This window comes from Aotus nancymaae, unplaced genomic scaffold (assembly GCF_030222135.1).
Source record: "Aotus nancymaae isolate 86718 unplaced genomic scaffold, 86718_ANA_hifiasm-v0.15.2.pri h1tg000053l, whole genome shotgun sequence".
Lineage (NCBI taxonomy): Eukaryota > Metazoa > Chordata > Mammalia > Primates > Aotidae > Aotus > Aotus nancymaae.
Genome location: NW_026988467.1, coordinates 10986366 through 11130544, shown reverse-complemented (window position 1 = coordinate 11130544; position 144179 = coordinate 10986366). Strand labels below are relative to the sequence as shown.

The 144179-nt window shown below is 43.7% G+C and overlaps 1 protein-coding gene and 1 long non-coding RNA gene across 5 annotated transcripts; both read right to left on the bottom strand.

Annotated features, from left to right (window-relative positions):
• Positions 1-32603: 32603 nt before the first annotated feature.
• On the bottom strand, positions 32604-142406 carry PRDM2 (PR/SET domain 2). 4 transcript variants are annotated; one of them, XM_012439935.2, is made up of 9 exons: positions 142324-142406; positions 127365-127482; positions 125554-125657; positions 111510-111662; positions 104724-104850; positions 81976-82086; positions 72336-76743; positions 41030-41172; positions 32604-34506 (listed from the first exon to the last, which is right to left on the bottom strand). In XM_012439935.2, exons 1-8 carry the CDS (start codon positions 142330-142332, stop codon positions 41052-41054), a joined length of 5151 nt encoding a protein of 1716 aa, XP_012295358.2. In that variant the 5' UTR covers positions 142333-142406; the 3' UTR covers positions 32604-34506; positions 41030-41051. The 4 variants fall into 4 exon arrangements, with proteins under 4 accessions (XP_012295358.2, XP_021523957.2, XP_012295360.2 ...); XM_012439937.2 differs by lacking the exons at positions 32604-34506; positions 41030-41172 and adding an exon at positions 67240-70297; XM_012439936.3 differs by lacking the exons at positions 32604-34506; positions 41030-41172 and adding an exon at positions 67240-68792.
• On the bottom strand, positions 85690-88488 carry LOC135269428 (uncharacterized). The gene is made up of 2 exons (XR_010337723.1): positions 86571-88488; positions 85690-85750 (listed from the first exon to the last, which is right to left on the bottom strand). It is a non-coding gene; the product is annotated as an uncharacterized LOC135269428 (long non-coding RNA).
• Positions 142407-144179: the final 1773 nt, after the last annotated feature.

The window sequence follows — 144179 nt, the reverse complement described above, 5'->3', positions numbered from 1 at the left end:
TAGAAAAACTCACAGTCTTGGCCCAAAAGCTCCTTCAGCTGATAAACAGCTTCAACAAAGTTGCAGGATATAAAATCAATGTACAAAAATCACTAGCATCTCTACACAACAACAGTCAAACCAAGAGCCAAATCAGAAAGGCAAGCTCATTTACAATTGCTACAAAAAGTAAAATACCTAGGAATATAGCTAACCAGGGAAGTAAAAGATCTCTACAATGAGAATTACAGAACGCTGCTCAAAAAAATCAGAGGTGACACAAATAAATTTTTAAAATTCTAGGCTCATGGATAGAAAAAATCAATATCATTAAAATGACTATACTGCCCAAAGCAATTTACAGATTCAATGTTTTTTCTGTCAAACTACCAATGACATTCTTCACAGAACTAGAAAAAAACTATTTTTAAATGTATATGGAACCAAAAAAAGAGCATGAATAACCAAGGCAATCCTAAGCAAAAAGAACAAAGCTGTAGGCATCATGTTACCTGACTTCAAACTATACTACAAGGCTACGGTAACCAAAACAGCATGGTAATGGTACAAAAACAGGCACAGAGACCAATAGAACAAAATAGAAAGCCCAGAAATAGGTTGCACATCTATGGCTATCTGATCTTTGACAAAGCTGATAAAAACAAACAACGGGAAAAAGACTTCCTATTCAATAAATGGTTCTGGGATAACTGGTTAACCATATGCAGAAGATTGAAGTTAGACCCCTTCCTTACACCATATACAAAAATCAACTCACAATGGATTAAATGCTTAAATGTAAATCCAAAAACTATAAAAACCCTGGAAGTTATCCTAGGCAATACCATCTTGGGCATAGGATTTGGCAAAGATTTCATGACAAAGACACCAAAAGCAATTGTAACAAAAGCAAAAATTGACAAGCAGAATCTAAATAAACTTAAGAGCTTCTGCACAGCAAAGGAAACTATCAACAGAGTAAACAGACAACCTACAGAATGGAAGAAAATATTTGCAAACTATGCATCTGACAAAGGTCTAACATCCAACATCTATAAGGAATTTAAACAAATTTGCAAGAAAAAAACAGTCTCATCCGAGACAAGGCAAGTCCCCATTAAAATGTGGCAAAGGCATGAACAGACATTTCTCAAAAGAAGACATACATGCAGCCAACAAGCATATAAAAGAAAAAGCTCAATGTCTCTGATCATTAGAGAAATGCAAATCAAAACCACAATGAGATATCATCTCACACTAATCAGAATGGCTGTTATTAAAAAGTCAAAAAAAAAAAAAAAAAGGTGCTGGTGAAATTTTGGAGAAAAGAGAACACCTATACACGTTTGTGGGAATGTAAATTAGTTCAACCATTGGGGAAAGCAGTATGGTGAGTCCTCAAGGAGCTAAAAGCAGAACTACCATTTAACTTAGCAATTCCATTACTGGGTATTTACTCAGAGGAATATAAACATTCTTGTATAAAGATGCATGCACACTAATGTTCATTGCAGCACTATTTACAGTAGCAAAGACATGGAATAACCTAAATGCCCAACATCAATGACAGACTGGATAAAGAAAATGTGGTACATATGCACCATGGAATATTATGCAGCCATAAAAAAGAATGAGATTGTATCTTTTGTGGGAACATGGATGGAGCAGGAAGCTATCCTCTTTAGCAAAGTAACTGTATTAGTTTGTACACTGCTATAAAGATACTATTTGAGACTGGGTAATTTATAAACAAAAGTGGTTTAATTGGCCACAGTTCCACATAGCTGGGAAGACCTTAGGAAACTTACAATAATGGCAAAAGACAAAGGAGAAGCAAGCACCTTCTCACATGGTGACAGGAGAGAGAGTAGAGTAGAGGGAAACTGCCACTTTTAAACAATCAGATCATGAGAACTGCCTTGCTATCACAAGAACATCATGGGGAAAACCACCCCCATTACCTAATCACCTCCCATCAAGTCCCTCCCTCAACATGTGAGCATTACAATTTGAGATGAGATTTGGGTCAGGCCAAAAAACCAAACCATCTAATTCCGCCCCAGCCCCTCTCAAATCTCACGTCCTTATCACATTTCAAAACCAATCATGCCTTCTCAACATTTCCCCAAAATCTTAATTCATTCCAGCATTAATTCAAAAGTCCAAGTCCAAAGTCTCCTCTGAGACAAGGCATGTCCCTTCTGCCTATGAGCCTGAAAAAATCAAAAACAAGTTAGTCACTTCCAAGATACAGTAAGGGTACAAGCATTAGACAAATGTTCCTATTGCAAATGGGAAAAATTGTCCAAAACAAAGGGGCCACAGTCCCCATGCAAGTCCAAAACCCAGCAGGACATTCAGTAAATCTTAGAGCTCCAAAATGATCTCCTTTGAATCCATGTCTCGCATCCAGGACACACTGATGCAAGGGGTGGGCTCCCAAGGTCTAGGACAGCTCTACCCCTGTGGCTCTGCAAGTCATAACTCCTGAGGCTGTTTTCATGGACTGGCATTGAATGCCTATAGCTTTTTCAGGTGCAAAATGCAAACTGTCAGTGGATATATCAGTCTGGGGATTGGAGAACAAAGGCCCTCTTCTCACAGTTCCACTAGGCAGTGCCCCAGTGCAGATTCTGTGTGGGAGCACCAACCCCACATTTTCCCCTCTACATTGTCCTGGTAGAGGTCCTCCATGAGGGCTCTGCCCCTGCAGAAGACTTCTGCCTTGACATCCAGGCATTTCCTTACATCCTCTGAAATCTAGGCAGAGGTTCTCAAACCTCACCTTTTGTCTTCGGCACACTCACAGGCCCAACACCACATGGAAGCCACCAAGCTTGGGGCTTTTAGTGGCAGCTGGAGCCAGAGTGGCTGGGACACAGGGCACCAAGTTCCCAGGCTGCACAGAGCAGCACAGTCCTGGGACCAGCTCACAAAGATATTTTACCCTCCGAGGCCTTTGAGGGAGGGGCTGCCATGAAGATCTCTGAAACACCCTGGAGACATTTTCCCCAATGTCTTGGGGGTTAACATTCTGCTCCTTGTACTTATGTAAATTTCTGCAGCTGGCTTGAATTTCTCCCCAGAAAATGGATTTTTCTTTTCTGTGTCATGTTCAGGCTTCAAATTTTCCAAACTTTTAGGCTCTGCTTCTCTTTTAAATAAAAATTCTAGTTTCATATAATCTCTTTGTGAACACATAATATAACAACTTTTCCAGAATCAGCCAGGTTACCTCCTAAAGGCCTTGCCACTTAGAAATTTCTTCTGCCAGATACCCTAAATCATCTCTCTTAAGTTCAAAGTTCCACAGATCTCTAAGGCAGGGGCAAAATGCCACCAGTCTTTTTGCTAAAGCATAGCAAGAGTGATCTTTGCTCCAGTTCCTAAGAAGTTCCTTATCCCCAACTGAGACCACCTAAGCCTGGACTTCACTGTCCATATTACTATCAGCATTTTAGTCAAAACCATTCAACAAGTTTCTAGGAAGTTTCAAACTTTCCCACATCTGTCTTCTTCTGAGCCCTCCAAACTGTTCCAACCTCTGCCCATTACTCAGTTCCAAAGTCACTTCCACATTTTCAGGTTATCTTTATAGCAGTACCCCTAGCCCCTCTCCTGGTACCCATTTTCTATATTAGTCTGTTGTCATACTACTATAAAGATACTACTTGAGACTGTGTAATTTATAAAGAAAAGTGGCTTAATTAGGCCGGGCGCTGTGGCTCACGCCTATAATCCCAGCACTTTGGGAGGCCGAGGCAGGTGGATCATGAGGTCAAGAGATCGGGACCATCCTGGTCAACAAGGTGAAACTCTGTCTCTACTAAAAATACAAAAATTAGCTGGGCATGGTGGCGCTTGCCTGTAGTCCCAGCTACTAGGGAAGCTGAGGCAGGAGAATTGCCTGAACCCAGGAGGCGGAGGTTGCAGTGAGCCGAGATCACGCCATTGCACTCCAGCCTGGGTAACAAGAGCGAAACTCCATCTCAAAAAAAAAGAAAAAGAAAAAAGAAAAGTGGCTTAATTGACTCACTTAATTGACTTCAGTTTCACATGGCTGTGGAGGCCTCAGGAAATTCACAATCATTGCGGAAGTCTGAGAAGCAAGCACCTTCTTACATGGCAGCAGGAGAGAAACAGCACACAGGAGAAATTGCCACTTTTAAACTCTCAGATCTCACAAGAACTCCCTTACTATTGTTAGACTTTTCGCCGAGTTCAATGAGGAAACAGAGACCGGAGTGAGGAAATTAAAAGCCAATTTATTCGGCTCCCGGGCAAGGTTCTATGGTCCGGGAAGGGGCCAGAGAAGTCGCGCTTCTCTTCTTGGGGCATGGGGTTTTATAGGGAGTAGAAGTGGCTGATTGACTACGGGGGAAGCAAAGACAAGGTAGTTCTATTGGGTATTAAAAGACTGGGGACGGGCGAGGTGAACAAAGCGGGGGCATTTCCATTGGGTATGAAGGGAGTGAGCACGGACGAGGGGCTGGCCGAGGATGTACGGGGGAGCTACCATAGGGCAGGCTCTTGGCAGGCATTTTCAAAATTTATGGCGGGTGCAGGGCTGAGATTGGAATGCAGAAATGGGCAAGGGGAGCCTGCGTGGAAAGGGCAAATGCTGAGCAATGCGCTCAGTATCATGACGTAGTTTTTAGGCACGGAGAGAGAAGGGCATGTCCATTCGGCTCCCAAGGAGGCACCGGCCTTACAACTATCACAAGAACAGCATGGGAGAAACCTCCCCCATGATCCAATCACCTCCTACCAAGTCCCTCCCTCAATACAGGGGATTACAATTAAAGACGAGATTTAAGTGGCGAAACAGCCAAACCATATCAGTAATGCTGAGACAGAAAACCAAATACTGAATGTTCTCACTTATAATTAAGAGCTAAATGATAAGAACCTGTGAGCACAAAGAAGCAAACAAGAGACATTGGGGTTTACTTGAAGGGGGAGGGTGGGAGGAAAAAAAGGGGCAGAAAAGACAACTATTGGGTACTGGGCTTAATACCTGGGTGATGAAATAATATGTACCACCAACCCCTGTGACATGTGTTTACTATGTAATAAAATTTCACGTGTACCCCAAAACCTAAAATAAATTCTTTTTTAAAACATGAACAGAAAAAGAGAAAACATTGATTGTATTCCAGGCCCAGTGGCAAGGAGCATTCTGTAGCATCCAATTGTCATTGTGAAGCAACATTTCTCATTATAAGAAACCAGGGCTGGGCGCGGTGGCTCACGCCTGTAATCCCAGCACTTTGGGAGGCCAAGGTGGGTGGATCACAAGGTCAAGAGATCGAGACCATCCTGGTCAACATGGTGAAACCCCGTTTCTACTAAAAACACTAAAAATTTGCTGGGCATGGTGGCGCATGCCTGTAATCCCAGCTACTCAGGAGGCTGAGGCAGGAGAATTGCCTGAACCCGGGAGGCCGAGGTTGCGGTGAGCCGAGATCACGCCATTGCACTCCAGCCTGGGTAACAAGAGCAAAACTCCATCTCAAAAAAAAGAAACCAGGGTTTCTTGGAGAAACGGCTGATTCCAGGTCTGTCTGGGGCAGAAAATGTACAAAAAGCACCTGGACACATGACGTAGTCAGGAAACTATACCCTATGGGGGAAAAAGCACCTGGACACATAACATAGTAAGGAAACTATACCCTATGGGGGAAAAAGCAATTTCTAAAACAGGGAGTTTTTCATCAGAAATCATGGATGCCAGAAAGGAGTGACAAAGTTTTCAAGCACTTGAAAGAAAAGGATTGTCAACTTAGAATCCTACAGTCAATGAAAATATGCTTGAGGAATAAAGGACAAACAAGGACATTCTCAAATGAAGAAAAACTGGAAGAATTTGTCACCAGTCGTCTACCATTTCTCTGCTAAAAGAAGTTCTTTAAACAGAAAGGACATGAAAAAAAGATTACACTTGGAATATTTGTGTGGTAAAAAGAATAATAGCCTCCCAAAAATGTCCACGTCCTAATCCTAGGAACCTGTGAATATGCTACTTTACATAATAAAAAGAACTTTTCAGATGTAATTAAATTAAGGATATGAGACGAGATTATCCCAGATTGCCCAGACGGGCTTAATATAATTATAGGGGTCCCTTTAGGAGGGAGGCAGAGAGAGAATAGAAAAAAAAATGTGACATTGGAAGCAGAAAGAAAGAAGATGATTTAAAGATGCTGCACTGATGGCTTTCAGATGGGAGAAGGGATCATCAGCCATTGAATACAGGTGGCCTCTTAAGAGCTAGAAAAGGCAAGAGAACAGATTCATTCCCTTACAACAGTCAGCAAAGGAGCAGATACTCTCTTAAAGTCTTCAAAGAAATGTAGCCCTGCCAACCCATTTTACACTTCTGATCTCCAGAACTATAAAATTATAAAAAATTGCTTTGTCTTAAGCCATCAAGTTTGGGGTAATCTGTTACAGCAGCAACTAATACAATCGGAAATAAAGAAAAAAAGGGGTAAACAAAATTATAGGTAAATACAATAGGCTTTCCTTTTCTTGAGTTCTGTAAACTATAGCTGATAGATAAAACAAACATAACACTGTCTGATCTGGTTCTAAATGTATATAAGGGAAATATTTAATGTAATTATAAATAGGGGAAGGTAAAAGCATAAAGAAGGTAAAATTTTGACACTTCACTTGAAATCATAAAATGATGATACCAGCAGACTCTGATAGTTACGTATGTATAATATAATGCCTAAAGCAACCACTAAAAAAAAAAACCTGTAAAAAGATACAAGGAGATACACTCAAAAACACTACCAATAGATCAAAATGGAATTTTTTAATGGTCAATTAACTCACAGAAAGGTAAATAAAACAGAAATGAAAGATGGAAAGAAAAAATAAATTTTGGACTTAAGCCCCAACATACCAACAATTGCACTAGATGTAAATAACATAATTATATGAATTAAAAGGCATAAATTGGCAAAATATTTTTTACATGGCCCATAGAAATCCTAAGTGTGTATATACCAAACAAGAGAACTTCAGATATGTAAACTACAACTGATACAATTAGATAGAATAATAGACAAATCCATAAAAATAGTCGGAAACTTTAACACTCTTCTTTCAACAATTGATAAAATAACTAGAAAGAAAATAATTAAGAAATGAAAAATATAAACACTCCTGTATTAGTCTGTTCTCACATTGCTATAAAGAACTGCCCAAGACTGGGTAATTTATAATGAATAGAGGTTTAATTGACTCACAGTTTCATATTGCTGGGGAGGCTTCAGGAAACTTACAATTATGGTGGAAGGCAAAGGAGAAGCAGGCACCTTCTTCACATGGTGGAAGGACAGAGTGAGCGCAAGCAGGGGAAATGCCAGACGCTTATAAAACCATCAGATGTCTTGAGGCTCACTCATTATCATGAAACAGTATGAGGAAAATTGCCCCCCCCCATGATTCAATTACCTCCACCTGGTCCTGTCCTTAACAAGTGGAAATCAGGAGGATGTATTAGTCCCTTTTCTGGCTGCTGGTAAAGACATACCAGAGACTGGGCAATTTACAAAAGAAAGAGATTTCATTGGATTCACAGTTCCACATGGCTCGGGAGGCCTCACAATCATGGCAAAAGGCAAGGAGGAGAAAGTCACATCTTATGTGGATGGTGGCAGGCAAAGAGAGAGCTTGTGCAGAGAAAGTTCCATTTTTAAAACCATCAGATCTCATGAGACTCATTCACTATCATGTGAACAGTGCAGGAAAGACCCGCCCTCATAATTCAATCACCTCCAACCAGGTTTCTCCCACAATATGTGGGAATTGTGGGAGTTACAATCAAGATGAGATTTGGGTGGACACAGCCAAACAATATCATTTCAACCCTGGCCCCTCCCAAATTTCATATCCTCACATTTCAAAATCAATCATGCCTTTCCAACACTCCCCTAAAGTCTCAACTCATTTTAGCATTAACTCAAAAGTCCACAGTCCAAAGTCTCATCCAATACAAGGCAAGTCCCTTCCACCTATGAGCCTGTAAAATTGAAAGCAAGTTAGCTACCTCTTAGTTACAATGGGGGTACAGGTATTAGATAAATGCTTCTGTTCCAAATGGGAGAAATTGGCCAAAACAGAGGGGCTACAGGCCCCAGGCAAGTCCAAAATCCAAAGGGGCAATCAAATCTTAGAACACCAAAATGATCTCCTTTGACTCCATGTCTCACATCCAGGTCATATTGATGTGAGAGGTGGGTTCTCATGGTCTTGGGCAGCTCTGCCCCTGTGACATCAAAGTGTGACATGGTAAAAGCCCCATAAAACTGCATACCTCAACCATACCTCGGCTTTCTGTTGAAACTGCTCTCTATAACCCAAATGTGAATAAGTAATTAAGGACTAAAATTTCCACCCTACCCAGACAATGTGTAAGCAAATGCTAATCTTGACTTTTGTGAACCACTTAAGTCACAATCAGAATGCCAAAAAGTCGCCTGGCCCTCGGAGAGTCTGGAGCCCCTCACCCTTGTCTTTGCCCAGGAATCCACTGGAATGTCCAGAGCCCCTCACCCTCATCTCTGCCCAGGAGGTGATTTACAGAATCCACTAGCCCTCAGAACGTCTGAAACCTCTCACCCCATCCCTGCCCCTCACCTCTCACTCCTGAGGTGGTTTTACAGGTATAAAAGGTCTTGACACCTCCTTTTGGGGTCATGGGTTGGAGAGATGTGAGTCCTCCATGGCTGCCAGCAATAAAGACCCTGCAATTTGGCATACTTTTGTCTTGGTGTTGACTTTCTATGCTTGGGCCAGTACATTTTGGAGGTCCCACCGAGATTTATCTTCATCCATCACCAGACAAAAGCCATCTCAGAGCCTCGCCCAGGCAGCCGCTCCCACCTCAGGGACCTCTAGGGGAGGTGCCCCCTGAGATGTTCCAGGGCCCCAGAGTTCCAGCCCCGTGAAGGATGAGCGACGACCCGGCTGACATTCACCTGAAATTCCTCAGGGTCCTGGGAACCTCCGGAGGTAAGTCAGGTCTGGGGACTGGTCCATCAGGGGGGCCTGAGTCGGGGGACCGGACGCAGTCATTGCAACTCTGACCAGGCAAGCCTACCGTGAGATGTCACTGGAGGCTCAGGTTGCCTCACTGGAAGCTCAGGTTACCACACTGGAGGCTCAGGTTGCCTCACTGGAGGCTCAGGTTACCTCACTGGAGGCTCGGGTTACCACACTGGAGGCTCGGGTTGCCTCACTGGAGGCTCAGGTTACCTCACTGGAGGCTCAGGTTACCTCACTGGAGGCTCGGGTTACCACACTGGAGGCTCAGGTTACCACACTGGAGGCTCGGGTTGCCTCACTGGAGGCTCAGGTTACCTCACTGGAGGCTCGGGTTACTGCACTGGAGGCTTGGGTTATTTAGTTTTTGGTTGTTTTCCATAACCTCGGTGTGAGTGAGAGTGAGTGTGTATATATGTAGTCCCATGGCTGGAAGGCTATGGGGCTTGTGTGGGCCTCGCCTGCAGTTCCAAGGGGACGTCATAAGGCATAATGGTGATTCATCTCAGAACTGAAAATTCTGAGGTGACCAGGCCCAGGGTTTATACAGGTACACCTTAACCAAGATGCTCTAAAACATCCCTCTGGGGATGTGGCCGGGCAGGCATCAGACTGGTCTCCCACCTGGGGGGCACCCATCCTTTGTCTGTCAATCCTGTATGTGGTTCTGTCTTTACTGTAGATTCACCAGTTTTGTTAGACTCCTGTTGGCTGATATACAGTGGTTTAGACCTGTCACTCTTGAGGTGGATGATATTCTCCATTGGCTAAGTGACAACTGACTTTAAGGAACTCTAATTGAGTTTGCACCCCTGGAAATCATTCTATCCTCTTTCCTTTTCTTCTTCTTGTTCTATCATTGAGGCCTCATTCTTCCTTTTTTTCATGTCCAAGAGAAAATTCTGCCCCCGACAACTTGGGTGTAGTTTCTTTTTCTCTGTTTTAGGGAATCAAACTTTAAATAAGAAACTACCACCCCTCTTTGCCCATTTAGGGTAAAAAAGGAGTAATTGTTTCTTCTGTCAAGAGAAACAGAAACAGGGAGGGAAAGAGGAAAGAGAACAAGAAAGTAGGGGAGGAAAAGAAAGAGAGAGACGAGTCAAAAGAGAGAGAGAGGAGACAGAGAACAGAGAGAAGGAGAAAAAGACAGAAGAGAGAGGAGAGAAGACAAGAAAGTAGGGGAGGAAAAGAAAGAGAGAGAGGAGACAGAAGAGAGAAAAGAGAGGAGACAAAAGAGAGAGAGAGAAAGACAAAAGAGAGGAGAGTGGACAAGAAAGTAAGAGAGGGGAAGAAGAGAGGAGACAGAAAAGAGAGAGAGAGGAGACAGAGACAAAGAGAAAAGAGAGCGAGAAGAGAAAGAGATAGGGAGAGAGGAATTCAATGCTTTTTAGGGTCCCTGTGTCAAGGTGACCAAAAGCTGCAGGGGCGGGGAACTTGCAGCCAGCCCAGCGGCTGCGAGCTCAGTTTTTAAACTGACACAAAAAGCATTTTTTTTTCTTTCTTTGCCGGCCGCCAGCCCCACCTGGCTTTCAGGCAGGCCACAGTGCATCAGGGTGCAGTATTTGCATCCAAAATCTGGCTTTAAGAAAAGCTTTCTAACTCTTTGTAATGCATGTGACTTGTTAGTGCAGTAGTTAAACTGTAGGGCGTGCAACTGTAAGGTTGTTGGTTCAAATCCTCAGGGAAACCGGTCTTAAATTAGTGAAATCTCTTGAAGGGAATTCAAAAACTGAAGGAAAAACCAAACGGGTCGTCTAGCTCCTGGCCTTGTACCCTGCTCCAATGCATGATGGCCAACTTCAAGGTTGGGTTTTCAGGCCAATATGGGGTAAAATTAACCCCTGGAGAACTCTGTTCTTTATCTAAACTAGAATGGCCATCTTTTGGAATTGGGTGGCCTGACACTGGGACCTATGACTCAAAAAATAAATAAAATAAAATAAAAATTACCCAGGCTGTATGGAAAATGGTCGCAGGAACTCCTGGACACCCTGGCCAGTTTCCACACATTAGCCGATGGTTGGATTTAGTCCAACAACCCCCACCCCCACCCCACCGTAGCTGAAACATTGCATAAAACAGGCTAGACTTCAGGTCATGTTAGCTGGCCCAAAGAAAGCCCCTTCTGGCCCAGCCATTCTCCCCACCCCAGCAGAGGATCAGGAATTACTTCCACCCTACTCAAGGCCCTCTGAATCAGGGCCTCAGCACCCCCCTCGACAGTACTAGTAACCAAACCTTGTACCCCCTGCACACCCGCAGCAGGGCCCCACACCCACCGGTGGTCCTTCCTCTCCAAGAGGTGCCCCCAACAGGAGAAGACAATCGGGGTCGCCCATTCTTTGTTCACATCCCCTTCTTGTCAAGTGACTTATATAACTGGAAGGTGATAGAAATTAAAGAGACGGCCAGAACACCAAGTGCTGGCACAAGCTTTATTAAGAGCAAGGGAAAAGCTGCCGGGCTGCACCCAAAATTGGCATGCAGCATCCGTGGCATTGCAAAGGGGATTTTTATGGCCTGCAAGCTGGCAGATGCCTCCAGTGTGAGGGGCTGCGCAGGAGGGGAGGTGCTGGGGAACTGCTGAGTTTAATAGTTCCTGGGAGGGGTTCGTGCTGGGGAACTGCTAAGATGACCAGAGGGGGAGGGTTAGAAACCTGCTGAGATGGAAAGTTCCCCGGGAAGGGGTCATGCTGGGAGGCTGGGGAACTTAAGGCGGTGACAGGGTTTTACAATGGAGTAAGTTCTGTCAGAAGGCTTAACATCCCCCATTCTCTGAGAAGCCCCAGACTTTGACAGGGCTCTTAGAATCTGTACTCCAGACTCATCGCCCCACTTGGGACGACTGCCAACACTTATTATAGATTCTGTTCACCACAGAGGAAAGAGGCAAAATTAGACAGGAAGCCCTGAAAGCCATCATAGGTCCAGGGAGAGGAACAGTAGGAAAAAAAAAATGGGGGACCAAATTAAAAAGGTTTTTCCCTCTACCCAACCCCAATGGGACCCCAACACCTTGGGGTGTCACCAGGCTCTGAACACTTTTCACCGGTATCTTTTAGAAGGAGTTAGGGGAGCGGCCCACAAGCCCACTAACCGCTCCACAGCAGGGACTGTAACTCAGGGTCCGCAGGAGTTGCCTTCCTCGACCGTCTACAAGACGCTTATCGCACCTACACTTCTGTTGACCCTGAGGCTCCAGAAAATCAGTGGACTATCAATCTGGCTTTTGTTTCCCAGTCAGCCCCAGATATTAAAAGGAAGTTACAGAAGTTAGAGGGATTCCAGGGAATAAATTTAACCCAATTGCCGGAAATTGCCCAGAAAGTTTTTAATAACAGGGATACTCCTGGAGCCATACAAAACAAAAAATTTACTAAGGCAGTAATAGCAGCCCTTCAGAAGACAACAATCATTCCACGTCCCTGGCCCCATTAGGAAGAAACCAATGTGCATACTGTAACGAAGAGAAAATTAGAAAGAATGAGTGCCCCAAGAGAAAAAGAGGAGTAATAGCTCAGGAAAATCCACTGAGGGCTATCCTCAATTTAGAAGGTCAGGATTGACGGGACTGGGGCTCTTATTTACTAAGCCCCCAAGACCTCAGGGTCACTTTAAAAGTTGGGGACAAACCTGTCAGCTTCGTAGTCAACACTGGCTGGCCCACTCAGTCCTTAGCCTCCGGGACCACTATCCAGTAAAAAAACAATTATCCAAGGGGCCACAGAAAGAAAAACCACAACAAGCCCTTGGACCACCAACCGACTCGTTGATCTGGGGAACGGCACCATCACCCACTCCTTCTTAGCCATTCCAGAGTGTCTGTACCCACTCCTAGGATGGGACTTACTTCACAAACTTCAAGCAAATATTTCTTTCTGTGAGAGTCAGGCTTGCCTCCCAATTCCTCCTCCCTTGCCATCAGGGCCACCTCAGCAAATCCTTATCACCTGTACTCTGTCAGACGAGTATCTCTTGCAGGAAACTTTATCCTCAGAGACAGATCAACCACCAATATCAGACCTCCTCTACCAATTCCAACAGAATGTACCTGGAGTGTGGGCCCAGACAAATTCCCCAGGCTTGGCAAGTCACGGTACCCGAGTCGTGGTCCAGCTATTGGCAACAGCAACTCCAGTCCAGGTACGGCAATATCCCATGAGCCAGGAAGCCAGACGGGGAATTGCTCCACATATAACCAGACTCCTAAAAGGAGAGGTCCTTACTACCTATAAGTCCCCCTGCAATACCCTCTTGCTCCCCATCTTAAAACCAGGCACAAAGGACTATCGGCCTGTACAGGACTTAAGGGAGGTAAACAAATGATTGGAAACTGTCCACCCTACGATTCCAAATCCGTACACCCTCCTAAGTCTCTCGGATGCAGAACACTGCCATTACACTGTCTTGGATCTCAAGGATGCAGTATTTTGCATCCCACTGGCCCCTGTTAGCCAGCTCATATTTGCTTTTAAATGGACTGACCCCAATACTGGGGTCTCGGGGCAACTCACTTGGACAAGACTGCTTCAGGGGGTTAAAAACTCCCCCACTCTGCTTGATGAGGCACTTAGCCAAGATCTTGCCACCTTCCGAGCTGAGTTCCTTGAGTGCACCCTACTCCCATATGTGGATGACTTATTCTTGGCTACAAAAACCCAGGAGGCCTGTAAAGAGACCACCCAGTCATTATTAAAGACCCTGCAGACTTTGGATTACAGGGTCTCAGCTAAAAAGGCAGAACTCTGCCAACCAAAAGTTACTTACCTGGGCTATGTCATAGAGAAGGGCAACCGGGCACTGGCACCTAGCTGAGTCCAAGAGGTGCTGCAAATACCCACCCCCACCACAAAATGCCAAGTTTGAGAATTCCTTGGGGTGGTAGGGTACTGCAAGCTATGGCTTTTGGGATTCGCTGAGATAGCCAAGCTCCTGGATGGCTGCACTGGAGGAAATCAGCCCTTGACATGGACAGAGATAGAGCAACGGGCTTTTGACAAGCTCAAGACCACCCTGACTATGGCCCCAGCCTTGGCCTTGCCAGACATCTCTAAACCCTTCCGGTTGTTTGTGCATGAAAAACAGGGAGTCGCTAAGGGGGTGCTCACCCAGACGTTGGGACCATGGTCCCTGCCAGTCACCTTCCTTTCAAAAAGACTTGATCCTGTAACCTCTGGGTGGCCAGCTTGTCTGAGGTCGGTGGCAGCTACATCCCTGTTAGTCAAGGAGGCAGACAAACTAACCTTGGGGCAGGAGTTAAATTTAGTAACACCCCACGTGGTGGAGTCACTACTCCATGGAGCTCCGGGAAAATGGATGTCAAATGCCCGCATAGTTCAATATCAGGTTTTACATTTGGACCAGCCCTGCATAAAGTTTTTAAAGGCTACAGTTTTAAACGTCGCCACGCTGCTACCAGACATCGAGCTGAAGGAGCCCATACACGACTGCCAACAGACAACGGACGTCCTCCACGCTGCTCGACCAGACCTCACCGACGTCCCCCTGCACAACCCAGAGGAGGTACTGTATACGGATGGTAGCAGTTTCATGGTCGATGGAGTCAGGTATGCCGGGGCAGCCGTAGTCACCCTAGAGCGGGTTGTCTGGGCCCAGGCTCTTCCACATGGAACCTTGGCCCAAAAGGCAGAGCTCATGCCTCTGACAAAGGCCTTAGACTAGGCGGAGGGAAAAACTGTTAACATCTACACGGATAGCCGGTATGCCTTTGCTATGGCTCATGTACATCTTGGAGCCATTTATAAAGAAAGAGGACTACTTCCCTCAAAAAAAAAAAAAAAAAAAAAAAAACCATCAAAAATGAAGAAGAAATCCTAGCCCTACTAGAGGCCATATAGAAGCCCAAGGCATTGGCATTAATACACTGCAAAGGACACCAGAAGGGAAATTCACCAGAGGTGAGCGGAAATAGGGCAGCTGACCTACAAGCCAGACAGGCAGCCTCGGGACCAGTAAAACCTCTGACTCTTTTTGTAACTCTGCCGGCCCCAACCCTGCCCCCTACCCCTATGTACTAATGAAGAAAACTTTGCTAAAGAACAAGGGTGCACGCAAGATTCCACAGGATGGTGGATTCTACCGGACACAAGGACTGCGGCCCCCAAGGCTCTAGGACAGGCCCTAGTTAAGGAGACACATCAGGCCACTCACTTAGGACAGACAAAACTAACTGAGCTGCTAAAAGCCAAATACTACATTCCCCACTTACATGAACTTATAAAGAAATTTACTACTCGGTGTGATGTATGTGCCCGAGTAAATCCGGGAGGGAACAGGTCTAGCCAGGTAGGAGTGAGACTCAGAGGGACTAGCACTGGGAAGTAGATTTCATTGAAATAAAACCCCCAGCAAATGGCTATAAATATCTCCTGGTGTTTATAGATAAGTTCTCTGGATGGGTCGAAGCCTTCCCCACTAGGTCCGAGACGGCTTTGGTGGTCACAATAAAACTATTACGGACCTTGTTCCTCAGTTTGGCCTCCCTCTAATGCTGGGGTCAGACAATGGGCCTGCCTTTACTGCACAAATTTCTCAGGGCCTAGCCAAGGCCCTGGGTGTATCCTGGAAATTAAACTGTGCCTATCGTTCCCAGAGTTCAGGGCAAGTCAAACGAATGAACTGGACCTTAAAAGAAATCCTGACAAAGTTTTTCCTAAAGACCAGTGAAAACTGGGTCAGCCTGCTTCCTTTTGTCCTCCTCCGCATCCGATGCACACCCTATCAGAAAGGCTTCTCCCCTTTTGAAATCATGTTCGGCAGGCCCCCTCCCTTACTCCCCAGACCCACAGATACCGTGCATGCTGAAGTCCATAATTATACACTCCTTAAGTCCTTACAGGTGCTCTAGTCTGTTCAATCCCAGATACATCAGCTCATTAAGGACACCCGTCCCACCCCATTGGACCTCGCAGAGCAGCCAACACACCTCTTCCAGCCTGGAGACACCAGGAAGATTCGCCACCTCTGTCCTCAATCCCCATTGGAAGGGACCCTACATGGCTATCCTGACCACACCCACCACACTCAAGGTGGATGGACTAACGGCCTGGATTCATCACATCCATCTTAAGACTGCCCCACCGGACGGACAATGGAGCAGCAAACACTCATCCCTGATTCACTAAAGCTAAGACTTGTGCACTCTTCACGGTCACCACCCTCGCCACCCTAATCCGTGCTGTAAATTCCTATAGCAACGCCCCCCAGAACCCACCTACTATCAATGGGTCCTCACTGAGGGCTCCACTGGAGGATATGTTAGTTCCTTAACTGGGAAGGGATCCACCCTAGTCAACTTAACCCTGGAGTACATTCCGAGGAACCCCATTACCTTCTCCCTAGACCTCTGTGCCCTCCTGGGCCCCAACCTGAATTTCAGAACAAGTGGAGGTGTAGCCGGGTGCGGCAGTTCAGGGGCAGAGCAACAACTATCTGTGCCCAGGATCCACCCCACAAAAAAAAAAAAAATGAATTCTTTTGCCCCCATTGGGGTTGTGAAACTATCTCCACTATATCAGGGTACACCAAAAACATAGACTGGGCCCTGAGAACCAACAAACAATACTAACCTGTTGGAGGAATCAATGATTTAATTCCTGTAAATAAAACGAGGGGGGAATGTGACATGGTAAAAGCCCCATCAAACTGCATACCTCAACCATACCTCGGCTTTCTGTTGAGACTGCTCTCTATAACCCAAATGTCAATAAGTAATTAAGGACTGTAATTTCCACCCTACCCAGACAATGTGTAAGCTAATGCTAATCTTGACTTTTGTGAACCACTTAAGTAACAATCAGAATGTCAAAAAGTCCCCTGGCCCTCGGAGAGTCTGGAGCCCCTCACCCTCATCTCCGCCCAGGAGGTGATTTACAGAATCCACTAGCCCTCAGAACATCTGAAGCCCCTCACCTCCCCCACCCCTGCCCCTCACCCTCACTCCCGAGGTGGTTTTAAGGGTATAAAAGGTCTTGACACCCTCCTTTCAGGGCCACGGGTTGGAGACACGTGAGTCCTCCGTGGCCGCCAGCAATAAAGACCCTGCAATTTGGCATACTTTTGTCTTGGTGTTGACTTTCTGTGCTCGGGCCAGTACAACAGAAGGATACAGCCTCCCTCCCGGCTACCTTCATGGACTGGCATTGAATGTCTGTGGCTTTTCCAGGTGCATGGTGCAAACTGTCAGTGGATCTACCATTCTGGGGTCTGGAGAACAGTGGCCCTCTTCTGACAGCTCCACTAAGCAGGGTCCTAGTAGGGACTGTGTGGGGGCTCCTGCACCACATTCCCTTCTGCACTGCCCTAGCAGAGGGTCTCCCTGAGAACCCCACCCCTACAGCAAACTTCTGCCTGGGAATCTGGGCATTTCCATACATCTTCTGAAATCTACACAGAGGTTCCCAAACCTCGATTCTTGACTTCTGTCCACTTGCAGGCTCAACACCACATGGAAGCTGCCAAGACTTGAGGCTTGCACCCTCTGAAGCCACAGCCCAAGCTCTGCATTGGCCCCCGTTCAGCCATGGCTGGAGTGGCTAGAACGCAGGTCACCAAATCTCTAGGCTGCACATAGCATAGGGATCCTGGGCCTGGCAATGAAACCATTTCTTTGTCCTAGACCTCCAAGCCTGTGATGGGCGGGGCTGCTACAAAGGTCTCCGACTGCCCTGGAGACATTTCCCCATTGTCTTGGGGATAAACATTTGACTCCTTGTTACTTATGCAAATGTCTGCAGTCGGCTTGAATTTCTCCTCAGAGAACAGAATTTTCTTTTCTATTTCGTTGTCAGGCTTCACATTTTCCAAACTTTTATGCTTTGTTCTCCTTTTGAAGCTGAATGCCTTTAACAGCACCCAAGTCACATCTTGAATGCTTTGCTGCTTAGAAATTTCTTCTGCTAGATACCCTAAATCAACTCCCTCAGGTTCAAAGTTTCACAAATCTCTAGTGCAGGGGCAAAATGTTGCCAGTCTCTTTACTAAAATGTAACAAGAGTCACCTTTGCTCCAGTTCCCAACAAGTTCCTCATTTCCATCTGAGACCACCTCAGTCTGGACTTTATTGTCCATATCGCTATCAGCATTTTGGGCAAAGCCATTCAACAAGCCTCTAGGAAGTTCCAAACTTCCCACATTTTCCTGTCTTCTTCTGAGCCCTCCAAACGTTTCAACCTCTGCCCGTTGCCCAGCTCCAAAGTCACTTTCACATTTTTGGGTATCTTTTCAGCAATGCCTCACTCTACTGGTACCAATTTACTATATTAGTCCATTTTCATGCTGCTGATAAAGACATACCCAAGACTGGGCAATTTGCTAAAGAAAGAGGATTATTGGACTTACAGTTCTACGTGGCTGGGGAGGCCTCACCATCATGGCTGAAGGTGGCAGACAAGAGAAGAGAGAGCTTGTGTAGAGAAACTCCTGTTTTTAAAACCATCAGATCTCATGAGACTCATTCACTATTACAAGAACAGCACAGGAAAGACCTGCCCCCATAATTCCATCACCTCCCACCAGGTTCCTCCCATGACATGTGGAAATTGTGGGAGCTGCAATTCAAGATGAGATTTGGGTAGGGACACAGCCAAACCATATCAGGGGATTACAATTCAGGGTGAGATTTGGGTGAGGACACAGTCAAACCATATCATTCCACTCCTGGCCCCTCCCAAATCTCATATCTTTTCACATTTCAAAACCAATCATGCCTTCCCAACAGTTCCCCAAACTTTTTTTTTTTTTGAGACAGAGTTTTGCTCTTGTTACCCAGGCTGGAGTGCAATGGCACGATCTCGGCTCACCGCAACCTCCGCCTCCCGGGTTCAAGCAATTCTCCTGCCTCAGCCTCCCGAGTAGCTGGGACTACAGGCACACGCCACCATGCTGAGCTAATTTTTTTTGTATTTTTAGTAGAGACGGGGTTTCACCATGTTGACCAGGATGTTGTCAATCTCTTGACCTCGTTATCCACCCGTCTTGGCCTCCCAAAGTGCTGGGATTATAGGCGTGAGCCACTGCGCCCGGCCCAGTTCCCCAAAGTCTTAACTCATTTCAGCTTTAACTCAAAAGTCCGCAGTCCAAAGTCTCATCTGAGACAAGGCACGTCCCTTCTACCTATGAGCTTGTACAATTAAAAGCAAGTTAATTACTTCCTAGATACAATGGAGGTACAGGCACTGGACAAATGCTCCTGTTCCAAATGGGAGAAATTGGCCAAAACAGAGGGGCTACAGGCCCCAGGCAAGTCCGAAATTCAAAAGGGCAGTCATTAAAGCTTAAAGTTCCAAAATGATCTCCTTTGACTCCATGTCTCATGTTCACATCAAGCTGATGCAGGAGGTGGGCTTCCATGGTCTTGGGCCAGCTCTGCCCCTGTACCTCTCAGCCTCCCTCCCAGCTGCTTTCATGGGCTTGTGTTGAGTGTCTGTGACTTTTTAAGGTGCACAGTGCAAACTGTTAGTAGATCTACCATTCTGGGGTCTGAAGGACAGTGGCTACCTCCTTACAGCTCCACTAGGCAGTGCCCTAGTGGGGACTCTGTCATGGGGTAAACAATGACATCATCACAGAATGGGAGAAAATATTTGCAAACTATGCATCTGACAAATATCTAATATCCAGAATCTACAAGGAACTTAAACAAATTTACAACAACCCCATTAAAAAGTGGGCAAAGAAGGCCGGGCGCGGTGGCTCACGCCTATAATCCCAGCACTTTGGGAGGCCGAGGTGGGTGGATCACGAGGTCAAGAGATCGAGACCATCCTGGTCAACATGGTGAAACCTCGTCTCTACTAAAAATACAAAAATTATCTGGCCATGGTGTCATACGCCTGTAGTCCCAGCTACTCGGGAGGCTGAGGCAGGAGAATTGCTTGAACCTGGGAGGTGGAGGTTGTGGTAAGCCGAGATCGTGCCATTGCACTCCAGCCTGGGTAACGAGAGCAAAACTCCATCTCAAAAAAAAAAAAAAGTGGGCAAAGAGCATAAACAGACACTTTTCAAAAGAAGATAAACATGTGGCCAATAAGCACATAAAAAAATGCTTCACATCACTAATCATTAGGGAAATGCAAACCAAAACCATGATGCGACACCATCTCACACAAGCCAGAATGGCTTTTATTAAAACATAACAAAAAAAATGTTGGTGAAATTGTGAAGAAAGGAAGCACTTACACACTGCTGGTGAGCATGTAAATTAGATCGGCCATTGTGAAAAGCAGTGTGGCAATTCCTCAAAGAACTTAAAACAGAATTACCATTTAACCCAGCAATCCCATTACTGGGTATATACCCAAAGAACTATAAATCATTCTACCATAAAGATACATGCACCCGTATGTTCATTTCAGTACTATTCACGATATCAAAGGCATGAAATTAACCTAGATGCTCATCAACAGTAGAATGGATAAAGAAAATGTGGTATATATACACCATGGAATACTACGCAGCCATAAAAAAAGAACAACATCACGTTCTTTGCAGCAACATGGATAGAGCTAGAGGCCACTATCCTAAGCGAACTCACACAGGAACAGAAAATCAAATACCACATTTTCTCACTTATAAGTGGGAGCTAAACAACGAGAACACATGGATACTGGGAGGGGAAAAACACACACTGGGGCTTAATTGAGCATAGAAGGTGGTAGGAGGGAGAGGATCAGAAAAAAATACCTGTCCAGGCCGGGCATGGTGGCTCACGCCTGTAATCCCAGCACTTTGGGAGGCCGAGGTGGGTGGATCACGAGGTCAAGAGATCGAGACCATCCTGGTCAACATGGTGAAACCTCGTCTCTACTAAAAATACAAAAAATTAGCTGGGCGTGGTGGCGCGTACCTGTAATCCCAGCTACTCGGGAGGCTGAGGCAGGAGACTTGCCTGAACCCAGGAGGCGGAGGTTGCGGTGAGCCGAGATCGTGCCATTGCACTCCAGCCTGGGTAACAAGAGCGAAACTCCATCTCAAAAAAAAACCTGTCCAGTGCTATGCTTATTACCTAGATGATGAAATCATCTGTACACCAGACCCTTGTGATAAACAATTTACTTGTATAACAAACTTGCACATGTATCTCCTCTGAACCTAAAATAAAAGTTTTTTTTTTAAGAAAGACTTATTGTAAGACTAGCCACAGTGGCTCATGCCTGTAATCCTAGTACTTTGGGAAGCCAAGGTGGGTGAATCGCCTGAGGTCAGGAGTTTGAAACCAGCCTGGCCAACATGGTGAAACCTCGTCTCTACTAAAAATACAAAGTTAGCCGGGCATGTTGGCAGGCACCTGTCATCCCAGCTACTCAGGAGGCTGAGGCAGGAGAATCACTTGAACCTGGGGGGCAGATGTTGAAGTGAGTTGAGATTGTACCACTTCACTCCAGCCTAGACAATAGAGTGAGACTCTGTCTCAAAAAAGAAAGGAAGAAAGAAAGGAAAGAGAGAGAAAGAGAAAGAGAAAGATAGGGACGGAGGGAGGAAGGAAACACTTATTGTATAGCTACGGTAATTAAGACTTTATGATATTGGCATGTAGTCAATTTCCAAGTGCCATAAGAGGGCAGAACAAAAGACAATCTACAGAACGGAATAGGGAATACAGAAATAGACCCACCCACGCATATATGCGCAACTGATTTTTGGCAAGATGCAAAAGCATTTCAATGGAGGAAACATGGCCTTTTTGACAAATGATGCTGGGTAAGTGTATATTTATAGGTTAAAAAAAAAAAAACCTTGACCTAAGACTCACACATTACACAAAATTAATTCAAAATGAATCATGGGCTTAAATGTAAAACTATAAATCATGTAGGAAAAAGACATAGGAAAACCCTAGGGCTAGAGGGAATTGATAGACAACACCGAAAGCATGAGCCATGAAAGCACAAACTGATAAACTGGACTTCATCAAAATTCAAAATGTTTGTTTTATGAAAAACCCTGCTAAAAAGATAAAATGACAGGCTGTATACAAGAAACATGTATATATATATATACACGCAAACCACATACCCAACGAAGAACTGGTATGCAGACTGTATAAAGAATTCTCAAGGCCAGGCACAGTGGCTCAAGCCTGTAATCCCAGCACTTTGGGAGGCCGAGGCGGGTGGATCACGAGGTCAAGAGATCGAGACCATCCTGGTCAACACGGTGAAACCCCGTCTCTACTAAAAATACAAAAAATTAGCTGGGCATGATGGTGCGTGCCTGTAATCCCAGCTACTCAGGAGGCTGAGGCAGGAGAATTGCCTGAACCCAGGAGGCGGAGGTTGCGGTGAGCCGAGATCGTGCCATTGCACTCCAGCCTGGGTAACAAGAGCGAAACTCCATCTCAAAAAAAAAAAAAGAATTCTCAGAAGTTAATAGTAAAAAAAAAAAAAATTCAATCAGAGCATGGGTTAAAACATGAGCAGACCTTTTAGTGAGAAGGAGATACAGATGACAATCACATAAAAAGATGTGCATCCTTAGCCATGAGGGAACTGCAAATTAAAACCACAATGGCAAAAAAAAAAAATAGTGACAACACCAAGTACTGTCAAGAATGCAGAGAAACTGAATCACGTGTACATTGCTGATGAGAGCATTAAATAGTACTACCACTCTGGAACAGTTTGGCAACTTCTATAAAGAAAGAAAGAGAAGGAAGGAAGAAAGGAAGGAAGGAAAGATGGGAGAAAGGGGGAAAGGGAGGGAGGGAGGGAAGGAAGGAGAGGAAGGGGTTATCCAATCTACCATTGACGGGTGTCTAGGTTAATTTCATGTCTTTGCTGTTGTGAATAGTGCTGCAATACTGGTCACAGCCAAAACCTGGAAATAAATGCCCTTCAACAGGTAAATGGCTAAACAAAATGTGGAATGTCTGTAACGTGGAACACTACTCAGCAATAAAAAGGAACAAACTACGGATACACACCACAGCCTGGAGGAATCCACAGAGAATTATGCTGAGTTTAAAAAGCCAACCCCAGCTGGTGCAGTGGCTCATGCCTATAATCTCAACACTTTGGGAGGCTGAGCTGCAAGGATCATTTGCATCCAGGAGTTCAAGACCAACCTGAGCAACATAGAGAGACCCCCATCTCTAAAAAAAAAAAAACAAAACAAAAAATTAATTAACCAGGTGTGGTGGCAGGTACCTGTAGTCCCCAGCTACTCAGGAGGCTGAGGCAAGAGGATTAATTGATCCCAGGAGGGTGAGGCTGCAGTGAGCCATTATCCTGCTACTGCACTCCAGCCTGGATGACAGAGTGAGACCCTCTCTGAAAAAAAAAGGGAACCCCAAAAGGATACATGCTGTATGGTTCCACTTATATGACATTCTTGAAATGAAAAAATTATAGAAATGGGGAATTGATTAGTGGTTGTCAGGGGTTCAGGGGAAGGTGGGGTGAGAGGGAAGTTGGTGTGGCCATAAAGGGGCAACATGAGGGATCCTTGTGGTGATGGAAATGTCATGTATCTTGACTTCATCACTATCAATATCCTCGTTGTGATGCTGGATTATGGCTACCATTGGGGGAAGCTGGACAAAGGTACACAGAATCTCTGTATTATTTCTTAAATGACATATGAACAATCTAATTAGAATATGGGCAAAGAAATGTAAGACACTTCTTACAACTGCATGCAAATCTGTGATTATCCTAAAATAAAAAGTTTAATTAAAAAAAATAGAAGGGGCTGGGTGCAGTGGCTCACACCTGTAATCCCAGCACCTTCAGAGGACAAGTTAGGCAGATCATGAGGTCAAGAGATTAAAACCATCCTGGCCAACATGGTGAAACCCCGTTTCTACTAAAAATACAAAAATTACCTGGGTGTGGCAGCACGCACCTGCAGTCCCAGCTAATCAGGAGGCTGAGGCAGGAGAATCGCTTGAACCTGGGAGGCAGAGGTTACAGTAAGCCAAGATTGTACCACTGTACTCCAGCCTGGTGACAGAGGGAGACTCCATTGAAAGAAAGAGAGAGAGAGAGAGAGAGAGAGAGAGGAAGGAAAGAAAGGAAAAGAAAGAAGAAAGAAAAAGAAAGAAAGAAAGAAGGAAGGAAGGAAGGAAGGAAGGAAAGAAGGAAGGAAGGAAGGAAGGGAAAAGAAGGCAATCCCTGTGAAAGTGAGGACAGCAATTACTTCTGCAGGGAAAGTGGGAGCTGTGATTGGGACTGAGAAGCTGGCAACATTCCCTTTCTGGCCTGGAGGTAATTATGAGGGAGTTTATGTAATTCACCAAACTATACATCTGTTTTGTGTGGTTTTCTGTACCTGTGTTTTGTTTTACAATAAGTTTAAAAAAAAAAAAGCAGCTACTTTGTCTGTCTAGATCCTGGAGTTAGCAAATATGGGAAAGTATTCCTAGTCAGTCCACAATTGGCATGCATTATGAGCAAGAACTAAGCATTTCTCATCAGCAACTAAGATTCTGTTGTTACAGTAGCATAATCAACACATCCTGACTGACACATATGCAGTAGGACAGTTTACAGATAAGTTGTCAGAATTCCAGAGCCTATTAGTTCACTTAGAACCAGTCAACCTAGCAAGAATGGCAATGTGCCCTTGGCAGTGGGGGCCAGGGAGGACTGTTTGATGATGTTAATTAAGCAAGAACTAAGACAAATTCCCTGCAGAGGCTTCAGACTAGATTGTGCTTCCCTCCTCCAAATGTATCTGTTGAAATCCCAACTCCCAGTACACCTCAGAATATGGCTGTATTTGGAGAGAGGGTCTTTAAAGAAGTAATTAAGGCTAAATGATATTATATAGATGAGTCTTAATCCAATAGGACTGGTCCCCATATAAGAAGAGGGAGAGACACCAGGAATATGCTCACACAGAAGAAAGACCACGTGAGGACACGGTGAGAAGGCAGCCATCTGCAAGTCAAGGAGAGAGGCCTCAGGAGAGACCTCGCCTGCTGACACCTTGATTTTAGGCTTCCAAGACTCCAAGGTATTTCTTTATGGTGACCAGAGCAGACTAGTACACCCCGGGACACAAGTTGTCCACTAAAACATCAGATGATTATAAAAAATGAAAGTAAATAGAAGTTTCTCTTCAAAGCTTTCTTCTGAGCTTATTTAGGATGAATAATAGCTTCTTCAAAGGTTGATTTACTCCAAAGTCTTTTGTTAATAATCCTAAGTAGCTGTTATACTAAAGAATTAGGTTATAATAAAGAAATCAGTGTATTCTGTGTTCCTAGTTCTTATATGATCACCCAGATGTTTGCCCTGACATATCTGGACAAGCCCAGGCAGGCTTTAGCCCGTAGTCAATTCTCCTTCCTTATTTGGAAATGTGATTGCTGCTTTAAGTCTTTCATAAATGACTTCCTCGTCTCCTTTGTTCTCCCTTGCCTTTACCCTTTTAGGAGTAATTAGCCAATCGGTATAGTTTAGATTGTGAGGCCCAGCTTCCAGCCAAAGGAAGCAGGGCACAGTAGTAGGGGCCAGTCCGTAAGGGATAAATATGTCTGCTTTTCCTTTGGTCTTTGTACTCTCCTGGCAAACTGTGGGTGAGTGTACCCTTTCTGCAGAAAGCAAAGTCGCCTTGCTGAGAGAAAATTTATATTCGAGTGCTACTTTTTTTGCTGCACCAGCAATTTACATATAACAATGATCTTGGGCCGGGCGCGGTGGCTCATGCCTGTAATCCCAGCACTTTGGGAAGCCGAGGCAGGTGGATCACGAGGTCAAGAGATCGAGACCATCCTGGTCAATATGGTGAAATCCCATCTCTACTAAAAATACAAAAAATTAGATGGGCACAGTGGCTCATGCCTGTAATCTCAGCTACTCAGGAGGCTGAGGCAGGAGAATTGCCTGAACCCAGGAGGTGGAGGTTGCGGTGAGCCAAGATCGCGCCATTGCACTCCAGCCTGGGTAACAAGAGCGAAACTCCGTCTCAAAAACAAAACAAAACAAAAAAACAATGATCTTGCACCAATAAGAACAGATCATTTCATTCAGCCACGCCTCCCATCCATTGCAGGTCACTGCCTACATATGCCCAGCACATTATAGAGTGGAGGTAGAGACAAATGAGAAGCCTGGAGCAAGCGCTAACCATAAGCACTGTTTCAGTAGGGGCGGGACTGGGGATTTCAGTGTGGTGGCAGCTGCATCAGCCGAGAACAAACCTCTGCCATCTCTCTCTAATCTCCCTGAACCTCTCCCCTCACGTGAAAGGGACGTCGCTGCTTCCAACAGGGGTGACTAGCAGGTGCATGCACAAATCAGCCACTTTGGTCCACATGGGCAGTGTCAGAGGATGGCCCATAGTGGAGGCCTCCCTGCCCTGGGGTTCAAGGTTGGCGTTGGTGTGTGCCAGGCCCTTGCCTTCCTTCCACCCTCAGCCTCAGCCTTCTGCTGGTAGCACCTAAGCAGAAGGCACTTGGGTAAGACAGACAGACATGGACCATACCAATGCCCAAATTTCCACAACAGCTAGTTTGGAAGTGCTCACCCAGCATGGCCCTGGGAAGGGGCAGGGACCTACAGCTGCAGATGCCCAAGAATGACGTTATTTTGCAAGCTCCTATCAGTTGATGCCAACATCAGTTCACTTGTTTGCCTTTGTGTCATGCAACCTTTCACATCTGATGGCAAGAGAGGGAGGCTGCTTATTTACATTTTTTTTTATTTTATTCATCAAGCAAAGGTCAGAGCCATAATCCCAAGATGCAGGCAGGCGTGGAGAACCACTTGAACACTCTTTAGAGTCCCCAGGGCCCCACTTGACATTTGGCGACCTTCGCATACAAGGCATGAGCTGCTGTGAAGAGCAGCGGAAGCCACTGCCCAGCTGCCGGGCCGAGGGCCAGGGCTGGCTGAGAGCTCAGAGTGACCAGCTGCTATGCCTCAAGATGACCAGGAAGAGAAGGGCATCGTTGAGAGGCCTGGCCTGAACAGCATTGCCAGCTTTAGCAAATAATGAAACAGAATTCTCAGTTCCATTTGAATTTCAAATAAATAATCTTTTTTTTTTTAGTATACATATATCCCATACAATAATGGGGGACATATTTGTACTTTGAAAACTATTCATAATCTGAAATTCAAATGTAACTGAGCATCCCATACCCTACCTCTGAAGCAGTGATGTTTAAAAGAAAATTTTCCTCATTTTCCCCCCGGCCCTAAAGGTGGTCACGGAGAGACCCACACGGAGAAGCAGGCCATGGTTGAGAATTGGGCAAAATGCTCTGCCCAGCTTGAAGCTGCTAACCAGCTATTCTCACACAACTGCACCAGATCCCTGAGTCAGCAAAGGCTCCTCCAAGGTCGATTTCTCTGAGGGAGGACTCTCAATGTGCCCCATAATGAATCCCAAGGACCAACTGACAGGTAGGTCCCCAATGACAGGTGCCAAGTGCTGTCATTGGTACCAGGATACAGCCTTGAACGAGGCAGATGTGGTCCCTCTGCTCTCATGGGGCAGACATTCAGGAGAAGCTGGGAGACTAGAAATTCTCAGGTCATAAGAGGTAAGAATAAACCAACAGGCCCAAATGAGAGGTGATGGGCTACTATGGACTGTGTTCAGGGAAGAGTGCTGAGAAGAGGACATTCAAGCTGAGAGCCACGTGACTAAGGGGGAAAAGTCATTGCAGGCAGAGGAATTCGTTCGTGCAAAGGCCCTGTGGCAGAGAGAGCTTATACAAGAGCAGAAAGACAGCTACTATGGCTGCAATGAAGAGGGCAAGGGGGGTGGGGTGGAGGGTGTGGGGTGAGGCTGGGGGGCATCTAAACCAGAAAGGGGGGTTGAATTTCATTCTAAGTGCTTGGGAAGACTTTGGAGCATTTTTAGAATGACTTGATTGGATTCAGAGATGTGCACACAGCCCAGAGAAACACACAGCATCCTAAGCTGCCAGGACCAGAACTAGGGGCAGACGAGTAAGGCGGTCAGGATGCAAAATGCAAGGAGACCCTCAATCTCAGATCTGTCTATGTGCTGACTCTTACTGGTCCAGTCCCCTCTCCCAAACACTGCAGAGAAGCCGGCTGATGACTAAGTTACATGACCAGCCTCACCCTCTCAGCAAACCCGCCCTCCCTGCCTGACCTGCTCTGGAGTAGGAGGAAGGATTGGGAGAGCATGGGAGAGCTTTACTCTGCACGCAGCCCATTGGGGACCAGCTGAAGGTTTCATTTGCTCTGGGTTAGCCCCCTGCCTCCACCTCCGCCAGCCTATTGTAACGAGGGGCTGACTCCAGGCCAGGCTCCCGTCTTGGGCACGGGCTTCCTAGAGCTGGGGGTCGGCGGTTCTGTCTTCTCAGCTGAGCCACGACCAGCAAAGCTGTCAGGAGTTTGAGCTTCTAGTCCTCCAGACCAGCGGACTCTCACCCTCAGCTGGGCACCCCACCCCAGATCATCGCATCTCTCCTTTTACCTCACACCCGAGGGGGATCCCAAGCCCGTCTCTTTGGAGTTGGGAGCTCAGGAACCGCTTTCCACCCCCTCAGCTGAGCAACTTTGTGGTCCCTCAAGGCTCCTTATGACTTCGGCCTTAACCAGGAGCACTTGGCTCACCTGTTTGACCTACCCCTGCCTGGACAAAAGTCAGATGTCCTGGAGCCGGGACTTGAGGGAGGATCTCCATCTGCTGGCGAGAGGCAGCATCACAGCCTCAGGTGAGCTGCCGGGTCCTTCCTCTGCCCGGCTCCCACCTGCGGTACCCAGGAAGACTCAGTCCCAGCCACAGCTGATGTGTTTGGTGAGCTGTGTGCGTGGCTTCCTCGGGTTCCCTTGGTGGACACACGTGCAGTCCTGGTCACTCAGCAGGTCACTAAATCCTGGACCTCTCAGAAGTGCCAGACTCTCCATTGCACTCCCCACTGGGCTCCCTCTAACCTGTACCAGCGAAGTCGACGTTGCCCACATTCTGCGTGTTGCTGCCACAGAGGTCTATGGGGGCTCCCTGTTTCCTGACCCATCCCAGTACCTCTGTCTTGTTTCTCCACTGAAGACAGGTGATCCGGTTCAGCAGGTTCTGTGAGGCCCCTGGAAGGTGGGCGTTGCTGGAGGCTGTCTCCCCTCTCCTAGGAGCGGCTCAGTGCAATGTTCTAGAGTCACCAGAGGCCGGGCAAGGTGGCTCAAGCCTGTAATCCCAGCACTTTGGGAGGCTGAGGTGGGTGGATCACAAGCTCAGGAGTTCAAGACCAGTCTGACCAACATAGAGAAACCCCGTCTCTACTAAAAATACAAAATTTGCCGGGCGTGGTGGTACATGCCTGTAATCCCAGCTACTTGGGAGGCTGAGGCAGGATAATCGCTTGAACCTGGGAGGTGGAGGTTGCAGTGAGCCGAGATTGTGCCATTGCACTCCAGCCAGGGCAACAAGAGTGAAACTCCATTTGAAAAAAAAAAGAAAAAGAGTCACCAGAGATGCCTTGTTGAACGAAAACTCAGAGGCTGTGGCAACCTCGATTTGTTCTGGTGGAGGCAGGATGCTATTTTCAATCACTGCTATGCCCATAATTCTCAAACTTAGCAGGTGTTAAACTCGGCGGGATATGCCGAGCTTGTTAACAATACAACCCGAACCCCATTCTGATTCAGCACCTGCTGGGGTGGAAGCCGAGAATCTCTCTTTTAACAAGGGGACCAGGTGATCCCAGAAACAGGTAAATTTACTTACCCTAAAGAGACTCAGTAGTGGGTAATTTTTATCCTCACTGAAACGTAGGAAGGTGGAGGTGATTACCATCCCCTTGTACAAACAAGGAACCAAGCTGAGGCCAGTGACCAGCCCAAGGTTACAGCCAATATGGAGCAGAGCTGAGATTAACCTGGGCCTGGTGCTCCAACACCTGTCTTTTAAACTGCTGTGTCTTGTATGGGTACAAATCTGGGGCGAAGCAAAAGCCCAGGAGCGGATTGCTGTACCCTGGGAGTTAGGGACTGACCTCTGTTGTAATGTTTCCACTTGCAAGGTGGCTTGAGATCATAAGGAATTGCTAAAGCAGTGGTAAAGGGAGCAGCAAGGGACAAGGATGGGTGAGTAGGACATCTTGGCCTTGGGGCCCTGAGAGGCCTGTGTCCAATGCCAGGCCCACATCTACCACTTATGTGACCCTGGTCCAATCGTCTAACGTCTCTGAGCCTCACATTTTTCATCTGTGAAGCGGCTATTGAGATACTCACACTGCTGTGTTGTGAGATGAGAGGGATGTCGGGGGAAGGCCTGGCGCTGTCTGTATGAGAATAGCAGCCCTGGGCTTGGAAGCGAGGGCTGCCTTGGGCCAAGGTTGATGCGGAGCAGGTGTGATCTGGAAGAGTCACCCAGTCACTGAGTTATATCAGTTCAGAACAGACATTAGACCCACCCTGCCCACCTCGAAGCCTGTTGGAAAAATGGGATGGAATTATGCATGACATTATCTGATGAAGTTGAAAAGTAGCCCACTGATGGATCTCGTCAGTTTCATTTTAATTCCAGGCTACTAAGAAAACTTCTCTTCCTTTCATGAATCTTTCTAAAGCCTAATGTGGAGGTTAGGTGTGGCGACCTCATCGGGATCTGCAGGAGTCCTCCTCCAGGAAGCCTTCCCAGACGCCCCAGGCTGGATTTGAGGTCCCACCACTATGCTCCAATGCACCCAGGATTGGCCTCCACACTTTTAATTTTCCGAAATTGTTTATTTTCTCCTCCATCTACTGTCCCCCTGCCATCTCTACCCCTGTGAGTCCCCGCATAGCAAGGCCTGTGTCTGCCCCGACTAGGGGACCGGCCAATGCTGATGAGTTGAACATGTGGATTTCACCTCACTAGGAGTCTACTTTGTTTACTTTCTAGATAAATGTCCTCCAAAGAGTGGATGGTTAATTTTATGTGTCAACTTGAGTTGACCCCAGGGTACCCAATGGGCGTCCAGATCAAACGTTCTTTCTGGGTGTATCTGTGAGGGTGTTTCCAGAGGAGATTCACATTTGAGTCTGAGGACTCAGTAGATCACCCTCCCCAGGATGGGTGGCATCCTCCCATCCATTAAAGACCTGGATAGAGCAAAAGGTGGAAGGAGCAATTCACCCCTTTTCCCCTGCCCCGCTGTTGAACTGGGACACCTCACCTCACCTTCTCCTGCCCTCAGACTGAGTTGATTTATATCAACTCCCCTGGTTCTCAGACCTTTGGACTTGGACTCAATTACACCGCTGGCTTTCCTGGGTCCCCAGCTTGCAGGAAGCAGATCTTGGGACTTCTCAGCCTTCACAATCATGTGAGCCAATTCATCATAATGAATCGTGTGTGTGTGTGTGTGTGTGTGTGTGTGTGTGTGTGTGTGTGTGTGTGTATCTCCTTCTGGTTCTGTTTCCCTGGAGAACTCTAACACATCACCTCTGCTCCTTTTCAGAGGAAGTGTTTAAGTGAAAAGATAGAGCTTTGGGTTCTTCCTTCTACTTTTCTGCAATATTTGGATGTGGACAAAGACCATTTTGGGGTCTCCTTCCACCCAAACCCAAGAATACACTTCCCTCGCACTTCCCTTAAGACTCCCCCTCTACCCATCCCATCCTCTTGGGACTCTGATATCTAACTCTGCCAGGGTTTGTGGTCAGAGAGATGGTTATTCCTTCAAAGAATTCATTTACATTCACATGCAGTAGGGTGGCTAAAATTAAAAAAGACAGTGCCAAGTGCTGCCAAGATTTGGGGAAACAGGAATCCTTACGTGTGGCTGGTGAGAATGGGAAACAGTGCAGCTACTTTGGAAAATAGTTTGGCAGTTCCTCAAAATGTGGAATATAGAGTTGCCATATGACCCAGTCCCCTCCTGGCTATATATCCAAGAAGATCTATGTCCATACAAAAACTGTCACATGAATATTCATAGCAACATTTTTAATAGCCAAGAAGCAGAACCAACCCCAAAATAAATCACCTGAAGAATGAGTGAATGAAATGTGCTCTATTCCTACAATGGAACATTTAGCCATAAAAAGGAATGAAATCCTAATGCGTGCTGCAACCTAGGCGAGCCTTGAAAACATGCTGAGTAAAAGAAGCCAGTCACAAAAGATCACGTTTTCCAGTTCCACTTCTATGAAATGTCCAAAATAGATGAACCTACAGGAACAGAGAGTAGATCTGTGGTTGCCTAAGGGTAGGGGCTTTGGGGAAACGGGGAGTAACTGCTAACAAGCATGGGGTTTCTTTTTAGGGGTGATGAAAATGTTCTACAATTGGTTGTGGAGATGGCTACATAACACTGAAAGTACTAAAAGCCACTAATGTGTACGCTTAAGTGGGTAAGTGGTATGATCTGTGGATTAGCCCTCAATAAAGCTGTTTGAGAATACATTTGCAATCACAAGAGGTCTTTCAGGTCTTAGTGACGTGGTTTAACTCACTGGCTGGCAGGTGGCAGAGCAGAGTTGCTTACCAGGTGGGACATTTCCAGAGTGAGGTTCCATGAGCCCTAGGTTCCTCCTGTTGCTGGGAGGGAGCATTCAGAGACCCCCACCCCACTCCCACTGAAACCACCAACACAGAAGACAAAGCACAGAAACGAAAATGATCACTCCCACCCTTGTTCCTCACAATCGCTCTTCACACTTTTATTGTTAATTCTCGTCACATGGCAGATACAGAGCTGTCGTCTTGAAGACCAACAGTGACCAGGATATGCCGCCTTTACAAAATCACCTCTTCTCGTTACTGGAACAGTTTTGCTGACCGTCTGGGAGTGTTGAAGGGTGACCAGCACATTTGCACATGCAAACAAGGAGTGACCCCAAGGCCTCAACCAAATTTCCCAGAGTTCACCGTGGGCTGCGGGTGACTTCCCAGGTTTTGGGTTTGTGAGCTTTCCTCGCTGCTGCAAGGGGAGGCCCTCAAGAACCGAGAGGCTGGGATATGGTTCATGAGTGTTAACATTTACGGACAGAAGCGCATCATCAGGATAAGGAACAGCCTCAGCACGTCATGCTCGTGAGGGTTAACTGTAGGAGCGGGTGAAAGGATTCCAGTTTATGAAAATTTAAAGCAAACAACGGTTTTCAGCTGGGTGGGAAACAGGAAAACTGTGATGTCGGCCAATGACCAGCATTTTTCTGCCCATGTGAGGGTCGCATGAGACCCTTCTCCTAGACCCTTAGCAGACCCCATACTGCAGCTCATTGACTGACTCATTAAATAACACAAGTTATAAAACTTTAAAAACGGGGCATTTACAGTCAGGGACATAAATACGTGCTTTTAAAAGTGTCTACACACATATTTACAGAGTTGCAAGATCAACCATAGTAGCCCTGAAAAAAAAATCCCTTTATTGTGTGACAGATCGTGCTCATCAGAGCTCCTTCCTCTCGCTCTGGGTTTGATAGCTCACTATTGAAATCGGAGCTGAGAAAACAGCACCCAAGTGGTCTCAGACATCCTCGTCTGGGGTCTGCCCCAAAGGCACAAAACCCAAGAACCTCACTGAACTGGGTCCAAACGCCAAGCTCAGTTCACCCGTTTCTCCAAGACATGGACTGTGTTCCAGAGAGCAAGAGTCAGCCCTGTCCACCCCGGCAGGATGGCCTCCAAAATCTCTTCTTCTTCCCCCTGTGCTTTTAAATATTTCCTTTTTTTTTTTTTTTAATTTCCCAATTTGTTTGTTTCCTATTGCAGCTAATTTGAGAAGCTCAGACACTAAAGGTGTTCATGGTCCCACGAAGTGTGGCAATGAAGGGCACAGGAGATCCCTCCCTTCCATACACCGGCCCCATTCCCTGCCCTTCCCAAGGGAGGAAACAGATCTGTAAGTGAGGACAAAGTCTCCCAGGTGCACCTGATTTGAGGTTCTCTGCAAAGGACTCAAGAGCAATGGACTGATGAGAATTTCGAGTCTGGAAATGACTCAAGAGCCAGAAACGCAGACACCTTAGGCAAGGAAGGGGGATTTCCATGTGCTGGGGCCAAGGGGAGTGTTCAGGCTTGGCTCCAACGTGTCAATATGCTATCGATTCCCAGAGATGTTGCGGGAGAGGGAAGGTGGGGAGAGGGGGTCGTACTGAAGGGGAACTTGGCCTCCTCCTGAAGGCCTTCCTAAAGCTGACCCCTGGGTCAGACCAAAGTCCCCATAATGGCAAAAGCCAACTCAGGAAGTAAAAAGCAGGGTCAAGGAGCTCTTGAAAAATTGCATAGTAGGAGAGGCCCCACCCCAACAGGAAGACTGAGCTACAGAACACGGTCCCGAGAGCTGCATCCAGGCATCATGACGAAGGACAGCCTGGAGTCGCCGCCTTCCTGCCACCCTGGGGTTCGGGACCCTTGTTTGAAGAGCACTCACACACCCGCACGAGAACACACGCACACACACATGCACGCACACAGGCACGCACGCACATGCACTCCCTTTCTCGTGCAGGCTCACACAACTGGGATAGGTCGGTACTCCCTGCAGGGCAGTCTGCCAGTCCCTTTGGCTTCACTGATTCCAGGTCACTTCAGGTGCTGAGGAGAAAAAGGAAATGAACATAATGACGGTGAGCGCATATTCAGTCCCGATCGCAGGCGGTCCATGTGTTATCCCACTTCATTTTGTAATTAAACTGTGTACTGAAACATCAAGCTGAAAAGCACAGCTTGATGAATTTTCACAGTGAATACACCTGCAAAGCTGGCACCCAAATCAAAAACCAGAACGTGACAGTCACCCATCAACCCCAAACCCATGACCCCTTTAAGGATACATGAACCCTCCTGCCCTCCAGAAGAACCACGGTCCTCACCTCTAACACGGTAGACTGATTTCACCCATTTTTTAAGTTAAATAAATAGGATCAATCAGTACATCTCCTCCTGTGTCTGGCTTTTTCCACTCAGTGTTTGTGAGAGCCATGCATTCTGCATGTGTGGTTGATGCTTGCAACCTTGTTGTTGTGTAGTGTGTTACTATAGAAATACACCACATCTAGGCTGGACGCAGTGGCTCGTGCCTGTAATCCAAGCACTTTGGGAGACCAAGGTGGGCGGATCACCTGAGGTCAGGAGTTCAAGACCAGCCTGGCCAATATGGTGAAACCCCATCTCTACTAAAAATACAAAAATTAGCTGGGTATCATGGCATAAGCCTATAATCCCAGCTACTTGGGAGGCTGAGGCAGGAGAATCACTTGAATCCGGGAGGCAGAGGTTGTAGTGAGCTGAGATCCTGCCATTGCATTCCAGCCTAGGCAATTAAGAACGAAACACCATCTCAAAGAAAAAAAAATGCACCACATCTATCCAGCTATTCCTCTGCTGATCCACAACTGGGAACTTCCAGTTTGGTGCCATGTGAGTCATGCTGCTAGAACATTCTTATATGTGTCTAGAAGACACACGTGGTGCACATATCTATGCACTGCTGCTGAGCAGAAGTGCTGGGTTGTAGGATGCGCAGAGATGACGTATCAGCATTCTCACAGGTGTTTTCTGGCGCGTGTGGGTGCGTATCTGCTGCGTGTGTCCCCTGCAGTGGGACTGCCCGGTCCTGAGGTACCCACATGTTCAGCATCAGTCACCACTGCCCGTTTTCCGAAGTGACTGTACTCTCCCTTAATTTCCTTTGGATGTTCACAACAACCCTCAAGGCAGGCAACACGGATCCCCATTTTATAGGAAAGAAATGGGAGACTCAGAGAAGAGAAATAACTTTTACAACTGTGCTGATGATGAGCAGCAGAGGTGAGACTCGAACCCAGGCTAGGCTCACTCCAGCACCTGTCTGCTCTTCCAGTCGGGAGAGGATGGCTGTGCCCTCGTGCTTCCTCCGCAGAAACCACATTCACAGAGCTTAGAACAGAGCTGAGCACATGAGTGAGTCCTTAATAATGTTCATTGCAGGCAGGGCACAGTGGCTCACAGTTGTAATCCCAGCGCTTTCAAGAGGCTGAGGTGGGCAGATCACCTGAGGTCAGGAGTTTGAGACCAGCCTGGCCAACATGGTGAAACTCCACCTCTACTAAAAATACAAAAATTAGCCAGGCGTGGTGGTGGGTGCCTGTAATCCCAGCTACTCAGGAGGCTGACACAGGAGAATCACTTGAAGCCAGGAGGCAGAGGTTGGAGTGAGACAAGATCGCACCACCGCACTCCAGCCTGGGTGACAGAGTGAGACCCTGTCTCAAAATAAATCAATCAATAATGTTCACTGCATTGGATTGAATTGAGCTGGGCCAAGTTCAGGCTACAGTTCTCTTGCCCAGTGGACCTGGTCACCATTACGATTACTAAAAATAACTACCGCTATTATTATTACTACTGCTAATAATGTAATATTTCTATCATAATACTACCAGTTGTTTATGGAAGGCTTACTGCATGCCAGGCACTTTGCTAAGGGCTTTTCATTCACTAACCTATGCAATCCTCTCAATAAACCCATGAGGGAGGTATTACCATTATTAACCCATTTCACAGATGCGTGAATTCAAACACAGAGGAGTGAAGTAGCCACCGAAGGTATAGCTCCAGAAACTGTGCACTTCACCACTATATTAATTTCAATTCCCTGAAATGTCTCGATGGGGCTGGAAAGGGCTGCTTGCGGGGGAGTGGGATGTCTTCAAGAGAGGCAGTGTCCCTTCCGAGAGGACACCTGCTTATGCAGCAGACCAGCCTGTCTGCCTGTGCCCATGAGTCAGAGCATGGGGAGGAAAAGGAAGCAGAGACAGGGCCAGCTATGGAGTGGCTGTGTTCCCTTGGCCTGGCGTGGCCAGCAAGTGTGAGTTTCCCCTGGGTCACATGGGATCCATAAAAGGAGCCATCTTGCCAGTTCCCAACCAAGAGAGCAGCCCTCTGGGAGGCCACAGCAGCCGGGGCTGGGGGCTGGACCTGAGAAGGAGGGAAGCTCTCATACAAGGGAGATGAGCCGGGATCGGGGACCTCTACACACCCCACTCCCAGGACCCCAGGAGGGAGCCCATGTCAGAAAGCCTGCCACAGAGGGCCCTCAGGTCGCTGGTCTTAGCCAAAGGAGCAGCAACAGCTGAGAGAAGGATCACAACCGTGGACAGACAGGTCAGAGGCTGTCCCTTCCCTGGGCTTCCCGCTGAACCCCTGGGGTGGGGTGAAGACAGGATGTGCAAAGGAAGCCTCCCTATAGCCTAAGCAGTGTGGCACTTTTCTGCACTTAAAAGCGAACAGAAACCTCTGGGCTTTGTCTGAGCCACAGTAAAGGAGATGCCACAGAGGCTGACAAAAGGCAGGGCCTCCCAGAAACCAGGCTCCTCTGCAGTGTTCATTCTCACTGCATTCAGACCATCCGGGAGATGGGTGACGGAGCCTTGAATCTGGAATGGGCAACAGCGGGCAAAGCAGCCGAGGCCATGGGTCCTTCAAGCAGGCCATCCTTTTCTCTGTACAAAACCCACATGCACACACAGTTTTGCATGAAGGAGGCACGGCCCACTTAAAATCCAGCATTGGTCCCGGAAATCAGAAGACCAGAGTGCTGATGCCAGTTCTGCCACGTGCCCCTCCATGTCAGTTTCCTTCCCTGTAAAACGAGGGCTTTGACCTGCACACACCCTCCTGAACTAAAATACTTTGCTGTGGCATTTTCATAAGTCTGGAACCGCGTTCGATAGTGCTATGGACTGAACTGTGTACCCCTAAAACCCTCATGCTGAAGACCTAACCCCTCCATGTGATGGTATTTAGAGGCGGGGCCTTTGAGAGGTGATTAGGTTTAGATGAGATCATAAAGAAAGGCTCACGATGAGATGAGTGGACTTCTAAGAAGAGACCCCAGAAAGCTTGCTCTTCCCCAGGCCCCCACCATGTGAGTGCACAGCAAGAAGGTGGCTGTCTGCAAGCCAGGAAGCGAGCCCTCACCAGAACCTGGCTATGGTGGCTCCCTGAGCTGGTATTTCCATCAGCCGAGAACCATCAGGAAATAAATTTCGTTCAATATTTAAGCCACATAATCGATGGTATTTTGTGATGGCTGCCTGAGCTAACTAAGGCAAAAGTACCAGAAGATTTTTTTTTTAATTCTTTTAAAATAATATAAGTAGCACATGCTTGGTAGAAGTACCAATTTTAAAAACGGAAAGAGAAAGCTACATAGGATTTTATGGAGCAAGTTTTAGTCAATTAGACAGTAAACTGTGAGTTTGGAACCTTCGTTGTTGGTGAGCAAACAGAGATTATAAGATGCAGAGGCAAATTACATTAGGCCTCTCTTCATTTGATTGCTTAGCTTGGGAAACTGTGTATGTGGTGGGGGGAGTTAAACAAAGTCTCACTCTGTGGCCAGGCTGGAGTGCAGTGGCACAATCTCGGCTCACTGCAACCTCCAACTCCCAGGTTCAAGCAATTCTCCTGCCTCAGCCTCCCGAGTAGCTGGGACTACAGGAACCCGCCACCATGCCAAACTAGTTTTTCTTGTATTTTTAGTAGAGATGGGGTTTCACCAAGTTGGCCAGGATGGTCTCAATCTCTTGACCTCATGATACACCTGCCTCAGCCTCCCACAGTGCTGGTATTACAGGTGTGAGCCACCACGCCCGGCCTGTATGTGTTTTTAAAGAAGGAAAAAAAAGGCCACCACCTAGGACAGTGCCCAGACCTGGGGCACAGCCTAAATTCATAATGCTTGGCAAATGCTACATACATTTCATCATCGTCTTTGCCAAGCCTGCAGCGGCCAACAGAAATGTCCCAGTCTGTTTAGGAAGCCAGCCCATTGCACCTGGCTCTCCCTCCAGCTCAGAGAACACCTGCTCTGGGGTGGAAGCGATTCCTGGGTGCCCATCAACACAGAAGGTTCACACAGCAGCCTTGGCTACAAGGAGGATGCCAGACACAAACGGTTCCCAGAGTCGAACTGCCATTCTGGTATGGCCTCCCATTTTCCAGAAGGCCTCATTTTTTCCATCTGTAAAATGGGAGGCTCATCTCCCAGGGCCTCCCAATTCTGCATTATCTTAGAGTCCATCTCAGTGTCGTTCCATGAGGCTCCAGCTCAGGGTCAAGTCTCCAGATTCCCCTGTCAGGAGACAGCTGGCCCCGGAGAGACAGGTTCAGTTCCAGGGGCAGACAACAGACTCTCTGGGGAAGAGTGGATTTTATTTTCACTCCCCTCCCCAAACCCCAGAGGAATAAAGCCAAGCTGGAAACTTCAACTGCTTAAGGAAGAGAGAAGTGAGTGAGGTGTTGGGGTGGGCGGGCAGGCAGAAAGGGTCTCCTCTTGCTGGTATAACACAAAAGCCCTCTGAGTTTCAGAATTCAGCCCATTCCTGCCTTGAACTGCACTCTCATTCCAAACAGCCCTGGCTTGTGTTTTAACCCCTGCCTTCTGTTAAGCAGGCATCCCCAAACTAAGTGTGTCCCAGAACCACCTGGCCATCTGCTAATGCAGGTTCCCTGGCCCATGCCATCAATACCCACCCACCAAGACAAGCAGGGCTGTGGGGTGGTGGCAGGTCCCCTCCCTGCCATTAACCCCGCATTCCACATCTGTCCTGTGCCAAGCACTTCCATGCTGGGTATGTCTCAGGGGTGACGTGACTTCCCACAGGGATGTGAACTCAGGATTTTATAATGGGGTTTGGCCCTCTTTGTACAGAGCCCAGTAAGTGGGATTTGGGTCTTTTTGGCCATGTTGTACATTTGGAACCGGACTCTGGGGTCTGTATTTATAACAGCATCCTGGATCTTCAGATGCCTGAGGTCTTCTGGTCACGCTTTGCAATGCTGACCCTGGGGACACAATGAACGTAGTCATGTGGTGTCACCAACAGGGAGGGTCAAGCCTGCTCGTGGGTCCCCAGCAAAACCCAGGTACGCCAAAAATGAAAGGCCTGACTTCCATGTTTTTATCTGACAGAAATCTTAGAGTGATTCCAGGTTTTTACCACCAGAAAACCTAGGAAGAGACTGTTTTGGTCCAAAATAAATCTGAGTTTTATATTTTATGGATTAGGACAGATTATATATCCCTCATCTGAAATGCTTGAGACTCGAAACTTTTTAGATTTTGGATTTTCTTGGATTTTGGAATATTTGCATTACATACTTACCGGTTCAGCATCCCTAATCCAAAAATCTGAAATCTGGAAGGCTCCAATGAGCATTTCCTTTGAGTGTCATGTCTGTACTCAAGTTTCAGATCTGGGGACGTTTTAAGATTTTGGATTTTTGGATTAGGGTCACTCAACTTGTATTATTTTGACTTTCAAATACAGTGTGAGAATAGGAACGCTGCAATCTTTTCTGGGCTTAGTGCCTCTGAGGCAATTGAGAACTGAGTATAATGACTATTTTTTTTTTTTTTTTTTTTTTGAGACAGAGTCTTGCTCTGTTGCCAGGCACCAGGCTGGAGTGCAGTGGCACGATCTCGGCTCACTGCAACCTCCGCCTCCCGGGTTCAAGCAATTCTCCTTCCTCAGCCTCCCGAGTAGCTGGGACTACAGGCACATGCCACCACACTTAGCTAATTTTTGTATGTTTTAGTAGCGACAGGGTTTCACCATGTTGGCCAGGATGGTCTCAATCTCCTGACCTCGCTATCTGCCTGCCTCGGCCTCCCAAAGTGCTGGGATTACAGGTGTGAGCCGCCGTGCCCGGACTAATGACTTTTATTATTATTATTCCAATAACGACTTACCGAGTGCTGATTATGTGGCAGACCCTGTTCTAGGTGCTTTGCACATTTGACACTTGTAATTCTCACAATCACCCCATAAAGTAGGTACTGTTGTGGTGCCCACTGTACAAATGTGGAAACTGAGGCTCAGAAAGACTAAGTCATGTGCTTGAAGTTCGCAGCCAGGAAGTGGCAGAGCTGGGATGTGAAACAGGCAGTCCAGAGTCTGCCCTCAGCCAAGTGCCCTCCCGGAGGGAGGCCATGCCCCGTGCCTGGTACACACAAGCAATCACACCCACTCCCTTTCTCTCCTTCCCTCCCCACCCAAGACCCAAGCCCACGCCCCCTTGACCCCCAGACCCACCCAAACAGTGCCGGAAGCTGCTCCGTCCTGCCTCGTACCTGTCAGGGAGCAGGCAGGTGTCTACTCTTTGAAGAATGGTCCCTGGAACTGGGCTGCAGCCGGGGCCTTGACCTTCCTGCACTGCCTGGTGATGTACGGGGCGGCTGGTGGAGGGCATCGAGACGCCAAGCGGAGGCTGTAGCTGTGCAGGAAGAGGAATAACACACATTGTCACCAGGAGCCCAGCCCGGTGCCCCAGACATTGCTCGGGGGGGCTTCCTTAGTGCTGGTCACCACTTTCCAGGCCCGGGCAGGACTGCACTTCCTGGACACTTTGAGGCCAGGTGCCTGGCGTCAGCTAATAGAACATGAGCTTTAACCACCAATGTGCACTTCTCCATGTTCAATCCACCACACTGTCTCCCCTCAGAGGCGATCGCAGGAGCATTGGTGAGAGCAGTGTCCATTGGCACGGTTCTGAGACACCGTGATGGGCAGCGCCGTCTGGTGACCCCCAGTGGACATGCAGGTGAGCCGGAATGACTCCGGTTGCATCAGAACAACGGCTTTGCCCTTCTCTGATTCCATTCCCCACCTGCGTCCCTGTTCTCCCCTCCTGCCAGGCCCCAGCACCCATGAGGCAGAAAGCATCTGGGGAGGTTACTGTTGCCAAAGCAGAAACACACCTGCTGGGTTGTGGGGGATGGAGGCAGGTCTCCTCCCTGCCCTAACCCCGCACTCCGCATCTATCCTGTGCGAAGCACTTCCAAGCTGGGTATCTCAGAGGGGTGATGTGACTTCCCACAGAGAAGTGAACCAGAATTTTTTTTTTTTGGCATCATTTTGCCCTATTTGTACTATATAGCCCAGTAAATGGCATTTGAGTTTTTCAGAAGGGCCTTTTAAAATTTATTTAAAAGACAGATAACTCACGCCATTATTCATCTCCTTTCCTCACTCAGCTAACTCGTACTTCTCTTTCATATCCCAGCTGGGATGCTACCTCCTCCAGGAAGCCTTCCTTCTTTAACTCCTGGGTGAGGTGTTCCTCCATCAAGCCCCTGATGTGTCCCCATCCCAGCACTTGTTACACTGAATTAAAAACCCAGAATAAGGTATCTGCCTTTCTCATGAGCTCTGAGATCCCAAGGTCAGGGTCTTTCTTCATTGTTGCATCCCCAGCTTGGCACAATAAAAATAAACATCCGGCAGGGCACAGTGGTTCCCCAGCACTCTGGGAAGCTGAGGCAGGTGGATCACATGAGGTCAGGAGTTCAAGACCAGCCTGGTCAACATGGTGAAACCCCATCTCTACTAAAAATACAAAAAATTAGCTGGGCGTGGTGGTGGGCTCCTGTAAACCCAATTACTCGGGAGGCTGAGGCAGGAGAATTGCTTGAACCCAGGAGGGAGAGGCTGCAGTGAGCTGAGATTGTGCTCCATTGTACTCCATGCTGGATGACAGAGCAAGACTCCATCGCAAATAAATAAACAAATAAACATCCACTGAGTAAGGGTGATACACACAGGCTTCCTGCGTGTCCAGAACTGTGCTAGGCATTTTACATATACAAACCATCTAACTCTTCACACAGCCTATCCAGGTGGATACTGTTATTATCCCTAATTTACAGATGAGGAAACTGAGGCACAGAGAGCCTGTCACCTGTCTGCCTCTCTAGATGGAAGAATGGAAAGTGAGGTGGGTGGGCCTCCGGACAAGGCAGCCCAGGTCAGGGACAGGCCCCGCGACAAAGATTTCAGCAGCCCCAAATGCTGACAGTGCCAAAGCTGACAAGGGAAGCTCAACCAATATTAAAATAAGCGAACGCATCAACAGACAAACAGAAGGTGCCGGAGAGAAGCCTTAGACAACAGAAAGAGATCTGCTGTTGTCACAAGGGAGCCTCCCCGAGGGCCTGGCTCTCCGTCAAGGTCAGGGCTGCCTGTTTGATTCCTCCCCCGCACTGTGCAGCCAGGGCCTACGGTCAGCTGGGTCTACTCGCCTGTGCAAGAGTTAAGGAGGAAACGGAGGGCCCACACTTCATGCAAGCTGTGCTCCAGATGGGCCACCAAGGCCCAGGAGGGAGCCTCAGGGGGGCTGTCTCTGGCAGTTAGTGGCCAACCACATGCTAGCTGGCTGGTGTCCCAGGAGACCCAACCTGGGAGGAGACAGCCAGCTGGGAGGCTGCTGGAGACATGGACTCCTGCGTCCTGCTGAGGAATAAGAAACAGAGCTGGCAGAGAGCAGGTGCCTTCCCCACGACATCACCCTCCCTAGGAAATGTCTATCTACAGAGGTAAAAGCAAGACCAGCAGAAGCTTTGGAAACAGACAAGCCCTGCATCATCAGTATCCAGCTTCTCCCTTCTCTGCTATTAAATATCCAAAAGCCAGATCAATCACACAAAAGTAACAGCACGACCTCCCAGCCCTCTAGCAAGCCTGTCTGCCTCTGCTCGCTTTGGCATCAGTTCCGCCTGGGCGCCTGTGGATGCAGCAACCATAGCGTCTCCACTAGGGGGCGCGCGTCCTCCCCGGCTCAGGGCGTCCACCTGGATGGAGCGAGGAGGTCTAGGGCAAAACCCCCGAAGGCAGAGGCCCCCTCTGCCACCGCTCATCCACTGCCTGGCCTAATGGAAGACCACGGCAGCCGACATTAACATGCCCCCCATGAGTCCCAAGGACTTTCTCAGCCTTCTCTCTAAACGCTCCCAGCAGCCCAGGAGGGAGGCGGAACAAGTGCTTTTATACCCCTTTCACGGATGAGAAAACTGAGGCTCAGAAGGATATGGAGACTTTCCTAAGGGAGCAGAGGCCAGGCTTTTCAGCTCCTTGGGCCACAATTTTGAAGAAACACCAGGTCACCACTTGGGTGTTTCCTGTTAGTTGCTCACTCCTTTACAACCAGAAGAAGATGGCTTTGAGGGCAGGGACTGAGTCTTGCTCACAGCAGAATCCCGTGTCCCCAGGAACAGGACCTGGCACAGGAAATGTTGGGTGGGTGGATGGAGGCAGCCAGGAGATGTTCTGGTTTGCAGGCGGAGGAAACATGGTCACAGGACCACACCCCCTCCCCAGGCCACGCCTCCACCCAGAGACAGCAGAGCCCAGAGTCTCAGGCACAAGGACAGCTCGTGCGCTCCCAGCACTGCCTCCAGTCACAAGGAGATGCCCTATCAGCCAGCGGGGGCGAGCATAGGATGCTCCCTGTGGGTCATGGTGATGGCATGGTCGATGGCTGTGCAAGTAAGTGTTAACAAGCCAGTGCCTCACTTATCCAGAGGCCCCTTCACCTTCACAATCCAGAGAACAGCCTAAAACGTTGTGGAAAGTCTGAGTCATCCACAACCAGTGCCCACTTATCTGTAAACCCTTTTTTTTTTCTTTTGAGATGGTGCCCCACTCTGTCACTTAGGCTGGAGGGCAGTGGCGCCATCTCAGCTCACTGCGATCTCCACCTCCCGGGTTCAAGCGATTCTCCTGCCGCAGCCTCCCAAGTAGCTGGGACTATAGGCGCGTGCCACCACACCCAGCTAATTTTTTTTTTTTTTTTTTTGAGACGGAGTTTCACTCTTGTTACCCAGGCTGGAGTGCAATAGCGCGATCTCGGCTCACCGCAACCTCCGCCTCCTGGGTTCAAGCAATTCTCCTGCCTCAGCCTCCCAAGTAGCTAGGACTACAGGTGTGCACCACCACGCCCAGCTAATTTTTATATTTTTAGTAGAGACGGGGTTTCACCATGTTGGCCAGGCTGGCCTCGAACTCCTGACCTCAGGTGATCCACCCATCTCGGCCTCCCAAAGTGCTGGGTTTACAGGCATGAGCCACCACACCCAACCTCAGATCTGTAAACTCTGAGCGAAGCTCACTGCATGCAGGCACTAAGATTCGTGCCTGGGCCTGCAGCCCGTCCCTAAGGAGCACAAAGTCACAGGGAACTCAAGCTCTCACATTCAGTCCATGCTGCTCTCACTGTACACACAATTCAAGCGAATACAGCCAATGGCTTACAAGTCCACAGCCAAATCAGAGGCAGCAAAATGAATAGAAGAGGAAGAAAAGAGCCCTTAGATTGAAGCAAATACAGTCTATAGCAGACATCAGACACTTTCCTGGAAGCAGGAAAGGAGGGCAAGTTCAAGGACAGGAAATAGTATGCGCCCAGCCACGTATGTGCTGTGATGTTCTGGGTTCCATGCACACTTAATTTTGTCCTTGGTGAACCTGAGAGGCTGACAAACTTGAGAGAGGTTAACTATTAGTTACAGATGGAACGCTTGTGTCCCCTGCACCTCATTCATATGCTGAAGCCCTAACCCCTGTATGCAGAGGTGGGACCTACGGGAGGTGACTGGGTTTAATGGGGTCATGATGATGGGACATTCATAACAAGATTATTGCGTGCGCCTTGTAAGAAGATGCACGTGCCCTAGAAAGGTCATGTGAGGACAGACAGAAGGTGGTAGTCTGCGAACCAGGAAGACAGCCCTGGCCAGAACCGAACCATGCTGGCACCCTCATCTTGAACTTCCAGCCTCCAGAACTGTGAAAAAATAAACTTCTGTCATTTAAGCCACCCAGTCCCTGGCATTTTGCTATGGCAGCCCAAATTTTGTTAAGACAGCTAACTTGCCCAAAGTCACACTTGGTGAGATCAGGATCTGAACACGGGGTCTGGACCAGAGCCGGCCATCTCTGCACATGACTCCCTCCCAAGGCGACGCATCCATGGCTTCGGTGTCCATGGCCAGCCTCACCCTGATGACTCACCGGCACCCATGCCCAGCCCACATCTGGCCTTTGAACTCGATTCACGTGCCGACATGACATCTCTCGGACATCTAGGAGGCCCCTTAAATCGGGTCCTGAATTTAAATTATGACCCTGCCTCATGCCTGCCACCCACCCTGTCCTGTTCTTGGTGAACAGCACTCCATTTGTGCCCTGAAAGCCAGAGACCTGGGAGTCAACAGGGTCCCTCCCTCGCCCCCTCCTGCTAGACGTCAGCTGCCACTGGCTCCATCCAGCCCGCGTTCCTTCCTCTTCTACCACTATCGGGGAGCACCTCTCTCGGGGGGTCCTGCGAGGCGCCTTCCTCACTGGACTTCTACTTCTCGCTTCTGCGCTGGCTCCCCTCCCATCTTTTCCGCAGAAGTGGGACCTTCTTCCCACAAGGCCAAATGGACATGACATGCCCCTGCTGCAACCTATCGGAATCCCACAGCTCCCAGGCCGCAGCCCAAGTTCCTTGATGGAGCAAGTCCAGCCCGCGCTGCCCTGCCAGCCCATCTCCCCTTCGGTCCTTGTTACTCCAGCTAATCTGGGTAGAACCCATTTCCCCATGGCCTCCAGCCCCGGCTACTCACTAAATTCACCCAGAGAGGCCTGGGCTGCACAACAGGCCATGACATCGGGATCTCTGGGGCAGGACTGGGCAATGGTATTTTTAAAGCTCTTCGGCGATTCCAGCATGCAGCTGGCTTGAGAACCACTGGCCCTGGAGACGCTTCTGCGGCCGTCCTCTTGAGGTAACACAGCCCTGGTCAGGTTCCCATGGCACCAGCCCCCACACGGGCAGTTTCTCGTGCATCTGTGCCTGTCTGATAAACGCAGGTCTCCCCAGGGGATCATAGGGTCTCTGATGGCAGAGCTCGGTTGAGTTTTGCTCATCATTGTATTCTTAGTACCTAATTGTGAGTAAGTGAATAATAGACCCTCAACATTTAAGGAAGGAAGAAATGAGAGATTCAAGGCTCCAAGATCTTCCCACTGCACAAGTGTTCTCACACGCCAAGAAACCTGCACCCATTTAGTGCAGGGAAGGGAAAGTGACTAACTATGCTCCCAAAGATGTTTCTCTGTAAAATCCCAGCAAAATGAATGAGATGCGTCGTCCTAAATCCCAGACATCAAGAAAGGACTGGCACGTTCCGCATCAACTGTTTTTAGAAAGCAGGGCCGCATAGCATTACCTCGGTAAGATTTTCATACACAGTGGTTTAACATTTTAAACATAGTGGCAGAGTGGAGAGGGACCTGCTTCGTACCTCACACTGACTTTGCCCAGAAGTGACTGGCCTCTTGCAAACTGTGCTCTCCTGCCTACCCTCGGAGGGAAATTTCTGGACATTTTACTTAGAAAAAAAACTAATGGACTTTGAAAGCACAAGGGGATGCCATACACCATCCAATCTGTACAGACGGGGAAGGGCTGGGCGGAGAGCAGATCTCAAACACCTGGTCCACTCCTGGCTCGTAGGAAGGCTCAGAAACAGTGCCTCGGAATCCTGAAGACAATGCAAGGGCCGCATCTGTTCTATTCCTGGCCTCAAGGACACATTCATTCATTCAGCCATTCGGATTTCCTGTGGCCCATTCTTGCGTCAGGGACTCTGGCACAGGCTGTTCCTGGACCGCTCTTCCCCCAGGTAGTCACGTGGCTCACCCCCAGGCCCCTTTTCAAGTTTCTGTTCAAATGTCTCCTTCCCAAAGAGCCTCCCTTAACTACTCTATTTGAAATTGCACTCCTCATCTCAACTTTTTTTTTTTTTTTTTTTTTTTTTGAGCCAGAGTCTCGCTCTGTCGCCTAGGCTAGAGTGCAATGGTGTGATCACGGCTCACCACAACCTCCGCCTCCCAGGTTTAAGTGATTCTCCTGCCTTAGCCTCCTGACTAACTAGGATTACAGGCATGTGCCACCACGCCCGGCTAATTTTTGTGTTTTTAGTAGAGACGGGGTTTCTCCATGCTGGTCAGGCTGGTCTCAAACTCCCGACTTCAGGGGATCCACCCGCCTCGGCCTCCCGAAGTGCTGAGGTTATAGGCATGAGCCACCGCGCCCGGCCTTGCCTCCCTTTTACTTCCTCAGTTGTACTCATCCCCTTCAACAGACCTGCATGTACTTGGTTATTGTTTACTGTCTGTCTAGAAGGCTCCATGAGGGTGAGCATTGGAGGCTGGTTTGTCACTGAGGCACCCCCGGTACCCAGGCTGCTGTCTGGCACACAGTGGCAGTCATCCACTGTTTGTCAGGTGGACAGCGTGTCTATTCTGTGCCAGGTGCTTTGCCGACGGGAGTTTTGGTGAATAAAACGTGTCAAGTTCTCTACACATAGCATAGTTGTACATGTCACTTAGTGTCGCCTAGAGAGGAAAGCTGCTCATTTCAGGAGTTTGATGCCAGTACAAGGCCAAGACTCGGGCTTCCTGGCTCCCAAAATGACCACGTTCTTATTCAGCCCCCAATGGTTTTGGATAAAGGAGAAATCCAGACACACTGGAGTCTACAAGAGAAACAGAAACTGAAGAAACAGGAGGGTCAGAGCAGAGGAGAAATCAGGGAACGGTGACATGGGAAACAGCAGCACGTGGGCTAAGACCTGGGCTGGGGGATCCCATCCGTCCGGATACCTAGGCCTTGCGCGGTCCAGGGGGTGGGGACAGGAAGTACAAAGGCCCTGAGGTGAGACTCACCAGGAATGCCAGAGGTGATGTGGGCAGGGGGGTCTCAGGCCTCCAAGTGAGGTGGCCACCGTGTTGTCCTTCTGGGCAGAGGAACGTCAACACCCAAAGTGGCCGCTGTGCTGGGCACAGACCAGGAGTTGACAGCCATGGGACTGGGACACCAGCAAGGAGGTGGCTGCCACCACCCAGGGAGAGATGATGGTGGCCTGGACATCAGGGCAGCTGAGGAGGCCAAGCCGGGAGAAGCTGCAGACTCCGGGTGCGTTTGGGAAGCAGTGCTGACAGGATCTGCTGATGAACCGGATGTGGGGACGGAGGAAGAGGCTGGGGTCTAGCCGGACTCCAAGCAGGACGGTTTCCATTCAGCCCACGTGGGGAGGACAGCAGGAGAGGGAGGCTTCATGGAGAGACAGTTTCATTTTGGAAAGATTAAATTTGAATCTAGACACCCAAGAAGGGAGATGTCAGGTGGGCGGCTGAACGGAGCGATGATGAGGGTGGAAACCCGGGATTGGTCACATCTGGGCAGTATTTAACGCGTGTGACTGGATGAGATCACCAAGGGGAGCGGAGACGGAGCGAAGGGACAGAGCCCAGGGACGGAGACGGGAAGAGGGGGAGCAGCTGGTAATGTGCGGAGACCGGGAGAGGGCGGTGTCCAGGTGGAGAGCATTTCAAGGAAGAGGAGGGTTAACAGCGTCCACCACTGCGGACGGGCCAAGGGAGATGAGGCTGGGAACCAACCACTGCACTGAGCATCCTGGGGCTGCTGGTAACCTTGGTAGGAGCAGATCTGACACTCCTGAAGAAGAACCAAATGCCTGAAAGTGAGTTAAAGAGAGAAGTGGAGGAGAGGCACTGGAGGCGAAAACCCAGAGAACACTTCGAGCAGAACGGAAGGGAACGCGTTTGGGAGGGAAGGAGCTGCCGGCTTTCAGAGGACATGGGCTCTCCAGGGCTCCAGGGTCCCCACCTGGCCACGGTGCTCTTCCAAGCTCCCTGCCAGGCCTCCGTGGGCATCCTGGGTTGGGACCCTGGCCTACCCTGGTCCCTCCTTGCACCTTTTTTTCTGTCACAGTCTTCAGGAGGAATCTCCTGGGACCGCCACGTGGAAGCTGGTTAGGCCACATCGCTGGCCACAGAAGTCTTACATGACTCCATAAATTCTCAGAGTGCAATTCATTTGAAGTCAGTGTCTGAGGATCTGCACTTTCGCTGAAGGTAGGGGAGAGGCAGAGGGCGGGGAGATGGTGCGAAGGTAAGACAAGCCTGTGATGATGCCGACGCTCCCTGGAGGCTGGGTGAGGGCCCACGGGTGGGAGCTGTGAGGGCCACCGGCCCTCAGCCACTTCCAGGAACGGGACATCCAATGCAGGACCCACCGTCCCAAAGTGGGAGGGCTCACATGCTCCAGGGAGCCCCCACCCATTCAGATGAAGCCTCCAGCCTGGGAGCAGGGCTGAGAAGACAGGGAAGAAAGAAGCAAGCAGGAACCCAAAGGAGGAAGGGGTGGGGATTCCAGAACCCAGAACTGGAATCCTAGCTCCATTACTGACTTGCTGTGTGGCCTCTGGAAGATGCCTCTACCTTGCTGAGTCACAGGAGTCTTGCCTGTGAAATGAGGATATCAGGCAAGGTGGGGATGGGGGGAACATAACTGCATCATCCACTGAGCACTTACTACCGGGTAGCTTTTGGGAGCTCCTCAAATTCCCGGCCGTCCTATGAGGCTGGGCCTGTGATTGTCCCAGTTTTACAGAGGAGGGTGCTAAGGCTCAGAGGAATAAAGAAGCTGGATGTTCAAGTTCCCTCGGCCAATTAGAGAAGCAGCCAAGATTTGAATCCAGGACCATTGGACACCAAAGCCCATGCCCCCCTCCCTGACACAGTCTCCATAGTAATGAGGATTGAAGAGTCCTTTCCAATATCCCAAAGCCAGGTGGGGGTGAGCGTTCGCCCACAGAACAGCTGCACTGGCCACCCAAGACGCTGGCAGTCTGTTTCGGGCAGAGGGGCACCGGAAGATGCCCTGGGGGCATTCGCTCAGAGGGTCACTGGAACAGAGATTCTCAAATTCGGATGCTCACTGCAACCCCCTGGGGAGACTAAACCTGTCCTGATGCTGCTCTCTACACCAAAGCTCTGATTTCATTGGTTTCAGGTACCCCAGGCATCGGAACTTTTTAAAGGTGCCTTTGCAGGCCGCTGGTCTAGATCCTTGTACTCGAGGTGTGGTCCTCAGACCAGCGGCATCACTTTCCCGCAGGAGCTTTTTGGTAATGCAGACCATCAGCTCTGGCCTACCCCGAGTCAGAATCTGCAGTTTAGCAAGATCCCTGGGACAGGCATCTGCACGGGGACGCCGCAGGGGCTGGGGGACGCCTTCAGCGGAGTCCCAAGGGTGGACAGCATGCTAGGCTGCAGTGGGCAGCAGGGGCCCGATCTGAAGCCTGGGGAGGAGCTGCTGCTTGGTAAAGCTCTGTAGACAAGTCTCGCAGTGAGGGGGCCAAAGCGGAGTGAGTGTAAGTGGGCCTTTTGGGTCAGGTTATTTAGAGTTCAACCCAAACAGGTTTGGTAAAGGTTTGACACCACCGGCCAAGGAGTCGCTGGGATGCCTTCAGGCGAGACAGAGCCCTCGAGTGCTGCTGGTAGGGACGGTGGGGAGACTACAGCTGACCGTGAGGAATCCGTACATGCCTGCCCACGCAGTGTTCATGTCCTCCTCCCTTCAGCCCCGGGAGATGGGCTGTTAAACCCTTTTGGCCTCAGCAGACAAACATTTCTTCCTTTTCATCAGCCCTGAGGGAGGCCATGGGCCCACTGCTGAGCTCCCAATGTGGCCTCCATGCTCCCAAAAGACCAGTCACACCCCTGCTTTGTGGAGCTTCTAAGCCGGGTTCTGAGGTCTTTAGAGCCCCTGAGTTCCCCAAACCTGTTTGGGTTGAATTCTAAATACCCAGCATGTGACAAGCTCCTAACACCTGACCCAGTTAGCAGGGAGGCTGGCCCCGCCTGGCCTGTGATGACCTCAGCCCGGGGACCCTGCCGGCGGGGAAAGCCCAGCTGTGGCTGCCTCTTTTGCTGCCAGGACCCAAGAGGTGCGGGGGACCCCAGAGGCCACAGGGAGCAGCCCTCCCCTCACAGACAGGAAACCAAGCCGGATCGAGCACTCACTCACAGTCACATGGCAGGTTGTTCTTGGGAGCAGTGAGGGGACAGGGCTAGGCTCGCTGCTTCTTTAGGGACACTGATGACGGGAAGAAGGGTAGTTGAAGCCCCTGAGGACTCAGTGAGGGCACTCAGATTTCTGTAACAGGCTCTACCCACCTGGCACCGCCAGTGGACTGGGAAGCCCCGAGGAGCACAGCTGGAGTCTATTCACTTCTCACCCATGAACCTGCCACTGGGCCTAGCACAGGCAGAGAACGTTTCCTGAGTGAATGGATGGCAAACCCAGGCTCCTGGTGCAGTTCAACCACTAAACGTGCCCGTCCATGTTGCTCAAGCGTCAGATCTTCCCAGCATGGCTTCCCATGAGGTTTCTCTCATTGCCAAGGTCCTGCCCAAACCAGGGGACAAGGTCTCCATGTTTATGACAATTCTCTGAACCTAACCCTACAGCCCTCAGGCCTCCTCGACAGACCTTCCCCACTCCACTCGGTGCAGGGGTTCAAGTCCGAAGAATGTCACCTCTGCCAGAAACACCGTCACTGCCTGTGACATGACCAGCCCGGGTGACAGAAGCCCAGCAGGGTGGAGGAGCGGCTCCTCCAGCTTCAGAGCTTCCTCCCTTCTCTGCCTTCGCACCTCCCACAGCACGCTCCCCTGCAGCCACCTGGTTCCAGGCTTTCTGGAACCTTCTTTCCTCTGACCCTTCTTTCCTCTCCAGTGGAGCTGAAACAGGCTGCTTTCTTCAAAAGGCAATTTCTAAGAGTAGGAGGGAAGCCAGAAAGAAAACATGAACAAACACAAAATGTGTAAAGACTGATGAACATATAAAAAGCAGATTCCCGACCTGGGAAGCAAGAGATGATGGTCTCTCGTGAGATCCAGCCGAAGAGCCCTTTTTAGATGGTAAAATTCTGTAAGGACACTAAGACTTCATTATTGTCACCACGTCATCTTCTAAAGATGATCTAGGTCAAAGAAGTCGAAAGGATAAGGTCAACCCAAAGGACAGAGAAAGGAAGAGCTTACCCCGTATGTGGTTTGGAGTTGCTGGGACTGAGTGTCTCAGAAGCCTCATGTGGCATCTGCCCTGGACCCAGAATTTCTGGAACATGATGCCTGATGCCTGCGCTGGACGACCCGGAGCCGGTTCAGGGATGAGAGGCAGCTGCTCGCTGCGGCGCTTGCTGGTCCTGCCTCGATGAAGAAGCCTGTGAGAGCTTGGGGTTCTTTGCTACCCAAGAGGTCAAAATCAGCTTGTCCCGAGAGGCCTGGGCGTGGCTAGCTGGCAGGATATCCCAGACAGACGCAGTGCTGGCACTGTTATGGGAAAGGCACGCTCACTTTGTGCCTTAACGGGTGTTGGTCAATGCGGGGACCGTGGGCTGTGGGGCTGGAGTTCTCATCCTCAGAATGTGCCCAGGGTCTGGGGTTGGAGAGTAGAGTCTGCTCTCATGCCTTCTCCCTTCCTGCCCATGATCCCCAAAGTCCTCAAACAGACTGTAAGGTGGCCAAGATGGGACAGTTCAATCTATCTTACACCAACGAGCCTACGGAAGCCAGCAGGTATCAGATGACTCCGACCCGGGCCATCTGGCACCACTCTGGGCTGCTCAGACCTCATCAGGATCCTGCACTCCATTTAGTTTGGGAACTGCTGATTCAAACTGACACCCAGCCCAGCCAGGCACTATTTGGGGAGACCACGGAATGACGGCCAGGTGGCGCACATGGAGTGAAAACCCTCCTAATGTTTCTTCCACGCTAACATCATTTCCCAAAACCAGGTTCAGTGGAACTGGTTCCCGCAGATGCTGTATTTGTCCTCATGATAATTTGCATAATTGCAGCTACCATTTCCTGCCTACTGTGTGCCAAGCACTGTGCCAAGTGTTTGATATGGAATAACAAATCTGATCTTCCCAGGAACTTTATGAGATGGTCACTGCTGCATTTTACAGACAAGGAACTCAGGCGCTGAGAAGTTAGACAACTTGCCCAGGAACACACAGCTGGCAGGCAGCAGAGCTGGGCTGGAAGCCCGAGCCATTTACCTCCAGAGCACAGGCTTGTGAAACCAAGCAGGCGTGTCTCTGCAGGATTTTGGAGCCTTTCATGTGCCGGCAGGCAGTGTAAATTCCCAAGAAGAGGAGACAGATTGTCATCTACCCCAAACTTATTTCCCTTAGTTATCTGATAGCCACTGACCGCCCACTCTGCCAATTACTGTGGCTTTTTCAAAGCCCACCCCTACTCAGTTCCGGGAGAGTGGCCTTCCGCACAAAAGGGCCCTGGCCTGAACCCTCCCTTTGCCCCTCCAGAGGCTGTCACGTCAGTCCTTGCTCGAGTCAATGCCCCTGCCTGAAGTGCCCTCCCCACCATGGCCTCCTCTCGAGCCCCAGGGGGCACTACTGGAACACTAGGCACATGGAGCCTTTTGACCCATCTGGTATGACCTAGTGCTCCCGGAGAGGCAGAGCGCATGAGGTTTAGAGTCTGACAGTCCTAACTCCACCACCAGCAGCCTGAGCTGTCACCTGCCCCTCAGTAAAGTTTCCTTTATGAAACTGGCCTAACACCAACTTTGTACGGCTGAGGAAGCATTCCCAACTCTGCCTGCATGGTGCCTGGAACAGAGCAGGAGCTCAATCCAGAGAGGCTCTTACTAGAGGAGACCCCTCCACACCCTCCTTCAGTAACAGCCCACCCAGCAGCTGGTCACTCAAGCAGGGAATCAGTATGGGTTCATTCCTTAAACATTTCTTAAACTTCAGTTAGAAATGGCAGGATGTGTGTGAGTTCACCAACCTTCCCGATGGAGAAAAACACAAACACAGGCTGCCTGACCACATTTTAAATTCATGACCCCAAAATTCAGGTAGGTTCCAGCACATGCCTCCTGGCAGCCCTTCTCTGTTCCCTGGTGACATTCCCCTGCTCACCCACATGGCTGCTGCCCACCATCTCCCCTCTCCCTCCACATCTACCCATCCTCACTCTCCTCCATTGACTTCGTTTCCTATGGCACACGCTGATGGTGGAATAAGACTCCCACAGTTTGCACCCTGCGTCCCTGCCCAGCTGCCTTCTTCCTGTAAGGTGGGATGCCCTCTCCTGAGCCTCAGTCCTCCCGTGGGTACCAGGCCCCATCTTCTTTCATGCAATCAAGGCCCTCCCCATTTCTACCCCAGAGGTCTCTATTCCTGCATCTGTGTTTGATTTCTCGCCCTAGCATGTATCATCTGACATGCTATTTACTTGCTTGCCTGTCTCCACCAACTGGAACATAAATTCCGTGGAGTAGGACATGGTGCCAGTTTTGTTCACTGCTATATCCCCTGGCACCTAGAACAGCACCAGGCACGTAACAGCAAGCGTAGGCCCCACATTCATGAATGAATGAATGAATGAATGAATGGCCAAGATCTTCACTGCCTTTCTGGACTAAATCACATCCACACTGCATCATCTATGACTTCCAGTTTTTGTTCCAAGCGTGAGGAGAACCTAAGACACTTACAAAAGGAATCAGCACAAAATCTTCCTATTCCTTTATGATCTCTGCCCTGGTCCCTGCAAATTTTTAATTTTCTCACCCATGCCTAGTTGGACTGCAATTGTAAAGCAAATTACTATGAGCCTTTCTAAGCATTCAACTTGTTTTTCATAAATAGCTTGATGCTATTCATTGGCTTGTATAATATTTAATGAGATTGTGCAGGTATGATAATAAATACGAGTGGCATAAACAGGTTTGGGAACAAATGCAATTGACCTTTGGCATGCATTTAACTTAGCTGATGGAATGGAAGCACACAGGCTCTCCCCGTGAGCAGTGGTCAGGATTTCCAGAGGCCATGGAGAGCATGCATAAGTCAGTTGGGTCCCAACTGTATGTTTTTTCCACAGTTGGTGTTCCAACAAAAGTTCAGAAGGATTTCTGGTCCCATCCCACTCTCCAAGGCCCTGTGCTTTGCAAAATGTCCTCACAATTCTTTTTTTTTTTTTTCTCTTGTTACCCAGGCTGAAGTGCAATGGCGTGATCTCAGCTCACCAAAACCTCCGCCTCCTGGTTCAAACAATTCTCCTGCCTCAGCCTCCTGAGTAGCTGGGACTACGGGCACGCACCACCATGCCCAGGTAATTTCTGTATTTTTAGTAGAGACGGGGTTTCACCATGTTGACCAGGATGGTCTTGATCTCTTGACCCTGTGATCCACCCACCTCAGCCTCCCAAAGTGCTGGGATTATAGGCGTGAGCCACCACGCCCGGCCTCACAATTCTTAATTCTCTGTTCTTCCTTAGACAATGGTGAATATGCCGGACTTAATGACTAAGTGAGCGGCGGAGACCTGTGTTTGCTTCGAGTGCTCGTGTTTGTTACCCTTTGATCCACCTGACTGGATCACATTACCCAGCAGCTCTGACTCATAGGGTGATGGAGAAATCGCCAAGGCAAGCGATACTGTGTTACAGATCCAGTTTTTGGAACAGCTTTGTTCAACACAGCCCATTGAAAGCATATGGCACCAAGAATCACATCAGTGTTTAAACCCTAAGAAGAAGATTCGTTATTTTGAGCAAAAATAAGAAAACACGTGAGGAAAGTCATCCATTGCTATGTATTTTGGGAGGCTCTACTGGAGAAGGACCCCCCCGACCCCCACCTCTTAGGAGATGTCAAGTGTCAGGAGACAGAATTCAAGCTTGGTACCACAGAAAGAGTGACCCTATTTTCAGGTCCAAAAATTGGGAAAAAAGAACCTAGAAATCTGAAGGAATATTTGAATAGTCCTACCCCATGAAGTTCAGGATGTTCAGTTATGGTTAAATAACTCAAATCTTTGGTGTATGTACCAGTGCAGACTGGGAGGGGAAGACTATAATTCCACCAATACCTTTGAATTAACAAACTGTGCTGTACTGGGCTTCTGGCACACAATTTTCTGCTGGTCTCCATGGCTTATTGATTGGCTTTCCTTACACTTTTTTTTTTTTTTGAGACAGGGTTTCACCATATTGGCCAGGCTGGTCTCCGACTCCTGACCTTGTGATCCACCCACCTCGGCCTCCCAAGGTGATGCGATTACAGGTGTGAGCCACTGCCCCAGGCTCCTTATGCATTCTTAACCTTAAGGACTATGCCCTGAGGCAGTGACACTGATTCTAATTAGCTATCACCAGCCTTTTCTTTTGACTTGATTTTAATGGGTCATTTACCTATGGATGGGACATTCTCCCTTTTTTTTTTTTTTTAATTTAAAAATAAAGACGGGGTTTCGCCATGTTGGTCAGGCTGGTCTTGAACTCCCGACCTCAGGTGATCCGCCCGCCTTGGCCTCCAAAGTGCTTGGATTACAGGCGTGAGCCACTGCGCCCGGCCGATGGGACGTTCTCTATTCAATCACCAGCAGTTAATTGCCCCAAGATTCCCATTTTAAACCAAGAGGTCATGAGTTCGGGTCAGATAAGTAGGTCACTGAGGCACAGTGCTAGCTTTGGCTCTATTATCCTTCAAGATTTCTTTTTCTTTTTCTTCCACAAATACTGAGTTCCAGCCACATGCTCAGGGCTACGCTGGGTGCACGTGAACGCACACACGCAGGACGCTGTGCTGGTGAATCTACAACTCCCTCTTACCTACGACACTTGGAAATGTCCCCAGCCTCTGCGCTGCCCCTGACTCATCTGTCATTAGGTTGTTATAAGAATTAAAGAAAAACATAATTGAAAGTGTTCTGAGAGTTGAAACCTGCTGTAAGTATATCAAAGAGATGGTAAGCAAAGGAAAAGAATTTAAAATTAAAATCAGAAGAAATTAAGTGATGAGTGATACCGTGTCATTTAAAAAAAAAAAATACTCTAAAAGCCCTCTGAAGTCTAGATAAGACTCATTCAACAAGCTGATAAAAATGAAGGTTTCAAAGTCCCACCACCAAAGATTATGGTTTAGTAGGTTTGAAACTTTTAATCGCCCAGGTGATTTTTTAATGTAGGTGGTCCACTGAGCAAATATCCTGGGGAGATAATCCAAACTAGGGCCCCATCACACACCCAGGAACACAGGCAGGAAACGCACACACCCAGGAACACAGGCAGGAAACGGCACTTCAAGCTATAATTAACGACGCAAACTGAACCACAAAATGCCCTTACCTCGCCATGTGCCATACACAACTCGGAACACCACCTTCCTAAAACACCTGCTGTTAGCTGGCAGGCATGGGCTGTGTCTGTAATTGTTAAAAATACTTTCAAAGGATATAAACCTATCGTTAATTCTATGTTGAAATAATTTGGCACGGCGTGTATTTCAACTACAGTATCTGACACCAATTCATTGAGGTCTATCAAATGGTTGGCTCCTACGTGAAGGCAAAGTTAACGCAGATTTTTTTCACTAAACTCGCTCGTAAAATTCAATCACAGGAGCTTAGCATAAGAACGAAGACAGTAAGAGTATAAAACTGACAGCTGTAAACATATACATTGGCTATAGAGAAATTCCAAGACAATTCCAGAGTGACACCGTGAATCCGTAAGAGAAATCCATTTCATGGGCAGGTTCATCAGTCTCCTAAAGGCAGTGAACTAAGGTACCTCCATGGGTTTGTAAGGGCCAGCTCTCGAAAACTATCCAGAGTCAAGCACTTAGCATCAAATAGATTACTTGTTCTAAACATAAAGTACATAGGATGGTAAAGAGAAGGAAACATTTTGTTTCAGAACTAAGCTACTTCACCTGGCCCCAAATACGTGGTGAGAAAGGAACTGATTGCACTTTTACCCAAACTTTTGTTTCATTATCTCCACAAATCATTTACTTAACTCATGTGTTTTGGGAGCTTAAAAGAAAAAAAGCAGTTCGTTATATATATATGTTATACTCAATACTCTCCCGTCTAGGTCACTTGTCCCACCAACATCACTTACCAGCACAGAACCAAGAGCCAAAATCTATTGTGTTTTGGTTTTTGGCTTTCTTGGAGACAGGGTCTCACTCTGTTGCCCAGGCGGGAACACGGTGGTGCGATCACAGCTCACTACAGCCTTGGCTTCCTGGGCTTAAACAATACTCCCATCTCAGCCTCCTGAGTAGCTAGGACGTGTGTGCCACTGTGCCTGGCTTTTTTATCTTTTGTAGAGATGGTGGTGGGGGCGGTGTCTTATTATGTTGCCCAGGCTGGTCTTGAACTCGTGAGTTCAAATGATCCTCCCACCTCACCCTCCTGAACGAAGTGCTGGGATTACAGATGTGAGCCACCACATCTGGTCAAGACTTACTGTTAATGAGTGAGCAAACCATGTCCCAAAATCCATGTTCTGGAATTAATGCTCTTTGTTTACAAGGAAGGTCCTTGGGAGATCGCTCAAGGCCTACCATTTCTTTGTTTACATATGATATTAACAGGACCACAACCTAGCTTCCCAGCCCACAGACAATTCACAGAAGCGTATCTGAAGGATGCCAGGAGGTGCAGACAATATCTATGAATGACAGATGGAAGAGGAGATCTGAGGAATTATGCTCTTCTCAAAAGTCACATCTTAGCTTCCGGATTCTCTAGTGTAGGATCAGGATCTCCTATATGCCAGAATCATCTTTTCTACAACGAAGTATTAATTGATGGTTACCTTGACCTTGAACCCTCAAAGAAGGGCGAAATGGAGTCCAGTGTAGTTTTAAAAAGCAGAAAAGTAGCAGACACAATGAGACCACAGGCAGCAAATACCTGGCACTGCAGAACCACCTGCCTTCCTGCACACAAGGCAGCCCTGGGTCACTTAGCCAGCCCTCTTTCCCTGAGCGTGAAAATCCGGTTCTATGCAGCACCCTGGGCAACTGGATGGAAACCTACTTATCAACCATGGCTTGGAGAGACTTCTGTGAAGAGAGTTGGGGGAAAAGTTGACCTGAGGGAGTAAAGCTCATCCATCCTCTGGGCTGGTCAGTATCTAGATCTGCTCCTTCCTTAACAATGCTGGATAGATAAGGCTCCATTCCTGGTAAACACACAAAGGCCTAGCTGAAACCTTGGACATGCCGATTTCCCAAGAACATACAAAATGGGTTCATCCCAGGAAGGGCAAAGACATCCATTCACTCCCAACACACTTTTCAGCTCCTTCAAATCAGCTGGTGCTTCTTGTCCACACTCTGGCAGGTGCTAAGTCACGTTCACTGCTGCTTAAAGGAGATGCCACTAGAAGAAGCCACAGGGGCATGACCAGGGGCTCTCTTCTACCCCCTCACTCCCAGATCCGCAGATGAGAGGTACAACAGACTTGTGATTAAGAGACGAGTTAGACTGCCTGGACTTGACTCCTGGCTCCACCTCCTACCATCTGTGACTTCAGGCAAATCGCTTGACTTCCCTGTGCCTCAGTTTCCCCATTTATAAAATGGCACAATATAAAAGTATTCATAGGGTTCTTTTGAAGATTAAATGAGGTAATACATGGAAAGCCCTTCCTTAACATCGTGGCCAGCAAGCACATTATTGGGCATCACCCTTTCATTATTATGGTTTCAGCAACTTGAGGTTATTTGGTCTTCATGGTTTTACAAAGCTAATGAAATGCTTTCTTCTGAACTTACCTTTTAAAAACTGACATTTGGTTTTGAAAATCAAAACCAAGAGAAATAGAAAGTTACAGGGAAAGGTGATAGAATAAGAATGAATCACTTTTTCTCACTTTCAATTGAAAAATGATTTCCTGTCTTACAGCTCACTTTTCTTTAGTTCTGATGCGTAGGAGCACCTGCTATAAAAAGGAAGCAGCTCTGGCCTGGCAAAGACACAGCAAAGGCCCCCGGTGTCAGTGGTGGCCAAACCAGGAGTTACAGGCCACTCGAGAGCTTTCTCTCTGGGCAGAGGCAGGAGATGATGAGGGAATGTTCTGGCTACTGCAACGCATACTGTCATGAAATCTTATACATGGCATGCCAGGCTCAACTTCTCATCAGATTCAAACTGAGATTAGAGAGGACATCATTCAGTCATAACAGTGATGCTGACAGCAGCTGATGTGGACAGCACTCGCTAGGGTGGACAGCATCTGTGGCCCTTACAGGCTCCTCTAAAGTCTTTGTGGCAATCCTTTGTGGTCAGATTGATTTTCCCCATTTCACAGACAGGAAAACGGGCTCAGAGAGGCTGAGTAGCTTGCATAGGTTAAGCTTATGGAACTATACATGGTAAAGCCACAATTCAAATATTTTATTCATTCAACAAATATTTATTGAGCAACTACTACATGCCAGGCTCTGTTCTTTTAATAGATGCTGGGAATGCAGCAGTGAAGAAGTTCCTGCCTGGGAAGAACTCTCATCCAAGAAGGGAGAGATCATAGAGCAAACAAATCTAACGAGTCCACAACAGAAAGTACGGAAGGCTTGAGGATCTTCAACAGTGAAGCACAAGAAGAGGAGGGATGAGGGACCGGGCAGTGTGGCAGATCGATGGTCAGGAAAGGCTTCTTGGAGGAGGTAACAGCTGATCAGACTTCCAGGTCCAGAGTCGACGCTCTTACCTACATTCCACTGCTTGTCATGAAATCACAGAAGAACCTCAACCCAGGCTAGTGCTGGCCTGCACCTCACCATCTCTTTTGTGGAATGAAAGTGGACTTCAGGAAATTCTGAACTTTGTATTTCCATTCTTATGTAATCACAGCAGGCCAGGATGAACTGAGGCTCTGTCTCGACTTGCATTGCTACCACAAAGGGCCCTGGTCTCAGACCGAGAAAGGCTCCAGGATCCCAGGAGAATGAATGTCCAGAGCCCAGGTACTAAGCTTGTCCAACACACAGCCCAACACACATTCATAAACTTTCTGAAAACATTGAAGTTTTTTTGCGGTTTTTTTTTTTTTTTAAGCTCATTAGCTATCGTTAGTGTTACTGAATTTTATGTGTGGCCTAAGATAATTTTTCCATCGTGGGTCAAAGAAGTCAAAAGGTTGGGCATCCCTGCTCTATACTCTCCATGAGCTGTGGCTTAACCGCTCCGCACTTGCCTAGGCAGAGAATAGATCATTCTAGGAGCCTTCAGGAGTGTTCTAAAAATTCTCACAAAAGCTCTAGCCTCACTGAAGGATAGAACCACCCACTGATGAAATGAATAGAAACATGTTTCTCGGTTTCCACGAAGGACTTTCTCTTTCAGGGCTTTTGAGAAGTGAGTCGTTTCTGCAACAGCCTCTCCCACAAGTTCTTTCGTGATCACCATCATCCAAGTTCACCACATGCTGCCCCTTTCCACCCGGGGCAGGCTACTAAGACCTGGCGGTTTCCTCAGCGGTGCCTCCCTAGGTCTGTTTTCGTGAGGACTTGAGCACCTGGCGCCAGTTAAGTGTTTGTGGTCACCAGCAGGCCACCACGGCCATCGGCCACTGGATCCTCACTGGGAACACGTGCCGCCTCCTCTAATGTGCACGGCACATGGCACATAACAGGTAGGCGGCACAGAGCTTCACTGCAGGCCAGGAAGCTGGGACTCAGCCAGCAGCGTGCCCTGCCTCTCAGTAACTAACAGTACCCAGGTAATGAACACCCAGATGGGTAGGCATTCAATGCCCATGTTTTTCTTGCGGTCCTACACACACCGTCTCCACAGCAAAACTGCTCTCTGGCCATCAGCATGTCATGTGGGGGACACAACAGTTAGGTACATTCAAGTGTCTCTAAAACCCAAGAGCAGTTGGGTTTTAGTTGGAGTTGAACTTAGCTCTGGAATCAGATGGCTGGGTTTGGGGTCCCCACTTGTAGCTGTGGAACATAATTCAAGTGATGTTGCCTCTCTTGGACTTGGTTGATCTATCTGTAAATGAGAATACTATCTCTGTCAGGTCGTGGGAGAGCTCAAAATATAAAGCACTCAGAAAAGCGTTCTGTGCGTTGAAAAGGCCAGTGACACTCCAGGCACATCCTCAACTCCCTCCATGGTGGTTAGCTACACCCCAAGGGTCCTCTAAGAGTCCGAGGACAGAGTCCTTCAGATCTACAGCCTGACACCTTGATGATCCAGATTGGCTGTAGAAAGATGTTTTCTGAATGGCTAACTGAATCACAACAGGAGAATGTGCCTGAATTCACAAGTCCAATAATAGCTTGGAAATCGAAGCCATCTGAAAGTGTTCTAAACTCTAGCTGGGTTGGCACGGATTGGATGCGATTATAAAAAGCAAGTGAGAAGAGAATGTTACTGCAAGGAAAATTGAATCCATATGAGTTTTAAATAACTTCATTCCAGTAAAAAAATATTAAATATATTTTGGGGCAATAATTAAATACTAAGACAAATTCAACTGCTGTATATTGAAATTGCTTTTAAATTAAAAAATTTAAATTGCCACAACTGTCTCCTAAGGCCTAAATGCCCTTTCGTAAACTTACCTGTGCAACAAATTCCAGGTCTTTTATTTTAAAAGTGAGTCCTATATTAAATGTATATTTAGATTTAATGCTAAGATTCAGTAGATATCTAAGTAGGATTCCATATTATGTCATAGGCTCCTGTTAGTTAAAACATGGATAAGGAAATATTCTTAGCTTAAATCAGTTCTGAATCAGAACAGAAACCTGGACTTTAAAATCCACCTGTAGCTTTCTGTGGTTGCTGAAATGACACTCCAGTTCTCTCTCCCCTCACGAAGTAACTCAGCTGGCACCTATGAAAGGATGCTCAGAAACATGGCTTCTGCTGACTTCCTGCCGTGGTTTACTAGTTGGACATGGGAAGGCACATTTAGGCGCCAACGTCTTCCATAAAACGTTGATGTTCTCCAGAATGTCCACCTAAATTTCTATTTAAAAAAGAGCTGAAAGGAAATCCAGCTGGCAGACAGGAGGCAGAAACGCAAGCATGTACAAATCTTATTACCCACAACAGGTCGACAAGTTTATTCCAATAAAAGTATTTCTGGTGCCTTTTAATGACTCACAATTGGATGTAATTTCTGCAACTGCAAGTAATTTAGAGTCATGATGGTTTTCTCAATTCTTATTCTTAATCCAGAAAACTAAATGAAACCTCCACACACCCCCTCCAGGTTCTAATTCTAAACTTTAAAAATAACGTTTGGGTAGAAAGTAAATACCTCTTTGTTTTGCATGTAACACACACACACTTTGGTGAAGTGGGGAGGCACAGCCTAGACCAACTTTCTTTTTGGGTTCATGCCCAGCAGGTCAAGGTTCTCCACTGTTATCTGAGGAGATGCCTGATCATCCCAGGACCTTTAGAATCATCTCCAAAATCAAAGGGTATCACTATAATGAGCTTGGCTTCTGTTAACAGTCACATTGCCGTTGGTAAAGCAGATGGCTCTATAAAGCCAGCTTGATGGACTTGATCTGACTGGTCTGTGACGGGGGTAGTATATTCCACAGTGAGGGGAAACTAAAGGCACATCGGTCCGGGAGCAACTCCTAATAATGTCTCACTGCACCGGGAAGATCTCCTCGCCCACAAATGACTGTTCTATTTGCTCACTAACGCTGGAAAAGCTTTTATGGAGAAAGTATTGTGGCCTGTTTTCTACATTTAGAAGAAATAAATTTTTATTTTTTTAAAAAACCTACCTATAAAAATGGACTGCACAGTGTAGCTTGGAGTTCAAATCCCAACCTGCCACCACCTTGGGAGTTGTGTGCCCTTGGAACAAAGTCATTTTCCCCAAATCTGTTTCTCCATTGGTAAGTGGCACCAACCGCAGGCTGTCATTGCCAAGACTTGTTTTGTAGATGCTCAGTGAAGTACCCAGCACACAGCAAGTGTTGGAAAGCCACGCCGAATCCACTGTAAAGTGTTAGATCATTTCCACCACCACTAAGAGGAAGCAGCACAAGGGCAGAAGGTGGGGAGGGAGAAAGTGGCGTGACCCTGCATAGGTGGCAGCAAGGACTGGCCCTGGGGCCTCAGGGCTGCAGCACAGAGATCTGTGGCACCATCAAGCAGCACTTTTGCGCTTTCTTCCCTACGTGGCACACACTCAAACCTCAAACCTTATTCAACTTCTATTTTGACATTAGATGTTTTGTCTAAAATCTTAATGGTCACATGAATGTCATCATTCCCACCCATCTGGACCTTTATTCCTTTTATCCTATGATACTGTGTATTCAAGGTCCTGCTTATGAGGCAAACCCTTCAGGGAAGGTCAAGCCCCCAGAAGCGCAGGGCCCAATGGGGCTTGGGCCTTGGAATCAACGTAAGCCAGAAAGAAAGTACACAGAAGGCCCGTGGTGCCTTCACCCTCAAGGCCCACCACCTCCTCTTTCCACCAAGTGCACACGGCTCAGGATTGGCTTCAGAATAACCCTAATGCCTCAGCCCTAGATGCAGGCCTGCCCAGCCTTAGGAAGAATGGGAAAACAGCAGCGCCCACTTTGCAGGATGATTGTAAGGAGCACATGTGGCACTGCGAGGCCTAAACAACACACAGTCCTGTAGCAACTGAGAGCCACACTTACATTATTTTTCCCATATTAAATCCAGAAATTTTCCTGTGCCTTGAATTTACCTGGGGTCCTTAAAGCACATATTACCCAGGAAGGCCCAAGCCCTAAATGGACTAATTGGAAAGTCCACTTGTAGGGCACCTTGGAACTAGTGGTTTTAACAAGCTCCTCAGGTGAAGTGTGGAACCCATGGCGTTGGAGGGCAGGGCTTGCGGCTCCCCGTTTTGTTAAAAGTCTAGCAAACTGGCCCGTCCACACCTCCAAGGCCCTGGAACATCTGCTCAGTAGCAGTTTCAATAGCAGTGCTTTACCAGAGCCTTCACCAAGGCTGCCTGAAGCGGCAGCTGCAGCAGGGGTGGTACCATCAGGCAGGACAGAGGCCATGGCTGCTGGGCCTATAAATGCTGATGAGGAACGACAAGCTATTTTCTGTAACTATCAGCCTCATTTTTGAAGCACTTGAAATGTGGCCTTTATATCCGAGTCAACCCTTTTCTCATCTGCCTGTGCTCTAATCCACTTTCAAGGTAAATTGCCCTTTATGATTCTTTTTATGGATTTAAGTCAATATATTCAAAGCGAGGTTCAATATCAAATCAAAATCCACATGAATAAAATATCAAATGCATTAAGTGAGCTATAATTTTAGTAGAGTCATTTTAAGTATTAAAAGCCTGCAGTCATCTAGCGATCGGCGCTCAGATATTAAGCTAGAAGCATCTCCTTGACCACCTAGCCTTTGGGGAACTGTGACAGCGAGGAGGTTTGGAATATGAAATATAAAATGGGCAGAAAAGCCACTATGAAAAAATAAGCCCCACAGAGGTCAGGATTTTTGTCCATTTTGTTCAGTGCTGTATTCCTAAGCACCTAAAACACAGCCAGGCATACACTAAGTACTCAATGAATTAAGTTGATTTTATAAAGTACTTGTAACAGCCAAGTTAAGACAGCCAGCCTAGCACGGCATTCACCAGAAGCACTGCCAAATGTGTCAACGCTAACAGGGACAGAAGGCTTTAATTAGCTTTTGATTTTTAAAGAAAATGTTTACATCTATAATAAAAGAGCCAACGCAACCCGAACAGGGCGCTTCTCCCTTGGAGAGACGGATGTGACGTGGTTCCTTGGTGACTCCTCCAGTAACCATCCGAGTCCCTGTCATGTTCCAGGCGCTGCTGGCAGAGCCGGGGACACTGTGGAGACCTAGCCATTGCCCCACCCTTTCAGTCCAGTGCTTGTGTCTGACAGCATCTAGGACCAGGAAAAAGATCTCCTAGAAGGAGCACTCAGAAACCAGTCAGTCCACAACTCTCCACTTTTTGCAGATTGGGAACTGTGATCCAGAATGTAAAAGAACTCGCCCAAGGCTAAAACACCGAAGACAAAGCCATTGAGGGCACTTGTTGGAGGCCTGTTTACTTCTGAAGGCGCAGGGAAGAGATGAACGGCCAGCAGATGGGTTACGATGGAAACCCAGTTCTCCCCCAAGACCATGCTCTTTCTCACAATGTTAACTCCTCACAGGGCACTGTTGTATATTCAGTACTCATTTAAAACTACTATTATTGAAGACCACTTCCACAGCCTCTCTCCTCCGCGTCTTTCTAAGGGAGGAATATCGTATGCCAGAATCTGGCCAAGGGAGGCTGGCTATCCCTTTGCCACCTTTCCCCAACAAGGAGTGACAGACAGATGTGGTTACCAAAGTGCTATGATGATGAACTACAGGAAACCGCTTATGGTCAGCCATTTTTAATTTTAAAAAGCCCCAGCTATTTCATATAAACTGAGTATGTCACAACTTTTTGGTTTCATTCTTTGGAGATCCATAGAAATAAACATCAATCCACAAACTAGAATAAACTGTCAGGAAGCAAAGAGGATGCTAGACCCCATCAATGAAATTATTCTATATTTTACTCTTACCCAAGTGAGTTCACAAGGTACTTCTCGGCACCGCTGTCTGACTACATGTCCACCCTCTACAGAGAATTCCAACTGGAATGAGCACATACTCAGTTACTGTCAAATAGAAACAAGTGAACAGATGCCAGGTGAGCTGAGTAGATGCCGCACTTTCAGAGTGCGGGCTTTCAACGGTCCTCCACACACCCTGTTTTCCCCCTAACTGCTCCCAATTATGTACAAAATGCAGTCCTTTCACAGATGTTTAGAAAGTTTTTTATTGGTTACAGTGATATAAAATGCATTAAATTCTCCCCTAGTTATTAAGTGTTTGCAGCAATAGCACAAAAAATCTTTTTTTAAATACATCTGACAAGCCCCAATGATTTCAATGCTGGGAGGGAAAAACAGCAAACACCATTCTTGTCTATCTATCATGAACCTCTCTCTGTCTCAAGGCTACATTGGTTAAAATCAACGGACAACCCTTTTTTGTATGTCAAATTGTAAATTTTAATGTTTCATTAGAATAGTCTTTTATAGCACTCTCCAAAAAGAAGCAATAAAATAACTAACAGCAAACTTCAGTACAGGAGCACTCTCCGGGTTAACAACGCCAACAAAAAAAGTGAAATGTAAATCACATATAATACAATTGAAGCGTCCAAAACAATTTAAATAATTTTAAATATTTTATTTTTAAACTGCTACAAATGCTTTATACAATATTTCGACATAAAGTCCCCATAACAGAAATGTAACAAAATGGGAATGATAGTGGAAGGATTAAAGTGGCACAAATTCACCAAACAAATATTAAACTACAAATTTTTAAGAGGTAGATTACTTTTGAAGTTGAGAACAAAAAAACAGTATGAATAAAACCTAGCCGTTTTCCACCAACTCAGTCATTAATTTAGAGGGAGGCATAAAAATGCAAGGAGAAATGGTATTAATATACTTAAGGAAGAGGCCAATTTGTTTTTAATCTCTATCAGAGATGGAAGTGTAAAACCTGGTATGCAAATTCATTTATACTTACATGCAGACATACATCTATGCAGGCCTGGGATGCACCTGTGCATTGATATATTGCTACAGTCTCTGATAATAGTTATAAATTAGTGCCAGATAAGAACCTGAGAGGATAACGTCCATTTGGATATACAAACACAATACCAGAATAGGCATAAAAGAGAGTCCATATCCAAACTGGTTTCCTCTCCATTACGCTGGCAATCTATTTGTGATTTAAAAAAAACAAACAAAAAAACCCAAAAAATACCAGGGTAAGAGATCAGCTAAATGCCTCTCTCTGTCTATAATTAATTTAAAAGAAAGGTATCAAGAGCTGATATGTGACCAAAACGTTTTAAATGAGTGCATCCAAATTTGTCATCCCTGAAACCTACAACAAACTACTGCTAAAACAGAGAACTTGCTTTGCAAGGTTAAGTTCAAATCATTCCTTTCTCTGCTACATGCCAAAAATAAGGGCCATGCTCAGATCTGAGGTACCAGTCCCGTGACGAGGCGCCAGTTCATCTGGCCTGTCTTACAGTGCCCTTCTCTTTGGATCTCAATCACCCAGGAGCCCAGCATGCGCGTTGGGCCCCACCGAAGCAGCAGATGCCTGACTCTAAGCCTGCCGGCAATCAGTTGTATGTTAGGATTTTTGAGTCAGCTTCAACTGGTCTTGCAAGCTTGGTAGATTTCGTATCCTTTGCCGTAGTGCTTATCCTAAGTTGAGCATGCAATACCTTTTAGTCAATTAAGGTTTGTTTTGTTTTGGGGGCTTTTCTACAGGAAGTTCCTAGAAAATAAGAAAACTGAAGATAAATGACAACATAACATAACCTTACATGAATTGCCCATGTTAACGAAAAAGGTGAACAGACCATAAGACAAATGTTATTCAGACAACAACAAATAAATGACTGAAGGCATTTAGGAAGGAGCATCCTACTCAGAAGACATAACCTGCAAGGAACTACATGCATTTCCAAGGGGTATAGCAGAGATGGAGACGTGAGAAATTGGCACTTTATTTTTTTAATCAATTCATGGTAAAAGAAAAAACTTGGTCTAGAATTTCATTTTGCTTCTCTACCTTCAAGTTTTCTTGACTGGCTGCAATGGGAACTCGGTCCGAAAAGAAAAAAGTGGCTCTAAAAGGAGCGTTAAAGAACATAACACCACCTTGGGGTTTACCAAGGTGAAAGGTTTAGGAAGTGAGTACAGAATATACCTCTTTCCTTCCCTTTCTGCTTTATGGGAGCCCATGGAAATGAACCCTTAGCAACAGATTTAAACTTAGCACTACAGAAAGCCATGGTGCGGGGTTGGGGTGGGTCACTGTATTAAAAGCTGCAGCAAGAGAACCTGAATGACTGTGGCATGCCTGGTTTCCTGTGTTTTGTCCTAAGAAAAATATTTGGAGCACATGGCTTTTTTACACCCTGTCTGGCACTATGGCTTGTGTTCCAGGAAATGACCCTCAGTGTTCAGTAGAAAACTCATGGAAAAAAATCACATGGCTGATTGCAAGCATATACTTGAAAAACTGTGGAATCCTAAAGTGGCATTCAAATGTAAAATATCTGAGTATTGAAAACTAGCTCCTAATCACAATCTGTTGTAAGGAAATACACAGGACAAGGATGTGCTGCCTGTTTTGTAGTAAGTCCCTGCCTACCCAATGTAAGTAAAGCAAGCTGCAAACAGAGTGAAAGTGAGTATTCCTCAACACACAATAAATGTGATGATTCCTTGTGTCAGGAATCCTCCCTACACAAAATTTAGAAGTAGAACTATACTTAAACAGGAAGACGACTGTAGTTCAAACAACTCCTTATCAGTGTAATACAACAAATATGCACTGAGGACGAGGCCTGCTCTGTAAGAGCCTTGGGCAGGACGTTAATGACAATCATCACATTCCCCAGGTCTGAGTTTAGGAATCCCAGTTTTGTACTAAATTGACTACAAAGTACTAAGACCAAAACAAATACTTGGAAGAAATGTCCACTTTTGTGTCCAGATAGTCAAACTATATCTTGATGAACATCTGTTTTCCAATTCCCAAGAACACTTCACAGGTTTATGGCAACTTGGTAAGTGGACCCCTGGATCACATTCCTGACCTGTAGATGTGTCCACAGCATAGTTCCAGCACCTCACACAGAGGAGGAAGAGTTGCCACCAATGCCTGTCATTACTGTCTACAGTTAGAACAATACCAATGTTTTCTTTCTTATCTGATTCTTCTGTGCTTCCTTTTAGGCCAAATGTCACTCCAGCAAGGTAACCCTCTGTTAACTATTAAACAAAGCAAAATAATGACAATTAACTGGAGCAAAGAAGAGACAGAATTTTTAAGGCACGTTTGTAGCCTTAAGGGTTCTTTAAAAGACACTGCGTAGAGGCTATTTGAATGGACTTCATAAATTTATAGTCACTCTGACAGCTTTTCCTTACAGAACGTAATTTTTTCAAATCAACTTTAACCTTGAACTGTGTAAGTATGACCCAGTACAAAACAAGTGTTTCTTTTAGGTACTGAAGACAAAAAGGGATAGAAACAGTAGTACATCCTGAAGCATCAACCACCTGGGAGGCGTTTTATAGTACAATCTGTGAAAATGAAGGCATATTGTGGTTGCTGAAGACATAAGCAACTTGTAAAGGACTCAATTTGATCATGTCCTGTTGGTGCAGCACCTCCAGAACACAGACTAAGTGCAAACAGGTGCACAATTCAATTACTAAAGGCAAGCAGGTTTGACAGCTGATAACATAGGTGCTTATTTTCACCAGCACTAACCTCCAAGATGCTGCCTATGCATGTGCCGTGGCCAGAGACTGATCATTGGTCAGACCTATAGCAACTAAATATTTAAAACATTTATGAAGTAGCTTTCTAAAAATCTGAACCATTAATCCTACAGTAAATCATTCAAATCAGCCTTGGCTAATGAGTCTTCTCTCTTTAGCTGTGATTTAAGGCAAGCCAGCATTAAAAATTCTACCTGATTAATTATGCAGGGCTAATGGCACCCCTGTGTCCTCATGACCTCTCCAAAATGGCAGTCACGCCCACACTTATCCCTAATTCTGCTTGCTTAAAACACCAGAGAATTTTCAGACACCAAAGTTATAGCTGTGGAAGCCTAGAGTCAGGTCAGGTGGCATACTCTGAAAAGACAGGATTTAAAAGTATTCTGTAGAAACGCTATCTGATAAGAGTAATTTCACACGAGACTGACCTATAGGCATTATTCAGAAATAGCAAGAATTCCAAGAACGCACATCCACTTTGGACAAAGGAGAAAGTGAGAATCCAATATAACAAATTTACCACTGCCACCTCTCTTCATCTGTCACTGAGAACAGTTCTTAACATAGGAAGCACATGCAATAAAGCAGTAAGGTCACTTCAAATCTAGGACGAATCCTTCCATCATGACCAGGGACACAAAGGCACTGACAAATGAGGCTGGGTATCGCACAGGCCTGAAAAAGCCACAAGGGTCTTGTCCAGAGTTCCCAGCACGTCTCTCCTACTCTGCCTCCCATCCAGAACCTGACTTGTTTACTGTCCTATGGCTGAGCTCAGGAGGTGGGGAACAGGGCATAAGGCCTTTTAAAGGACTATGTTTTGTTTTTACCAATGCAATAAATTATATATATATATATATATATATATATTTTTTTTTTTTTAAGAGACGAGGTTTCGCCACGTTGGCCAGGCTGGTCTTGAACTCCTGACCTCAGGTGATCCACCCGCCTCGGCCTCCCAAAGTGCTGGGACTATAGGCATAAGCCACCGCGCCTGGCCTAAATTGTTAAAATTTCAACATTGGCAATGAAAGAAAGTCTCAGGTACTAGATCTATGTTGAAGTCACAGAAATATTAAACTAGACTGTAACATGGTTTTCTAATGAACTTAGTGACCCATCTTAACCTAAGAAATGATCTATGATCAGGAAATAAGACACATGACACTGAGCTATTATCCAAGATATGAAGGAAGTTTGAGAGGATTTCATCTTTTCTTACAGAGTACTTTTGAGAGCTTTTCTATAGTTTTAAATTCAAATACACCTGACCACATTAAAGAAGTGGCACCACTTTGTCAGTCCTAAGTCTGAAATTAAAACTATTTATTCATCTCTAAGGCATCCAAAGCTGTGACCCTTCATGCCTATAACTTATGCAACAGCTATTTCCTTTAGGTGTTTAGGTCAAAATTTTACAGGAAAAGAAAAAAAAAAGCAACAAGAAACCAAAAAACACCCATAGGCAAGGATACTGTCACCTTCCTGGTCCTTCCCTCCCACCAGCTCCTGAGCTTACCTGAAGTCCTTCAGCTCCTGCTTGGCGCTGCCGTCCTCTCTCTTGCTCTCACTCGAGTCAGCAGCAGCTGCCAGCTGAAGGCTTCGGGTGACTGGCCCCCCACTCCGCTCTCTAGATTTTATATTGAACCGGTCTGTTCTTTTCTTACTCGCCAAGGCTGATTTGCTTTGTAAAACAGCTTTGCTTTTCTGTACCCTCACGTGCAGGCTCCGCGATGTTTTGCTGGAAAGCTGAGCAGAATGACTCTTGGCCACAGCTTTGGGTTTTTTCCCCTCAACATGAGTTATTTTGGCCATTCTTACCGGGCTGGAGTTCCTTAAAGAGGAGGAGCTTGGTTTTTTGGATTTCACCGAAGCTGCAAACTTGACATTCTGCTTGGACCTGAAGGATGAGGAAGGGAGCGGGACTTGGGTGGGGCCTGAGCTGCGGGCTCTGGTCTTGCCCAAAGGAGTCTGCATGCTTTGCATTTTAATCTCTGCATCCGCTGTCCGTCTGCGGTGGTTGCTGTTGTTTTTGTCACTACCTGCAGGTGATGAGTGCCCACCTTTCTTAGATGAATGAGAAACTTTTTTTTTGGGAGGAGAAAGGGGTTTTTTGGGACAGCTGAAAGCAGCGTGTTTATTCAGGCTTCCAATGTAAGTGAACTCTCGATTACAGTAAGGGCAGATGTGAGAGGATGACTCACAAGCATTTTTCAAGTCAGCCTTCTGCTTTGCAGATTTGTTTTTCTGAAGGATTGCTTTCTGTACAAGCTGATTTTTTTTCTTCAATGCATTTAATTTGAGTTTATTCGACGACATTTTGCTGAGCTCAACACTAAAGTTTAGCCTTTTGGGCTGTCCCATTCGTCGGAAGGCGTTTTTCCCAGAGTTATCTAAAATCACCACACCATTTTTGGGTTGCACAGTTTGTTTTAACGGTACCGGATTTTTCTTAGGCGTATACCTCTTCTTGTCACTTGCAGAAGCACACGCCAGGATATGTTTGTGCAGCTCAGGCATGTTGTCAACACCTTTTCCACACTTTGTGCAGCGGATGGCAGTAGTAAAAGTCTGTGGAATATTGTGTGTAGTGAAATTTGTGGCCGTCACACCAATCCCCATGGGGTTTCGGTGATGGTACTGAAATGGAGGTGGTTTAAAGCTTGGGTAATGCTGATTGAGGCCCAGTCGAACATCTGGATCTTTCGTCTTTATTCCAGAAGCCATTATTTTTATAGTCGTGTAAAGCTCTTCAGAGGAATCGTTTAACTCCTCTTCCTCTTTAGAAGTTTCTAAAGGATCTTCTGGCAAGCTCTGCATATGCTCTACATGGGCTTTGCTGGGATCTGTAAAGTTTTGGGGCCTCAGAGTCCCACTTTCAAACTCATGATGTGTGCACACCTTATCTGGGTGGAGATCTCGCTGGTGCTGCTGCAAATTGCACAAGAAAGCAAATTCTTTTTTACAAACAGAACACACAAAGATATTCCCAACTCCGTGAAGCAAAAAGCGATGTTCTGACAAGTCCGTTTTATCCTTAAAAAGCTGCACACAAAATTCACATTTGAGGGGCCATTCTTCAGCATGAATAGATAAATGTTTGGTTAGATCTTTAATGGAAAGAAAAGGTGATTCACAGACATTGCAAACAAAGTTTTTGTTGAATGTTTCCTGAACAACAACATCCTGTTCAGCAGCAGACTGGGGCTCTTCCCTGGGTTTCAGACCTTCATTCTCCAATTCCTCCTGTTTGAAAGACATCATGGGGAGAGAAGCCTCCAGATTATCACCAGAGGAAACAACAGATGATATCGCGGAGAGAGGAGGTGGAGAAGGAGAAGAGGAGGAAGATGAAGAAGAGAATGAAGAGGAGGAGGAAGATGAAGAGGAGGAAGAAGAAAGCGTTGGAGGCCCGGGTGAGGCAGCAGATGTCAGAGGCTCCACGGGAGGAATGGGAGAGGGAGAGGGGGACACTGTTGGGGACAGAATTGGAAGTGGGGACTGTGCGGTGGCATTTGAGAGTGGAGAGGGGCATGGATGTGGAGATGCGCTGGAAGAGGGGGCTGGAAGAGGTACAGTAGGAAGGAGGGGAGGGGGCGGAGTGGCAACAGTTAATACTGGGGGACAGGGTGGAGGGGAGGAGGGATCTGTGGGAATCAAGAGAGGAGGCAGCCGACCAGAAGAAAGTGAAGGTGTCTGCAGGGCAGGTGATGAAGGACAAACATCAGGTGGGGACTCAACAGTAGGGGCAGGGAAACCAGAGTCCGGACCAAGGTCAGGATCTGGCTGAGCTTCTAGGGATTTACAAGGACTTGGGCTCCTAGTCACATCTGCAGGGTTTTCTACAGGTAAATCGATGCCATTATATTCATTGAGAAGAACCTTCTGTAGCATGCAAGTGGTTGGTTTCTTTTTCTTTACAGCACTACAAGTAGGCTGCACTGCATGATTTTCTTTGAATTCCTTGCCTTCAGAGTCACTACAAGGTTTTTTATGCACACTGAGATCTAAGACAGATTCCCACTGGACCAGAGTCTTGCCTGTACCCTCAGCCTTCTGTTTGACACCACTGGATAAATCCAATGGCTGCTGGTTGCACACACTGCTAAAAGCAGAACTGGCTGTCCACTCTTTAGACATTTTATATTCATCAAAGCATGGAGGGCTCACAGTTTCTCTCTCATCTCTCCCAGACAAACTCCATGCTGGTGAGTCACTATGACTTTCTAATTTGGATTTTTTGGAAGTCAGAACTGCATCGGTCCACACTGCTTTCCCATCATTTGGCTTTCCAAAGTCACGAAGGGCAGGGCTGTGCTGTGGAGAACTGGGAGGAGAGCTGGTCCGCCTCTTAAACCTACTTGAGGTCACAGGCAACATTGATGCAGGAGCAGACACACAAACAGGACCTAATTTAGCTATTTCAGTTGCTGAAATACCCGCAGGAGGAGTTAGTTTGTCTTGAGTCTGAAGAAGTTGCTTGAGCTTTGATGACAAATAAACACTTTTCTCTTTATGGAAAGACACTGCCTCCGTTGTTGATATGCTAAGAGGAAGACTTAAGGAGCAGGAGGGGACCATGGGGTCAGAATCTGTTTCAGCCTTAATTTTGGGCAGTGCAGGCGGACTCGCGGTTCTCCGCTTCTTGGCCTCATTATTTGTGCTGCCTGAAGGTTCTTTAGGAAGATCTTCTGTTACAGAGACCTGTGTGGTCTTTATATTTTGAGTAATTTCCACTGTAACTGGAGTGAGCAGACAATTTATACCATACAAATCTGCCGAAGTGGACTCCATCTCAATCACATCACAGTTACTAGTGCTGTTATTAGTCTGAATTTTACCATCAATATAGTAATTTAAGTTTTCAGAGATATTGCTAGAAATGTCCATGATGTACACATCATCGGCTTCGCCTTCCTCCTCTGGCTCTGTGCTTGGTACATAGACATTCTGGGTGGCCTGGGCCTGTTCTGCTGGAGGCTGGGGCTCTTCAAGGCCTCCTTTTCGCCGTACACCTTTGGGAATCAGATGGCGTTCGTGAACTCTACGCTGATGCCGTCTCATATTAGTATGAGTTCCAAAAACCTTTTTACAATATTTGCACGGATGAAGTTCTTTAACTTCCCCATTCTCTTCTACAACAGAAGAATTTACTGTGTCTTGGGAAGGCTTCTCTGAATTTATAATCAGACAGTCTTGCCCAAGATTGGGAGGACTCGATTCATCTTTTGAAGCAACGTTTTCTCCAGGTGCTTTGCCATCAGCCAGGTCCTCTGACGGCTGTAGTGTTAGGCTGGGTTTCCGCTTTAACCCTGCTTCGTGGCGCCGCTCGTGCCGCCGCCGGTTAATCTGTGTGCCAAAGGCTTTTCCACAGTACTTGCATTTGAAAGCATGATTGACCGTGGATATATGGATATGCATGTGACGCTCAAGCCCTTGTTTGGTTGTAAACTTCCTTTCACAATGCTGACACGGAAACATAAATGCTTCAAATACATCACCATTGGCCTCTTCTTTAGTTCTGGGGATTTGCGGGGCAGATGTTACCTCTGAGGAGTCTTCGAGAGTTTCTTCTGAAATCGTTTTTGGTTCCTCTAATAAATCTTCCGGCTTCTCATCACACCGTATTTCTGGCTCTTTCACAGAACTTTCATTTGGCATGCTGGCTTCTTCTTCCCCCTCTTCTTCCAACTCATCATCATCATCTTCTTCTTCTTCTTCATCCTCCTCTTCCTCCTCCTCCTCTTCCCCCAAATCATTCACCTCACAGTCTGCTGCTTCTAATCGCTCGTCTCGTTCTGGCTGTGGCTCCCAGGCATGGGCAGGGGTTGCTAGTTCTGGAGGCACCTCCTGACTGGCCACTTCCTGGAGGATGGCCGGCTGCTCAAGTGCTGAGGCCGCAGGCTTCTCTTCCTCTTCTTTAGGACCTAGAAAGCACATGGAAGCAGAAGCATGGAAGTGAAGCCTGGGAAACCAGCTACTTGGTGAACAATTTGTATGATTCAAGTTATTTCTCTTACCACCTAAAACATAAGGGAGATTATGATGAACAGTAAGTTACTTCTACTTTATATACTTCATTGATAGAGTTAGACGTGATATGAATCCATTTCATTCAGCTATTCATTCAACAAGTATTTACAGAGTACCAGCTACACACCAGGCAATATCCCAGGGAGTGAGGATACACACACGAACGCAAAAGACAAGGATGTCCACGAGGAGCTGGGATTTTGTGTTTAGTTGCACATACATACAACTCTGTTTACAGAAAATGCAGTGTTTAAAATTGTGTTGGAGTAGCCAATACTACATTTTAGGAAAGTAGTTGTAAATTCTAATTTCTCATGATTCTAAACTGAAAAAAAGTTCATTACTAGACATATCACCAGGTTAGATCCTTGGAAGTCTGTCTGGAGTAAATGATCCTCTCTCCTTCTTAATTAAAATGTTATATTCAGAAGCTAGAACACTTTCCAGAATCGTGTAATCACAGTTTTTCAAGCTAGACAATCTTTAGAGATCATCTCTTCTAAGCCTAGCCAAGTTATTAAGAACTCAGGAGCACCACACTAAAGGGAATGGGAATCTGCAGTCACTTCGCAGTCTCTAGGCCTAGCCCACCTGTGGTGTTTGGTAGAAGGTGGTCAGGGAAGGACTTGCTTACAAGGTGACAGTGGAGGACAGACCTGAGGAAAAGGAGGCATGCAAATATTGCGGGGGAGGAGCCCTACTGGATAGAGGAACCTGCAAAATGCATAAGTGCTGGGTTAAGAACATACTAGAGGGCCGGGCGCGGTGGCTCACGCCTGTAATCCCAGCACTTTGGGAGGCTGAGGCAGGTGGATCACGAGGTCAAGAGATCGAGACCATCCTGGTCAACATGGTGAAACCCCGTCTCTACTAAAAATACAAAAAATTAGCTGGGCATGGTGGCGCGTGCCTGTAATCCCAGCTACTCAGGAGGCTGAGGCAGGAGAATTGCCTGAACTCAGGAGGTGGAGGTTGCGGTGAGCCGAGATTGCGCCATTGCACTCCAGCCTGGGTAACAAGAGTGAAACTCCATCTCAAAAGAAAAAAAAAAAAAAAAGAACATACTAGATGTGTTCAAAGAACAGCAAAGACGTCAGTAAGGCAAGGTGGGGAAGTTGGGAAAAATAAGGGGAGGAGATGAGACTAGAGATGTAAATAGGGACCTGCTCACACAAGACCCTGGAGGCTGCTGGCTTTTACTCTGAGTGAAACAGGGAGCTACCAGCAAGACCTAACAGAAATATACAATCTGACTTGTTGTCAAGAGAATCACTCTGGTGACTACAAGGAAGATAGTGAACCCTAGGTGACAAGGGTGGAGGCAGATGGACAAGAGGGGGCCCACTGCATCCTCCAGGAGAGGCAGGATGGTGGCACAGGGGTGGCAGTAGGACAGGATTACAAGTGCTCTGGATATATTCTGGTGATGAAACTGACAATGCGCCTGCTGATTGGCCGTGGTGAGAGAGAAGAAACAAGGAAGATTCATGCAACTGCAATAATCCTGGCTAATGAAATGCTGAAGATCACAAGAGAAGCAACTGTGGTCTGTGTACATGTGTGTGTCGTGGGGAAACTAAGAGTTTACTTTGGACATGCTGAACTTTTAAGGTACCTGACTATAGACATCCAAGTGAATTTATTAAGTAGACAGCTTTATATGAATCTGGAACTCAAGAAAGAGGCTGGCCTAGAAATTTCAAAGCAATTTCTAGAGAAGGACAGAGAAGGTATTTAGAGCACTGGACTGGATGAGGTCACCTGGCAAGTGAACGCAGACAACAGGAATGAGAGGACTGTGTCCCAGATGACTCCAAAACTGAGGCGGGAAGAAAGGCCAGTGAGGTATCTGGAGAACCAAGAGAGGGGTGGCCCTTCAGTCAAGTAAGGAAATTGCTTCAAGGAGGAAGTGACCAGCTGTGTCCAGAACTCCTGATGGGTTGGATAAGATGAGGACTGAGAATGGAACATTCCATCTGCCAAGGCAGAGGTCTGGTGATTGTAACAGCAAGTGGAGTAGTGGGGACAAATGCCTAACAGAGTTCCTAAGAGAATGGAAGGAGGCAGAAGAGACAGGGAGCCTGTTAGCAACTCTTTCAACTTTACCTGTAAAGAAAAAGAAATGGGAGTAGAGACTGGAAGAAAACACAGGGACAACAGGAGATTCTTAAAGACAGAAACTATAATCGTGGTTTCCTGCTAGTAGGAATGGTCCCCAATGCTGCTGCTTCGACAGTCTCACTTGCTGCACTGTAGAATTGGGCCCATCTACTGCAGGCATTAGGAGAGTTAGGAAAGGCTCCATGGAGGAGGCAGAGCTATTGTGACTTCTCCAGACTATATTACCTGGCTGTTCCCCCAATCACTAGCAGATACTGACTTAGCACTCACAATCTGCCAGAACTAGGTAAACAAGACTGTCAAGATCCTTATACATACAAGAGCTTCACTTTAACAGAAGCCACACACAAACAACACTATAAAAAATTAATGCTTTTGCTTATGGAAGTATGGTACGGAAGCATCTCACATGGGCTTGATTAATCAGGAAAGGCCTCTTCAGGCTGAACCTGAAGGATACAAGAATCAAGGACAGAAGAGGAAAAGCAAGCAGGGAAGTATCAAAACACACCGAACACTGTAAATTAACACGGACTTATCTGGGGACAGTGGGGAGCCACTGAAGGTATTTGAAAGCAGGAGAGTGCCATCTGGGAGACTCGGCTGCAGGGTGGGTGAAGGGATGAGGGAAGAACATCACTGGAGGCTGAGGAGCAAGACTGAAGAGCGGAATTAGAATGGAGATGCTGGCTGCTGTGCTAAGAAGGAAAGGGGAAGGAGCAGTGGAGGCAGAAAAGAGCAGCCAGACCCTTAAGATCCGAAAGGCCTGCTACTGGACATGGGGAATAGGTCAATGCCAAGTATTACTCATAAAAGCTCACTTATTCAGTCCTAGCCCCCTTGCTGTTTCCCAGAAATATCAGCCTTACTTTTTCCCATCTGCTGCTACATTTACTAGCAATGAGGTTTCTGTTTCTAAACAGACACAGTCTTCTCTCCCACCAGACTAATTTCATAAATTCCATGAGCTTTCCACAAACTGGGAAACCAGTCGTTAGATGGTAGTAACGTATTTCAGATTAGGAGCTACCTCTCTTTTCAAATACATTTTCAACAGAGATCCACAATACTGCCAAACAAAAGCTGAAATGAGACAACAGAAAATACAACCCTAAGGTTCAGAAATTTCTTTATAGACTTCACTTTCGGTTAAAATCTGTGGCTTCTTTTGATGGGGAAAAAATGTCTTTCCCCATGACTGGTAAACAATCTCAGATTTAGAACTGTCCAAAGTAATACAAACCTAAGTGTGCACAGCTCCATTAACGACTATGGCCCATGCCAGAGTGGGTCCACACACTTGATGTGGTCTGTTGAGTTTTCAACATAAAGGAGGGTTGGGAACACAAAGAAGAGTCTGAACTGTTTGCTCATTATATAGACCATTTGCTGAGGACAATGCGGAACATTCAGGGGAGGCCTGCGACCCCACTTTGACCAGCTGTGCCACATACTGGGGGGTAAAGAGCAAGTGTCATTTTTCATGGGACCTGATGTTGTATCAGGAAAAAAATAATTGTCTCGAATTACTGAAGGGGAGTAGGCAATTGTTAGATTTGTTTTTTTAATTCTGTCACCAAAGGTAGTAAGGTTCCTCAGAAATTTTTATTGTTCAAAAAAAAGTCTCAGCAGATCTGCAATGAAGAGGCAGAACTTAGTTTAGACTCTGGGAAATGAACTTGTCTATTCTTGCTTCATAAAATGGCACAGAAAATTATAATCTTTTACGAATGTTATCATCACAAACAGTGCTTAAAAATGGTTATGAAAGGCATCCAAAATATTTTGGTTATTTTTCTCTACAAATATTTCTTGAAAGAGTCACAAACCTGTCTTCTGAAATTTGCCTATTTGGGTCACTATAAACAACTCCAGTAAGCTCCAACCTGCAAAAATTTGCCCATGGCAAATTAAGACACACCTCCTTCCCTTCTGTCCCAACAGTCTCAATATGCTGGCCCAACTGCAATGAGCACAGGGCAAGCTGTCTCTCTGATTGACTTTCAATCCATGCCTCTCAGTTAGATTCTTACACCATGGTAGGCCTAGAATATTAATCATCAGAGGGACTATAAAGGAGAAAATTTTAAGGGGAGAAACACGAAGAGAGAAGATAAGAATTTAAATTCTAACAAAAAACAGAAACACACTTCATTCTGTACACTTTTCATTCTGTTATACAAAAATCAAAGACCTTTGATATTTTAAGTAAATGCTTAATTTGAAGTATAAAACATACATGTATTAAAGTATACAAATAGTTAAGTATATAGCAGGCTAAAATTCTCACTAAATATATATACCCTCGTGTGACCATTCCACAGATCAGTAATAGAACACAACAAGCACCCCAGGAGCCTCCTCATGTCCTTGCTATCACTTTTTGAGGGTTTTAAACTTTATGCTATAAATGCAATCATGTAGTAGGTTTCATTTATTATCATTATTATTTTTTTAAGAGACAGAGTCTCACTCTGTCACCCAGGCTGGAGTGCATTGATGGGATTTCGAGTTTTGAACATAAAGGGAGGTTTATGCAGCCTCAACCTCCTGGGCACCAGTGATCCTCCCACGTCAGCCCGTCAAGCAGCTAGGACTATAGGCACGTGCTACCATCTCAGTGAATTTTTTTATTTTTATTTTATAGAAACAGGGTCTATGTTGCCCAGGCTGGTCTCAAACTCCTGGTCTCAAGAGATCCTTCTGGCTCAGTCTCCCAATGTGCTGGAATTACAGGCGTGAGCCACCACATTTGGTCTCATTTTATTTTAACGAGCGGATAAGTTCATTTTTAAGAAGAAAAGTCTTTCATAATTGTTTGAAGGGAAGGTAGAATATAGAAGGCTCGGTTTACCATATTAAATTTAGGCAGTTTTTTTGCTGTTTAACCTGTGTACAGATCCTAAATGATTCTCAGAAGGACAATACAAGGAGATACAAAGTTAAATTCACTGGGTACATACATACATACCCCAATTCAGACCAGGCCAATATCACAAGCTTACCTTCTACAGAATCTCTCATATTTGCAGAGGTGAAATCTGGCTCACTTGTCTTCAGTTGTACGTCTTGGATTTTGTTTCCTTTGTTTTTATTTTCCTGGGATTTTTTCTTCCCTGAAATACAATTTGTATTTATTTATTCATTCATTCATTCACTCATTCACTCATGTGTTATCATTCTGAATTCTTGAAGAAGACAATTATTAATCCAATCAAGCACACTATATATTCCTAGGCAATTACCACTTTGGATTCCTAAAGAAAGGAATAAATGACTATAAATACTATGTAAACGATGACAGAGAGGAAAAGAAAGAAACCCATCAATCTTGTATTTTTGACAATCTTGGGCATTATAGCTATGACGTTCCCTTCATAGCTATAATGACTATCAAATTATGAGGTAATGTATTCTCAAAAAGTTACTATTGATGTCAAAGGAAAATTAGCAATAGTACTGAATTTCAATACCACACAGCTAACAGGGACGGGCTGTTTGTAAGAAGCATATTAGAGAAAAAGATTATGGTGTAACATGGGGCCCCTTTAGCTAAGACATGATTACCCATAATTGTTGGAAGCAAAACAAGAGACGCAGAGATTCTGCTGAATTACAAAAGATACACACTCACAATGGCTCAAATACAAAATGCAGAGTAATTATGAATAATTCACTGTCCACCAGCATGGCATTCTTGAGAGCCCTGAGGGATCTGACTGTAGGTCCAGCACAGGTCAATTTTTCATTAACAATTCAGAGGATGGAATTCAGAAACACTGACTGCATTCCAAGTGATACCACACTTTTAGAAGGTAAGATTAAAATGTAGCATAGTTCTGATAAGCTGGAACAACGAACTAAAGTCATGAAGATAAGAAATAATTATCCATAGGAGTAATAATACTAAAGAAATCAGAAGCCCAGTTTCTTTAGGATTTAACCAGAATTTGTAACCTTTCTTTTCCATTTTTTAATTACCAGATTTCCACTTTCCTGGAAAGTGGCGTTTCAGTCTTTGGAGCCAGACAGATCCCTATTCTTCCTTGAACACTCCTTTTTCTCCACTGCTCTCCCCACAACAACTTCCCCAGCTTCCAGAACTACAAGCCTCTGACACCTTTTATCTCTGCATTAGTAAAATGAAACTAGAAACTACTTAAAGCTGCTGTAAACATGTAAAGTTATATTCTCCATAACAGAGAATCTCTACAGGGAAGCATAATTAGCTAAAAATGTAAACTAGATAAAAATGAGGTCAGAGACATAAAATAGCATCATTGAAAACATCTAAATTAAAAGTAGAAACATCAAGTACAATGCAGAGCAAAAACGAATCCTTAAAAAACATCAGATTTTGATAAAGATTTAAGAGATATAAACTTAATAAAGTCATTTTGCTTGTCAGTCTTAAAAAGCAAATTCTAAAATAGCATTTTAAACACCTAATTCTTCAGCCCATAAGAAATCAGATTTTTTTTTTTGCCACTACATTTATAAGGGTTTGTCTGAACAAATAAATTCCTGATAGTTTGTCTATCCATTCATTTCCAAAGGCACTTAAAATAGAACTCAAGAAACAAGCACACACTTCACTGGAACCACATTCTGGTGGGAACAAGCGTGAAGGATCTGCATGGAGATGACTAACACGTGTCTCCAGGTGAAGAACTGTAAGCCAATCCCCTCCAAAAGGGGCGCAAACATCTAAGCACCTTTCCACAGGCATAACCTCCTCTTACAATTCTTTCTCCCTGTATCAACTTAACAGCACTTTGTCTAAATCAGATAATGACAAAGGTTCTTCAGGGATCCAGTTTTGTTTAAAGGAATTTGGATTCTACCTCCTTTCAACCAGTTTTCTCAATGCTTATCACAAAAGATCGTTCTTTCTGTATGTAATGCTCAGCCCGTATTAGATTACTGATAGCAAACAAAATGCTTATCGTCCACCCATGCACATAATGCAAATATAAATTACTATCGACCTATATAACTTTTCTAGTGCTGCAGCTGATGTCTGAGGAAATCCATGGCTTCTTTTATTACCATGGGAAGAGAGAGTTCCTAGTGTAGCCCACAGACGCTTGATTCAAAAATCATATTCAGAAAGTTTTTCCCCGAATCCAAACAATGACATTTTTATAAGACATACCACCTCATGTACCCCAAACAGGCCAAGGAATGTGGCCTTTTCTTACCGGTCATTTACTTAGTACTTAGCATGAGCTTTTAAAATAAATTAAAATGGAGAGGTGTAATCTAAACCTTCACTCCTTGCATAAACGTTATACACATTTAAAGAAGGGTCACATTATAAAATTTAACAGAAAAACCGATGTCAGTTTGTTGTAATACAATCACTTGCAAAAGAAATGCAAAGATTTTTCTACAGCCTCCCAAGCGCTATATAAACCCAGTCTATAGGTCATATAAAAGCAAAATACACTGTTCTATATGTAAATAGAATATTAGATAAGTAAAATGTCTAGATTTATATCTTAACAAAACAAAGTACAATCCTAATACCATTAAGATGCACTCAAAATGAAATCACATAACTGTCTAAAAGGTACAGTGCTATTTTAAGTTTTATTCTCTACCTAAAAGAATATTAGAGTACCTAGCTAACACTAAATGTCAAATGTCCTTTTTTGGGCCACCAAAACCTTATCAGTGAGAACTCCCTTTTCTCTCCCTGGGTGTCCTCTTTAAAAGTCATGACCCTGGAAACCTAATCCACTGTGAAGAGAAGCCACTTGCAGTAGGTATATCTCCTGGATTCTATCAGAGGACTAAGGAGGGTATCCTGCCACAGACCACTATGAGGTATCTAAGCGCCTCAACTGCAGCGCAAATGACATGTGGACCAGATAATCCTTGGCTGTGCGGTAGGCTGTCCGATGCAATGGGAGATGTTTAACAGCACCTACAGCCTCTATTTACTACATGCCAGTGGCAGCCCCTTCTAACTGTAACAATCCAAAGTCTCTAGACATGGCCAGATGTCCCCTGGGGAGATTTCCACAGGTTAAGAACCACTGGGCTAGACCAATGCATTTCTGGGTCACTAAAGACATATGCAACTCAATAGTCCATAAACTTATTAAAAATTAGAAAAAGTACTTGAAAAACACTAATAAGACAATTTTAAAAATGGAGCAATACCACCAAACTAAATTTGGTGAGCACTGACAGACTTAGTTTATCATGGAAATTAGGTCTATCATGATTCTACCATTCATCCATGGAATTGAGATTATCTGACACCTGAAACAATGATCTCAGTCTTTAGGAGAACCACCTGTCAGGTTACTTCTTGTCGTGAGGGCCTTAGACTAGAGATGAAGGGACTATCAAGATCACCTTTCCTGCCTGCAATTTTATGAAAGAAACTGAAGGCCAGGGCCAGAGAGGGACTAATCATTCTATGGCAAAACAGAAGGTCAAACCAGGGGTCCTGCCCACACACACACATGCTTAGTGTCTCTCACAGCTGCCAAATATTGAAACAACAGGTAGTGGAACCTGCTACATTTCCTTAAACCAGTACTGGTTTCTTCTGACACCTGATTTCTGTCCTATGTGTCATCAAATTAAAGGAAAAAACAAACCAAACCCATAAGGACATTTACAAAGGGGAGAAGGAAATTTGTGAGCTTCTCTCTGTGAGGCAGAGGAGCAGGAGCCGCTGGGAGCCTGGCAAGCACACAAGTGCACTTACCATCAGGTCCTGGGGGTCCTACAGGGCGCTACTGCCAGCTGGCTGCTCCGCTTGGTCTAGACAAGAAAGACAGAGGAATGAACACAAGGAAGGTGAAATGGAAATGATGACAAGGAAGAATAGAGGGACAGGACAACACTATGAACATGAGGAAAAGAAATGAATACATCAAGATGAGAAATTGAATGCAACAGAAGGAAAACAGCAGTTATCTACTGCATCAAGGTGCTCATGTACCAAAAATAATGTTTAACTGTGTACTTAGTTGATGAGAATAACACCAATGTAGTATATTCATTTTTGGGCCTGTACTGTGCCCTTAATGTAAAACTGATGCCCCTACCACTTAATGGATCCATTTTGCTAGAAGCCCCTAAAGTCCCAATGCATAAATCACTTTACAGGGGAGACATCCAAAGAGCAGAGATGTGAAATAACCTACCCAAGGTCACACAACTACATTCGCTGTAGAGCCAGAATGAAAACTCAAGGGCCGGGAGTGGTGGCTCACACCGGTAATTCCAGCACTTTGGGAGGCCGAGACAGGTGGATCACCTGAAGTCAGGAGTTCAAGACCAGCCTGGCCAACATGGTGAAACCCCATCTCTACTAAAAATACAAAAATTAGCCAGCCATGGTGGAGGGTGCCTGTAATCCCAGCTACTGAGGAGGCTGAGGCAGGAGAATCACTTGAGCCCAGGAGGCAGAGGCTGCAGTGAGCCGAGATCACCCCACTGTACTCCAGCCTGGACAACAAGAGTGAAACTCTGTCTCAAAAAAAGAAAGAAAGAAAAAGAAAACTCAAAAACAAAATATTAAAAATGATCTTTCTCTTACAGTTACTTCTTAATATCAGTAATAAGTTAATATGCATACCTCATTCTTTTTTTTTTTGAGACAGAATCTCACTCTGTGTCTTACTCTGTCACCCGGTCTAGAGTGCGATGGCGTGATCTTGGTTCTCTGCAGCCTTGACCTCCTGGGCTCAGGTGATCCTCCTGCCTCAGCCTCCCGGGTAGCTGAAACTACAGGCATGTGCCACCACATCTGGCTAATTGTGTTTCTTTTTTGTAGAGACAAGATCTCGCTACGTTGCCCAAGCTGGTCTTGAACTCCTGGGCTCAAGCAATCCTCTTGCCTCGGCCTCTCTAAGTGTTGGGATTACAGGTGTGAGTCATGGCATCCAGCAGCATACCTTACTTTACAAAGCACTTTACATCCATTATTTCACTGGTTTCAAGGGCAAGTGAAAAAAGTTGCATAAAGACTTGCACTGGCCAGGCACAATGGCTCATGCCTATAATCCTAGCATTTTGGGAGGCCAAGATAGGCAGACTGCTTGAGCCTGGGGACTCAAGACCAGCCTGGGCAACATAGGGAGACTCCCATCTCTACAAAAAAAAAAATTTTTTAGCTGAGCGTAGTGACATATGCCTGTGGTGCCAACTACTTGGGAGGCTGAGGTGGAAGGATTAACTGAGCCCAGAAGGTCGAGGCTGCAGTGAGCCATGGTAGTGCCACTGCACTCCAGCCTGGGCGACAGAGATCGTCTCAAAAAACAAAACAAAGACTTAAATTGCATTTATACCTTTTTTTTTTAAAGCAACAATCAAATTGGAATGTATTTTTTTATTTCTATTTTATGTTGTGCCAGAAACAAGTAACAGTCAACAGCACAGAGCCCTGATCTGAACAAGCATGATGCATCACTGAATAATATCAATAAAATTGGATTTTCTAGTGAAATATCTACCATACAAAGACATTCAACAACCATAACAACTATTTTCTAAGACAGCATTATACTGCTGATGCCTGGGATATGAGTTACAAAATCAAAATTGCCTAAAGCATCACATGAAAAATTTAACCTAGGTCTGGACTATGTTCTACTATCCTAATAAACTGGATAGACACACCAGGAAATTCTAGAGAATAATGTTTCACTTTAAAATGTTCAGGCAGTAGAGAGAGTGCAAAATTCTGGGAGACTTGCTCAAGTTACATTAAAAATTCATTACAACAGTGAAGGCTCATGCATTTGGTGATTTAAATGAATTAAATTTAAGACTCCATGTAACTCTACATGTGCTGCCTCCTCACTGGGGAGCTATCCAACTCTGAAGGATAAAATCAGAATTAAATATCTATACACAGAAGCTAGGTCCATCCGATCTTCATTTGGGGAGCTCACCATCTTACTCAGATACACAGTTGATTCCAAATCAGACAAGACTCCGACTGGGAGATTTCCACAGTTGTACCATGAAAGGTCATCGAGGACACAGGCTTTCTAACAGGACTGATACCACCTCACCAAGGTGGGTTGTGCCTGCTGCCTCTAGTTCCTCTGCCCTACGTCAGTCCTTCATCCTTGCACCTAAACTTCCACCCTCTCTACTCTACAGGAATCCAATTCCCATGGTTACCACTGATACCATAATTACAAAACCCAACAGTTCTTCAGGCTTTATTTGCCCCACGTTTCTCCTTCACATCTGACAACTTGGTATTTCTTTCATTCAGAGTTCCTCCTCCCAGACTTATGACACTACCATCTAGAATCTCACTCTTTTACAGTCTTCCTCTTCTTCCTGCCCCTAGATAAGAAGGCCCTTCTTAGGAAAGCTGAAGACTGGAACCATGCTTTCACACTAGGCTGAAGAAAGGCTTTGACCAAAGCATACAGCTAAGCTGAGGGCACAGACCCTAGAGAACAGGGTAGATGCTGAACTCAATATGCTCAAAGCTGAGAGAAGAACCAGAACACTCTAGAGCAAAAAGAGCCATGAAGGTCGCCTCTGTTACCTGCACTTCAGGTTAAGTATGAATAAGGCATTATAATATACAGCCTTCCAAATTGTTGAAAGTCCAAGGTGTCTTCTGTGAAAGCAGGCCAGCTGTGGCACTAGAACCACTCAGGATACATCTGGTTTGGAGATTAGAGTTCTCAAAGCAAGATGAAAAGGCTTAACTGGGAGAAGTATAAAGTACATGTTAAATTACTCCTATAAAATTTTTAAAAATCAAAATCTGCAATAGATTGTGTTGGTAAGGAAGGGGAATCGATGGATAACAGCAGAGTTGTTATCTTAAGAATGGACCAGGTGATGCTATGTGTGAGATGGTCAAGGTCAACTGGAATTAGACCTCAGTTCTGCTGCCTATGTGAGTTTAACATTCTGCCGTTGGGGTGACATAGAGGAAGAGAGAAGCTGGAAATGGATACATAAAGCTAAGTTTTCCATAAGTAATTAACAATTCATTTCAAAATTCTGAATGCATGCTTTAATGTAAGAGAATGACTTGGTACTCTGGAAGTCATCAAATGTCATTAACAAAAGAAACGGGAAACCCGGGCAGAAGGACTGATGGTGACATCAGTGTACCTCAACCAGAAAGGCTTTCAGAGATGTCAGCAGGGGGGTACGGTTATCAGAGGATCACAAGTGGCTGTTACAACTGGTCAAGGAGCAATCAGTGGCAAAGCAAGCCCCACAGATCTGAAGTAGTAAGATGTTGCAACAGTTAGTATTTATAAAAGTAACATGCCATGCATTCTTCTATAGATGCCTTTTTCACTGAAAATAATTTTGAAACTTATCTGACAGTAAAAATTCTGTTAAGCTCTTTTGGCATAATTTCCCATCCTTTTCTGCAGTTAAATTCACCAAGAACTATCTGTAATCCTGGAGGCAAATTATAAAAATAAAACCTCTCTGGTTTTAAGTAGCTCATGGTATTAAAACACAACTCTAGGTTTTGCTTCCAACAGAAACAATGGAAAAGTTCTAGATTTTGCAGTTCTGCAGATCACAGTATAAATTCCTGAAATGCTTGCTTCCTGCCAGGGGGCTGCTGCACAGCCTCCGCAGCTGTAGAGGCTGCAGGCTCCCCTAACTCTTCCAAATGTCAGGCTGAGGGGAGAACAGCAAAGATCCGTCGGAAAGGAGTCCAGGCTTTTATGCTGTCAGAAAAAGGCTTTCAGTGGTTTTGACTAGATAATTCCAAATCTTAGAAAGGGCTTCCCAAATAAACTTTACCAAATTCAAGATAAGAAAGCATTAAGTTTCCTTACATTCTTTGGAGCCTCAAAAACTGTTGAGGCATGAACAAAATTATTTAGGAAAGTAATGACATATAAACAAGCTGCTGACCTGTTCTACTTTATAATTAATTTCTAGGCTTCCTTCTCATGTTTTTTTAGTAGCCTGAAAAATGTACGTAAAATCTGAAAACCTTACATATAAATAGTGAAGAGGCAACTACAAAATAAAGAACCTAACTCAAGTTATGGACTCAGCCCCCTGTGACCAAAAAAAAACAAAGTGGGTGCTGTTGTAGAGGAGGTGTGTTTCCAGTGCCTGGCAACCCTGAAAACAGAGGGGACCCTCAAGAACTCAGCAAAGAAAGTCATGTTTCCCCCATTCAAAGCCTACGGCAAATTTTACAATACTGCATCCTGATGAATTAACTACATCAAGTTTTAAAATATTTTCAAGAAGTAAAAATCTGACATAAAAATGAAACAAGATACAATGAAAATATTCAAAATTCATTCTTCACATTTAGGTTACAGAAATGCCCATAAGAACAATGGTCAAGCCATATGACTAATTAATAAAATCAGGCTACGATGTATCCACAGAGATAAACTTAAGGAAAATCAAGAGAATATACATTCATTCAGATTTTGGCAGGTGGCTCCCAGTGAGAGGGTATTGATAAGGGTATGATATTTCTATCTGATTGTATTTTCTCAGATAAGCACTTGTTTGTATTATGCAAAAAAAAAGAATACATGATTTTTCATGTATTCAACTCAGAAAAAGCATTCAAAAAAACGCCAAAATTCCCAGCAATATCAAATCCACAATGGATACACAGTTATAAAGACTTTCAAAGGATTAAAAATAGCACAGATATTATTAAAGAGCCAAAAATGCTTAGCATTCAAATTACCCCTGTTAACCTTTTGGTAGATATCTTTCAATTCTATGCAACACATCACTTCAAACAAAAAATTAATGTTTCCTCTTTCCAAACAGCCACAAACCCCATATTCTTTTTCTTATTCACTGCACTTGCTTATTATACCCATCATTATTTAAATAAAATATCTAGTTTAAACAATCATGTTGAGTGCCTGCCGGTATTAACCTAAGGGTCAATGTCTTGGCAGTTGGCTGTGATAATCACTCTGTACCTTTATTTTGCTTCTCTTAAAAACGCAAAAACTAGACAATGGCATTTGATTAGGCCACATTTTAACAGACGTTTACAAAAACAAGAGCATTTACAGAGATGTTAAGCTACCTAATCACTCAGCCCCACTGTAAAATGAGGCACTTTTAGTCCAGCACAGGTTTTCAGATTCAGCTCCACTATTGCTGATCAACCAGATTCGACCACGACAGAAGATCTCAACTGTGCCCGGCCACCTCCTCCCCCGCAGCTGTGCCCCTATCAGCACTTATGGACCAACATATAATCCAAGGAAAAAGACCTGGGACCCCTCCAGGCTTCCGCACGCATACCGGCTGGCACAAACTCATACCCTCTGGTAAACTCAGAGCTGCCAAGGCTGTACTTCAGATTGAAGAACAGGACGAAACTAAAACATATTATTCTTATAAACTCTTTCAAATCACAAGTTACATTCAAATTCAAATCTAGATTTTTTTTTTTTGAGACAGAGTCTTGATCTGTTGCCCAGGCTGAACTGCAATGGTGCAATCTCAGCTCACTGCAACCTCGGCCTCCAGTGGCTCAGGTTATTTTCCTGCCTCAGCCTCCCAAGTAGCTGAAATTACAGGCATGAGCCACTATGCCTGGCTAATTTTGTATTTTTAGCAAAGGGGGGTTTCACCATGTTGACCAAGATGCTCTCAAACTCCTGACCTCAGGTGATCCGCCTGCCTGGGCCACCTGAAGATCTGGGATTACAGACATAAGCCACCATGCCCAGCCAAATCCAGATTTTTTAAATAGATTCTCCACCTAAACACAAAATTCTACTAGCCTATTCAGCAATGTGTATCTCATTCTCAGATGTGCTAGCTATTCAGACTATATCAGACTGCTATTCAAACTTAGCCCAAACTTATTATTCTTGATAGATTTTTTTTAAATTTCTTGAGTACTTTGTAAAGTTTTTGGAATCATGGTAAAGTAAATAAGTATTCCGATAATTTTCCTTGGCTGCTTATTAGCTATACAACACTTATGAGCTACAGAGAATACAAATATATATTACTACAAAGATGTCTGCTATTAAAGAATCTAAAATTGAAGTTACATGACTGTTTAACGTTGTAAAAAACAAGCCCCTCTGCAGAAACGCCCTACTAATGTTAACAAGAAGCAAACTGAGTGGAAAAGATCTCGACAATCTGTATTTCATTAAAAATCGAGAAAAAGGAAAGGAAGGATAGTGAAAGAAGCAAGGAGTCAGGAGAGAAAGAGAAGGAGAAAAGAGGGAGGAGTGGAAGAAGTAAAGTGCCATTCACCAATGGAACTTGGTAAAGCGGGGAAGCCTAAGGAGCTGGCACTGCAGACCCGGCCTTGCTAACAGGTTCTGACACTGAGAAGGGAGCCTTTCAGAGGCACGAAATCTTCCTTGGTGCTGGTCTCCAAGGATCATCCCACACTGTCCTTGAGCTGATGATTTTTCTATTTTTTTTGCCAATATAGGGGTAAAATAATGCCCACAGGGAACAAATTAAGCCTGGGAGGGAAGGCTCACAGAGGACTAGGGCTTGAAACAGGAGTCCTTCCTAGGCCAGTGTCCACCGTTGATGGAAAGGGTCTCTCAACCCACGCACTCATTTCACCTGCTCCCAGAAGGTTACTGTGTCTCCAAGGTCACACATGCTCCCTGTAAAGAGCTGACCCAAACTTAGGTGAGACAGTGGACTAGGCTCTTGTCCCCTTCCCCAGTGTGGTGGTGGCACTCAGAATAAAGTAGGTCCTCAAGATAAGTTTGGTCCTCAAAAACAGAAACCCATAAAAGTGAAATAGCATCAAACTACATTGTGCAGCCCTTGGGCCATGATTTGATTAATGAGAAATAAACCGATTCGAGGCAGATGGGAACCAACTATGATATACACTGGCAATACGAATCTGATATTGTCGTCAAAAGAAGAAAATGAGGTAATGCACAAAATGAATGCCACACAGTGCCTGGCACAGACTCAATAAATGGAATCGATTGTAAGGAGTATCCACAGTAGATTCTACTAAACAAATTACAGAAAGCACACGCCTACAAATCTCAATTGTCGGCATATGTTCCTTCGTATGAAGACAATGACAATCTGCTTCCACTAACAATTCCTAATTCATCCATTTGTTTTGTTCATTTGTTGTCCACTGATTCACAGGATCCCACCCAGATACTATTATAAAAATGTACAAGTCCAACGAGGACAGAAGTTTGAGAGAATTCTGTCACTCACGTCCACATCAATATATAAATGCTCGAACAGTGTAAGCTGTGAGTATACTTCATTTTTAAAGTCTGTAACCTACTGATTTTATTGCTTCTGTCTCTGCTTGAGTTTGAAAACTGAACATACTGGTTCACTGTGGTGGTTCTTAACCTTTTGGAGAGGAGACTTCAGACCCCTCTGAGTATCAAATAACACCTAAGGCCCTTCTTTCTCCCCATACAGTCACAAATGGACGTAAACACAATTATTTGGTAGACAACACTGGGGGCTCAGGGACTCCTGTGTTATTACAAAGTTAAGTTGTGAGTATGTACAAGCATTGCCTTTCAACAGAAGGAATGTACCTGTGTAATCCCTGAAAAAGAACTCCAACTCCTCAGAATGCTCAGTAAAGATGCTGCACAGATAATCAGGACATTTCTTCCCAGGAAACTGGTATCGTCAAATTAATTAGTTCCTTCTAAGAAAATAATCCTTTCACCCATTTGGCTTTTCCTGATTTCACACCCAGAAAGAATGTTAAAAAAACAAAAAATCTGTCATATACAGCCCTGAAATTGCTCCCACATGATTACTTTAAAGGCTGTCTGATAATTTAATATCTAAGAAAATGTTAAGAAAAACTCATTCACATAAAATCCTGTTTTAACAGTCATGAGTGCTTTGGACCATGTAACAGTGAGATGTGTTTACTTCTGCCAGGCAAATGGAACAAATCAAATTCCAAGAGTTACCTAATGCACCAACCTATGTCACCACAGGTGTCCTAGTTTGGGTAACAGTGAAATAAGACAGCTTTTAAGAGAGAAGCAGGTTTCTTGCATATGAAGAATTCCTTAGTGCCATGATGCATATATTTAGTTGCAGATCCAAAGAAGCCCTTTACTCTTACCTAATTTGAATCACCTTAATTCACTCCACAACGCGAAAGGAAAATATATGGATTTTAAGAGAACATGTTACACAAGACGGCAAAACTGGTGTTTTTTTATTATCATTTTTTTTTTAGAAGTGTGCCAACAGGCCAAAGAACGGCAGTTACTACAGAATGAATTTTGCTGGTGCCTACCATTACAACAGAATGAACCAAAGGTTGGTGTACCAGAAATGTTCCTATAATGTTCTCACTTAATACTCACAGCAACCCTGTAGGATAGGTAGCTCATATTCCCATTCTACAGACAGGCAAATTAAAGACCCAAATGTGGAGAGTAACACATCTTAAGTCACGATGCTATTAACTGGTGGAGCTGGTATTTGAATTTGGTCTCTTAATTCTAAGGCTATGTTCTGGTGTATCACAATGAATTCTGCATATTGTGTGTGCATCTCCTAACATTCAAGATATAGCTGGGCCAGCAAATTTTCCCCTTTCCCCTCCACTCAACATACACATACACTCCAGGCTCATTTTAAACAAGTTATCCATTTTCAAAGTACTGATCAATCTGCATCTAATGCAAAAGGAACAGTGAAGCCCAAGCAATATATTTCCACCCACTAAAAAAAAGTTTTAGGTTTTTTTTTTTTTAATGTGCTTAGCATAGAAACTGAAGAGGGAGTAGGAGGAAGCACAAGAATCATTCTCTATGAAAACAAAGTTCACCAATTTCACGTACTTTTTGACAATCACCCATGAAATTTATAGGACTCTGTCTTTAAAATTTGAAAAGGTCAGACAGAAATTAAGTATCACTTTTTCTTGATTTAATATTTTCTACACTCTATTACAACCCCAAATTTTATCTTGGCATACAGACGTAATTTGCATTATCTTCCATCCTGAATTCCTGGATTTATAATGATAACTGAAAAGAGTTATTAAGAGCTTAACTCAAATTTGATCTTGTTATCAAACACTCCCATGACCCATCTAACAAGGGAAAGACACTGTGGATTATATCTTTAGCAATTAACAAAATTCCTAAAATCAAGTAGATTTGGAATCTTAAACCCCTGGTCCAAAAATCCAAGATTGAGACCATTAACAATATATATCTTTTATTACTTATTATTATTGACACTCCCTTTTACTTATTTTCTTGGATGTCAGAGGGAAATTGTAATTTCAACATTAGTGTTAATCTTACAAAAATTACAGTCCATTATGTGTAAATAGACAAGGAGATTGTTCCACATGTAAAAGATCAAAACTACAACTATGATTCATCATGGTGCTGCCCAGAGCATAAACCTGCTACAGAAGAATACAAGACTTAGCACCCAGCTATGACCAACATTCACATCCTCGTGGCGAAAGTAACAAGGCACGAGGTGGAGAGCTAGGAACTCTCATTTCTCACAGGCTCTTAGACTTTCTGCTTATGGCCAGTAATCTCTCTATTCCAGAGAAGCAGGCTCTGATAATCCCACACATGAAAGACGAAAATGTAGCCAACAGAACCAGAAAGGCATATATTACATCTCGAACTGGCAAGAGAATGAAAACAGAACCTGAGAGGCCAAATGGTTTAAAAAAATAAATAAATAAATAAAACTCAGAAATTTCATTGTTGCCCATTCTAAATGGCACTGCAACTTCAAACATTGCACAGAATTCCGTTTTGGGGTTCTAAACATGGGTGAACAAACCAGTTTGCCTTCATTTTTGTGGCATGTGGCGCCTCAGGAAATCTACAAAAGACTACACCAAGAGGTAGGATTATAAATACAAGAAAAAAATTGTTTTACCACTAGTTTTTCTTAAATAAAAAAAAAAAAGGGCAGGGGAATTTTAGCCTAAGCAATGCTGTATTAGTTTTCTTCTTAACAGAAGTCAATCCTTTGCTACTGTCCATAACTGGGAACAGACAGCTATAATTCATTAAGAGTGAAATTAGTTTTCATCGTTTAGACACTGATTAAACAAGAACATATAAAAATGAAAGTTATGAAAGTATCAAATTAGCAGTATTTTAGATGTCATATTATCTTAGAAACTGATTTTTTAATATACCACACACATACACAGTATCATCATCTTATTCATTATTCTCTGTATATTAAAAATAAATGTTATGTACTTTTAATATTAAGCATCTAAAATAACTACACATTCACTAGATTAGTAAAACTTTCATCAAAATATTTTTAAATTTCAGGATCATGGCCACAGAAGCAGGAATAAGAAGCAGCTAAAATAAATGCTTCAAAACACTGAGAATGTTCTAGTCTCTTATCCAGAATTCCTCAGGACATTTTCCTAATATAAGCACTGAGTTTTAACCTTTTAAACAAAGATACCTTCTCCTATTTTTCAGAGAAAAGGTTAGAAGAGAAAAAAAATGCTAAAGAAGTTTGAAAAAATGAAAGCATAGACTACTAAACTGCAGTTGTATTTCGCCTACAGTATGTGTTTGGGTGGTTGGGGGGTGTTAACTACTCACTATCTCTTTAAGGAACAATCGAATCAAGCACTCTCAGTAAAAGTTCCAAGTAAAAAAAGCCACATTACATTGGCTACAAACTCAAGAAGCTTTAACTATTTTATACAGACATACATATTCTAAGAATCTATTTTGGAATAAAGACAATGAGGAAATCAGTGAGTCGTCCTCATTAGGAAAATTCAAGAGCACACGCCTATACGTTAGGGCAACTCTTTTCACCTTCTGGTCTCCTTTAAAGTTTCTCCTCTGGAATGAGTCAAGCAGCTAGACTAGGAAAGCTTTATCAGCAAACAAAACCCCTTAAGAAGGTACTGCTTCAAATAGTTCAAGTGTATTCTTCTTAAGTGAAAAAGTGAAAAAAAAAAAAAAAAGCTATCCCACTCGACAAATAAACTTTCTGGCAAAACAAGTAAAAAACAAAATGTCACCTCCTAAAACTGAAAAAACTAACAAGCATGATGTAACTCAATTATATCTACAAACAAATCAGAGCTGTACTTACGGTTTCTGTAATAATCTTTAGAGCACACATTAATTAAAGCATGTTCATTATCTATAACATTCAGCTCAAGAAAACTTTAAAATGTATACTTTTATTGGTAGAACAGCCAGACTGTTAAGCCAGTCTCGACGCAAGACCAGTGCTGCCAAGTTGGAAGCTAACCATCGGCTTCTCATCAATAGGACAAAATTAAAGAGCTCTATAATCCTAGACTGGATCCTCTGCACTGCAGAGGGAGCCAGGCAAAAGCAATGTCTGTCTCACTGTGCTCTTTTGGTTTCAAAACTAACAGCAAAATAATATAAAACCTAAGAGAAAGAAAATATTCATTAGAAACCCAGAACAACAAATATGTCATTTAAAAAACACTTGATACACAACAGCTAGCAAGGGGTAAAAACTCAATCTGTGTTTTTAAAAACTGTTTATCTGGGATGCTCAAAGGAATGCAACACACCTATGCAATTCATAAATCTCCAAAGCAAAAATAACTGAAGGTGTCACCATAACTGATCTTTCCTACACCAAAGACTTCACTTAATCACAGTCTTGCTATTTAAAGTGGGCACTTCTTACGGTGAGCAGTGAAAATTCACCTTGGCTAGTCAGTAAAGCAAATAAAACACTGCAACTTATACAGTATATCTGTCCTACTTAGAAACATTATGCATGAAAACTGGATTTAGGTAAGACAGAGCCTTTAATTTAGGGCCTGTGTGAACTTGGCCAAAGCATGTAGCCCCTTGGAGCATCAGTTTCCTCTTCTACAATTGATGATAACTGACCTCAACTTTGCAGTGTTATTGGGAGGATTAGCTATAGTATACACAGAACAACCAGCACAATGCTAGAAACAAGGGTAATTGCTGTCGTTGTCACCATCAATAGAAATGAGTGATTCATGGCATAACATGATGTGCAAGTAAGTGTCAAGGCATGACATACGTCCATATCAAAATACACTGTATAAATAAATTCAGCCAAGAACTCTTGTAAAGTATGAAAACCGGTTTAATCTGAGTGGCTAAAAGAAAAACAGCTACTTTCAGTATTTCTCTTTTTCACTTAAAGAAACAATAGCATTTTCAAAAAACTTTTGCTTTTCAATGTCATTCAGCTCCTCTAAACTATTTCAACCAAATTATGAACACTAATAAAACACTCTCAGCCAGATGAATGGTCAAAATAAAAGTCAAGGCCTGTGTCTGGCAGCATGTGAAATATAAACAAGCAATCTAATGCCTACAAAGTACCACGCCAGTCTACCTGAAACTTCAACTCCAGCTCCCCATACAACCTTTAACTAAAAGAAACGTCAATTTTTAACCTCCATAATGGTGTTTTTGGGATATTTATCCAATTCCTCAATTCTTTAGAGGCAACTTTAAATACAAAACTCCACCCTGTGCATGCCTGTAATACCAGCTACTAGGGAAGCTAAGGAAGACGGCTTCAGCTCAGGAGTTGGAGTCCAACCTGGCAACACAGAGAGACCCTGTTTCTACAAAATAAATAAATAAACTTTAAAAGTTTTTTTTTAATAAAATAAAAAACTACACCTTCCTCTCTGTAATACTCCTATGAACATTAGTTTGAATATCGTAACAGCTATCTGTAAACTGAAACATGAAACTAAATAAAAATTCATAATTTAGAAAAAGAACCTAGTGTTCATATTGAAGGAAAGCACAGGAAATTGGGTTTTTTACTTTCAAATTATAAGTGGATTTGTAAAAATCAACTAAAGTATTTTGAACTAACTGTAAGGGTCTTGTTACCTCTTTTGTATCCTTTAGAAAATGTAATCATAATCAAACCTTTTTTCTGTATTAGGAAGTCTCATCTTCCAATTTACATATGGACAAGAGAACCAAAATAACAACCTAAAAATAGAGCACAGCATGGTTCCCAATACACACAATTATGATGTTTAAAACTTTTTAATCATGGCATATGTTGATTTTTGCAAATTCACCCACTAAAATACTGGTGAGAAATTTGCAAAATGCTTTGAAAAGTTTTAGTCCACATAATTTCCCTGTAAACAAGGATGGATATAAGAATCAAAGGCACAAAATGAAAATATTGACCAACATTTTTATCTCAGTTTGGAGCAATTCAGCAGCAGCAGCAGAACTGCATTTTTTTTTTTTAATTCCCTAAGTCCTACTGTTGAAAAAATACTAATTAAAACTATACTGAGCTTTTAAAAACAGACCACCACAACACCAGCAGAGAGTTCATCCTGGCAAGCAACCACCAGCGACAGAATATTCAATGCTCAGCAAAGGCACCCTCAGGAGGCAGCCAGAAAGCTAGAGCAGAGACAGGCCCCTCCAAGACTGACCAACCCGGAAGCAGCTTATTTGTGTCCGACGCCACAAAGTTGCCAGCATAAAGCCAGACACAGGAACGCTGCCATGTCCAAGTGCTCCACATCCTGCTCCAGCACCTGCAAACAGGAACCACAGGCCAGTGCCCCGTGAGTGGGAACAGGACCTGCCCACCAGGCACCCAGTAAGCATAAGGCCCATCCTCAGACACAGGCCTCTGTCATTCAGCTTGCAGTCTGAAACAGAGCTGCCAGCTGCTAGGAAAGGTTAGGAGATCAAACTCCGTGGAAGCCCAACCACTCTGCGTTTATTAAATGTATTCTCTAATTTCAACTTTAAATGGAACCAATGTTGTCACTTCTGTTGCTGCCAACCACATGTGGACAAAAAGCTGCATATTATATAAAGAAAAGGCATGGAAAACCTGGTTGAAATTCTGACTGTGATACTCATTGGTAGAGGAATCTTGGACAAGTTTTCCAGTTTTGGAAGTGTCCACTTCCTTCCCCCTCACCAACCAGAACACCCACTAAGTCTGACCTGCGCGTGGCTGTAATGAAACGGACCTGGAGACTCCGCACTGGAGGAGGATGGTGCCTGCTGTAGTCATCTCTCCTCTCCCCACCAACCAACCCAGCCGCTTGGTGCAGCACCTGGCAGAAAAAGGGCCAATATATGTCCATTTGCAGAACTAAGTTTCATACTCCAAAAATACTCATGTAAGCTATTTTATTAATGAGTAGAACTGCTAATAGAACTGGGTCCCTATTCCTGGAGCCCTCAGCCCCTAGAACTTCCTGTGTCATTTATGTCACAACCTCAGAAAGGTCACCCCTGGCCACCCACCAACAGTCAGGCCATACAACCTACCCTGCGACACACTATTGACATTACAAGGCCTACTTCATCTGTTGGCCTGTAGTCCCCACTCTCCAGAATGTGATTCCATGTGAATAGGGACCCTTGTCATTTTAGTTCTTTGCTGAAACTCCAGCCCCCAGAATAGTACCTGACACAGATGCAAGGAATACTTGTTAAATAACAGAGAGGAAGACCATCCACACAGTTACAACTTCTCAGCCCCCAACGTTGCTCTTAACGTCCTCCTTGTTCCTCTCTGTTCTGAGATGTCCCCATCCTGCCACCCTTTCTACATAAAGTCTCCCTAGCTAGCCTGGCCAAGCTCATCATCCCTTTTTCCTCCTCTTAGGGAGGGCAATAGTCCTTACTGCCTATACCATCTGTTTAGCACATTTTTTTAAAAAAAGTACCTTAGACTAAGTTATCTTTGCATATGGCTCTCTTATGTCACTAAATTTTAAGTTTCTAAAGGCTTGTTATTCAACACCTTTATTGAAGAATTTCAAATATATACAATTTCAAAAGACTTAGTGTTCTTCACAGTACCAAGGTTTTTAATTTAAACAATTCTGATGATAGAGACAGATAAAATATCACTTTGCTAAGCTGATTATAATTTAACTGTTCTGTGGTGACTAAAAGTCATAGAGATAAATGCTTATAAACTAGTTAATATTCTCAGGCACTACTTAAGGTTTTTATGAAGGACTACCTGAACCTATTAAATGACCTTACAAAACCTGTTCTTTATCATTCATTGCTGATTTTTGTTATAAACTTTGTCTTCTTCAACGTCCAGCTTTCAGGTATAAAACTTCCTGCTGCTATAAATATAAACTCTTTTCTCCTAATTTGCTGTGAACAGTGAGGTCAATAGGTTAGAAATAGGTCTATAACAAGGGTGAATCAGCACAGAAGGAGGCTGTGACACAGGAAGAAAGAGGGAAAGAAGAGATCCAATGCTTATTCTGAGCTTCCACAGGTGTTCCATAAATCCCTATTGAATAAATGAGTCATCAAGTCAGTAGTTTCTCTGCAAGTAGCAGGGAAGTAAATGCCAACCATGTTCTGAGACGTGGTACTTACATTTCCAAGAGCCCACAGCTTCACAGAGCATGTTTTTATTATCTCACTTGCTCTTGACAACTTTGTGAGGTTAGATGGCACAAGTATCATCGATATTATGATATTCATTTTTAAGGCTAGGGAAACTTCGTCTCGGAGAGGTGACATGAGTTGTCCAAAATTGCATACCTGGTAAACACCCAGGCATTCCATTTTTCATTCCTTCCACTAAGCCCATTTGTAGAAAGCCACTGTTGTTTCTCTAGGTTAAAAGAACTTCAGGTAAGGTTCTTATGCAGCTGAGAAAGCAGGGAAAACACTGCCATGATAGTCTACATTCTGGAAGAACATTTGCCAACAGTCATTGCTTACTGCTAACAAGCAAATTCAATTTCTCATTTCTCACCAAAACAAACAGGACAGAGATCAAGAAGATGAGAAATGCTTCTAAATTTGACCGTTTCTATGCTATTTTATAATTGTAATCTTTCTATGGTTCACATTAAAATAACCTGAAACACCTGACACTAAAAACCCTCCTTGCTCTCTACCTGAAAGTTTAATCTATTTCATCCAAATAACATGTTTTCCATTTTACAGAGGCTGCTCAGATATGTAAAAAGTGAAGATTAATCACAAAGCTGAGAATCCAAATTAAACTCTAGTTTAAAATGTCTGATGTATGCCCATCTTTGCTCCACGGTCGCAGACAATATGAACTGTGTTCTCACAGCACTGTGTTCTTTTCCTTCAACACATTTGTGTGAGTCATTGCCAATCAATGAATATTTATTGAGGGCCCACTACATGCCAACCATCTAGGCGCTGATCAGCTATTTACTGATTTAATGATGATTTCCCCCAAGACACTACAGGCGCCATGAGAAGAGTTACTGCTGCCTTTTTGCTCATCACTGTGCGGTACAACAGAGCACAGTGCCTAGCACACAGCATGGGCTAAATAAACATTAGATGAATGAATGAATATGGGGGAGGGAGGGGAGAGGTGATGACGGGAGAGAAGAGAAGGGTCCACTACTTTGGACGTAAAGAAATTAGGGCTTTGCCCTGCCCAAACAAGCCTATGATCTACCAGCAATCTGATGAATTCTGAAAGGCACCACTTGCAACGCACAGCTGTAAGCATAGCAGCTGTCATGCAAAGAAGCTGAGGTCCAGAACTAAGAAGAATTCAGCCCTTTGTTTTTCTCTCTGTCTCAGAATGAAAATGAAGTCAGGCCCACTGTCAATCTACCTGTCCACTGCATGTATTCAACATGCAGCTTTCAGCAATACTAAGTTAACATTGCCTCTGAATGACATTTATGTTGATTCACTCTCTGACATCACTACCTGAAAAGATATTACTTAAACGTTTGAGGTCACACATAAAACCTAAATAGAACTGACTTAATATAAAAAAGTCTCCATTTCAGGTCTTTGCAAGCTGTAAGTTGGTTCTGAGTATTTAAAAGTAAAAAAAGGTTTGACTCATTATTTAAACTCTTCAAAATTTAAGTCTTAGAGAGCAAACAGGTCTCTTTTGTAAGCTGTTAAAAACAGACTGTAAGTTCCAAGAGTGAGCTTTGCATAAATCTTTTAATTAAAACCTAGGATTCTGGGTTATAGGCTGCCCAGAATAGTACAAAACAATAGGATAATAAGAAATATGAACTATTTAAGTCAATATAAAACACCAGCCATCTATGCAGGTATAAAATTGCAGATATTAAGTTAACATATCACTAATATAGCAAAAAATATATGTTCGAGTTTTCCCCACATCCAACTAAGAGAAAAATAAATTTACAGATAAGCAAAAAAGCAAAAGAGTAATGACGTATGTTCTAATAAACATGCACACCAAAGTATGCCAAACAGAGAAAAGCATTAAACCGAGGTTGCTATTAAACTACAAATCTATTTAAGTACATGAGTTAGTTACGATTAGTGGCACAGTAAAGAGAGTCCTGTCCTTCCCATCTCCAGCCCCTTACATATCACAACTTACCTGGAAGGCTGGTAACATTAAACAAAATGAATACAAAATAAAGGAACAAGTTGAATTACATAAAAAGTTTTCATTGCAACCAATTAAGCACTAAGCCTAATAACAAAATCCCATTACCCAGTAAAAGTTAAAAAAAAAAAAAAAAAAAAAAACTGGGAACTTTCTAGACTCTGATCATCTGATTCAGGATCAAAAGCATTTAACACTCTAAAGCAGTGACTAAATCACATCAATAAATAGAGTGCATATTCAGTAAAAGGCCTACCAACTGTTCCATGGGTGAGTTAATTGTATTTCCATTTCGTAGTGATATATAAAGAATACATACTTGAAAAATCAAAACAGACTTCTTGCCTACATTCCTTAATGATGATTTTAATATTTTCCCAAATCGAGTTTACAGTATGACTTTAATTACACTATGTCTTCCACAACTCACTTTGCAATGTTGGGTAAAAGATGGACCTGTTTGTTCAGATGACTATAAAAATTTACTTAAGACCTAAGGTGAGGGAAAAAAAAAACAAAAACCTGTTATTTGTATCAATAAGAAACTACCATACTGTGCCTTGGCTTATTTTCAAACTGGAATCTATGACTGATTCCTGAGTTCACATTAAAATTCTTCATTAAAAAAAAAAAGTCCCAACGTGTCAGTATGCCAGCTGGAAATATGATACAGCCAACCAAACTATTTTCCTACCCAGAAATTATGCCCTCCCTTTTTAAGTATGACTACACTTTACCTTTTGTTCGAAATCATCAGAAGTCGTAAAACTATGAGAATTGCGTCAAAACGACAGAACAACACGCTAACTTCCACAACCCCCTGGGCATCCTTTCGGAAGCCAACCGCGCCCGCAGTCTCCCTGCCCTCCCCGCCGCCTCCTGTCTCTGTGTCTGTCTGTCTCTGCCCCTGCCTCCCCCACTCCCCCGCCCCGACTCCGCGGCCGACGCAGCCCGCGTCCTGAGCTGCGGGCCCGAATCTGAGGAGCCGTGCTGTCAGGCCGGCCCCGAGAAGGCTCGGGCGCCCGCCGTGCGCGCGAATGCGGAGCGCGGCTCGGGGTGCCCGCAGGAGAGCGTCCGGCCCAGGAGAGACGTCCGCGCACTTTCCGCAGCCCGGGCTCTAAGTCACAAGTTAGAAAACAGCCCAAGCGAGCGGCGGCCGTGATTCAGCAGCGGGTCCCGGCCGGGCGGGCGGGAGGGCGGCGATCTCAGGGCCCGAGCGGCACCGCGGGGCGAGAGCAGGGCCGGGGCCGGGCCGAGTCCGGAAAAGGTCACTGAGACGCCGCGGGCGCCGCCGTCCGAGCCCGCGACCCGCCTCGCGGTCAGGCCAGCAGCGGCGGGGGCGGCAGGGCGGCGTCGCGTGCGGGCGTGGCGCCGGGGCCGAGCGGGCGGGCCTGGGGGCTCCTACCTTTCCGGCTCTTGGGGGAGCTCCGCTTACTCCGGGCGCTGGCTCGCTCTTCCTCAATCGCAGCTGCTATCTCAGGGTTGTCTTCCCCATTGTACCAGACCAGGAGCTCCTCGCCCGGCGCGATTGGCTGCGGGGAGAAAAGAGACAAGCGCCGGGCCAATCAGAGCGGCGGTTGTTAACGGAGGCGGGGCGCGCACCGGGACGCGGGAGGGAGCGGCGCCGATGGCAAACAGCTGTCGGCGGCGCCGCGCGCACCCGGCCAGCAGGAAGGGCTCCTGGCCCCAAGCGGGCCGCGCCGGCGCCCGGAACCCTCTGCTGGAGGGAGGACCGCACCCGCGGCGCCGGGCGAAGGGCGCGGAAGGCCAGGTGACGGGCAGCGGAGCCCGGGTGCTGTCACAGCTTCCTGTTTAAAGCCTCACGACGGCCCACGCACGGTAAAAAATAAAACATGGGACCATTTTGCTCACGAAATCTAAAGTCGAGAAATGTAAAGCGGGCGGCGTGGAAAGCAGAGTGCTGAAAGATAAAGACCAGCGCGCGTTACAGACCCCAAGAGCAACTTCAACAGGACAAGGAGGAACCACGCGCAAACACTTACGAATGCGCCGCGGTTTCTATCCCAGCGCCTCCAACGGGAGGCCGCCCGGGGCCACCAACCTGCTCGGGTCCAGGGAGGTCCGTGCCTCGCCTTTTGGACCGGACATCAAACTTCTGCATTTTAACTTTCAAATATAGCAGGAAGTATCTCCCGTGTATTATGCTCCTAAACCATCACATTCTTAAGCCATGTATGACTGGGAGTAGTGAAGACCACCATCAAACTGATTCCACGCAGAACAAGATCCAGAAGAAAAAACACACTGAGTGCAAAGTTTACATCCCTAGAATTTGGGGAAACAGCTTATTGGTTTCTCCCACAACGACTGATCTGTTCAAAAGTTTCAAGGGTATCAATACAAATAAAATTGTATTTAAAACCCACTGAATAAAAATGAGAATCCGTGAGTCCAGCCTAATGTGAATGAAGGAAGGAAGGAACAAGTAAATAAAAAGGAAAGCTCTTCCTTAAAGGAGATGCCAACTAATCAGTAAAAAAGAAATTGCTGATTAGAAAATTGCCATTTGGCAATCATTACAGTAATGATTAATTCAAGCAAGAATCAATCATAAATGGATGCTAAAAGTAGGTAAAAGAAGTAACAAAATACATAGCCTCAGAATATCTCCCCATAAAATATAATACATAGCCTCAGAATATCTCCCCATAAAATATTTATTAATTACAAAAGAAAAAAACACTTTAGTAATAAGACAAATTAACAGCATATGTCTCCTAATACGTTGCACAGAAAACAGAGCATCACTTCCAGTAGATTTCTGCACAAAATCCTTACATAGAATTTAATCATGATGAAACATAAGAGAAGCTCAAACTCTGGGACGTTCTGTAAAATAACCAACCAGTTCTCAAAACTAAAAGGTTATAAAAGACAAAGACTAAGGTACCGTCCAAACACATGAGACATGACAACAGATATGAAAACATTTTACAAAGACATGATTGGAACAACTGACAGAATCTGAGTAAGATGTACATATTAGCTAATAAAGTAATGTGTTGGTGTTAGCTTCCTAATTTGCATCATTGCACAATGGTTATCTAAGAGAGTGATCCTGTGTGTTTTGTGTTTTTTGGTTTTTGCGGGGAGGGAAATTCCACCTACAGTTTGAAAACAAAATAGTTCCTCACTCCAACATACCTTCTAGGCTAGATAAAGCCCCTAAAAGTAAATACTACTTCGTTTAATTCTCTGTAGAACTCTCACTGTTTATATAGTCCAAATTTTAAAATACTCTAAATTCTTTAAAATAAAAGGCAGCTGTTTGCTTTGCTCTCCTCCACCCATAAGAAAAAATCTGCCTTTCTCTTATTTTTGTTAAATCTAACAAAAAAATTTAATATACAAGATGTTAATGAGTGAAAACAGCCATGAGCTAGTCTGTTGAAAGAACAGGCTTATGTTAAAGAAAATTATAGATGAAATGTGTAGTTTCTCTATTTTTTGTTGTAAGTCACATATTTAAGAAATGGTGGTATTAACTAATATTTGAAATGACTAGAGTTCTCAGAAATACGTAAAGTCTTAAAACCAAAGCAAAAAAGAGCACGGGAAGGAGTGAAGACAAACGCTCTGAAATGGCATAACCAGAGAACTAGCGAGAAGATATCACTGGACATTTTCAAGATTCCTCTAAGAATAAGAGCTTACATTTCCCTGTTCTCTCCATTGCAGTTGTCAGGGAAGTGCTAACTGAACTAGCAACTTGGTGAAGTTAAACATCCACACAAACGCCCCTTGGGAGGGCACTCATGTCCTAAGATATTCTTGTTGCTGCAAAACACACAAAGTAAAAACACACCAGAATCTGTACCACAAATCAAATATGGAAGTTCTAGCACTGATGAAGTGTTAGAACAAAAGGAACATATTTGTTAGCTGCTGAACAGCTTTCAAATTTATTAGTGACCACAGTGGCTCATGCCTGCAATCCTTGAACTCTGGGAGGCTAAGGCGGGCAGATCACTTGAGGCCAGGAGTTTAAGATCAGCCTGAGAAATATGGTGAAACCCTGTCTCTACTAAAAACACAAAAATTAGCCAGGCATGGTGGTGCATACCTGTAGTCACAGCTATTCAGGAAGCTGAGGTGGGAGGATCACTTGAGCTTGGAAGGCAAAAAAAGGCTGGGCGGGGGGGTGGCCCATGCCTGTAATCCCAACACTTTGGGAGGCCCAGACAGGTGGATCACGAGGTCAAGGATTTGAGACCACCCTGGCCAACAGGGTGAACCCCGTCTCTACAAAAGATACAAAAAATTAGCTGGGCATGGTGGCATATGCCTGTAATCCTTGCTACTCAGGAGGCTGAGGCAGGAGAATCACTTGAACCCAGGAGGTGGAGGTTGCAGTGAGCCAAGATCACACCATTGCACTCCAGCCTGAGCCATAGGGCAAGACTACATCTTAAAAAAAAATAGTAGTAGAAAACAAAACAAAATTATTAGCAACTTGAAATGGTTATATTACAGAGCTATATATGTTTCGCAACTTTATATTAAAACAGCTACACCAATGAACCCTTATGATGAGAAAAATAATAATATATATTTTTTAAATCAAAGCTTATTTTCTTCCATACTGTTGTTTTTTTCTTCTGCACTGATTAGCATTTTTAAGTTAAATTCAAAAGAAAAGAGAAACTACTCCCTTCAAAAAGGAAATATAAATCCAATTTAAAAAATAGAAGACCAAACAATCTCTCTTTAAATATATTTTGATGTTAAAGAAAAATTAACAACAAAGATTTTAAACTCTTCCAACTTTCTCTTTGGGTTCAGAAAGGTATAAAACCAAGAATCTGCTCCATGTTCTCTTCTTTAAACATCAGCATATATAAAATAAACTTGAAATTTTACCAAACAAATCGGGAGGAAGCAAGGGTTCTAATATTCCCCATACTGGGTAAGGAATATTAGAAAAATGTGCCTAAATCTAAAAAATATTAGAAAATGAGAGAAGTATTCCAGGATAAAATACTCAAACACACAAACACAAAGTACAGCCACTCACACCCACCTACAATCCAGTCCCCAGCATGGTCTTTTAAAAAATCATAGGTCAGATCTTGGCCTCAACTCTCCAATGGGTGAACAGCACTTAACCCTAAAACTAATCCATCCCTGTGGACCTCACCAGCCTCATCTCCTAAGATTCCTCTCCTCCTCCCTCCAGCCACACGGGCTTTTGTTCTATTCCTTTAAAAAACAAACCAAAAACATTAGCTCATTTCTCCTCCAAGGCCTTCGCTCCTACCACTCCTCTTCCTGGATTGCTCTTCCAGCAGACCTTTGCGTGGCTGTCTCCGTCCTATCCCAGGAGTGGGGTTCAAACATCTTTCCTCAGAAAGGCCTTCCCTGACTCACTAGAGACAAAGCAGCCCTCTCCTACCTAGCTAGTCTCTATCACATTTTACTGTCTTAACACACTGATCACTACCAGAAATTACTTTCTTATTTACTTGTTTATTATCTGCCTCTTCCCCCGTAACACGGAAGATCCACCAGACCAGAGACCTTGTCTGTCCTGTTCACCACCTATAGGAGAGGACTTGGTACACACAGTAGACTCACAATAAATATTCATCAAACTCACAAACAGAGGAACGAATTGATAGCAGAGTTAACAGCTAACTTTCAGGAATTTAAATCATTTTTAACCATATTACAAACAAAACCAATGTTGAGATTTCCCAATTATCTGGTGTAATAATAAGTTGACAAGGTGATAGAGCCCAGAAAGCATCACATGTAATTTCTTCACAAAACCTAACCCACGGAACACTTAATCTAGAAGAACAGAGTTAGATAATCACTAGTAAAAAATGTGAAAGGCTTTGTACATACTTGAGCAAATATCAAAGATCAAGATTAGGGGAGGTCTGCAAAAATCAGAACTATGTTATTTTGGACAAAAGTAATAGTACTAGTATAGCTAGTTAACACTTGAGGACTCACACTGGACTAAGAACTGTTCACAGAACCTTCTGTATGTTGACCTGTTTAACCTTCACAACAAACCATGAAGCAGTCTTATTATTACCTCCATTTTATGGATGAGAATACTAAGACACAGAGAGATTAAGTACCTTTGCATGGTCACATATCTAGAAGCCAAAATCTGCTCACAAGAGAGTCTGCTCCAGAGTCCCCACTCCTGACCATGATACCATACCACCTTGTAAAAAATAACAGCAATCATGTATTGGCACTTATTAGGTGCTGGAGCTCTATCCATATTCACCCATGCAATCATCACAACCACCCTATGAGATCAATGCCATAATTACCTGTATCTTACAATAAGGGAACTGAGGCATGGAGAGGGGCTTAGCTAAGGTTACAAAGCTAGTAAGGTCACATCTACTTGCCTTGGATCACAGCAAGTCAGGATCTAACCCAAGCAGTCTGGCTTCAGAGTTCACTCTCCCAAGCACTATTCTATCTTGCTACTCAGTGTTTCTCTGAATTTGCATCAGAGATGAGCATATTTTAACTTGAAGTATAATGAAGGAATTGCACTGTCCTAATATCTACATGGGCTTGCATGCCTTCAAAACTTCTTTCCTATTACCTTGATCGTCTCATATTCATCCCCTAACTAGTATTTCATCTCTACCAGGATTCTACCTCACTGATTCAACTACATGTATTTCTCACTTTAAATACTTTTGAGAAACAGAATGCATTCTTGTATCCAATTTCAAACTTCAATATAAGAAAATGTAGAGTAATACCTACTAGAAAAGCATGTTACTACAATCCAGCAGAACGAAAATGGAAAACAAGGTTTTTAAAATCCTAAATAAGAAAGTATAACAAAAAAAGTCTCCTGCAGGGATTGGATGCAAAGACCTGGGTATAAGCATGGTCAAAGGCAGTCTAGTTGGCTAACCACGTCAGGAAAGCTGCAGCAAAGGAAAATTAAACGGCTACATGTTAACTCAACTTCCAGAAGGCTATTGCCACCACACTAACAAAACCCAGCACACTGCAAAGCTGGCCACTATCTGAAATGTGTGTTCACCAAGTGTTCAACTCCACGGAGATAATTTTTTTCATAGAACATTCTCCAATCTATGACATTTTTAATGGAAGTAAGTGAATAAAGAGAAATTTGCCTTATGGCAAGTTTGCGTATCAAAAAGCAACAACCATCCATCTTAACAGGCTCGAGATTCTTCTTAGAACATCTCCAGGTATAATGTGAGGATTTGTCTTCTTCAAGAATGTGATCCATGAAAATGAGGGAGAGACATGGCCTTGGTCAATGACAAAATGCAGCAACACTCAACGCTTCCTAATACTTATGTCTCTGAAAGTGCTCCATAACCTCATTACCAGTCCTAAAACATAACCTCATTACTAGTCCTAAAACATGACTTTCTTCTTCTTTTCAACAATTAATATCTCCAAGGAAAATGTGGCGGAAGGAAGAAACATGTTCTGAGTAAAATTTAGGGAAAAGAAAAGCTAATCCAAAGCTGCATTAATATCAAAGATTAACAATGTGTATTCAATTAACACAGACCCACCATAGCTACTGATGGTTTCTTACAGTTGGATAAATCTGCCAGTCAGACAGTTCCTAATGCCTCTGTGTCTTAGGAGGAGGGAAGCAGCTGCCACTTGCTTAACTCATCAGTATCTTTAAAGGAGCAGTGCGTAATTACTTAACACGATCTTCATGCTTTAGCTCCCTGACACACATGGGCAACCATATATTTAAAACACAGAACCTTGAGTGTGTGGATGAAGCACTTCCAAATATAATCCTTTCAAGGTCTGCAAAGTCATTGTCAGTCACAACTAAGGACAGCATTAGAAAACCATAAGCAGGGCCAGGCATTGTGGCTCGTGCCTGTAATCCCAGTACTTTGGGAGGCTGAGGCCGGTAGATCGATTGAGCCCAGGAGTTTGAGACCAGCCTGGACAACATAGCAAAGCTCTGTCTCTACAAAAATTAGCTGGGTGTGGAGGCATGTGCCTGTAGTGCCAGCTACTCAGGAGGCTGAGGTCCGAGGATCACCCAAGCCTGGGGAGGCTTAGGCTACAGTGAGCCGTGATGGAGCCCCTGCATTCCAGCCTGAGCAACAGAATGAGACAGTCTCAAAAAAACAAGGAAAACGTAGCAGAGTAACTAATGGTAAATTAATTCTAACACTGTTACCTTTAAAGTTTTATAGTAAATGGCTCTGTTGATTTCCAGTGGGAATAAATTTTGCTCTTCTCCCGAGCAAGCCCAATTCACATACCGCAGCCAGTTTCCCTTCTCTGGATCAGTGGCATCAATGCACATCCATCCCAAATTTGGGTAATATACCTTGAGAATGGAGAGAAATAAAAAACTATTGTTAAAATAGGAATATCTTTAAAATGTTTCCATTTTTAACTTTTAAGGATAATTCGTTTTCATTATATGCAAGTACTCTATATAAAGCATTTCATAAAAACAAAACAAGCGACAGAGAAAAGAAAAAGGTGAAAATTGAAATTTAAAACTGTGTAAATCTCATTGTTTTTCTATTTAGGCTTGTTTTTTTCTCCCACCCAAACTTAAAAAGCTATAGTTAACATGCTTGGTATCTCCAAATGCTTACAAATATGTACACAGAGACAAATAACAACTATGCTCCATAAAGTGTGACTCAGAAAGGAAAACAGCTTGCAGTGTTGTTCAGCAGCACCCACATCCCAAGCTTTCTGGGTTGCTCCACTAGTCGAGTATGGCGTCCTGGCCTTGCCAGGCAATAGAGTTCAGCAGGTCCCTTCCTCACAGGGCTGACAGGGACTTCAGGAGTGAACAAGCATCGTGAGCCAGGCACATGGGTAACAGGATATGACGCTTCTGCAAACTCAGCTCACTCTTAAAACTTGCTCCAGGGAGAGAGATCCAAGATGGCTGATGATTAGCAGCTCGGGCACGTACCTCCCAGTGAAAGCGCAAAGAACAAGAGGACGCCACACTTTCAGACGAATATTTGTTGCTCACGGACCAGGAGATTCCCAGTGGAGGAGCCCCACGGGTCGCCAGGGCGACTCTTGTGGCTGGCGTGGTGGTTTTGCTGGTGCCTTAGCGCGCCAGTTCTTGGTGCAGAGTCCGGAGATCCCCGGGCAGAAAAGCACCATCAATCTTAACACCACTGTTTTGGCCGGCTCAGTGGATTGCTCAGATCTCGGCGCAGGGAATCAACAAGTTGGACGTCAGAGACCCAGTTAGAAAGCCGGTAATTATAAAGACGACAGACGGACAAATATATAATGAAGGGAAGAAACCAGCGTAAAAAGGTAGAGAATACTCAAAATCAGAATGCCTCTCCCTCTACAGGGGATTGCAATTCCTCATCAGTAACGGAACAAGGCTTAATAGATTACACGTGTGTTCCAATAACAGCAGCAGGTTTCAAAACGTGGGTGATAAGAAACTTCTGTGAATTAAAAGAACTTGTTCTAACCCAATGCAAAGAAACTAAGAACCTTGAAAAAAGGTTTGACGAACTATTAACGAGAATGGACAATTTAGAGAAGAATATAAGTGAATTGATGGAGCTGAAAAACACAACACGAGAACTTCGCGAAGCATGCACAAGTTTAAACAGTCGAATTGATCAAGCAGAAGGAAGGATATCAGAAGTCGAGGACCAGCTCAGTGAAATGAAACGAGAAGACAAGAATGCAGAAAAAAGGATGAAAAGGAATGAGCAAAGTCTCCAGGAAATATGGGACTATGTGAAAAGACCTAATTTACGTTTGATAGGTGTACCTGACTGTGATGAAGAGAATGAATCCAAGTTGGAAAATACTCTTCAGGATATCATTCAGGAAAATTTTCCCAACCTGGCAAGGCAGGGTAATATTCAACTCCAGGTAATACAGAGAACACCACAAAGATATTCTTCAAGAAGACCAACCCCAAGGCACATAATCGCCAGATTTATTAGGGTTGAAATGAAGGAGAAAATACTAAGGGCAGCCAGAGAGAAAGGTCAGGTTACCCATAAAGGGAAACCTATCAGACTTACAGCAGATCTCTCAGCAGAAACCCTACAAGCCAGAAAAGAGTGGGGACCAATATTTAACATCCTTAAAGAAAAGAACTTTCAACCCAGAATTTCCTATCCAGCCAAACTAAACTTTATGAGAGAAGGAAAAATTAAATCTTTTGCGAACAAACAAGTACTTAGAGAGTTCACCACCACCAGGCCTGCTTTACAAGAGCTTCTGAAAGAAGCACTATACATATAAAGGAACAACCAATATCAGCCTTTCCAAAAATATATCAAAAAGCAAAGAACTTTAACACAATAAAAAATTTACATCAACTAATGGGCAAAACAGCCAGCTAGCATCAAACACCGGTATTAAACCTATATATATTTTAATTGGATAAAAAGCCAAAACCCATCGGTATGCTGCATCCGGGCCCATCTTACATGCAACAATACACAAAGACTCAGAGAGAAGGAGGAAGATTTACCAATCAAACAGAGAGTAAAAATAAACTAATAAACAAAAAGTAGGAGATGCAATTCTCGCCTCTGATAAAGTAGACTTTAAAGCAACAAAGATCAAAAGAGGCGAGGAATGACATTACATAATGGCAAAAGGATCAATGTAACAAGAAGAGCTAACGATTCTATAGATCAACGAGATAGAAAATTAACAAGGATATTCAGAACTTGAACTCAGACCCGGAACAAGTAAACTTAATAAACATTTATAGAACTCTCCACTTCAAATACACAAAACATACATTACCACCTCACACCTATTCCAAAGGTGACTATATAATTGGAAGTAAATCACTCCTCAGTAATCGCATAGCATTTTATAGGTTTAAATTAAATATTGGTTGGCTGTTTGTTTGTTATCTTCTTCCCTTATTCCTTCCTGACTACATCATTAAGTATAATTATCAGTATAAAAGAGCTTTTCAATACCCATTACTAAATTGCATTTTAGCCTGGGCAAGAAAGCAATACTCCCATTCTCTCTCCCTCTTTCTTTTCCTTCTCCCTCCTCCCCATTCTCTCTCTCTCTTTCTCTTCCTTTTCCCTCCTTCCTATTCTCTCTCTCTTTCAAAAAAAAAAAAAAAAAAAAAAAAAAAAAAACTTGCTCCATCCAGAGCATCTGCAAGGACAAAGGGGCGATGGAACAGACTCTGGGAAATATCAGTGCCCTTCAAAAAGAAAAGGACCGAAACCTCAACCCCTTTTAGAAGTCAAATGAAATCTCCTCTTGCAAGAAGCCTTCCCTTCTCACCCACACCAATTCCTCCCACAGATGCTTCCAGCACTTATTTATCATCCTTCATTTTTAAGGAACATCTATTTGGCAACTATTTTTAACTTTAATTTTGTATATACATGTATACATATACACATTTCCCCAAAACCAGACTATAAAACACCCGAGTAGGCCCTGAAACAGAACTGCAGAATCAACTGGCTGGCAGACGGGCTGGGCAAAAGAAATGAGCCTCCTACTTTATTTTTAGGAAGAAAGGATATCATCTGGATGTTTCCATTTCTTCCCCATGATTCCCACCACTCATGCCTTCTTCCCTCCCCTACCCACATTAATCACCTTTCTTTACTGCACCTTTTCTTCTGGAACAAAGCTCCCATTCCCCCTGCTGATGGTGAGGATGCTGCTCTTCTGGGAATGCCTGGGTGTCTAAGCCTATGATTGCCAAGCGGCAGCATCCACCTTACCAGGCACTAACACTGCCTTCTTCCTCTCGAAACTTGAACGTCAGGCATAATGCTACTTGCCTGGCATATTATCTCATTTAACCCTATGTAGCAGGTTTATTATCTCTCCTTTGAATATGTGAAAATTGAGGCTCATAAGTTAAATAACTTTCCCAAAGTCACCTGTTTGACTGTCATAAAGATGGGCTTCAACTCAGATCTGCCTGTCTTCTATTTATCAGTGCCTTCCTTGACCATCCTAGTTAACTGAACTACCAATATCTAATGAGCACCTACTATGTAACAGGTACCATGCTAGGAGGTGCACGTAGTTACTTTAATCATCAGAGGCACCAAGGAGAGTATCTGTACATAGTAACTTATACAGGCATTATTCCCCCCATCTGCAATATAAACTGCCCCTGGGCTCAGGGATAGTAAGTTTCATTTTAATTCACTGCAGTGATGGCAGAGTCCCACTCACTCCCCACCCAAATACTGACACTGCTACTGAGACTAATGAGACTGCAGAGACAAACACAGATAGTTGCCAAGAAAACCACACAGTTCAGAAGGTAGCTGGAGTCTATCTACCTGCCTCAGGATAAAAATACAGGCTGTGCCAGAACTTCCTGGCTCTGAGGTCAATATAGCCATTTGCAAAAAGCAAAGTGTTACAGTTGAGTCAATTCCTTATTCGTACATAGCTCATTTTGTTTCAAAGGAGACTAAGGCATCTTCTAAGTCACACTGACTGACGTACAAAAGGAATATTTGCTTTTGTAGAAAAAGATGACACTTCAATTTTTAAAAATAGACCAAGAAGTACAATGAATACACACAGCCAAAACCTCATAAAAATACTAATCTTAGTTATCAAAAAATAACTTGAAAGTAAAACAATTTTAACCTTTTAAATGAGCACACAAAAAAATTTTAAAGATATTGGAAAGGGAGTGAAAAAACAGATATTGCCCCAAAACACTGCTGAGCAGAAAACAAATTGATTTGGAAGAAATTTAGCCGCACCTGACCAAAAAACAAACAAACAAAAAAACTTTAAAATATACACACACAAACCAGCACATACACTTGTAGGAATTCATTCTAATGAGATCACTGGACAATTGTACCCAGATGTATATACAAAGATGTTCACAGCAGTGTGGTTTACCATATATTGCTTCCAATTGATGGCTAAATGACAAACAATATGGAATGAACTCAGTAAATTATGGTCCACTTATAGAGCTGAAACCTAAGACACTAAAAAGTACTGTGGTACAAATGATTAATTAGATTGTACGGCAAGATTTATTTCCTGTTAGATATACCTATATACTTGAAAATGTTTTCCAATAAACATGCATTATTTCTGTAATTAGAAGACAGCAAAAATAATCAGATGTGTAGAAATACATTTATCAGCATAAAGGAATTAACGCATTGATGACTGAATAAAAGCATTTATAAAAAGTATTTTTCAAGTATATCATTTTTGTTTTAAGTCTATGAATACATGAATATAAGAGAAAAATCTGAAACTAAATAGATTAAAATGTCAAAAATGGCTTTCTCTGAGAAGGAGGATAATCTGTAATTTTTATTTTCTTTAATCTTCTATCTTTCCCCCACTAATTTAATATATTCTACATGACAAAAAAGGAAGGAGGATGGGAAAAGCAAGTTAGTCTTCTGAATGAAAACCTAAGTCTGAATGAAGGTAGCCAAGGTCTGCGGAATTCTAAGCTAAAATCCTCCTCATCTTCCTCTTCCCCCACAGGTATTTCTAAAAATCTTGCAGCTTTCTCATTTTTATTGAGAGTTTAACTGTATGTTTAAAAACCGAGATTAAAATATGTTTTCATACAATTCCCATCTTACTTGGTCAAACCTTTGTTTCTAATCAAATTAATTTCAGTGATTGACACACAGAATCTATCTCCAAAATGTGACACAATTTTGCTTCCTGTAACTATCAATTAATATCCAGATCTTTATAAGGACCAACAAATATGCAACTGACTTGATCCCAGAGAAATACTACCATATAATCAATGATCTTTTCCTTGATTTAATCTATAAAACATTCCCTTTTTAAAAAGGCAAAGTTATCTAATTATGTACCATTAAAAATGAATTTTGACAAGTTACCTAACTTTCAAATTCAAACTCCCTACTTGGAAAGAACTGAAGGAAGAGAATGACCATTATACCACGCAGTGGGCTAGATGCTTTACATGTTATTTAACTCTTAAGAATTTATGGCTGGGTGTGGTGGCTCACACCTGTAATCCCAGCACTTTGGGAGGTTGAGGTGGGTGGATAATGAGGTCAGGAGTTCGAGACCAGCCTGGCCAAGATGGTGAAACCCCGTCTCTACTAAAAATGCAAAAATTAGCCAGGTGCCTATAATCCCAGCTACTTGGGAGGCTGAGGCAGGAGAAATGCTTGAACCCAGGAGGCGGAGGTTGCAGTGAGCTGAGATCGAGCCACTGCACTCTAGCCTGGTCAACAGAGCAAGACTCCATCTCAAAAAAAAAAAAAGAATTTATAAAATAGGCTGGGTGTGGTGGCTCACGCCTATAATCTCAGCACTTTGGGAGGCTGAGGCAAGTGATCACCTGAGGTCAGGAGTTCAAGACCAGCCTGGCCAACATGGTGAAACCACGTCTCTACTAAAAATACAAAAAATCAGTCAGGCGTGGTGGCGGACGCCTATAATCCCAGCTACTCAGGAGGCAGAGGTTGCAGTGAGTTGACATCGAGCCATTGCACTCCAGTCTGGGCAACAAGAGCAAAAACTCTGTCTCAACAACAGAAAAAAGAATTTATAAAATAACTATGAAATATTATTAAGCCCCCTTATAAATAAGCAAATTTATGGAGGGTTGCTAACTTCAAAAGGATAATTAAGTCACTAAAAATCACAGCCGGGATTCAAACCTGGTCCCCTTATTTCTTCCTATGCCAAAATCAAAACGATATGCAGACAGAGAATGGGGGAGGGAGGCTGGTACTTCTGTCCTATTGAGTGGAGTTCTCAACTTGCCTTTCTATTTTCCCTCTTTCCATCCCTAACCTCCCATAAGTTGGCCAAGCCCTGCCTCCTTTCTGCCTCTACCACCTGACAGGGACTGAGTAGTAATTCTTGGTCAAGCAGAACATAATTTTCACACCACCCAATTTCCATTCAATTTAATCCAGTCATTTTGAAATAGCTATAAAATAATCTAAATTCAATCTTTAGTACTCATGCCAATTTAATACACATTCAAAATTAAATATTTACGCTATATAGAAGGTTTGCAAAGAACAAACCAAACTGTTAGTTACCTCAGAGGATAGAAAGTGAGGGTTATAACTAATAGCCTTCCTTATCATCTACCGGTTACATGTATTAATTCAAATTTGTAAATTAAAAAAAAAAAATTCTGATTCAGCTACTGCAAACATACCATGATTTGAATCCTCAACTGTTCACCTATAAGCACCTCACTCAATCAAAACTTGCAGTAACCCACTTACTTTGATAGAAACCACTTAGGAATTAGGACAAGGCAATGAAGAAACCTCCTCATACTGTAGCAACTCCCATGTGGAGAGAAATCTTCACTCACACCAGCTCTCCGAAGTTAGAGTCTACAGCAATAAAACCACTTCCGCTTGCTATTCTCCGGATTTCCCTTCCACTGCATGTAACCTGGGCTCTAACCCAAGAGGGAGACAGAATCCCTCTTGGAGGTCCAAGCTCGAATTGCAGTGGGCCTACTTTGTCCACACCTCCTGAGGCTCCTTTTCACGTTTTCATTTTTCTGGGGATCTAGCTTGTTGAATTTCCAAGTTATAATCTACACCCTGCTTCCCACTTTCCCTGTCTGTTCCCAAAAGACAGGCAGGAGGTTCACATTTACCTCCTGAGTCCTCGTCAGTAAGCCTTGACTCAGAGAACTTTCGAAAGTCAGTTCTGGAATCTGCACCCTTTCCTATTATTATTCTAACTTTCTTGATTCAAAATACAGCCCGTATCCTCTAACATTAGGGGAAAAAGTGATTCTAGGCAAAAATGAAGAGATTACTGAGTTGGAAATCTTTTTTTATTTCCACTTATATTTGTTAATGAGGAAAATATCTATAGCATCTATTTTTTGAAATCTTTATTGATATAAAGTAATTGTACTTATTTACGGGGTACATGTGCCATTTTGATACATGCATAGAATACATAATGATCAAATTAGGCTATTTAGGGTATCTATCACCTCAAACATTTAGTTAATAGGTACAAACATACAGGTAGATAGATAAGGTCTACTTGGTTATCTTTTTAAAAGTACTTTACAAAAAAATAAAATCATCATCATCATGCAATCCAAATGTTTTCCTTTGGTGTTCAGGTTCAGCTAACATTAACTGAGCCAGAGATGTCTATATCACCTAATTTCATATACATTATCTAATTTGTAGTCAAACAAATCTGTTAGGAACTTACCCCTCATTTAAAAGTAGGAATAAAGGGAAAAAAAAAAGATAACCTCACCTTGGTAAAAAAGTGTTTCAATGAAAGCCTTTTTTAAATATAGAATTTTATTAACACTGCTACCTAGAAAATACTATACCTTCTTAGTATGTTCAAATTCCAGCTGTTTTTCATGAAAAGTTACAAAATTTGATACCTGAAGGGTTTGTTGAGGATTATAAAACTGACATCCTACAGAAGTAACTTTCTGGTGACTACAGACAAAAATGGATCTTCAGTTTCAACTACTTCACTCCTCAGATTACTTTAGATCAGAGACTGCTTTTAAGAACTATTCTAATACACCACTGTATTCCAAAATGTCTGAAAATTGTAGAGTAAGGGAAATAAAAGAGAATCTAATTGGTGACACAGCACATTTTATTTCAATAATCCCACCTGCCAGGGGACATTTCCCAATACACAGGTTACTCTTATAGAGATTCTAAAATACAAATTTAAAAATTAAATAGTTGGCCTCTCAAGCCCTCGAAGCAGCATTAACAGACCCTCTTTTTTAAAATTAGACTGAGTAGGTTTTATACTGTAAGTACACCGATGTTTCTGGAAAATCTCCCGACAACGGATGCACAACAAATGGTAACTGGTTCACAGTAGGTCCCCAGTGAACAGCCACTGGACAAATAATTTATTCTCACTCATCAATCAGAAATTCTGTCTGTGGACCAAAGATGTTTAAGAATCCCATATAACTCTATAAATAACATGCAAAATGTTGTGTACATATGTGCATTTGTATATTTTCTGGGGAGATTCTCAAAAGGGTCCACAGCACAAAAAAGTATAAGAGTCTCTGGGCTTTGCTAACAGGAAGAAGACTGAATAAGCAACCAAGGAACAGGCTCTTGGCCTGATTCCAGGACTAATATTCTAGGACATCATGAAGCCACACAGATCTCATATTTCTCACCTGTGGAATATCTATGTCATTTCTAGTATTCCCTTATTCCACAAATAAAATTTCCGTGAGGTATTACCAGTAGTTTACAATACCGCAAACATTGTATGCCAAGCGTGGTGTTCCAGAACTTAAGACAGTGCTTGGTATGTGCTAAAAGCTTAATAGGGCTTAAATGAATGAATAAATAAACTCTCAAAGAGAATTTTGGTTTTTTTGCACCAGACCAAGCTGCCAATCTGAGTACAAGTGAACCTGTTCAAAAAGATCACTTAATTCTCTGGACTTCAATGTCCTCATCTGTCCTGCAGTAACTGAGAGAAGAGGAATGTAATTAGCTCATCTGTTTCTATGACAACCAATTCCATAGCCATCCCACCTTTAATTACTTCGTCCAAAACCTATGCACTGCTATTAACCACTCAGCTTCCAGGCAAACCTGAAACCAGACATCACCATGTTCACTCCTACCGCTACTCTTCCCCACACATCAAGACCAGGGCTCAGCAAACTTTCTGTAAAGGGCCACACACAAATATTTGCAGTTTTGCAGGCCATATGGTTTCCATCACCACTGCTCAACTCTGTGATTATGGGGCAAAAGAAGCCGTAGATAATATTTAAATGAACAATCAGAGATGTGTTCCAATAAAACTTTACTCATTAACTGAAATTTGAATTTCGTATAATTTTCACATGTCACAAAACATTTTTATTTTTCCAACCATTTAAAAATGTAAAAAACCATTCTTAGCTCCAGCGCTGTAACAAACAGGTGGTAGGTTGTACTTCCCTGGTGATCCAGACTGTTCCCTACCACTGAAAAGCAGCACTGAGAGCTGAAAACTACTTTCTGAGAAAAGGTTCTGCAGAATCAGCTGGTTGACTTCTCTCTCTTCTTCTTGCCTACAACTTTAACTTATAAATAATTTGAAATCAGAAGAACTGAGACAGCGAGGACTATAAAACTCACTTGTTAATATTTAATCATAGCAGAGCTGACTTATAAAAAATGTTTATATCTCTTTTAAAAATTACATTAAAGTCCTCTCATTATACAGAGACAATTTCTCTATTAATTTTCACTGACAGCAATTCTACTTCCCTCTATCCTCTTGACCTCAAAATTTGTTGCCTGAATGAATAAAATGCAAATATTAGAAGCAATGACGACTAGTTTTCATCTATAAAAACTGATTTTTTTAACTATTTGATATTAAAAAGATTAACAATATTGGATTTTAAAAGGCTGGCAAAAAACATATACTGTTGGTGGTTGTATAAATAATTAACAGTACAATCCTTCTGCAGGGAAAATATTTGGCAAAATTTATAAAAAGTTAAAAATGTATATAACTTTTTGACAACATTTATACTTTTAGAAATTTATCTTAAGAAGATAATCAGATAAGTCAACACATATTTATATACAGTGAGTTTTATACTTTGAAGAATTATTTATAATCATAAAAGGATTAAAGCAATTTAAATGTCCAACATAAGGCTTGGTTAAATAAATCATGAATGGCATACAATGAAATTAGGGATGGGCATAAAAAATAATGATATAAATAGGCCAGGGACAGTGGCTCACACCTGTAATCCCAGCACTTTGGAAGGCTGAGACAGGCAGGTCACTTGAGCTCATGTGCCCATGAGTTCAAGACCAGGCTCGGCAACATGGTGAAACTCCATCTCCACCAAAAATACAAAAATTAGCAGTTGTGGTACCACAGGCCTGTAGTCCCAGCTACTCTGGAGGCTGAGGCAGGAAGATCACTTGAGCCCAGGAGGTGGAGGGTGCAGTGAGCTGTGAACATGCACTGCATTTCAGCCTGGGTGACAGAGCAAAACTTTGTCTCCAAAAAAAAAAAGAAAGAAAAAAGAAAAGAAAGAATAACATAAAGAAGTAGTTGACATAGATATGTCCACAAGATACTGAAAGAAAAAATCGCATTACAAACTGCATGTGCTGTTTGATCACAATTGCATCAATTTCTACATATGGGTTGTACACGTACCAGTGTGTGTGTGAGGCTAAAGAAAGAGAAGTAGCGAAGCAGGGAGTTAAAAGAATGTTCAGGAAGATGTTCATACAGTAGTTGCACCTGGATGGTAAGAGTTTCAATGATTTTTGTATTCTTGTGTATATTTTTCTGTATTGTTTCTATTGTGTTGCAGTGAGCATATATTAATTTTAAACTGTAAAAGGTTTATTAGAACATATAACACCAAAAGTGACTGCTAATATAAACTATGGACTTTGGGTAATAACGATGTGTCAATGCAGGTTCCTGGGCTATGCCCCACTCTGCTGCAGGATGCTGACAGTGGGGAACGGAGTGCATGTGTCGGGCAGCAGGTATATGGGAACTATCTGTACTTTCTGCTCAATTTTGCGATGAACCTAAAACTGCTCCAAAAACTCTAAGCATATTAAAAAATAAATAAATAAATAAAAATAAAAATGTACTAAAATAATTCTTATCCAAACAATTCGAAAGTTCTGTTAATTAGAAGCAATTTGAGTCCCATAAAAGTCAATCTGAAAGGCTTTTATCAGAGGTGGTTTTAAAATATAGCAGATTACTCGGCGCGGATGGGGAAAGTCCAGAGAACTGAAACACAAAGTCCTGAGCACCAGCTAGCTAGCAGCTCCCCGTCAGAAAATGATCGAAGAACGCTCTCCTCTTATGAGAACCTATTTTCTGCATTCACACTGAGGATACGCTACTGTTTCTCTCCTGTTATTTCTGATTTAACAAAATGTTTTCAGTGAAAGCTTAGAGGACTTAAGACTGGGTTAGATAATCAAGGGCTCAAGAAGAGCAATTTAACACTTTGTCTTAGATTAGCTTTAAAATGGAATTCTGGCTGGGGTCTAAGATGGAAGAACAAGCGCCAAGATGAGATTCTGATGATAAGCCGTTTCTGTTACACTACTACGAGGCACTCTGATGCAAGTCTGAGGATAATAAAAGCAGAGTTGGGATAAATTAATGGGAAACTACTAAGCCTTACCTCAATTTTCATTTTCTTCTTTATAAGAAACATGTACATTATAATTTATACTTCCTTTGCCATATACATACTTACACATGTATGTCATATCTATTGACTTTTATTTTAACAGAGCAAAAGGCTTACAGGTTTCTGTATCAAATGTATACTTTTTAGTCAGAACTACCTGAATGAGATTTCTTTAATTGCAGGAAGACAAAAGCCACCCTTAATAAGAACTAGGATTCTTATCAAAGATTTGCAAACTCTTATAGTATACAGTATATAAGAAGTATCTTATATTAACAATGGGATGTTAATAAGTTTATAGAAGAAATTAAGTTCCTAATAAGTCATGGTTCCAAATTTTCAACAATGATCAAGTCATACTATGTATCAATCTCAATGCAAATGAAGCTTAATTTACAAAAAGTACTATTACTAATTTATACAGTATGCCCAACAACATCAAGTTGTTACATGGGACAAAATAAGCACTACTAACTTCAGTTTAATACTGATGGCATTTGTTCAAGATTAGGGTTATACACACAGCACTAGAGTAAGCATTATCTGGTTCCTTGACATTCTTCTCACTAAACGTAGTACTAAACCCGGTGAGCAAATTTGCTAGTTTCCCTTGGGAAACATCTAAAATTAAGACTGCAGTTTATTAGGGAGCATAATTTTGTGGACAAGACATTTTTAATCACGCAGGCATTATCTTTAGTAATTAGTATTTTTTGGCCGGCCTGTTTTTCTACAAATACAGAACTCTTACACCTCGAAAGTAGTGAAATAACAGAATGCAATAACTCTTGTGGTAAATTCTCATTTCCTAAGACACCCCCACTTTAATCATCGCAAGATATATTATAACAAATTCATAAGAAACAAAGAACTCAAAATCATTGGGATAAACTGTCCAGATTTTTCAAGTTAGGACACAGCTTATAGCATTAAGAGAAACAGCAGCATACTTGAACCATACAAATGCCACAGAATTTCTTGATGAAAAGTGTCCACACATTTCCTAGCCATATTTTTTATTTTTAGGCTTTTATATGTTAATGTGTGAAAAACAGATGTGATTCCATTTCAGGCAGTCTGATCGGAATGCTTTTCCTCACCATCCAAAACCTTAGCTTGTTTTGAAAAGGAGTCACACCATGGAGTTCCTTGAAGAACTCAGGGAGCTTCCAGAGGGCACTGACCTGAACTAAATCCATCGTAAATGCTGAATTCCTACGCAATACCCCAGGGAAAAACAAAGGCAACAACGACAAATTTTGTCTTCACAACTATCCTAGGAGATATTTTTATCTCTCTTTTTTAAACTGAGAGTTTTCCCAGAGGTTATGTACCCTGCTCAAAGTCACGAAGCTAGAGGTAGGATCTGAACTCAGGCAATGCAATGAAAACCTTAACTGCCTCCCTGTGAGGCAGAAGAGATGCAATCTAGTTCTGTATCTACAGGCCTCCCGAGTGGAGGCCCCACAGAGAAGGAGAGCTCTGCTCTGTCTCCTGACTGCTTCTCCTCTCAAAGGAATGTGCAGATGCCCTGCTGTCTTCCAGGACTGCTGGGAGAACATGAAATTCATAGACGAAAAACTTCTGAAAAACTACAAGCTCTATATATGTGCCATATGCTAAATATATCCAACTCTGAATATCCTAGCAACACAGAAATTACTTTCTAAAATATAGAGAAGAACCTAACAGTGCCTTCTTTGCAGCCACCCTAGAGTGTCTTTTCTGGGGTTTATCTGGAAGCCTGTACAGTGACAAACCGTCAAACAGGAAGTCAAGGTCTTAGTTGCAAAGCAAAACACCCTGGACAAGGCAATATAAAACATAGATTTGACATTTATTGTTGAGGACAGCCAAGCAGTTTCAAAATACAAAAGCATATATAAATAGCAGTCTGTATCCAGGGAAACACATTTTCTCTTTAATAAAAATATTCTTGATTTTAAAGAACACATTAAAATGATTGTTTTAATTTCAAAATGTCAAATCCTGAGAGAACAGAATAATTATTTCATAAAACTCTGATAAATAAAGAATCAGAATTACTTCTTACCTCCCACATGTATACATTATTCTTAACCTGAGATCTTTTCTTCTTATCACCAACAAATGGCCCAAACTTTTTGCCTTTTAAAATTGGTTTAGTGGCCCAGACACCTAGAAAATAAAATCAGTATTTTTATACTGTATCATGGTTATTTTAAAGATTGAAACCATTAAAATCAATTAAGTTTCACAAAACAGTTAAAAGGCTAAACTGCCTAAATCAAGCTAATGTTAAATAGCCTGAGATCAAGTTAAATCACATTAAGCTGAGTGCTCAGAGGGGATTTTTATTTTTCTTCTTTATATTCTTCTATTCTATAAAGAACTTATATTGTTTTATAATTAGAAAAGAATGTTTTCTATACTATTAAAATGTTTTACATGTAACACTACCCATACAGTAGGATCACAGATACTTGAATAACACAATCACAACAACTGAAGAGAAAAACATATTGGAATGGAGTGAAACTACACTGATTTTTAAACTCCTCTGTCTGCTTGTCTATAAAGTTCAAATTATCTCTAATGAACATGATTTGTTCTTATAAAGGGTTAGAAATAGAGTTTTATGAATAAATATTTTTGAAGTTCATTTGCTTAAAGTGGAAAACCCTTTCCTGCCTAACTAAACTTCCTGAAAACTTAGCTACTGGAATGGCTCACTTTTCAGAGTTTCCAGCAGCCAAAATAGCTGTTCATCGACAGTATTCTTAGGGTTATTTCTATTTTCTATGCACTGACCATAACAGAAAGCGATATAATGAGCAAGCGGCCTGTGAAATGGCAGGAGTCTGGCCCAGGAGTCCAGGGAACTGGCACACAGCATCCCTTTAGATCGCTTCCCTCATCTTTTGGCTTCAGTTTCCTCAGGTACAGAATGGCAGGTAAAGGCTGGGCCAGTCCTATCCTGCTAGAATGTACAAATTCCACTTTTCTATAAGTCTGCTATTAACTGCATTTGACAACACCTCTAACAATCAATTAGTTGAGCTACAAAATCAACCACTTTAATTTGAACAATATACTCAAACTGCTCGATAAATAAGTTTCCAACGAGAATTTTTTAAAGCATGTATTAAAATTTTTTCACACATATGTACATATAAATTGGAGTATCAGAAGTATATCTTAAAAAAAGAAACAGGGATATAAATATGATATATTCCAAGACTGTATTTTGACGAAAGTTTTACAATTTACTTCCTTAGCTTTCTGTCTAAAGATTAGGCCACAAAAAGACCAAACACACACAAGCTTGGTTCGCATTCAAGAAATCCCAGCCAGAAGAATTTAGATACACTCACGGCATGTCATTCATTCAAGTATCTACTGAGGGTCCACAAAGTATTTGGTATTGGAGGCATAAAGATAAATAAGAAATAAAGGCACCCACAAGTAATGACAGGGACGGGTGATATAAAACAATTACAAAATAATGAAGTGAATATAATGGCACAATCATACTCCAGTCACGGTGAAATCAGAGAGAAGGGAACAACATGTTCTATGGGACAAGGCCCAGCAGGGAGACTCAGAAGAGGAGGACACTTGGGCGAGTCACAAAGGATGGGGCGTGTGTGTGCGTGTGTGTGTGTGTGTGTGTGTGTGTGTGTGTGTGTGTTCCTGGTTTTATTTTTACAAACCGTGTCCAACCTGGATTCTTGACTGGAAAATGCATCAACACCATATAATCTTCTAAGTCAAGGGTAAATCCGCTGCTTTTATGGTGTGCTCCCTACCTGACATGCCCTAGCAGGAAGCCTCACTGCCACCTGCTCTTTACTGCCTGACTTGTTCGTCAGGAGAAGCACTCACCAATCCGGGTCTTGTCAACAGCAGATGGGAAAAGCCTCACTTCCTCCGGAAGTCCTCGCAGCACATGTTCGGGTACCTCAGCCAGGGTCTCAGTGGCCGCCGCAGGATCAGTAGTGTTCTGCAAGTCAAGAAATAGAAGGATCACAGCAAAAGAAAGAAAACCCAAAACCCAAATTGTGGGTTTTTTTTTTTTTCTGGTTCAATAAGCAAATATGCAAAAATGTAACTGAAACCTGAAGCTGACAAGCCAGACCGAAACGATATGTCAAGCATTTGAGGAGCTGCTTTCATGCTTGTTTGTAAGTGTCCAAAGGAAACCCCTGCAACCTTCAAGCATGTCTGTGTTACTCTATTTTGTTCCAGCCACCTGTGGTCATTTCCAAAATATAATCATCTCTGGCACCATACTGCTTTAAACTCAAACAGTATCTGGCAGCAAAATACAGCATAAGCTTACTTTTAAATCAAAGGCTACCATCAGTACCTTAACACATTTAAAAAATAAAAACCAACGCTGGTCACTTCAATGAATGCTTTCAGCACACACCACAAAGGCTACTGGGGCCCTCCAACCCTCCCCTATCCATGCCGCCCTCCAGCAACAACCCCTAACTGGATGGAGCTTGAACATTCCACCCCAGAACACGACAACTTATTGTGGTCCCTCATTGTAAGTGCCACCTTTCCAGGAAACAGTAATTTACCACTGTTTACCAAGTCACTAAACAGCAAAGTCACCAGGATATCACAGAGTTGCTAAGAAATAGATAATTTTATAAAGTTACCTCTCAAAGTTTAGTCTGGAATTCATCATAATCTTAGGAAAAGATTACTACTAGATAAGTATGTAAGGAAGGGAGAGATTTGAGCCAACTGGTGGAATATGACTATTATTTTTAAAATAACTTTCAAATCAAAGGAACGCCAAGGGTCTAGTAACCGGTACATCATATATCCTACAGAGCTGATGTGCTTATCAAGTCTAACTGATGTGCATATCATGATACTGCTAAGAATGATGGGTTTTGTAGTCTGAGTGTGTTTCATTTCACTGCACAGGGAGACATTTCTCCAGGACTTTTAAAGGAACCAACATAGGCAAAAGTCAACCCCCAACAAAAAAGACTAATTGTTCCCACAACAACGAAGCTCTTGTAGTCTCAAGAATATATGTACCAAGAAAAGAATATCATCCAAACTGGCATACTCTCAGCATTTCAATTTTTGGTTTATTAAATATCAGCAGTCTACTTCAAGAGAAATAAATCTTACAGTCATTATAAACATGGTCATCTACTCTCTGGCCTGCTTCAAGTTGGAGAGCCCAAGAGAGGGCATCTAGAGACAGTTTCATCTCTCATGCAGAGCCGAGCCAACTGAGCCTACATTTCAGACACACAAATGCTTTGTTCCTGCTTGATTTACACCTTTGTCCCAACAATATCCCTGAAACATTTTCCAAAACATAAGATAGTCATTTAGCCCCAGAAAATGGTCTTACGGGTACCTTTAATTAGCTAAAGTGCGAATAAATTAAGCATAGGCATTTTTCACTTCTAAATATAGTGCCCCCATTTTTAAATTTTTAATCTATAAGCTGGATTTTTTGAAATATGAACAATTTATTTCCAAAGAGGGAAAAGGTATTACACTGGTAGTTGGCATCCTAAGCTACATAATAATTATTTCAAATCACTGATAAGTAAGTGACATTAACAAATACTTGCCAGAGTGAGGCTTCCTAGCAGCACTGGCCATTTAGTAAAGCAAAAGGGGGTTTTCTTCCTCCATCTCAGTTGGAGCCCTAGGCAAAGACTCAGCACCATTTATCCTTCCCAGGAGCACAGTTAGAGTCACCTCATCTGCTAACCTAAACTGGTACTTCCAGGCACTTTTACAGTGATACTAATGACAACTTCATATTTACTGAGAACTTCCTTGCTCAAGGCACTGTGCTGTCTTACAGGATGGGTAGAATTTACTCCAAATAGCCCAAAAGGGCTCTTTTCTTCCTTAGTTAGATATTATCAGTGTCTCCTCCTCACCACACAGAGCAGGAAATTAGAGCTTAGGGATATTGCTTAAATGGCTCAAAGCCTGGATCTGAACTCTTATCTGTCTGATTCGAGTGCCTAGTCAGTACTAACCATCACGGAGTTTTCACTTAAGATTCTGCTGGAATACCACCTAAGAACCTCTGCCCTAAAACTTCCATATTTCCATGGAAATGTCAGCAGGAGATGGCGCCTAAGGCAGGGATGGTCATTTCCATAGGAAATGTGTAACTTGAGTACAAGTTGGAGACCACATGTATTAAAATTTCTGAAGCACCCGAGAACATAAAGAACCTCAGCAGAGATGCCATGGGAAAAAGAAATAAGAAAAAATTCTATCCATTTGTTTATCCGTTTTAAGTCAACTCATTATTTTTTATCTTTTTTTTTCTTTTAAATTACTCTTTTAGTAATTTAGACCCATTAGTTTTTCTTTTGGGCTCATGAACCCAGTAGAGGAAAGTTTTTTTCTGTTATTTTTGTATCCTTCGCATTACAAAAGGACCCAGCTACAACAGGAGCAAATCAATTCACCACAGCCCAACCCAGATGCTGGGCAGACCCAGGGCCCTCCCTTCCTTCTCCTCCACAACCCTGCTGGACTCAGCTATGGCTGCAAACTGCCTGGAACATTTCTAGAAAATCAGTGATGTGAGAAGTAGAAGGTAGACTCATGGGCTGGACTGCCTAAATAGAACCACCCTCTTTTCTTCCTTAGTTCTCCTTCTTAACTCTTACCACAATTGTAAATGCTTATTTGTATAGCTCTGTGTTTACTGTGTGCCTCCTCTGTGAGACTGCAGTGAAGACAGATGGTGCCTATCTTATTCAACGTTGTGTTCCCAGTGCTTAGCAGGAGATTTCAAATGTTTGTTGTCACTTAAATACTTGAATGAGTACATGGCTCTTTGTAAGCTAACTTTAAAAATTAAAAAAAAAAAAAAGCTTTAAAAAAAAAAAGGGAGGAATAGAAACAAATAAAAGAGCAGGGTCATCTATCAGGAAGTATTTTCTCCACATGCGTCTGAATTTCTTGAATTTGAGGTAGATATTCTTCCAGGCCAACTTAAGAATCCTTTTTTAGAAAATGTGCTCCCAGCACTTTGGGAGGCCAAGGCAGGTAGATCATGAGGTCAAGAGATCGAGACCATCCTGGCCAACATGGTGAAACCCCATCTTACTAAAAATACAAAAAAATTAGCTGGGTGTGGTGGGCACACCTGTAGTCCCAGCTACTCAGGAGGCTGAGGCAGGAGAATTGCTTGAACCCAGGAAGCGGAGGTTGCCGTGAGCCATGGCCGCGCCACTGCCACTCCAGCCTGGCGCCTAATGACGGAGTGAGACTCTGTCTCAAAAAAAAAAAAAAAAAAAAAATGTGCTATGCCATTAATTCCAAGCAATCGATGGGCAAGTAAACCTTTGGAACAAAGGAATGTTTTCAAAAAATTCTCTCCTCCACATACTCATAAACTGCGATCTCTTCTTGGTACATATCCTGATAGGATTAGATGTAATATCACACTCTAAACAGGTTCATCTTGGTTCTTACACTAAAGAATCACAATATGATCCCGGGAGTATCTCCCAGATTGATCTTGTCTAAAATAAATTGCACCATCTACTCAATTAATTTATTTAAATATTTCTGAATCCCTGCTATGGGCCAGGCAATGTTCTAGGCAGCACACTTGCCTCAATAATGCGTCACTCTGGTGAGAAATACAGACAAAATTAAACACATACATACAATGCCTGATGCCCTGTAGAAAACTCAAGCATAAAAAAGGGGGTACATGCCTTCTGATCAATGGCGAATGAAAAAAAGAAGGGAGCATAGTCATGGAGTAGGGATGGAGATGCCTTTTCAGACAGAATGCTGAGGCCTCTCTAGAAGGAGAAATGGAATCTGTGACAATATCGGGGAAACATGCCAGGAAAAGAAAACAGCCAGGACAAAATATCAACTTAAGAGAAAATGCAGTATGCAGGCAAAAAGACCCATGTGTCCAGAGCAGAGACGGCGAGAGAAGCAGCTAGAACTGAGCCAGGAGGGGCAGGCAGGGGTAAGTCCTCTGAGAAATACTCATTGCCATTAGCTCGGCTACCCGGAATGAGCAGAGTAGAGAGCAGAGAGCAGACCACAAGCTCTGCGAGGCACCCCAGCTGCTGGCGTCTCCTAGCACGCCCTGTCCTTGCTACCCCTGAATAGAACCATGTTCCTGTCTTAGGGGGTTTTAACAATGATCACTGTGATATGAAAGAAGTTAAAGGACTTCTCTGCTTTCCTATTAGTTAGACCTCAATGAGGATTCATTATTTGACTGCTTAATGAAGTACAGTCTTTAAACATGTACCAATGAACAGATCTGGAACAGTATGTATTAAATTTAATTTAATTGTAGTTTTTAACTATTACTTGATCTCATTAATCCAATGTCTCCAACTTCCTACCTCAAACTCAAAGAAAGTCACTACTCGCTTCTCTTCCCCCAGTGAATCACCAAAGCCTCTCTCCTTCATTCAGCCTACCCATCAGTCATTAACAAATACTCCCTAAGTGTCTGCTCAGGGCTAGCACCATGCTGGGTGGTGAGGATCAGGGACTCCCTCCTCATGAAGCCCACTGGCTAGAGGAAGAACTTCTCTGTTCCTGCTCCCTGAGACAAGAAACCTTAGAGAGATTTTGATTCATGAGTTTTGACTTGCTAGGGAGCCTCTGAAGGACCATCTACTGCTTTCCTGATACCTCTCCTCTGACCCAGGATGACCTTCCCATGCTGGACGGGGTGAGGAGCTTAGGGAGTATAACATTTATTCCATCCTCTGGGCCAAGATCTGTGCTAAGCACTTTACATGCATTACCTCATTTAATCCTCACAACAATAACAATCACAGCTAATACAGATGAAGCGTTTGGGTATGTCAGACACAATTCCAGGCACTTACCACCTCATTTAATCTGCACACTACCAATTGCTACAGGTACTTTTATGATCTCCATGTTACAGATGAAACTAAATCTTGCCCATGGTCATAGTCAGCAGGTGGCAGAGAAAGGTAATTTCAATCCAGACAATCTGGCTTCAGGGTCTGCATTCTCAAATACTAGGCCACAGAGCAGCCCTGCTGAGTAACTTTCCCAAGCTACACAGTTTTAAAGTAGTGGAGCTAAGATAAAATCCAGACAGACTCCAGAGTCTACATTCTAACAGTTCTAACCACCAACCCAGGGGGTCTCATACTTCATAGTCCAGGGACACCTGAGAATTCCCTTTCTGGGACCAACGAGAGCAGAGCTATTGCTATAACAACACTAAGATGTCGTGTCTTTTTCCCTCTCAGGTGTGTAGGGTGGAGTTTTCTGGAGGCTATGATGTGTGAAAATGTCATCATTCTGATGGCTTATGAAATATGTGTGACTGCTTAATCTTATGTTTTACATTTTTCTGATTTATGAATAAGACCTGTAGTCTAACTAGCATTATTATGCCAAATCAATTTCCGAGCTTTGATGCCGTACTACAGCTTTTTAAGATGTTACTGCTAGAAAAAGATAGGTAGAGTACACAGGACTCAGGCCGGGTGCAGTGGCTCATGCCTGTAATCCCAGCACCGTGGGAGGCTGAGGTGGGTGGATCATTTGAAGTCAGGAGTTTGATACCTGCCTGGCCAACATGGTGAAACTTCACCTCTACTGAAAAAACAAAATCTAGCTGGTCGTAGCAGCACGCACCTGTAATCCCAGCTATTCGGGAGGCTGACGCAGGAGAATCACTGCCCAGGGGACAGAGCAAGACTCCTTCTCAAAAATAAATAAGAGTACACAAGACTCTCTACACTATTCTTATAACTTCATGTGGATCTATAACTATTTCAAAATAATGTGTTATCATTTCCAATATGGTAAACATGCATAGATATGACACACATCAACAAAAAGCCTGAGCTGCTGCTGCCTCCAGTCTTACATCGTACCTCCCCTCTCAGGACTAAGAAGCAGAAGACAGGACCCATTCTTAGAGACCAAACCTACAAGAGTGGAGGGAGCCAGGGGAGGCTTAATCCATACATTCATGTCCTACGTTCTCCCCTTCCTGGGCATCTCCCCTACTTCCTCAGTACAACTGTTAACATTAAAACTACAAGCTTTAAAACTGTAAGCTTTCTCCCCTCTTTCTCCTCTTTCCTTTTTCTCCCTCTATACCCTGCGATATCTTTTTCTTCCATACTTTGTTTTATATATTTTCCCTTAAAAATAAGCCATGAACTTTGGGAGGCCAAAGTGGGTGGATCACAAGGTCAGGAGATAGAGATCATCCTGGCCAACATGGTGAAACCCCATCTCTACTAAAAATATGAAAATTAGCTGGGTGTGGTGGCCCACACCTGTAGTCCCGGCTACTCGCGAGGCTGAGACAAGAGAATCACTTGAACCCAGGAGGCAGAGGTTGCAGTGAGCCGAAATTGTGGCATTGCACTCCAGCCTGGCGACAGAGCGAGACTCCATCAAAAAAAAAAAAAAGAGCCGTGAGAAGGAATCTTTATAACTTTCTACATCTATGCACACTTGAAACGACAGTGAGCAATGTCAAGTATGCAAAGCTGGGGACAAGAAATGGTTGTGACATTTGCTCTCCCCAAACAGGCACAAGAGTCTTTTTCATTTGAAGGGTTTCACTGCTAATCTCTAAAGGAGAAAAAGCAAAATATGCCAGAATAAACTGGGATGAGTTGCAATGGCTTCAGAGTATTAAACACAACTTACTATCAATGCCTGTTTGGGCTCCTGCAAGGAACAGAGGAAAATTTCGAAGAAAGTTCCCAAGGCTTTAAACCCCAGGGGAGCGAAGCTGAGACCCCAGCAAGGTAAGATTACCAAAAGGGGCCAATTTGCATTTGTATTCTAGGCCTCTGCTCTACCCAGAGAACCCTTTGGGCTCCTAGAAGCCTGTCCCCACTATCCTAACCTAGTAGGATTTCCCCTGTGGCTCAGTTACAACACTCTCCACAACTTGCAACAGTGTGCACTGTGTATTGTGAAAGTCCTCACTGGTTGGCTTGGTTAATCACCTCTCCAGAGAGGCAAGTTTAGGGCCTTAGACAGGCAGGTTCTGACCAGAGCAGTGGTCACTAAATGCCTAGCAGTCAACTGCCCAGAGGTCTGGGCACAGACAGATGGCTGTGCAACTGGCCATGGAGTCCAGGAAGTAGATGACAGGCCTCAATGGAAAGCAGAGAAGGAGAGAATAGCTGAAAACAAAAACCCCGGAATGCCCGTATCAAAGAATGAAAGGAAGAAAAGGAGCAGCAAATGAGTCCTAGTCCCAGAAGTCAACGCAAAGCCAAAAGAGGCTCCAAGCTCATGGCATCACCAAAGCCAGGGAAGACTCCAGTAAGTGTGGTGGTCAACAGAGCCAAACACTGCTGCTGATCCTTCAAAACCTGTCATGTCCAATCCCTTTCTCCAGTTCCCATTGGCACTGTCATCTTCCAACCTGCAATTATTCAGGAGTCTCCAGTCGTCCTGCACATATTAGCAAGTGTTCCATGTGCTGCAGCGGTGCTACCTGGGGAACGCAGCCACCAAGAGAAGGGGCAGGTCCTGCCCGCCTGCACCCCAAGCTAATGTGGCAGACTAGAGGTGTTCAACGTCTCAGTGACCTCAAGAGTGATGTGAGAGATGAGGAGGGAACAGTGCAGTGCTTTAGTTAGGATGTCAGGGGGAGGCCTCTCAGAAAAGATGTCACACAGGGACTTGGACTTGAGAGATGAGAATGAGTCATGTATTAAGAACTGAGCAGGCCAAGCAAACATGCTAAGGAGAGAAGGGGCTTGGCATGTTCAGGAATAAAAAGAGGCCACTACAGCCGCACCAGAGCAGACCCGGGAAGAAAGCAGAGGCGGCCGCCACTGGAACCTGTAAACCCAAGGCAGGACAAAGAGCTGGACTGCATTCACAAAGCGGTGGGATGCCACAAGATGGTTTGGGCAGGAGAGTGACGAGATGGGATGAGGTTTTCTGGCTTCCAGTCTACTCTATAGTCAACTTGTCTGAAGCTTTTGTCTTCTTGAATAATCAATCTAGAAAGCATCTGATTCAAAATGCTTTTTAAACTCTCTAAATACAATCTAGTAGTTCATCTGCCAGCTTTAGAGACTCCCAAGGTTCAAGAAAGCAAAGAAATTAAGACACCTGAGGGCTCATCCCCTCTACTTGTCTTGTCCAGAAGATTCTAACACAGAATGGGAATGGGTAAGGGTGGGGACAGGGGGTTGGTAGGCAGGAGAAGGAGCTTTCTACTGCCTCCCAGTGAGGCTGTTACTGGTGAGACTGCTTCAACTTCTCAAACTACCTTCATCCAAAGCAGCAAACTGTGGGCTACAGCCTTTCATCAGATGGGGTTTGTTTGGTCTACCCATGGATTAAAAAAAAAAAGATTCTATTGGAAGAAATCACAGGAAAATACCCATTTTACTCTTCCAGGCGGTCCCTGGCCCCTACAAGGCATCTGGGTTCCTGGCACACCCTCTGGCCCCTCCTCCCCTCACCACGTTAGGTCCCCTTCCTACTCTAGGCCTTTCTCACTTTAGGCTTTCAACTGGCCCTCAATTCTTCTAATGGTCAATATCCTCCACATCCTTCCAGGTCAAGTTCCAATCCCAGTTCCTCCACAAAGACATTCCCAACACCTCGCAACGACCACCAGCTTTTCTCATTTCCCAGATGGTGAGCTGCATGTTCTGTAAGGCCTGTGAAGAACCATCCCCTAGGGAGGAAAACTATTGGCGAGGAATCATTCAGGAGCTTTCTGTAATTGCCCAGACAAGGGATGTTTGGGTCTGAATTCAAGTAGTAACAGCGATTAAACTATCTGACAGGGCAGAATCAGGACATGGTTACCAGTTGAAAAACAGTAGTGATAAATAATAACTTACAGTGTTTCCTATATGTCAGGGACTAGCCTAAGAGCTTTCCATCCAGTAACTCTTTTACTACTGACCGCAACCACATGGGGTGGGCACCAAGTCTCTCCCTATTTAACAGATAAGAAAGCGAACACAAAGAAGCCAAGGACTTGCCCAAGGTCACGCAGCTAGAACAGCACAGCCAGAACTGACCAAGGAGAGTGAGTCAGAGGACATCAAAGGAGGAGCAGAGCTCAACAGTCCCACAGCTTTCTTCTCCACTGAAGTGTTAAGATCCTAACATAAGAGGAAAGGCTTCTTGCCACAAGCTCCTTCCAGTGACTTAGGGAAATGCTATTCAGGTTGTTAATTTTTTTTCAAATTTCAGAAATAATATTTTCATTCAGAAAGACAAGGTTCCAGATTTTATAAAAATCGCTAATTTATCTAGTGGAGTACATGATTCAAAACGAGATTTTAAGTGCCACCATTATTCATTCAGCATGCTAATTTCCAAAACTACACACATTTATTAATTGAGCTTTAAGTCAAAACAGATAGGAACCACCTTACTTAGAAGACTTTTTTTAAAGTGAAAAAATCAGATTCATATTTACAATTATCTATAAAAAAATTCTATACTAATAATATGATAAAACAGTGAAAGTGGTTTCAACTTTTTATATCATGTATATTTTTAGAATTAGAAAAAAAGGGGAAAGATAACTACGATGAAAGATAGAAAGCCATCCCAGGGTTTCACGGACTCTTTGGAATTAAGGTGATGAATAGACATATCTAGATGGTCAGATGGTCTCCCATAAAACTCCTCCTGTAAAAGAAATGAACTATAGATACATGCAACAACATGGCTGAATCTCAGAAACAGTATGCAGACCGAAACAAGACAAACACCACAGGGCATAGACTGTATGATTCCACCCCTATGAAACTCCAGAATGGGAAAAACCAACATGTAGGAACAGAAGGCTGATCAGTATGGACCTTGGGCAGGGAAAGACTAACTTCAGAGCAGCAGAAAGTAACTTCTTGGGGTGATGGGCATGTCCTATGACTCAACAGTGGTAAGAGCGACACGGCTGTGAAACCTGTGTCATTCAGTTAAAACAGTTACCTTTTACTGTATGCAGATTATACCTCAAAATTGATTTTTAAAATCAAATAACTAAACAGGTCAATAAATCTAAATTCTCATCTTTAAATCATGCTAAAATGAAACTTTAATGCACCAGGAAAATAAAGGACAAACATACCAATGCAATAGAAAATAATATTTTCGATTGTGTTCACTGTCTTATCTGTTAAATAGGGATAGTAATGGTACCCAGTGTGGTTACAGTCAATAGTAAATGACTGACTGAACGGAAAGCACTTAGGCTAGTGTCTGACACATAGGAAACATGGTAAGTTATTATTTATTATTGTTGTTTTCAACCAGTAACCAAGTCCTGATTCTGCCCTGTAGAATACCTTAACTATTTGTATTTATTAAGAATTCTTTAACTCAATTCTAACAGTCCTTGACTCAAAACCCTACAAAGGTTCCCCATCTCACTGGCAAAGTCTACTCTGGTCATTCTAGCGACCCCAGAGCTGAGCCCACACTTCTTTGACCATTTACTCCACCCTCCTCAGCTCTGCTCCAGGCACGTGAACCACAGAACCAACTTCCTCCACTCTCCCTCTCTCCACACTCTTTAGACAAATGTTCACTGCCATCAGCAAGGTAACTCTGCTCTAGGGCATAACATTGGCACTGGCTGCTTTTACATAAAGCTCCATGCACCATTTTCCATGGTCAACATATACTAATGTTTTTATGTTTAAAAATATATAAGAATAAGCAAGTGTTATTGGTGTTTCATTTAAATTTATATAAGTAACTCCTTTTACATGCCTTGCCCAGAGAATTATCAGAAATTATTATATCAGTTTAATCTATTTAATTAAAGCACCTAGTTTCTTAAATATTGACTGATCAAAACTAACTGGAAAGTGATGGCAATATGTGACAGAATAGATTAGACTCAATTTTCCTTAATATTAAGAACACTTCATAGTATATTCATACTAAAATATATATTATTGCTACAACAGACTAATAATAATCACCAAAGTAATTGTTACAAGCAAAAAAACAGCTTAGAATCATCAGTTTAATCTCTAATTTTAGAGCTTAAAATCTCTAAAATTCTATGAACAACTCATCTTTGTAATAGATTTGCAAACAAGAATCTAAGCTACTATCCTGGAACAAACGATGGGAAAAAAAAAATCAAACAAGCTTCAGTTTACTGAAATAGCATTAAATTATATTTGGTTAAGAAATGAGCAGCACTGTTATAACAATAAACGGATGAAAACACAAAACAAGAAACGCTTATACACCATTTTTGAAAAAGAACAGCAGTCAAATTAGTTCTGAAATATAACAAAGTACCCTCTTTCAAAAAGCTGTCAGGTCCATTAAGTTGTCCAACTGAAGAAACTGTCCTAAAGCACGGTGTTAATCTCAACAGTGAACACACGTATCACCACACTCTTGCTCCCTTACAATACAGTCTCCATACCACAGTGGGGAGGACATCCTAAAAATGGCAATCAGCTTGTGTCTGTCCAGTAGCCCTAAAGGCCCTATAAACCTTGCCTCTCACACCGATGTCCTCTTATCCCAGAGTCCCTGACAGGGCCACGCTCCAGACCCTGGCTTGCTCTCTGTTCCTTGAACAAACAACCTCATTTCCACGTCAGGGCCTTTGTACCACTGTGTGTTTACTCTGCCTAGAATTTTCTTTCCCCAGATCTTCATGTGTCTGTCTGGATCCTGGTTATTACCTGAGTCTCAGTTCTACTAGCAATCACCTCCACAGAGTAGCCTTCTCTGACCATGTAATCCAAAGACCTCCTTTCACCTCCACCCATCATACTTTATAACAAAATCTTGTTGAATTGTCTTCACAGCACTTTTCACTATCTGAAATTACCTTGCTTGTCTTCCTCCTTTTTAACTGTCTCCCTCTTGGAGTATGTTACTGGCAGAGCCCTTGCCTACGTAGTTCACTGCAGAACCTATAACATGCTGGGGTACAGTCTGTGCACGATGAATGAGGGAAGGAATGAATGAACGTTAGGGACAACTGAGATAACGGACCTATTCCTGAGATAAAGCCATTCCCAGGTAAGTCTAGGAAAATAAGGAAACCAGCAGAACATCTCAAAAGTTAAGTATCAGGATGGGTGTGGAATGTTAATGAAGCAAGTAGGAGACATATGATCTGAGAACAGAGAGAAGGGAGCACGGAGAGCCAGGGGAGGAGGCACAATGACTACTGCTCTCGCTGCCACCCAGGCATGGGCTCAAGTGGAAGGATCCAAGACTCACATGCAAAGCAAGTTGGCTCTAACTGAGAGGATAAGAGATACTAAGAAAGGGGTAAGTTTTAAGTGAAGAACAGAAGGAAAGAGAAAGAAAGACAGAGAATATGTGGGTCGGGGAGCTTTGTGGAGCCCCAGGACTGGGCTCAGAGGGAGCTATCACACTAGGACCAACTTGGAACACATTGATATAACTGAGTGCAACAGTTCAGAATGCTGCCTCAATAGTCAGTGCTTAAAATACTGGCAGGCTGTGGACTCGACTGCTTCTCCTAAAGGAATTGATAACAAACTATATGACATGCCCATATCTAGGATCCTGCAGTCCCTGAAGCTCAACTGCCAGGCACATATAAACAAATTATTCTATGCCATTGTCTAAGAGACCATACCCATCAGAAGAAACCGAACTGACAACTAAAATCCATCAAAGCAATGCTGATCCGTCCCCAGAGAGAACAACCTAATCCTAAAATAACTATCAGGATTTTATTTATAAGCCAATCTTCTTCAAGTTCAAACTTTTTTATATCTGAATTTTGTTGTGTAGAGTTATTTTTCAGTTTTTCAAGCATTCACTGCTCATATTTACTGGATGAAAATGAGAGGAATAAATATGAGAAGGGAAAACCATAAATTATCCTGAAATAAGTCATAAACCTTAAAAATGACTGGGGTGATTATTGAAAAATACTGATAGATTTTATGCCCTAACAATCAGGTCTAAACAGCATATAACTAATATTCTTCTAATAATGAAAATATAACAAAAGATGCTAAAAATTTTACTCATAAAAAGAGGACAATTTTTATAATCCAAATAAAAGTTTCATTACTACCAGACCATTTAAATTACACCCAAATCAGAAATGTGTTAACCATTAGAAACATAAGAGGACACTTTTCCACTGATAACTTGGCATCTGGCATCAAAGGCAGTCTTCTGCAGGTCTGATATTAAAACTTGTCGAAAGCAAAATGAAATTGTAAAAGAGCCAAGAAAAAGAAGTAGTTATTGCTACAACTTTTTGAATGGCATGCACGCTTTTTTAAACAGAAGTTTGTTTGATATAATTGAAATATACAGCAAAAGTTTGAAGTGTCAAGTCTAACACACTAGAAATATTATAAGCCTAATACTATACAAGAATTAAGGCATGATTAATCCTAAGGTTAAAGGTGTAGGCACATCACATAAATGATTTCTGAACAGTGATGCAACAAGAACAATATCAACATTTAGATTCCACTTTGGAAGAACTCACAACCATTCTAACACAGAATCAAGACTCCTCTAATAAAACAGTTCCTAAACAGCAGAAAAGCAAGCTCCTTTGGGTGACCACGTTCGTATTAAGAATCAATCTTAAAATAGGAAGGTAAATAAAATCTATGAAATATATATGTGCATAACTTTGATGGATGATGACTGTGGAAATCCACTCTATTCTTTTTCCTCCCCCACCTCACCATTTCAAAAATGATTTGCCTTCAAAAGCATGTCAATAAATCTGCAAGTTTTAAAATAATAGAAAGCATGTGTCCCATGTGTTCGCCAGATTCGGATTTTTATGTTATATGTCCTCTGCATTAAAATAAACATTTCTGATAAAGAAAGCAATGAAAAAGGAATCAAAAGAATCCATTCCAAAAATTTCACATCTCTCAATGCAACACAGGACTGAATTTATTAAACTTGACCCGCTAATTAAGTTGGACTTGTGATCTCTAGTGAGAATCACCTGTAAATGATAAAAAGGTGTCCAAAGTTTCAGTTGACGATGGATACAAAATGTTTTTAAGTCTGAGAATTTTAAGCTAAGGACTAAAAAAAAATTTACATACTTCATATTTTTGGTTTTGTCCTTCATATTTTAAAAATAAGTGCTTATGAAGATTTTAAAAAGAACATTTCTGACACCCACGAATTTCTATAACTACAAGTGAGATGATATTGAAACCAGAAAATAAGAATCCTACTCTAGAATATATTATTAGATTCACATAACTGGTTCTACTTATCAGAACACCCTTGAGGCTATGGAAATATCCATAGCAGAGTAATTTAATCATCAGGTAATCCCACATCTCCTGTAAAGAGAAACACATCTTACATTTCAATATCTGCCCTCTTGTTTTTATTCTGAGAACAGGTTTTTCAAGGACAAAATGCTTAAAGGTTCTTCTTTGATCATTTGCGGTCTCTATAAATAACTTTTAATCCTCTCTTTTCAACCAGCGGATAATCACAAAATAAAAAAATGCTAAAAATGAAACCTTAACAAACTTCAAAACAAACACACACACAAAAACTCACACTAGAGTGTGGCAAGGGAGAGGTCAAAAAGCAAGTCTTAATGAAAATCCCTAAGAATGAGTCCTCTACTCAGAGAACCACAGAAATGCCAACCCACGCCCAAACAATGCACATTTCACTGCACGAACAAATGCACAGTATGAACGCAATGAACTCATTAATGGTTTTAAGAAATAAAAATGAGAATCCAGGAGAAATGAATGTGTGTGCTACTATCTGGTAAAAATCAAGAGCTGGTCTAACATCTAGGTCACGTATTTGTATAAATTCTGATTTTTAAACTCACCTGATTCATTTTCAATTCCTGTTGTGTTCTGTAAAGATACACACAACAAAGAAACTTCTTTGATTACATGAACCCTAAAAAGAAAAACAGACAATTGTAATATGTACCTGCCTACAAATGTACAGGGATTTAAAACCACATACAGAACTGTAGAGTTTGCTCAAAGGGCTATTTGTAAAGCAACTCTATGCCGAATCAACTTCAATCTATGCTGAGAGCTCCCTTGTCAGGTTTATTATCTCCAGTAAAACAAATTTCTTACTCTTCTTTACTAGGGCTTCACTGTACTCTACAATCGAAAGCAGATTCGTTAGGATGACATCAAATCTTTGCTTTGGAAGTGCATCATTCCTAAGAAGAAATATATTAGCTTTGTTAATAGAAATGCAAAGCATTATTGAGTACCTTATTATGCAATATAAGTGTCCTTCTTTTACTTTCACCAACACTGTGCTGAATGTAAACACCATTAGAGCCCATTACATTATTGTTGTTCAAGCTCCTGAATTAGAAAGGTTAATTTACTAACATTGGCCACCGGGAGCTCTCTCTGAGGAAAAGAACAAAAAACTGGCAGTAAAATACAAATGTTTTAATAAAATATGTTTGGAAACAGCTGCATTGTCCCTTTAAAAAAAAAAAAAAAACCTGTGATCAATGTATTCATAGTATAGCAAAATAAGAAGACAAAATTATTTCTTGTAAATGCGTATGACATACTTGTTTCTAAATAATAATCTCTGAAAACGGTCCTTTCTGCAACATATGCCTTATGAGACATTATATTAAATCATGAGACTTTACGTAGAAATTCCACTGTACAGTTCTAAATATTTCCCGTATGTTTACATGCACACACCATTAAACACAACTCTATTTCTTTATGCACTTGCTTAGAACATCTTTCCTTCCCTGACCCACAAGCCTCTGCTTACATTGTAACTTTATGGTCTAACTGTGAATAACCCAAGGAATACATAATTTAGTGACATTCTTCCTATTGCCTGCCTACTGTTTTGACATTTTTACCCTTGTTTTTTAATAAGGATCGTTGGATTTTTCTTTCCTTTTCTTGATCTATTTAACCACTCACCTGATCATCCTTAATCACCAAAGGCACTATATTTAAGTTAGGGCTGGCCGTCTGCACTACTTTTATTCATAATTGGCGAAATGATGAATTCCATGACATTGCATCTTGTTAGAGAGCTCACTGCTAGCCAAACCAATATAAACTCTTGGTAAGTGAGTACTCAAAATAAAAAGCCAGAGAACTGAAAGTTAACCCATGAAGTCCATTCCTTTACATTTTAATACTGAGATCTTTCTCATCTATATTTACATGTCCTACCTTAGTAAACATCGCATATTGAACATAATCAAGTCTCTTCTGTAAGACTTAAGATTGCTGTCAAGTTAAAAATGTCTATTTTGGTATTAAACAGTGATGAGGTTAGTGGTCCCGCTGATGTGCACATCTGACTACTATCCAGTTCCACGTGGCGGCCCTGCATGACACCTTATTCCCCCAGGTGAATGTCAGGGGTTTCACTTGTCCTCTTACTAAGTTTTATGGATAGATTTATTAATACTGACTCAGGGGAGTACTCTTTGAGGAAGAGAACAAAAAACATCTGCAGTAAAATGCAAACATTTTAATAAAAGATGTTTGGAAAGAGCAGTAACACTTTCCTATTTCCCTTTGTTTGCCTTTTCCCTCTCACAACAATTGTCAGTATCATCATCGCTGCCATTTATGAAGCTTCTCCCGAGGAGCAGAGGGCACTGCGCTGCCTTTGGTGAACTTGCTCAGGTCACCTTCACCAAAATAAGCACAGCACCAGCATCCTCAATTA

Excerpts from the sequence above, each read along its gene's own strand:
- PRDM2 (XM_012439935.2), bottom strand. Across the intron at positions 111,663-125,553 it reads ATAATGTATACATGTGGGAG|GTATATTACCCAAATTTGGG; the intron begins GTAAGAAGTAAT and ends TCCATTCTCAAG. Across the intron at positions 76,744-81,975 it reads TATGAGAGATTCTGTAGAAG|GTCCTAAAGAAGAGGAAGAG; the intron begins GTAAGCTTGTGA and ends TGTGCTTTCTAG.